Consider the following 144,179-nt stretch of genomic DNA (forward strand, 5'->3'; position numbering starts at 1 on the left):
TAATTACCGGCTGGCCAGAGCCAGAAGAGTGGTGGAGAACACATTTGGAATCATGGCCAGCCGATTCCGCCTATTTCTGACACCCATCCATATGGCGGAGTATAAACTTAATCATATAATCCTGGTGTGCTGTGTTCTACATAACCTTTTACGCCAACATTCTGCCAACTATGCTGGCTCAGTTGGGCCTGAGGCCAGAATTCTAAATGAAACAACCCTGATGGCGCTTGAAAGTGGCCATCCTGGCTTGCCCTCCCTGAGTGCCCGTGATGTCTGGTTAAGATACCTTGAGTTCTTTGCGGGTAGGGGGGCCATCAATATGCCAGACAATTTGTGAAGCCTTTATCAAATAAAAACAAAAAAAAAGCAAATCTTTGGTGACATTTACTGCTTGTGTTTGTTTTAGCTGACCCTGACAGAAATGTGGGGAGTCCTGAAAATGGCGTGATTGTGTAACCTTCTACAAAGCACTGTTGGGTGTTATTTACTAAAGGCAAAGACACTTTGCACTACAAGTGCACTTGAAACTGCACTGAAACTGCACTTGTAGTGCAAACAGGATTTGCCCTTAGGAAATAACCCCCATTTTCACAGAAAGCAGCAATCACATCACCACAAAAGTGTTGTAGCGTTGAGACAATAATTCACACATTGTTGATTAACAATCTTTTTAATACCTGCACAATCACATGTGCATTTAGAAAAGGTTTTTAAAACAAACCAACATGTTTGTTGTATAACAATTTTTGGGGTGGCATTATAAAAAATAGAAATGTCCATTTAAGATAAAACAGGCATGTGTAAAACCAACAAGAAAGACACAAATCTTGAACTTACAAAGTTCACATTTGGTAGAACTTGAAGGCAATATCAGACATGAGTATTTAGGAACTGTGTTTGATATTGCGTTCAGATGGGGTGAAGTCACCCCAGGAAAAGCCAAATTTAGAATATGCACACAAATTTGCCAATGTCAACATGTGCTAGCTGCCATCACGGGGGATCAAGGGATGTGTTTTGGGGGAGAAACCCCTTCCTCTCAGCTACTTTATTATTGAGGAAGGGGTTGCACCCCCAAAACGCGTCCATTGATCTCCCGTGATGGCAGATAGCACATGTTGACACACTGTGTGCATCCTCCAAATTTGGCTTTTCTAAAAATCGCTAAAACATTTTTAACATTGTAGCACACAAAAAAACAAAGGGATTTGGAGGGGTTTTAAACTCGCCCCAAAACATCAATGATGTTTTTATCTTTTTGAATAAAATCATTGATTTTTTTTCTTGAGGTTTTCCAATTCTAAATTACACCCCATGATTTCCCCAGTCAGGATCTGGGCACTTTCTGATGTGAAAGGATCTGGATCCACAACATCACGATCACCTAAAAAGAGAGAAACCAAACAAAAACAGGTATCAAAAATATGCCGGCATCCATCACTTACCTGAGCCTGGGGTTGCAGACACTCACCTGTTGTGGTGACTAGTTCTACCACATCTTCTTCCTCCTCCTGCACTGCTTGGGTTGGGGGTATTTCCCCTTCTTCCAGAGGTGGGGGGTCTGTGGTCTCCTTGAATGAGGGGCGTCCTCCGAGTCTTTTCTCCCCTATGTAAAACAAAAATGGTATACTTAGCACAAAGTTATTTGATGGCAGAACTATAAATAGGAAACATTGCTTGGAAGTGGGGTACAATTGTCTATTTTTGCAAAGTTCCAAAATGTAGCATTTTCAGTGTCCTTTGTCAAGCTGCAATACTTTACCTGTTTTGTACAAGCTTCACAGATGGAGACCCCCCCTATAGTATACACTGGAGCACCTGTGTGGCCCCCCTAATAAAAATGGTGTTCTTGTGTCCCACACTAGTGCTCCAGTGTCCAGATGTGAAAACAGCTGCTCAGTGTCCTCTCCTTACACAGAATCTAGTTTGCATTTCATTCTAGTAACAAAGCCATCTACACAACCAAATTATTTTCATACAAGTAGGGCATAAAAAATGTGGCCAAATGCATACGGCCAAAACAATGGTGTTTTATGGGCCGAAAGAAAAATGTTTGATACGAACGAATAATGTGCCCATGAACATGAAAGTTGCCATTTTAAACTGTACAACAGTTCCTAAAAGCACATGGAGCAGCAGAACATAATAAACAGAAAGAATAGGAACACAGCACAACTACTTACTTTTTTGCAGCACTCTCCGGATCTTTCTGTACTGCTCATGTTCTCGTAATTTCAGGTCCGACCACCGCTTCCTGAGCTAATCTTTCGATCGTTGTACCCCAAAATTCCGGTGCAGACTCCTGACCATTTTCGCCATGATCTTGGCCTTTCTGACATTGGGGTTGGGGTAAGGTCCATACTTTCCATCATAGTCGGCCTTCTTCAGGATGTCCACCATCTCCAACATCTCCCCAAAGGACATATTTGAGGCCTTAAATCTCCTTCTGGATCGGGACGTGTCCGGATCCGGGCTTTCCTCCTCCTCGTTGCTATAATTAGCACGCACCTGCTGTGTATCCGCCATGTGCTCTTCCCCCACTGCGCAGAACGAAAAGGGGCGGGAAATAGACTAGAAAGAACGTCAGGGGCGGGCGGAGTTACACGCATGCGCAGTGTGTATAAAGCGTAACACGCGTGTGTATTACGTACGATCTGTGAGCGGAGGAAGGAGCATCGGAGGCGAAGATTAGGAGAGTTTTGGCTGACATTAGGGTTTGTCTTGTGTTGTGTCTTGCAGTGAAAATGGATATCTTGAATGATACCGACTTCATGGCAATATTCATTGACATGTTCAGGGAGCTGCCTTGTCTGTGGGAGATCAACCACCCACATTATAAGAACCAAACAAAGAGGAGGCAGCGCTGGATCAATTGTTGGAAATTGTGAAGCAGGTGATCCCCACGGCAGACATCACCTATTTGAAGATCCTAATTAGTGGCCTGAGGAGCACATATGTAAGGGAGCGCCAGAAAGTCCAGGATTCGCAGAGATCCGGAGCAGCAGATGACATCTATGTCCCCAGGATGTGGTACTATGAGAGGCTGCATTTTCTGGCAGGTCAGACTGAACCCAGGTCATCACTCTCCAGTCTTCCTTTCACGCTTCCTTCCCCCCCAGCTGAGGCTTCTGACGCCCAACCTGGGCCTTCCAGGCAGCAACATGTGGAGGAGCCCAGCTTGAGCCAGGTATAGCATTCCTCTAAATATTTCTGCTTGTCCAATCAATGATGTTAACTAGATGTTAGTTTGGAGTACTAATTTATGATTGTGATTGAAGATGCAAAACATTACAACCATGTCCCTTTTTCATACACAGGGAAGTCTCAGCCAGGAGGTGGCCGGGCCGAGCAGGCTGCCTGATATGCAGGTCCCTCCCCTACACCTGCAAAGAGAAAGTGGCAGGAAGAGGAGTACCCTAGAGGAGGCTGCCATAGGCCTCTTTTGGAAGGTTACAGAGGCCCTGGGAGCCCCCCACACTGTGGAGGAGGACTTTGCTGCCATAATTGCCTGTAAAATGCAGCGGATGGAGGAGGGCCAACAACTCATGTGTGAGTCATTAATGTTGGAAGCTCTCAATAAGGGGTTGAGGGACCAAATAACATCTCATACCCACATTTGTGACCTCACACATGGCCCTCCTCCTCCTCCTCCAGGTCCTTCTACTTCTCCTCCTCCTCCAGGTCCAACTAGTCCTCCTCCTCCTCCAGGTCCTCCTCCTCCTCCTGCCACATCTCCAACAGCAGAGCCACAGCCAGGAAGGAAGCGTGGAAGGAAGACCAGAAAGTGATGACCCTGGATCCAGTCTGGTCTGGCAAAAGATGCAGCAAACATAAAATTAAAAAAAAAACTGCCTTTAAATAAAAAAAAAATATATATATTTTTGTCAGATGTGACAAATCAAAATATATTAAGGGAATCCCGATAAATAATAAAGAAATAAGTTTGTAAGAAGTCTGTGTGAATATGAGCAGCAAAACTACTTCATTCTTCTCACATTATAAAGAAGAAGAGAGTGCGCTGTATTAAACCATTTTTAACATTGCACCGTGACGAAAGTGTTGTATCCATTGCGAACGCTAAGTTTACCAGACCGAGCTGTTCCGTCTCGGAATTTCTTCTGAGCATGCGTGGCACTTTGTGCGTCGGAACAGGCCACACACATTCGGAATTGACGCGATCGGATTTTGTTGTCGGAAAATTTTATAGCCTGCTCTCAAACTTTGTGTGTCGGAAAATCCGATGGAAAATGTCCGATGGAGCCCACACACGGTCGGAATGTCCGACAACACGCTCCGATCGGACATTTTCCATCGGAAAATCCGACCGTGTGTACGGGGCATTACTGTTAATACATGGGGAAATATGTCGCCTGCCATTGCTGACCTCCTTCTTAAAATGCTAGCTGGCTAGTTACCAAGATAATCTACAGGCTATAAGGCTTGGTTCACATCTATGCAGTTTGTGATTGATGCGTTCTACAGTGTGTTTTTGATGCATTTTTCATGCATTTTGCATTTTTTTTTCTCTTTACACAAACTGTGTATAGCTGGTTGTAAAGGAGCAGGCTCAATGTAAAAATAAGAATTGCCAGCTATAAGAAAAAAAAAAATCATCAAAAAACGGTGTCGGGTGCCCTTCAGGTCTGGTATGGATTTTGAGGGGAACCCCATGTCAAAATGAAGTCCCCCCCCCAAAAAATCCATACCAGACCCTTATCCAAGCATGCAGCCCGGTTGGGCAGGAAAGGGAGTGGATGAGCGAGCCGCCTTCCCTCCTGAACCATACCAAACCATATGCCCTCAACATGGGGGGGGTGCTTTGCCCCGCCACTTAGCTATTTCAGAACTATTGGTCGGCAGAGCAGGCAGACAGCAGGAGTCTTTGGCACAAATAGAGCTTTTTTTTTTTTTTTTTTTTTGGTCCGGTGGTGCGGCCAACGCTGTAATGAATCTACACAGGGGGACATTGTTTTTTTATTCTTTAACCACTTCCGCCCCCTGCCGTCCATTTACGTCGGTCCTTTGACGTTAAATACCGTTGTTATGGCGTCTGCTGCCATAACCCCTGAATTTTTTTCAACACAGGGCAGACCGCTTTAAGATAAAAGTGGTCTCCGCAGCGGATTCACCACGAGACCACTTTTATCAGTGGCGGGAGAAGTGCCCACCCCCCTCATGCCGCATCCCTGTCGTCTCTGCCACTTACCAGAACTGCCAGTAGCGGCGGAGACGATCCAATCCTAGTGAGGGAATGATGGCTCCATACCAATGGATGACGGCAGCGACGTCAAACGTCACTTCCGCCCAATGGCCTTAAAGGGACAAATTTTTTTTTTTTAAGAAATTTTTCTTTTTTTTTATTGCTTTGAAGTGTAAATGTGAGATCTGAGGGATACTTACATAGTTAGTCAGGCTGAAAAAAGACACAAGTCCATCCAGTTCAACCATAAAAAAAAAACAAAAAAATATCGTACAATCCAATGTTTACATTCCTTGTAATAAGAATAAAAGTTATCCAAAAATTATTTATTTATTTATTTTTTACAAGGACAGTGTAAAAATAAAAAATAAGAAGTAAAATAAATAAGGAAAAAAAATGTAAAAAATTTAAAGCGCCCAGTCCCTCCGTGCTAGCGCGCAGAAGCAAACACATACGTAAGTCACGCCCACATATCAAAACAGTGTTCAAACCACACATGTGAGGCATCTCCGTGATCGTCAGAGTGAGAGCAATGATTATAGCACTAGACCTCCTCTGTAACTCAAAACTGGTAACCTGTAGGAATTTTTAAACATCGTCTATGGAGATTATTAAGTGCCAAAGTTTGTCACCATTCCATGAGCGGGTGCAATTTTGAAGCATGACATGTTGGGTATCAATCTACTCGGCGTAACATCATCTTTCACAATATAGAAAACAATTGGGCTAACTTAATTTAAAAAAGTGTATTTTATTCAAAAACATAGCGTTTGTAAGACCGCTGCGCAAATGCGGTGTAACAAAGTATTGCAACGACCGCCATTTTATTCTCTAGGGTGTCTGAAAAAAAAATTTGTACATTCACATCGGTCCCTACCCTCAAGGAGCTTACAATCTAAGGTCCTTCTCTTCTTTTTGTAATTAAATACCACTAATTACCAATTTACAATATATTATAGGTATCTCCAGTTAGCTGCTCCTGATGAGTGGACAAACTTCCACTAAACGCGTCGAGCATATATTTTAATGTCATGTCACAGCAACCATGTACCTACCTTGGGTTTTCATTAATTGAGTCATTAATTCTATTTTGTTACAATTCAGATTGTGTACATACATGTTGGGTGTAGTGTCAATGTTACTATCATTGATTATATGCTACAGTGTTTAATATGCTACTATTTTAAAATTATGTGATAAATTATCATGTTGATTTACTCTGTACTATACCTATTGTTTTAAGGTGTATACCATTGACTGTACTATGCTCTCATGGGGTATTAATAAACAATTATTTTATCTATTTTCATCTACATTTAATGACTCATTTTGCCCTAGTGTTGTGTTTCACACAAAGTCCCAATTGTCCCGGTTGTTCCCCTTTTCCCTTTCTTTGCATATTAAATAGGGATGGAGACCTGTGTACTGGATGGTCATGGTCTCATATAAAGTCCCAAAAATTATCTCCTTTTTCAAATTAACAGGGATGGAAACACACACTAATCATTATATTTACTCCATGTTTTGCTGTTGTCTCACATTAAGTGCCGTTACATGCCATTTGCTATATTGGTATACCCTTGCTTTATTATAATTTTATTAGCTAACACCTGGGGGGTGGTTATCATCCACTCCCGGGAGCTGCGACGCGCATCGGGGCTGTCCCCCCACTCCCTCAATCCTTCTGATTGCGGGCTTGGGGGGCCCGATCCCGCTGTGCGTCGATGCCATGCCCCACACGCCGGCACACTTGACGTCACGTTGACGCCGTATGCTGTCGTTGTTGTTTGTCTTCCTGGCGTGCTATCTGTTGGAGGCGGTGGTTGCCTATATATAGGCGTTAGACGCCTGTTGGTGGCTGCTTCCGGTTCCTCATTCACAGCACGATCCTGTGTGACATTGGCGGGACCTTGTCGGCTGGCGGGTTGGTTTCTAGCATCTCCAGTTTTCCACGCACTCCACACCTAAGCACTCTGGCACATCCAGCTTCCTACCTTACACGCTTCTTTCTTTACCCCAGATTATTCACTGACATCCTTTATGTTCTTGGTGAGGTGCTGCTTTCCTCTCACTCTCTTTTTCACCCTTCTTATTTCCTCTCACTGCTCCTTATTGCCCACACCTGGGGGCTTGTCTACACACCTTTTCATTCATTCCTTCACTACACTTTTGTAGTGCACTCTGTCTTTCACACTGTGGTTTTTCATGCTACCATTCACTTTGTTCACCAGTAGATATTGTTGTGTTACAGTTACCCTATGGGTTCATACTCTACACCACAGTTGTGGAAGGGGCACTTTCTTGCTATTCAACACCAGACGTGATTCCTGGTTTGCCCCGCCCTGCTGCCACTTGGTTACCTCCTCAGCTCTCGGGGGGATGCTATTCTCATCCCCTGGTGCCGCCCACCACCATGAACATTACTACTCATGCTCTACTACCATCATACTATTTACCAATAGGTAAGGGTGTTAGAACCAGAGTTTCTGTTCCCTCTCTTCTTTTTGTAATTAAATACCACTAATTACCAATTTACAATATATTATAGTTATCTCCAGTTAGCTGCTCCTGATGAGTGGACAAACTTCCACGAAACGCGTCGAGCATACATTTTAATGTCATGTCACAGCAACCATGTACCTACCTTGGGTTTTCATTAATTGAGTCATTAATTCTATTTTGTTACAATTCAGATTGTGTACATACATGTTGGGTGTAGTGTCAATGTTACTATCATTGATTATATGCTACAGTGTTTAATATGCTACTATTTTACCATTATGTGATAAATTATCATGTTGATTTACTCTGTACTATACCTATTGTTTTAAGGTGTATACCATTGACTGTACTATGCTCTCATGGGGTATTAATAAACAATTATTTTATCTATTTTCATCTACATTTAATGACTCATTTTGCCCTAGTGTTGTGTTTCACACAAAGTCCCAATTGTCCCGGTTGTTCCCCTTTCTTTGCATATTAAATAGGGATGGAGACCTCTGTACTGGATGGTCATGGTCTCATATAAAGTCCCAACAATTTTCTCCTTTTTCAAATTAACAGGGATGGAAACACACACTAATCATTATATTTACTCCATGTTTTGCTGTTGTCTCACATTAAGTGCCGTTACATGCCATTTGCTATATTGGTATACCCTTGCTTTATTATAATTTTATTAGCTAACACCTGGGGGGGTGGTTATCATCCAATCCCGGGAGCTGCGACGCGCATCGGGGCTGTCCCCCCACTCCCTCGATCCTTCTGATTACAGGCTTGGGTGGCCCGATCCCGCTGTGCGTCGACGCCACGCCCCACACGCCGGCACACTTGACGTCACGTTGACGCCGTATGCTGTCGTTGTTGTTTGTCTTCCTGGCGTGCTATCTGTTGGAGGCGGTGGTTGCCTATATATAAGTGTTAGACGCCTGTTGGTGGCTGCTTCCGATTCCTCATTCACAGCACGATCCTGCGTGACATTGGCGGGACCTTGTCGGCTGGCGGGTTGGTTTCTGGCATCTCCAGTTTTCCACGCACTCCACACCTAAGCACTTTGGCACATCCAGCTTCCTACCTTACACGCTTCTTTCTTTACCCCAGATTATTCACTGACATCCTTTATGTTCTTGGTGAGGTGCTGCTTTCCTCTCACTCTCTTTTTCACCCTTCTTATTTCCTCTCACTGCTCCTTATTGCCCACACCTGGGGGCTTGTCTACACACCCTTTCATTCATTCCTTCACTACACTTTTGTAGTGCACTCTGTCTTTCACACTGTGGTTTTTCAAGCTACCATTCACTTTGTTCACCAGTAGATATTGTTATGTGTTACAGTTACCCTATGGGTTCATACTCTACACCACAGTTGTGGAAGGGTCACTTTCTTGCTATTCAACACCAGACGTGATTCCTGGTTTGCCCTGCCCTGCTGCCACTTGGTTACCTCCTCAGCTCCCGGGGGGATGCTATTCTCATCTCCTGGTGCCGCCCACCACCATGAAGATTACTACTCATGCTCTACTACCATCATACTATTTACCAATAGGTAAAATTGTTAGGACCAGAGTTTCTGTTCCCTCTCTTCTTTTTGTAATTAAATACCACAAATTACCAAATTACAATATATTGTAGGTGTGAAAGACCTAGCCGGGAAAGAGACTTTTGGAGGGGACTGTATGCTAGTCTCTTGCCGATCGATCGGGGGCCTTTGCATTTGGGGGAACGGTGCTCTTTGTGAGCTGTATGCCTGGGGACCCTTGAGGTGGTATTACTGTGGATTTGGGTCCTGGTCCCCCAGGACACACAGACTCTGGGGACCCTGGATTTGCCATATTGGAATAGTGGCTGATTCATAATGCTGGGACAGATACTGTTAGGAGATGCTGATGTAAATTCCAACACCTGTCTGTCTATTGTCTGCTAAAATGTGTATTGTAAATAAGTCTACTATGGGATCTAAGAGTCATTAGATCCCCATTGTTATTTGTGTTAATTAACTCTGCTATTGTGTGAAGAAGAGTCTATGTTGATTGTGATAATGTTGATTGGATTTTCTGAACTACAAGACGGCCAGTCTGGCCTAACGGTCATGTCTGAGTTATCTAGGCTGTCTAAAGGGATTAGTTAATTAGCTCATGTTAATTAGGTTAATTAGGTTACAGCTGTATTGTTAGAGTAATATGAGCAGGAGGTCTGCACCTCCACTTTTAGTGTATAAAAGCCTGTATTTTGCAATAAAAGGAGAGTCCTGTTTGAACTTACATACAGCCTGCCTGGTGTTTGTTCTGAGCTATCACAACTGGACTAGAACGGCACAGAGCTGTAGTTCTAGTCCCGGAGCAATCAGATGGTGCGATCTGCAATCTGATTCTATAGCAGCAGAGGAGTGTCGGGAGAGTGGAACCCAGCGAGAAAAGGGGCTCGTTACAATAGGTATCTCCAGTTAGCTGCTCCTGATGAGTGGACAAACTTCCACGAAACACGTCAAGCATATATTTTAATGTCATGTCACAGCAACCATGTACCTACCTTGGGTTTTCATTAATTGAGTCATTCATTCTATTTTGTTACAATTCAGATTGTGTGCATACATGTTGGGTGTAGTGTCAATGTTACTATCATTGATTATATGCTACAGTGTTTAATATGCTACTATTTTACCATTATGTGATAAATTATCATGTTGATTTACTCTGTACTATACCTATTGTTTTAAGGTGTATACCATTGACTGTACTATGCTTTCATGGGGTATTAATAAACAATTATTTTATCTATTTTCATCTACATTTAATGACTCATTTTGCCCTAGTGTTGTGTTTCACACAAAGTCCCAATTGTCCCGGTTGTTCTCCTTTCTTTGCATATTAAATAGGGATGGAGACCTGTGTACTGGATGGTCATGGTCTCATATAAAGTCCCAACAATTTTCTCCTTTTTCAATCTAAGGTCCCTAACTCACATTCATATACAAGGGACAATTTAGACAGAAACCAATTAACCTACCAGCTTAATAAAGAACTTTTTTTGGTGAATGGGTGGGGGTACTAAGTACCCCATACTCATTCACATATGGGGAAGGACCAGGACCTAAGAGCCCACTGCCCTAAAGCAACCCCCATGTTGAGGGCATGTGACCCGGTGTGGTTCAGGAGGGGGCGCTCACTCGTCCCCTTCCTTTCCTGACCTGCCGGGCTGCATGCTCGGATAAGGGTCTGGTATGGATTTTGGGGGGGCCCTGCGCCATTTATTTTTTTTATTGCTGGCAATTCTTGTTTTTACATTTAGCTGTCAGCGGGGAAGCCTGCCGACAGCTGATGACTCATCGGTTGTTAAGGACGCGGTGGCCGGCTTCCCAGCCCACTCCTGAACAACCAACTATACAGTGTGTTATGGAGAAAAAAAAATGCAAAATGCATGTAAAATTGAATCAAAAACACAACACTTGCATTTTTTTTTGCAGGTCCATTGAAGTCTATTACATGCAAAACGCAATCTGCTGTGGGTAAAAAAGTCCCTGATCCTTTCCAAAAATGCACCGGCTGAAATACCATAGGAAACCATGTTGAATGGAATGTGGTGTATTTCTGCAAACAGCAAAATGCACTAAAAAAAACACATAGGTGTGAGCCAAGCCTAAAGCTTTCTGAGACACTGATCCAGGACCAGGACATAGCATGAAGTAGGATACAGGATCCTGATCTATATATTGCATCCATGGCAGGAAAAACTGAAACAACTGAATTAGAATCAAGAGAACATTTGCACTCCTAACTTATCCTACAATTATATATACAAAACCGCCATGTGTATGGAGAGCAATTTGTTGATCAGCCGTTGTTCTTTTTCTATATCTAGGATTTGTATAAACAGTGCTACTTTTGCAGAATACTAATTTACAAATATAACTATTGGTCCCTTTCACACTGGGGCAGACTCCATTAAAATCAGCAGGGGACCTGTCCGCCGATCTCCTGCTGATCAGAGCAGAGTGGGCAGATGAGCCATTCATGTACACTCAGTTTATGCAGAGTGGACACGGACAGAGCCTGCTCTGCTCTATGGGCAGTCAGGAGTGAGTGAACTCCACTGTCCGTTTACACCCGACCGCCCTCTGATCCCCCTAGACGAAGGGGGACAGATCCCCTTCTGTTTATTTTTAGTGGACCCAATCAGACCAGAGGTAGTTGGGTGTAAACGGACACAAGTCTGTTTTCACCTGCTGGTCCACAGGGGTGAATGTACCGTCAAATCACGTCTGCCTGAAAAATTGATAGGTGGACCTAATCGGACCCTTCCCATGAAAGGGACCTTCCTTGGGTACAGTAGTTAAAAGCATTTCTTAACCCATTAAAAAAAATACAAAAAAATAGATACTGTTCCCTTAAAGCATGTTATACAGCACAGTGCTTGTGCTGTGTCATTTTGCCTCCTGTATCATCTGAAATACCTGGCTGATCCTGACAGTTTCTACCCTCCCCTCTGTACGCTGACCACAATATATCATGGCTGCTGAGCTCTGACACCGTGGTCAGTGCACATGTCTGTCATCCGCTGCTATCTGTAGCTCTGTCTCTCTCTGTCTTCCTCCCTCCTCCCTGCCTGTCAGCTCTCACTAGCACTGCTCTGCTCCTCTCCCTGCTGCTTCAAAACTATCTGACCTTTATATCATCCCCTCTGTCAAATAAAAAGTTATATCCTAGTGCCTGTGCGTTATTAAAAAAAAAGCAGATTTCTACTTGTTTTAACAGTGTCTCCCAGCGATCACATGACTCCAGGCTCTCTCCTCCTCTGCTCCCCGCCTGATGTCAGCAGGGGAATCTCAGCCTTGCCCGCTGGAGCTATCAGACAAGGAGAGCAGAGAGCCTGGAGTCACATGATCGCTGGGAGATGCTGTTAAAACAGGTAAAAATTGGCTTTTTTTTTTATAAAGCATAGGCACAAGGATGCAGCTTTCTATCTGATAGAGGGGATGATATAAAGATGACATAGTGGCTTAACAGCCACTTTAATCTCAAAATGGTACAACAAGGATCAGAAAGACAATGTAGCAACAGGTTTGACCGAATGTATTTAGGGAAGTGTACTAGTGTCCAGACTACTGATATAAAATATTTACATATTCTTAACAAGCAGTAAAAGAAAAAAAAAAAAAGCAAGCTTTACAAGTACAAGGTAGAAGTTCAAATTAGTCATCTTAGACGTGCAGCCTCCCACGCTGTCTGCAGTCGGACTGGTGAAAATCTATTGCTGACTGTGCCCTGTTTACTAACATCTGCTAGACTTTAATGTGGGCATCAGCAACCAGTCGATCATAATCTACCAGTCAGTCGTAGCCAGGTGACTGGGAGATCGTGCCCTCGGTTTGCCGACCCACCTTCCACCGAACCTCAGACACAATGGAGACTCAAATAAAGAAATGGGAATATTTTGTTTACTTGCCAATACGGCCTCTTTAGTTCTGGCTGCAGGCAGTCATACCCATTCATGCCTATGGGACCTCAGAAGTAGGGATGAGCTGACACTATCCGAACCTATGTCCAAACCAATCATTCACTGTTCAGCTGAATCCCTGACTTTTGGGATGTTTGGCGGGAATTACTCTGTCATATATCCCATAATGCATTGCGAAAGCCATCTTTGGCCAAAGTCTTGTACTTGAAAAATTTTGGCTAAAGATGTTTTTTTAACAAAAGGTTAAAAACAATGTAGTGTTAATCTACACAATCACAGTAGCGCAAAGTTCCCTTGTGATCAAGTCAGAAGTGACAAAACAGGTGAGTGGCTACACGATAACTGAATTTTGACTCTGAGAGGGTTATATGAGTGCGAGCGGGGAGGGGTTGAAGGCGCAGCACGCAGGCACCTGGTATGTAACTAATATATGCCAAAGGCGATTTGTTTTTACTTGTGATGTAAGTGCATTACTTTTTTATTAAAATTGGTACCCTAGAGGTTTTTACACTATTGGAGGCTTTATGTTGATTTAATCTCCACATGTGGAGAGAGCTGTCATCTATTTGAATCTGAGGAGATCTGAGTGGAGATTGGGTTGATCATCTCCATAAAGCTTAAAGTGATTAAATCACACATGAGACTGAAATCTACAATCTGGTGAGCCTCATTCTATAAGGCCTCATGTACACTGCTGCTGGTAAACATACGTTCAGAGGCAGTTGGCTGCTTTAAGCTGCCCCTGAACTCATCCAATGTTATCTTATGTGTACATGTACACAGGTTCGTTTAATGTCGTTTTTAGGCAGTTGCGTTTAGAGGCTTTTCTTTGAAGGCAAAAAAATTAGTTCAGACGCCAAAGTTTCTGATACCAAATGTGCCACTCGCGTTTAGCCGCGTTTCGTTTACAGGCGCTTTGTTTTTGGCCATTTTGAAAAAGTGTATGAGAGCGATCCTGCATGCACAGAGCATGTGTGCATAGAGGACACACGTAGGGGACGCTACGCACACACGATCTGCGCATGCGCGATCACTCTCATACTCTGATGTGTTTTTATTTAGTTTGGAATTCCAGTTTTTTACTTGATTGATTGAGTGACTCGGCTGTGGGTCATCTCGGTACATGCAGCAGTGCATTACCCTCCAATAAAAGCTTTTTTTTTTAGCAATATTGCGCTATTGGAGTTTTTCCTTTTTCTTTTTTATATATTCACTCACTTGCACTGTTGGTCGTGGGACTGGATTGGACTACCGCCCAGCACCTGTGGAAACCATCAGGTGGTGAAAGCCTGGCTCATTGGGACATCTCTCCAGGCTTCAATTACCAGAATACTTCTCCAGCAGGATCTCGGATCCAACAAGCCTTGTATGACCCCCCTGAGTAAGGGCGGTCACTGGCTTTCTGGTAAGCCTCCTGTCTCTCTATGGTGGTGGTCTCACGTGGTCAAGTCTATCTTAGGTTATGAATGATTCACTTCACAGAGCACCAGGATTTTATCTTATGAACTCTAGTCACTTATCAACCTTAATAGAATGTGGAAATTTGTACTTTGTGCATTATTGAAGCGTTGGACACTTGCTTATTCAATTGTTATTGTGCACTGTATTGATTTTACTGATTTTCATGATTTATGGTTCAAAATCACAGATATTATTTGCACTATAATATTTAGCTGTGGTATACACATATTTATCAATTTATAGCGCTGCATTTTTTTGCTACAAATCTAAGTACCATCTTGACAAATTCTCAGGGTTCTGAAGGTTGTGTACCATATTGTCAACTTTGGGAAATAGGCTAGTAGCCAGATACTTTGCAATGCTATATGTGATAACCTTCATGATGCTGACAAAAGGCCCTAAAATGGCACTTTCCTTGTGTGTTAAGGGGAGGCCATACAGACATGGTATAGCTTCTCCGGGATAGAAACAGCAATACAAGGTCCAATCAATGGCTGTTGTAAAAAGTATATCACCTTTCTCTTGTAACAGCTAGTATTTTCCCTCTTTAGTGACTAAGGTGTCCGTTTATGAAGCAGTGAACAGAGGTGATCCAGAGGTTCGCCACTGATCACAGTCCATAAACGGTTTATGAAACAGATAATCGGGGGAAACACGTTTGAACATGTTCTCCCGCCGATGATCTCCACACACTGAGAATCCTCATTGACTGACACAGAAACGGCCAGTTTATGAAGCTGTGATCTCAGCACTTCACTGGCGATCTGTGCCAGAATTCACACTCCCCGATTCACGAGCTCAGAGGTGGAGAATCGGGGAGTGAAGAGAGAATCCTGGGGGATCTGAGGGGGAAAGAGGAAGATTATCAACTTCCTTATACCTAGTTCAGACCCCCAAGACAGTAACCATGTCCCCCTGTCATATATATGTGTGTATATATATATATATATATATATACATATACACATACACATATTATATAGATAGATAGATAGATAGATAGATAAACTTCAGGTGGGTTACCCTCTTTTCTTTAATCCGTACTTGATCACAGCACCATCAAGATGGACTCCCAACTTTCCACCATAAATAGATAAAGAAAGACGTAGATCGATGCTTGATGCAAAAGTGTCCTTTACTTGAAATTTTTCAATCATGTAGACATTTAGGGGGTCATTTACTATAGCGCTATGGCGCTAATTTGCGCAAATTGCCGCGAATTAGCGCTAATTCGCGGCAATTTCACGCGAATTAGCGCTAATAACGGTATTCACTATAGCGCTGGTGAGAAAATTCTCCCAAAATCGAATTTACTATAGCTCCCTGAATCTAAATAGTGCCCAAACCCTTACTCTGCTAAAACCTAGAGAATTGCACATGAAAATAATGTTTAGAACATGATATAATTGTCTAAATGGTACTGAAATATGCGGTATATTATTTAAAGATTATCTGCTTTTAAACTGTGTGATTTCTACACTGAAATATCTTTAAAAGTCTGAAAAGTGAAAAATTCCCCGTTTTGGACAACTAGGTGCCAACACAACTGAGCATGCTCAGACCTGAAAATAACTCTCATTTTAACTCAATTGTCTTTTTTACCTGGAGCTATAGTAAATACCAAAATGAGAGCTAATTAGAGAACATTTTTTGGAAGTTAAAATCTGCTCTAATTTAGTCCAAATGAAGTTTCAGTCATTGATTCTAATGGAACAATTCTAACTTTCACAAAAAAACCTTTTAATGTTGAGATGAAATGTATCTTTCTGTGAAATAAATATTCCTTTGCAACATTCTTGCTTCTACTTAAAATATTTTGATTTTAAGAATGCTACAATGTGGAATGTTTTGATGTTTTGATAAAATATATTTTTCTCTGTCACTTTCACTTGTTACTCTTCATCTCACAACAATCTTTAACCTAAACTCACACAGGTGTCTTTATAATCCACAAACAATACCATTGCTGATGAAAATTTAAAATGAATCACAATTTTTTGTGCTTTTTATTATTTCCAAATATTCATAATTTGAGCCCAAAAAATGTGATATGTGTACCAACATCAGAAATCAAAATGTAATTCCCAAAAATTTGAGGGTAATATTCTACTCTCACCCACAAAAAAACACCAAATATCACAGAATAAATCAAGAAGAATAACTCTTAAGTAATGTAATTTCATCACTTGTATGTCCAAAGAAATGCAGTATTTATGTGTTTTTACGTGTATTTATGTGTAGTTATGTGTAGGGTAGTCTCACATGTGGCAGCTCCGTGGCTTAGAGGTTAGAACTTCTGCTTAGTATCTCTGGGGGTCTGGGTTCAAATCACAACCATGTTACTTCATATAGAGAAGTTGTCTCATCTCCCAGGTCCTATAACTATGTCTAAATGTAGTAGTTATGTGTAGGAGGGTTCCACCACCATTGTAAGTCTTTTCCAGATACACTATTTAGCCAAAAGTATTGGGACACCTGCCTTTACACACACATGAACTTTAATGGCAGCCCAGTCTTAGTCCGTAGGGTTAAAATTTGATTTGGCCCACCCTTTGCAGCTAGAACAGCTTCTGGGAAGGCTGTCCACAAGGTTTAGTGTGCCTATGGGAATGTTTGATCATTCTTCCAGAAGTGCATTTGTGAGGCCAGGCACTGATGTTGGATGAGAAGGCCTGGCTCGCAGTCTCTACTCTAATTCAGCCAAAGGGTGTTCTATCGGGTTGAGGCCAGGACTCTGTGCAGGCCAGTCAAGTTTCCCCACCCCAAACTTGCTCATCCATGTCTTTATGGACCTTGCTTTGTGCACTGGTGTGCAAACATGTTGGAACAGGAAGGGGCTTTCCCCAAACTGTTCACACAAAGTTGGGAGCATGAAATTGTCCAAAATGTCTTGGTATGCTGATGCCTTAAGAGTTCACTTAACTGGAACTAAGAGGCCAAGCCCAACCCCTGAAAAACAACCCCACATCATAATTACCCCTCCACCAAATCATTTGGACCAGTGCACAAAGCAAGGTCCATAAAGACATGGATGAGTGATTTTGGGGTGGAGGAACTTGACTGGCCTGCACAGAGTCCTGACCTCAACACAACAGAACACCTTGGGGATGAATTAGAGAGGAGACTGTAGGTCAGGCCTTCTCGTCCAACATCAGTGCCTGACCTCACAAATGCACTTGGAAGAATGGTCAAACATTCCCATAGACACACTCCTAAACCTTGTGGACAAGAAGAGTTGAAGCTGTTATAGCTGCAAAGGGTGGGCCAAATGAGTTTTGAACCCAATACTAATACTGGGATGCCATTACAGTTCATGTGCGTTTAAAGGCAGTCATCCCAATACTTAGGCCAATATATTGTATATTGCTTGTGACACTGAGCATGGCTATGGACTTAGGGCTGGTTCACACCACAGAGATGCAGAGAACATGTGTGGGGATGCCTGGTGGGTAAGTGGGTAGCAGTTCTGTCTAGCAGCACCTGGGATGTTGGTTCAATTCCCCAACATGCTAATTCTTGTGTTGAAGTTTATATGTTCTCCCTGTGTGGGTTTCTCACCACAATCCAAAGACATGCTGGCATTTTATTTGTCTCCTGTCGAAATAGGTTCTAATGTAAGAACATTAATTTTGGACTTTATATTGGAAGCTCATTGCAGCCAGGGACTGATGTTAATGTTTATTAGCACTAATCATGCCCAGGGACTTGGACAATTCAAATTTTAGGGTTTACACTGCACGGGTACATATGCTTAGAAAACTGTTGCTTTGTTTATGTGGATGCAAATGGACTTTGATCTTTGTCCTGTAGTTGGAGATTTGATGCACATAGCCCAGGGCTAACAGAGTTGCGAATATTATTATGTGTTCCTGCTCATCAGGTGCAATCACTTTAGACATACATGAAAAGACAGATTGAAAGATACTGGTGGGCGTGTACTTCTATTGGGTGTGTCAGTGTGCTAACAATACAACCTCTCTTATATAAAGGCCTGCAGTAGGGGGTTCGTTTGAGCTGAGAAGGTCAGGTTTTTTTGCTGTGATTTGTGGGGGAGAAGGAATGCTATTGGGAGATTTGATGAAATTCTTGTGCATTTTTTCAATCAAAAGTGGGTTTATGTGGCCATGCTGTCAATGTTGTGTGTGTATTGTTCCTGTCTGATCATGCAAACATTGTTTGGAAGCATCTGCTGACCTACTCTTTTTTTTTTATCTCGTTTAATCGTGTACACCGAAATGCAGCTTCCAGCAGAACATGGTCACCAATGTATGTATGTGTGGATTGTGGGCTGGTGGTGGGTGTTTTGAATAAGTCTTTTGTAATATTATGTGGGAATGCTTTGTAAGAATGACTGTTAAGTATGTTTCTATAATCTTGCAGATAACAATGTGATGTGTTGCCCATTATACACAGAAATTAAAGCTGTGTCCACTCTAAGGTTTTGTCTAATTTTAGATTGTAAGCTCCTATGAGCAGGGCCCTTAAAATCCCATTGCTAAATGTAGCACCATATATCCTGTCCAAAATTTTTTGAAGCTGGTAAATGAATGTAATTTTTTGTTTTTCTGTTGATAAAATAAAAGTACATTATTGAGCCTTGTTGTGTGTGTTTTTTTTTTTTTTTTTTGTTTTTTTTTTTTTTTTTTTTTTCTTCTCTTCAGTTTGTGGGTGGTGGTTTTGGGAAAGTGCAACATCTCTTATTTTATTTCAATATGTATTTGTGCACCAAAAAACAAATCTCTTTGCCCTGGTTCACATTGATGCTACTTTGAAATCGCGCTACTTCACTTGAAGTAGCACGATTTCAAAGTAGCAAGGTCAGCGTGATTTTAGGTGCTACTTGATAGACATCCGTGTGGCTTCATACACAAATGTCTATTGAAGTCGCACCAGAAATTGGCAAAAGTAGTGCAGGAACTACTTTAGCAAATTGGTGCGGTGCCACAAAAAAAATGTTGCATCGATTGGAACAGTGCCATTGCTGCCAATAGTCATGCGATTTGATCTCTCAAATTGCATGACAAATTGCTCCAATGTAAACCTAGGCTTCTGCACACCTGCAAGTAAATGATAAAGGTAGAATCTTTATATATAACAGCTGTGGAGAATTGCAGGTAATGAATTCAGCTGGTGGATAGGCAGTGTTTGTGTCAGCTTTAGTTCACATTGGTGCGATTTGACATGTCAAAGCGGTGACAATTGCACTGTTTTAATTGGTGTGACTTTGGGGTGCAATTTGTATTGATATCAGTGCAGAAACCTGCACAGATGTCTCTGAAATTGCCCCTGCAGTCGGGACTGACATGCGGGAATGAAAGTGTATGATTTCAGCTGAACGATTTCCTCCTGCTGCTAACCCAGGGACACCATTTCTTATCGAACGCCTTTAAATATCATAAGTAGAAATACAAATTTGCATATCTGAAAATAAACAAAAATAATAAAATTCTAATAGTGGTTGCGATCAAATATTTGCAGCAGCGATCAAAAGAGTGTAGTTTCGCCCTCTGACCCAGAAATAAGTCATTGTAATCACCTAGAAGTCCCTGTGCTGGTCAAGATCTCCATCTAGGTGGACATGGCGAGGTCCCTCTTTAGCAAAGAGGAGGTGCGGCTCATTTTCCGGATAAGGGTATGATATGTACTTGTGCTTAATCAATGCGGGGGTGGATTTGGTGTGGGTGGGGTTCATTGATTTGTTTGGCATCCCCACACATTTGCTTCTGGCCTATGTTCACACATCACTTCCTGCATTTGTTCTGCTGATGTAAATGCAAGTATAAATGAGAGCTCCTTTCTATTAAAATATATATGACTTGTTTCACAGTTGGGCTACTTTGGACTTCCGAGTTGCTTGACAAGTTGTACCCCCATGATTCTTAATGACAACTAGGGATGGGCCGAACATCCCCCCTGTTCGGTTCACAGCAAAACATGCGAACAGACAAATAAATTTGTGCGAACACCATTAAAACCGCTTCCCGCCCGCCATACGCCAAATGATGTCCTCGGCTTTGAGCGGGGATATCTGAGTGATGCCTGTAGCTACAGACATCATCCAGATATCGTCTTTTAGAGCCTGCGAATCTGCACACCATAAGAATGATCATAGTGGCTGTTCCACTGCTTGATCATTCTAACAGGAGGCGAGAGGGGACGTCCCCCCCCCTCCCGCCACCCTCTGGTGCTTGTACCGACTTACCGCTTCGATCGGTGAGTCGGTCACAGGATCCGCCAGCCCCGGATGTTTAGCATAGAGATTTCTGGTGGACCAGATGGTCGCCGGAATCTCTATGATCGTTCGGAGGCCGGGCGTGATGTTATGACGTCACGCCCGGCCACTGTATTAAAAAAAAACGGCGCCGCTTCGGCTGGGAAGCAGAGATCGTTTTTTTTTTTTTAATTTCAGGCTTCTAAGCCTAGAGGTGAGATGTGGGGTCTTATTTACCCCACATCTCACTGTAAAAAGCACCTGTCATGCTTATTCCTATTACAAGGGATGTTTACATTCCTTGTAATAGAAACAAAAGTGATCAAAAAATTTTTTTTTGGAAAAAAAAAGTGTCAAGCTAAAATAAAAAAAGTAAAATTAACAATAAAAAAAAAAAAAAAACTTTTAAAGTGCCCCTGTCCCTGTGAGCTTGCATGCAGAAGCGAACGCATACATAAGTCCCGCCCACATATGAAAATGTTGTTCAAACCACACATGTGAGGTGTCGCCGCGAACGTTAGAGCGAGAGCAATAATTTTGGTCCTGGACCTCCTCTGTAACTCAAAAATTGTAACCAGTAAAAATTTTTAAAGTGTCGCCTAAGGGGATTTTCAAATAGCGAAGTTTGGCGCCATTCCACGAGCGTGTGCAATTTTGAAGCGTGACACGTTGGGTATCTATTTACTTGGCATAACTTCATCTTTCACATTATGCAAAAACATTGGGCTAACGTTCTTGTTTTTTTTTTTTAAAGCCCAAAACTGTTTTTTTTCCCAAAAAAACGCATTCGAAAAATTGCTGCGCAAATACCGTGCTAGATAAAAAGTTGCAATGACCGCCATTGTATTCTCTAGGGTCTCTGCTAAATTTGGGGGTTCTATGTAATTTTCTAGCCAAAAAATTATGATTTTTACATGTAAGAGAGAAATGTCAGAATTGGCCTGGTAGGCAAGTGGTTAAAGTCTATGGGACACGAACATGAATAATCAAAAGTGCTAATTTTAAAGGCTTATATGCATGGTACTGTCATAAAAAGTGTTTAGGGACCTGGGTCCTGCCCCAGAGGACATGTATCAATGCAAAAAAGTTTTAAAAATGGCTGTTTTTTCGGGAGCAGTGATTTTAATAATGCTTAAAGTGAAACAATAAAAGTGTAATATTCCTTTAAATTTCGTACCTGGGGGGTGTCTATAGTATGCCTGTAAAGGGGCGCATGTTTCCCGTGTTTAGTACAGTCTGACAGCAAAATGACATTTCAAAGGAAAAAGGTAATTTAAAACTACTCGCGGCTATACTGAATCGCCGGTGTCTTGCCGAGTTCCCTCGGCGGATAAGGTCCCCCCTGCACTGCGCAAGTGCTGCGCTTGCGCAGTACCAACGACTAGCAGCCGCCGAATATAGCCAAAGATGAAAATCTTCAATCATCTGTACATGGCGCCTGCACCCTGGGTCCAGGCTGAAGCCCCACCATCCAAGTGGACCTAGAGGGGGAATAAAAAAGTGCCGAGCAAAGCGAGGCCGTGCCCGAAGCGTGGCGAGCGAAGCGAGCTCGCGGGGGACCCTCTTACAGGCGCCGTGTACAGCTGATTTCTTCTCTATTTCGCTTCGGCTATTTCCGCCGGCTCCTACTGCGCAGGCGCTGCGCCTGCGCAGTAGAGGGGGGGTCCTTATCCGCCGAGAGGAACTTTCTCGGCAGAACACCGACAATACACATAAAAGTTCATTGATAAAAACGGCATGGGAATTCCCCACAGGGGAACCCCGAACCGAAATTTAAAAAAAAAATGACGTGGGGGTCCCCCTAAATTCCATACCAGGCCCTTCAGGTCTGGTATGGATATTAAGGGGAACCCCGGCCAAAATTAAAAAAAAAAAAATTGGCGTGGGGTCCCCCTCAAAATCGATACCAGACCCTTCAGGTCTGGTATGGATTTTAAGGGGAACCCCGCGCCAAAATTAAAAAAAAAAAATGGCGTGGGGTACCCCCAAAAATCCATACCAGACCCTTATCCGAGCACGCAACCTGGCAGGCCGCAGGAAAAGAGGGGGGGACAAGAGAACCCCCCCTCCTGAACCATACCAGGCCACATGCCCTCAACATTGGGAGGGTGCTTTGGGGGTAGCCCCCCAAAGCACCTTGTCCCCATGTTGATGAGGACAAGGGCCTCATCCCCACAACCCTGGCCCGGTGGTTGTGGGGGTCTGCGGGCAGGGGGCTTATCGGAATCTGGAAGCCCCCTTTAACAAGGGGACCCCCAGATCCCGGCCCTCCCCCCTATGTGAAATGGTAAGGGGATACAAAAGTACCCCTACCATTTCACCAAAAAAATTTCAAAAATGTTAAAAATGACAAGAGACCGTTTTTGACAATTCCTTTATTTAAATGCTTCTTCTTTCTTCTATTTTCTATCTTCTTTCTTCTATCTTCCTTCGGTTTCTTCCTCCATCTTCTTGTTCTTCTTGTTCTTCTGGTTCTTCATCCAGTCTTCTCGTCCGGCATCTTCCTCAGCGGAGCCGTCTTCACTTCATCTTCTTTCCTCGGGCCGCTCCGCATCCACGATTGGATGGGAGGCTCCCGCTGTGTGACGCTTCTCCTCTTCTGACAGTTCTTAAATAACAGAGGGCGGGTGACCCCGCCCCCCTCTGACGCAGGGTGGGTGACCCCGCCCCCTCTGGTGCACGGGGACTTCCCTGTGGCATTCCCCGTGACGTCAGAGGGGGGCGGGGTCACCCGCCCTGCGTCAGAGGGGGCGGGGTCACCCACCCTCCGTTATTTAAGAACTGTCAGAAGAGGAGAAGCGTCACACAGCGGGAGCCTCCCATCCAATCGTGGATGCGGAGCGGCCCGAGGAAAGAAGATGAAGTGAAGACGGCGACGCTGAGGAAGATGCCGGACAAGAAGACCGGATGAAGAACAAGAAGAACCAGAAGAACAAGAACCAGAAGAAGAAGAAGATGGAGGAAGAAACCGAAGGAAGATAGATGAAAGAAGATAGAAAATAGAAGAAAGAAGAAGCATTTAAATAAAGGAATTGTCAAAAACTGTCTCTTGTCATTTTTAACATTTTTTTGGTGAAATGGTAGGGGTACTTTTGTATCCCCTTACCATTTCACACAGGGGGGAGGGCCGGGATCTGGGGGTCCCCTTGTTAAAGGGGGCTTCCAGATTCCGATAAGCCCCCTGCCCGCAGACCCCCACAACCACCGAGCCAGGGTTGTGGGGATGAGGCCCTTGTCCTCATCAACATGGGGACAAGGTGCTTTGGGGGGCTACCCCCAAAGCACCCTCCCAATGTTGAGGGCATGTGGCCTGGTACAGTTCAGGAGGGGGGGCCGCTCTCTCGTCCCCCCCCTCTTTTCCTGCGGCCTGCCAGGTTGCGTGCTCATCTGGTATGGATTTTTGGGGGTACCCCACGCCATTTTTTAAAAAAATTTTGGCGCGGGGTTCCCCTTAAAATCCATACCAGACCTGTAGGGTTTTACATAACAACTATTTTCTTTTCAGGGATCAGTACTATGTACAATTGACGGGAGTTGCTATGGGCTCCAATGTTGCCCCGCCATATGCATGTTCATTCATGCATGATTTTGAACAAAAGCATATTTTTGTCAATGAAAGTTTCCGGAAGCATTGCGCCACCTGGTGGCGCTATATTGATGACATTTTTGCTATATGGCGGGGCAACATTGAATCACTTAAAGCTTTTGATGAGAGTATCAATAGCTTTTCTTCCAACATCCAATTTAAAATGCAAATTGGTGGTGATTCAGTTCCCTTTTTGGATGTGCGAGCATACACTAAACAGGGACGGATTGAAACAGATATATACACCAAGCCCACAGATAGGAACCAGTTGTTAAGGTTTGATAGTTACCATCCCCCCCATGTGTTTAGCTCTATTATTAGTAGTCAATTTCTCAGAGTAATGTGGATTGTGAGTGACACTACAATAAGGGATAAAAGATTGGATGAAATGTGTTGCAAGTTTAAAGAACGAGGTTATCTGGATGATCTGATTAGACAGGAACTAAATAAAATTTTGAAGCCAATCAATAGTTGTAATCATAAAAAATATCGATCTGATAAACCTAGGATTCCATTTGTTTTTCAGTTCAATAGTTACAGTGATAAGATTTTCAATTTAGTGAGGAAACATTGGTCAATTTTGAGACGGTCATACCCACAGATAGAGGAGTTTCAGCAAACTCCTATGAAAGCGTATCGACGCAATAAAACTTTGCGCGACTCTTTGGTGCGATCTGAATTTAAACCCGATATCCAGGAAGAGAAAAAAACAACTTTTCTCGGTAAGAAAAGAAAGGGTTGTTACCCATGTCTAAATTGTATCCAATGTAACCTAATGCTTAAGGGAAATCACTTTATCCATCCCACAACTAAGAATAGAATAACAGTGAATGGCTTCTATACATGTCAGTCGTCATATGTAATCTACATTCTTATGTGCCCGTGCAATCTCCTTTATGTAGGTGAGACTACCCAGAAAATAAAGGATCGCATTGCACAGCATCGCAGTACGATCCGACAACCTCAGCCAGGTCTCCCTGTGTCACGTTACTTCTCTGAGATGGGACATAGAGACACCGATTTACGATTTATGGTATTGGAGGAAATCCCTCGTGATAAAAGAGGGGGGGATAGGATTTTAAAATTGAGAAAACGTGAGGTTTGGTGGATTAACAGACTACAATCCCTGCATCCTGATGGAATGAATAAGGATTATGATTTGTATTTGTTTGTATAGGATTTGGATACTGGATAATATAATGATTGTGATTTGCATATATTATATTCTTTTTAGACCTTTTGGAATGAACTCCCGTTGGGAATATAAAGTAACAGGAATATCAGCTGGAACGTATTATGAGATCTGAGACACTGTCAAGAATGTCACTGAAATTATGATGATTATTAAATAGGATTTAGGTAGAAGTATGATAGCAAAGAGAGGGGTTATATACTCTGTGACACCAAATTAGTGGAAGATGATACACGATAGGATGTTAGTAGATGTAAATATTTTTTGTGCAAAGTAATATAAGGTTGTTCACCAAACATGTTTTATAAAATATGGGTTAATCATTCAAATGTGGGTAATTAGTATTTGCTAATTGTTTGATTTAACACGTGTGATGGTATACTGGGTGCGGATAAGAGAAGGTGATGATGTTAGGCTTTCCACACATAGCCAGAGAAGCCTGACGAAGAGCGACTCGCGCTCGATACTGTACAGTGGCTTGCACGTTTGCACTTTAAATGTCTACATGATTGAAAAATTTCAAGTAAAGGACACTTTTGCATCAAGCATCGATCCACGTCTCATATATATATATATATATATATATAATATGCTTGTGTGTAGATTATATATATTTATTATGTAGGGGGACTCTATTTTATTAGCATTAACCACGCCGTCTGTCAGTGTGCTAAGCAGTAATAATTTATCACTGCTTAATAAACTGACATCTCTGTGTTTCGGTGCATTTCTGGTACTGTAATGTCCTAAAGTCTCATGAGAGTCCAGTATCAGGGGCCGTTCTCCACTGTTTGAAGCATTTGTAAATCACTTCACTCCTCCGAAGGAGACGCGATCTACAAAGTTTCATAAACTGACTATCAGAGAACGATCTCCTCTGAGAATGAAGCAGTGAATATTTTTTTCACTGCTTCATAAAACGGACACCTAAGCAGAGAGAACTGGTTCGCAAAAGGCATTAAAGAGGCCATCTATGTTAAAGTGGAAAAATCATCCCAAAGCAGCAGTGGGGTCCTTTTTGTCTCAATTCAACAATACTAATTTTACATCTCTACCCCGGCAACTTCACAGTAATTCATATCTTCAGCCATATGAATCGAATAACTTACACCTATGCAGACTTCCTGACACCAAGGGATGGGATTATGCAACTAGAACTGGGTGGTTGCACTATTTTAAAACGTTCCATTCTGTTCTTGAGCAATGAACATTTGCTTTAGCACATTCCATGGTGATTGAAGGAAGGTACCTGTGCTACCGGTGTGCATATAATTACCTGTGAGGTTATGTTCCTGACCATCATTAGAATTTAAAAGCCATGAAGGGGCTTGTATAAGCTTTGAAACATCTTCAACAGGTCCAGCTGAATGTAACTAGCAGTAATGAGATCTGAATAACTGAGAACCTACAAAGATGTGGTAGAAAATTAAAACAAGGAGGGACCAACTAAAAAGGACAAAGATCTCAGACTTTTGCGTACACAGAACCTACTGCAGTAGGAGCTGGCTTATAGAAAATGTTTAAAAGCCCTGAGACCAGCAGGAAGAAGTCTCATTGATAATGGCCTTGTTTGCTTGGTGTTCTATGTGCTGTATACAATTTGACCTTTACTCATTCACACCCAGAACTGAGCCGATCGTATGGCCGCTGGTGTGCACTGGGATGAAACCATGCAAAAGCACCAATCCCAGTGCATTGCACTGTGTACTTTTATGTCAGTTCAGTTCTATTTAACAGTGGCATTGCAATATGGTGGTTTGCATCACAGTGGTGTGAAGTGAAGCCATAGGAAACAAGGCAAATTACATTGGGATTGTGCTCAGGAAGGCTGCCTGGCGCAGCCCAAAACAAAAGGTTTGAATCGGTTCCAAATGAATGGTTTCTTGATATTCACATCCTGTTAACGTTCTCCCAAGAATTAAAATCATCTCTACACATATAACAAAGATACATCAAAACACAAGTCAGCAAAAAAAAAAAAAATGAATAACAATGCAGCAAACTTTAAAACAAGCAGCAGAATTTTATTATTTGCAACCATCACATTTAGGGATTAGAAAAATGTCTAAATGAAAACATTATTATTCATAGTGATTACAATATGTTTCAGCCAATGTATCATAACAAGAAAATAATGACCTGGAACTGAAAAGCTTACAAGGGCAAATTATAACATGAATGTGCCAAACACAAAAATTACACTCATCAACTCCCATCAAATGTTTGCAAAAAAATAGAATATTAGGTTTATAAGTGTGAGCAGTGTGGCAACAATCTTTATATTTCCACAGATAAGTTGCACATTCTGAAAAGATATGTAAAAATTAGAATATTTTGGACAATGATGGCACCCAATCTAAGGTTTGGTCTGTCTCATAAATTACAAGCACTGTTTTTTCCCACATAACCTTATATATAAAAAGTAAAATAAGCACTTTAAAAAGACATATTGCAAATAGGAATAAGCCACAATCCTTTTCTTAGTTGCCATTTTTTGTTACTGCTACAATTATAATTTTTTTGTAATTTACCCATATAATGCTTATGAATATTTTTCACTGTTAATAGTTGCTTTAGGATTTACACCATCAAGGTCAAAGGAGGACGCTTGGTGCATTTTCTTAAATCATACAGAATTTTACTCCGCCCTCAGTCCCACCTTGACATTAGGTCCTAAATGTTAAAGCGGATTGTCGGGGAAAACAAAAATTCTTTTTTACAGTGCCCCAGTTGAATGCTCATTTAGGTTTAGGGTACTGGAAAAACACTTTTATTTACCCGCTTCCCTGGTAGCCAGCACTCTGCTCTTCTCCCTTGTGCTCTAGATCGTGTCCTCATGTCCAGTGCAAGGCAATAGGCCCTGCATTGTACTTAATGACATTAGAAGGCATGTAACACCAGAGCCTAGATGCAGGGAACAGTCTTACAGCCTGGACGGGGCAAGGAATTAGGTAAAAACTTAAAGGAGGAATTAAAGTAATACTAAAGTCTTTTTTTTTTTTGCAGTGGATTTGCACAGAGCAGCCCAGATTCTCCTCTTCTTGGGTTCCTCTTCAGAGCTCCTGTCCCTTCTCTCCTGTTGAGTGCCCCCAACAGCATAGCAGTTTGCTATGGGGGCACCTGAGCCGAGCCGCAGCCCCCTGTGTCCATTCAGACATGGAGCCACGGCCTGGCCCTGCCCCATCTCTCTCCTCATTGGGTCACTGACTTGGCTTGACAGCAGCGGCAGTCAATGAGGAGAGAAAGTCCGAACAGCCGAGTCTCTCCTGCAACATTGCTGGATCAAGAGGGGACTCAGGTAATTCTGGTGGGACTGAGGGGGGCTGCTGCACACAGAAGGTTTTTATCTTACTGCATTAAGATAAAAAAAAACCTTCTGCCTTTACAACAACTTTAAACAATCATTTAATCCCTTGCAGTTTGGGAAGGGAGGATTCTGGTTTTCCCTGGAGTTTAGCTTTAAGCAAAGCATTTGCTTCTCTTGGTATCTACAGGGATGCATTTCAATGCCAGGCAGAATTCAGCCTAGAGTCCCACAGAAACCAAAGGGATTTTTAGGTTCTTTAGCTGCAAAACTAACATGATACATGCATCAATTATTATGTCTATTTATTACTTATTGTACCTAAGTATCTAATGACTGCAAAGGTTTCAATACTTATTATAATATAGCAGCAAAAGGAATTTTTGAACACTTGTATGAACATACGATAATGTTAAAGAAAACTCCAGCCAAAACTTTTCATTTTGCTTGGGTTGGAGGCAGTTTCTTTTGATGGGTGCCACGTAGCAATAATTTAATTCCTACAAAACCTTGGCAATTTTCCAGTATTTTAGTCAATAGGAGATTCAGTCACCAACTTAAAAAAAAAAAAAAAAAAAGAAGAAAAAAAAAGCACAGAAACCTCAATTACTTAAAAGAAGAAAAAAAAGCACAGAAACCTCAATTACTTAAAATGAGTGTTTTGCTTTGCGAAATTAGATTTTATTCACTTACAATGTGCCTTTAAACCTGCTAGAATTTTTGCTATTCCAGGAAGAATCAATTTTATAGCTCTCCTCTTTTAGGAGTGTCAAATTTCTCCCTGTACTGGCCCAGCTCCTACGCTCTCCTTTGACCTCCCTACATAACATAATTTTACGTAGCTACTGGGGAGGAGCAAAAAGGGAATGCTATACTGTGTCACTTGATTGACCGCTCCAAGTCTGCTGACATCACATCCAAGATATAGGCATCTAACAGCAGTCTTGAGCCTTTGACTACACAAGGGAGGCTTTTACATTTTGTTAAGAGCTGCACAAACTGTTAGCGCTATATAAATCCTGTATAATATTATAGTAATAAAGAACATGTCTAAAATACATTACAGCGGAGCTCCAGGTGTTTTATCAAGCCTCCCTCCCATTTTCGTCATCACTTCCTGTATTCTCATTGCTTTGTTTTTTTTTTCTTCCCCAGCAGTGTAAATAACTTTTTTTTTCTTTTATTCCTCCGCTTCCGCAGTACATTGCAGCAGCGAGGTACGTCATGTCCGCCCACCTGCCTATTGGCTCTTGGGATATGAGTGTCATTAATCCCAGGAGTCAATGCGCCTCCGCTTGTAGCATCGCGGTATGAGTGCGCTGCACTTTGTAGTTTGTGCGCATGCGTGAGATCGGGAGGTGCATGCTGGGTAGCCAGCAGTGTCGTATCCCCGAATGAGATAGCAGTGGTCTTCAGCTGCCCACACTGAAGATGGTAGCGCACTTGGGGGTGAAGGCAAAGTAAGTTTTTTAAAATAAATTACATTTACAAAACCTACATTTTCTAATAAATGCCGATTAATGTAGGATGGGGGTGTTTGAAAAAAAAAAAATGCTGGAACTCAGATTTAAAAAAAAAACAACATTATGAAAAGATTGTTGAGACAGTCTGGTGACAAAGTCTCTTTAAATATAATCTATGTATCTTTGATCATACTCTCTCAGCTGTACCAACTCAATTAAAAAAAAACAAAAAACAAAAAACAAAAAAAACAAAAAAAAAAAAAAGCATTGCTGTATGTATTTTTGGGATGAATGGCTGCTGCACATAGGTGCTTTTTATTGGGTGCATTTTAGGCACTTTTTAAAATTGGGATTAAGAATTTGGGAGGTTTTCAGAGTATGTATATGGTTAGGTTGGTATTATAAAATGACATTTCTGCCTCCCTGTCCCCACAAAAAAAACTAAGGAAACACAAAAACAGAGAGGTGTGTCTTTTTATGCTTTAGCCATTTAGCCAAGCCGTAACAGTATAGAGCACACACATATATATACTACACACATACTTATCTAAAATTCTAAGTGGAATTCTTTAAACACTTTTATACTAGATTACATTGCATTGTTGTTGCTCGAAGTACAGTTGCTTAATAAATTCTAAAATACACTTTTCTTTTGACATTCTCATACAAAACCTACAATTGGTGCCAAAAAACAGTACACGGCTCTTTGGACAACAGCCAGACCTGCAGGAGTTTCTTTTTCTTTTAAAACAATAAGGGTCAATAGAGGTTAGTGCAAAACCATTTCAGAACTCAGAATAATATATTGTAGCAGGTAAATAACAAAAATCTCTAAAGCAGGAAGGTAATGTTCAGCTACCTAGTGATGTTTGAACTAGAAATTCCAGAGTTTCTCCTTACCCAGGACAAGTACCTTTCCCACATACTGTATGTATTGCAAAATCATAGTGGTTCTTGTTTGACAGCTTAGCATTAACACTGTATTTATACTAGTGATACTATAGTAAAAATTAGAGATGACATTTCACTATTACAGGTGTGGGATTCTGTTATCTATGCCATACCACCATAACATGTCAACCACATTTCTGTCTGACATCTAACATTTAAAATTTTTCCCCGGAGTTCAGTATTCCTGTAATCTTGTCAAAGATATTCAATGTTTAAAAGAGGTAATTTAAGAAAATGTACTATAACCCAAGTTCTGTTTAATTCTTTGCAGAATAATGCCCCATACACATGGTCGGATTTTCCGACGGAAAATGTTCGATGGGAGCTTGTTGTCGGAAATTCCGACCGTGTGTAGGCTCCATCGGACATTTTCCATCGGGATTTCCATCACACAAAATTTGTGATCTGGATCTCAAATTTTCCGACAACAAAATCCGTTGTCGTAAATTCCGATCGTGTGTACATAATTCCGACGCACAAAGTTCCATGCATGCTCGGAATCAAGCAGAAGAGCCGCACTGGCTATTGAACTTAATTTTTCTCGGCTCGTCGTACGTGTTGCATGTCACCGTGTTCCTGACGTTCGGAATTTCCGACATTTGTGTGTCCGTGTGTATACAAGACAAGTTTGAGCCAACATCCGTCGGAAAAAATCCATGGATTTTGTTGTCGGAATGTTCCTGAGCGTGTGTACAGGGCATAAGGAAACAGAGCTCTAGACGGGCAGTAGTATTAAACTTCCTGTGCGGAAAAACTCTATTTTCTGCATTACCAATCACAATCAAAACCCCATAGTATGTTTTTCTTTGATTGGTGGTTGTAAAAACCATTAGCATTTCCTTTACATCAAATTTTCTGTGTTTGATAAAAGAAATGGTTGAAAAACTGAATCGCTCAGCAGGTAGGCTTCCCTGTAGCTTAGCGTATTTCCCTGTATATATCTCAAGGTTTGAATATTATTTTTCTCCAGCGTGTACCCTCAAAGCATGTATCAGGATATGCATGCCATTATCAGCCAGAAAAAGCCCCTCTAATTTAGTTTCACTTTATGAGAGATGCGACATCCTTATATCCCGCACACACGATCGGATTTTCCGACAACAAATGTTGGATGTGAGCCTGTTGGCAGAAAGTCCGACCGTGTGTAAACAAGTTCGTCGGACAAAAGTCCATGCATGCTCAGAATCAAGTACGAGCCGGAGATATAACTAGCGTTCGTAATAGAGATATTACGTACATCTTGTACGTCACTACATTCGTAATTGTTGGCCAACATTTGTGTGACCGTGTGTATGCAAGACAAGTTGAAGCCAACATCCTTTGAACAAAAATCCACGGTTTTGTTGTCGGAAAGTTCAATCGTGTGTACGGGGCATTAGAGTTCGGCTGGCCATAGACAGCTTTGAACCGGACGAGATTTGAACTGCGTGTGGGCAGGCTGAATGTACCAATTTGATCGATCAGCTTGGGTAAAACCAGCATGCCGGATTCACTTGCGATTATCGCTAGCGGCTTCTAGAACCGCTAGCGATAATCACCGTCTACTCCCAGTGGGGGAAGCCAGTGATTATTCCAGAAGACAATGGTCCATATCAACACTGTCTGCGGTTGCCGGAAAGAAATTCGCTTTATGTATGGCCCGCATAAGCCACCTCAAACTGCTATTTCCTTTTGCAATGAGAGTGTGTAAAAGGCCAATAAGGGCACTCTGAAGTTAGGCCTCTAGTTACAAAATGAAACAAATTTTACAGAAAAACACAGTAGAATGGAATTCTGGCTAAAAAAGGTTAGCGCTTCCCTCCTCTCCCCTACCCTCCTCTTTAGGTGGGTTCATCTTCTGATTATACCGCAAGTGTCTTGTGAGTTATCTGTTCCTCATGATGTATGTTCTGACACTGCTTAGCTTTTACTTGGGTCTATTGACCTACTGTTCTGGTGTATCTCTGCCATTTATTGTATCTTTGTTTGTTGTTCCTGTATTACGTCTAATTTTCAATAAAAGAAGCATGGACATTAAAGGTTAGAGGAGGCAACATGTTGTCCGCTTTTAGGCAGGACCTTACGTTTAGGGGGCCATTCATACAGGTCTGCTTGGGTATGTTGTCTTAAAACACAGCATTAAAGTGGATGTAAACTCTCCACTATACCCAGTGAAGTGAACAGCCTCAGATGATACAGAGATGGAACAAATCTTCCTACATACGTTTTACATGTATATCTGCTGTCTTCAGCTTGCTATATTCTTTAGAATTCTTACATTGTGTTTGAATTTTTACTTCCTCATTCAGCAGTAGGAGTGGATTATTGGCATACACTGTGTGACAGCTGATCGGAGGAAAGGCACACCCCCTCCACTCCACATAGGCAAAGGAAGGAAGGAAGGAATGTGCAGAGCTGTGCTGTGACAAGACAAGCTCTCTGCTAATCTATTTATAGTACCCTCCCCAACACACATTTCAGGCTGGTTTTATCTTCCATCTCTGGGAACTTGTCAGAAGTTATCATGCTGATAACAGAGGAACGAAACAGCAGAGAGACACGGGACTTAGTGCTTTGGAAAGAGATAAGAAAACACTACAGATATATGTGCCTACGTCAAATTTCATGAATCGGGTTTACGTCCACTTTAAATTTTATATGGTCTTCCAATGCACCACACAGGACAGGAAAAGGCACCTGCAGTATTTTTTTTTCCAGCAAGGCACAAAAATGCATGATAGTGTGTTACCAAATGTTGCGGCCTGCTGCAATACAGGTTTACTAAGGAGGTACATTAGGGTGCTATTTAAAACCAATGCACAAATGTGTGTTACTGCAGCCCACTGATGTGAATTGTCCCCTAAACATAAAATGGATACCAGGTTTGCTTTACATTTACTTTTTTTTTTTTTTATAAGGCATGTATGATTACCATATCCTATACATGTTTGTTATGTGCAATACCCTTAAAAGCTGTCTTTTGTAAACAAGTAACACTGGCTGATTTACACAGTAACCATCCCTTGACAGGTAGAGGTTACTCAAAGTCTTTTGTATGATCAATATTGTGTTCTACTGTAAGTATACAGACTTGTTAATGACAGAAAAGGTTATTTTCTAAAGTAGCATTTCACAGCTGACATTACAATATTTGTAATTTCCTTGTAGAACATTGGATACCCACAATCCTGTGTAGCTTGCTATGCCAGCTAAACTACTCTGGATTTTTTTCACAAGGGTATCTACTTCCAGTTAAGTAAATCTGGCCACCCTCTGTTGAATTAAAGTTTCATTACTGAGAAGTCTATGACCAGCTACATACAATGTGCATATGCCAAGTGACAACGTTTTTTTGGGGATTACATTTTCCAGTTTAGCTTTTGTGCGTTTGAGTGCATGTATACTATATTGCACGTTAGAAAACATGCAGTGGTAGTTTACCATTCTAATACTAAAAGGTAACAACTATTTAGCATTAAAGTGGACACACCATTTAACATGTTTTAACCTGAATTGGAAGATAACCAAATGATTCCACTACTGTACATTATAGATTCTCTCTGAGCCATTTAATATAACCATCTCTTGCTCTAGCACCGGCTGAGAAATATGTGGGCCAAGCAGCAAACAGTATACAGCCATGGAAGCCATCTTCATAATGGTCATGAGTAACATCAATTCCTGCTTCCTCCAGCCTTTTTGCATACATGGTCCCGTCATCCCTGAGGACATCATGTTCACAGGTCAGGACATAGGTCTTTGGAAGCCGCTGGAGTGTTTCCTTATGTGCAATCAGTGGAGAGGCTCTGATGTCAAGTAAAGCAGGTACATTATGTACAACACTTGGACTACCCACTGTCTGAAATATAGGTTTGTAGTCCTTTTTGAATGATGTCGGTAGTAATGAATCCCAATTCAATCGGTTTCGTAGTGCAACAGTTTCACTTATGTCCAAAGATGTATGATTATTAACTAGCATTGCGTGGGCAAAGACATGACTTCCATTCAGGTAGTCCAGCCAAAACTTAATCATCACAAATCGAGAAAGTATTGGCATGTCTGTGTTTTGCTGATAAGAAGGAGTGTTGAAATCCAGTATCTGAAGTACAGGATAGATTAAAGCTTGCAGTTTCACTTGGGTGGTTACACTTCGATCTCCAGTAAGCTGTAGGGAATATAAATTACAAATATACTTACAAAATCTTTACAAACAGGCCACAAAAATCATCTTTGGTCCAAACCAAATATTACCATTTGTTGTGCAGCTTTTGGCCCCAATTATATGGTTTATTTCATATTTTTACCCTAAAACTGGAGATAAAAAATAAGCTCACATGACCATCCTTTGTCTTTTCCATCCTGCTCTGCACTTACTGGTAAGAAGAGTCAATTGGAGCCAGCACTTCACTGCAATAGCATCCATAGAAATGGTTGACATTCTGCAGATATTAAGCCAATCTAAGAAAATATACACAGCTTAGCCTAACTGTCAACAGCAGAAGACAGTAAACCAGATGCTGTGTGTTATATGTGTCTGCAGTTCAGATCTCACTGCATAGCATATGACACTAGTCTGATCTCCCATTACCACAGTCCTTAAACTGGCCATAGATGGTTCGAATCCCACCCGGTTCAGAAGGAACTGGCCAAGATTCGAACCATGTATGGGCAGGCTGAATGTACCTAAGTTGATTGATTGCAGCCTGTCGGATTTTACATGCAATTATTGCTAGCAGCTACTATAGCTGCTAGCAATAATCACGGAGTTCTCCAGGTTGGGGGGGGGGGGGCCACACACGCACACACACAATGGCTCCACGGGAGGGATTTCCCCATCAACACTGACTGTGTTGGTGGTGAAATCAAGTGATTTTCAGCACAGTTGCAGGAAAGAAAATCACCCCATCTATAAGTGGTTTTCCTGCTCCTGTATAAGTGGATAATACTCACGCATTATATTTTAAAATAAGGTACACAGCAAGTCAGTCATACTCACAGAAAAACACTGAATTTACACACAAAGTAATAAAACTCATGCTGCCAGCTACAGAGGGGTTTCTGAGTCCCAATATTGGCTGTGCACAGGGATTAGGAAGGGCTCTCTGCAGATAAACCCTTCTCATCTAGATGAAACAAAATGCCCCAACATGTGCCTGCAGTCCAAATCACGTTGTACACACTACTCTGGGGAACATCCCAACTGTCACAGATAAGTTTCTGTGTGAACACTGAGAGGGTTGGCTCTAAAGCCAACTCTTTTGTTTTTAATGTTGTTATTGAAATTTTTTACAAAGGAAAAAGAAATTCCAAGGAATATTACAAACATTGTGAATTTTTCACTATATAGTTTGAATCTGAATAACATTGTAATTACCAAGCAGAGAATAAAAGGTGAGTAGCAATGAACTCTACAGTTATAAAAAGAGTGAGACGACCCTTATTGCACATTCAAAACGCATTTCTGTACACATTTAGTATATTTTCGACATCCTGCAGTCTAGGGACTATAGCCCATCACAAGGCTCTATTAACAATATAATTACAGTCGGGGGAGATTTACTAAAACTAGAGCACTCAGAATCTGGTGCATCTGTGCATAGTAGCCAATCAGTTTCTAACTTCAGCTTGTTCAATTACGCTTTGACAATAAAACCTGGAAGTTGATTGGTTTCTATTCAGAGCTGCACTAGTTTTAGTAAATCTCCCCCATTGTGTCCCTCTATCTCAAGGATAACCAATTGACTCTGTTGATTTCAGGGTGTGCCTTTCATATTCAAAAGTGCAAACCTCCTCTCCCGGGGGAGAAGGAAGCACTATCTTCCGTAGCTATGAAGGCATTTACCCTGAGTTTGTAAAAACACAAAAAAAAAAAAAAAAGGGGGAAAGAGACAAGAATAAGTAGAAAAGATGTAAGAAAGAGAGAAAGGAAGGAAGGGGGAAGAGAAGGGGAAAGGACTAAATGCTCCCGCCTATGGAAGTTAGGAGCACCACAGGGAACACAGCAGCGGTTCTTGACACCCCTGTAGGCAGGGAGTTGTCTGACAACCAGTTGGTCTTGCGGGAGTCAGGACAGGCAGCAAATTGCAGCTGCAATTTCCTTTAATGAAAATTTGGAAGCACTCAGTAGGGAAGGATGGGGGGGTGGGAAGAGATTAAAGCTTTTCTCAATAGCAACAAAGCATAAAAATCCATTTTGTGCTCCCAATGCCTTTGCAAACTCAGTTAACATAAAAGTATTGGTGATATCATTACTGTTCTGCACATAACTTGTGCAGACAACAGCGCTGTTAGAGGGAGACACCAGGCCCACCCTTATTACTGGCTGCCTGCACAAAGCTAAAGGAATGGTGGAGAATACAAGACCAGTCACCCTGGCACATGTAACGAGAGCAGTGCAGCGCAATAGTAACTGGTTTTTATTATGGGAAGCTCCTGCACAGAGGCAAAGTTTCACACAATGTTACTGCATTACTGCATCTGGAAGAAATACACACGTAGCAGACCAAATTTCAAGTAAGAACGCACAAGTCTCTTGTATATAGACAATATTTTGTTATCTTGAGTTCAGCTTTGAAGTTTTCTACCAAGCACCTAAGACATGAGCAGACACAAACACGTAAGGCTGAAGTTCCATGTTAAATATTTAGAAAAAAAAAAATGTAGTCCCCTAAATTAAATCAAAAAGGTAAAGAAAAAAGTTTCTTTTGGCAGTGTCATCTTTTGAACAGAATGAAGATTGGTGGCATGGACAGTGGTAAATATTGAAAGCCTTCTTTCTATGCAGCATTCATTGTATTTCTGTTGAGTTGTGACAGTCGTTTTTGGAGGTTCTTGATCATATTTAAAAAGGGTTTTGGTTGTTCAAGGGTAAAGCCACACTTACCCTTGTGGTGTCAACTCTGGGATAACGTTTAGGTACCGATAACAGTTTTGATATTTGGTCTGCAACAGTGCAGTTACCTTGAAAATCTAGAAGGTTGTACACACCCAATTCATTAAAGCTGAATGCCAGGTACATATAAAAGGCCCATATTAGTGCCACTATGTAATCATTGATACACTGTGATAAACTCTAGCACATGGCTCCTTGGGGCTACCTCCCCTTTTTCCAGCCTGTACTCTGCTGTACAGCTGATTGGAAGAATCAGATATCAAATCAAATCCAAGTACTTACACTGTGTTAAAAAAAATGCATTTAAAGCATCACCAATCAGATATACAAATAAATGCAATGTTTTTTAATAAATGCAAGCAGTGCAAGTACCCGAATTTGACTTAATGTCAGTCTCTCTATAGTCTACTGTATAGTGTGTACATCAGAGCTCAAAGAGGAGAAAGGAGAAGTAGTACAAAGATTTATTAACCGGTTCTGGACCAGCCGCCACAGTTATACTGCGGCAGGTTGGCCCGGATGCGCGACAATTGGATTCACTTCAGAACCGATCAATCCCCAGGCCCAGGCCAATGGTATCTGGCCTGGACCTGGTGATTGGTCCTGGCGAATGAAATCCTTCCCCTGCATGTGTAAGTGTAAACACAGCAGGGGAAGTGATGTCATCTCCCCTCGTGGAACTCTTTTCCGTTCCAGAGAGAGGAGAGGAGACATTTCACAGTAAGTGCACCAACACTACACTGACACCAGTTCACGTAGGTACACTCGTCACCCCCCCAGTTAACCCCCAGTGTCATTAGTGACAAAAATCAGTGTTAGGGTACTTAGTGTAGGCCCAGATAGGTCTAGGGACCCCCCCAACCCCCCAATAAAGGTCTAACCCCTTGATCACCCCGTCACCAGTGATCACTGCATTAGTGTCACAGGTGACGCTGGTTAGCTATTTTTTTTTTTTATAGCGTCAGGGCACTAGCCGTATATTACCTAAATAAAGGTTTAACCCACTGATCACCCTGCGGTTTTAGTGTCAGATAGGGTCTGCGTCGCCCCAGGCAGTGTCAGATTAGAGCCAGTAGCGCTAACACACACGCACACACCATACACCTCCCTTAGTAGTACAGTGTCTGAATGGATCAATATCTGATCAGATCTATACTGGCGTCCCCGGCAGTTTAGGGTTCCTAAAAACGCAGTGTTAGCGGGATCAGCCCTGATACCTGCTAGCACCTGCGTTTAGCCCCTCCGCCCAGCCCAGCCCACCCAAGTGCAGTATCAATCGATCACGGTCACTTACAAAAACACTAAACACATAACTGCAGCGTTCGCAGAGTCAGGCCTGATCCCTGCAAACGCTAACAGTTTTTTGTAGCATCTGAAGCAGTCGCTGACAATCAGGATCTCTTTTTCCAGTGAGTCTCACTAGTGTACCTGTAAATTTAGAGACCAAAATGTCAAATCAAAGGTACAGTATTGAAGAGGCCTACATGTTTCTGAGCATGACAGATAGTGAAGAGGGAGTCACCCATCTGTCAGACTCAGGCTCAGAATATGAAACGGTAGACAGCAGCATGACAGATAGCTCTGACGACGGTGTAGTGGTCCCTGCCAAGGTGAGGCGTACCCGACCCCGTTCTTCTGTTGTCATTGAGGTGCAAGAACCGCAGGTCTCTCGTATGGAGCAGAGAGTCGGTACTAGTGTCGCTCATCCTTCCGGTGAACTGGCAAGCACCAGCGGCCTAGTACATCCTGGTCGTACATCCAGCACTGCAGTAACACTTGGTGATGTGGCGAGTCCCATAAGTGCAGTTCAAGCTGGTGAGGTGGCTAGCACAAGTAGTGTCCCACAGCCACCAAGAAGACAAACACAGACCCGTCGAGCCCATAGTGCCCTTCCTGCTGCATTTGCCAATCCTAATTGGGAGTCCACCACTTCTGTAGCACCCGTACTTCCCCCATTCACTGGCCAACCTGGAATTCAGGTGGAAACAGTTGACTTTACATCACTTGATTTTTTTTCCCTGTTTTTCACGGAAGATCTCTATAGATCTATTGTGGACCAAAGCAATTTTTATGCTGGTCAATTCATTGCTGCTTATCCCCAGTTGACCCTTGCCAGAGATTGGAGACCTATTACGGTCTTCGAATTTAAGACCTTCCTGGGCCTATCCCTCCTCATGGGCATAACTAAAAACAGTGAGTTGTGGCCATATTGGTCAACTGACCCAATTCACCATATGCCCGTGTCCTCTGCTTCCATAACCAGGACACGATACAAGCAGATTTTGCGGTTCATGCACTTTAATGACAATGAACTCTGTTGTCCTCGGGGTGACCCTGGATTTGATCGGCTCTACAAAATTTGGCCCCTCGTAAACCACTTCAACTAACAGTTTACAGCCTTGTTTACTCCCGATCAAGTTGTCTGCGTTGATGAGTCCCCGATTACGTTTTCTGGCCGCTTGTCTATCAAACAGTATCTTCCCAGCAAGCGTGCCAGATATGGGGTCAAGATGTATAAGCTCTGTGACAGGGCAACAGGCTATACATATAGTTTATTGTTTACGAGGGAAAAAATTGTCACGTAGAGCCAGGAAAACTTCCCAGACTACATAGGCAGCGCTGGTAAGATTGTGTGGGACTTGATGTCACCCTCATTCGGAAAGGGGTACCACTTGTATGTGGACAATTATTACATGAGCGTACCACTTTTTAGTCACCTTTTGATTATGGAATTGGCACATTCTAATCGCCGGGGCTTCCCCCCAACGGCTTGTAGAATCGCGACTTAGACGGGGGGGAGAGAGCCTGCTTGAAGTGTAATAATTTGTTAGCAGTGAAGTGGAGGGATTCATGGAATGTTTTGGTTCTGTCCTCCCTTCAAGCAGATACGACAGTCCAAATTCCTACGGCGACTGGTGTTGTGGAGAAACCCCTCTGTGTCCACGAATACAACCTTAATATGGGAGGGGTGGACCTCAATGACCAGTTGTTGGTGCCGTAAGGCCAGACACTGGTACAAAAAAAGTGTCTGTATACTTTTTTCAATTGGCTCTGCTGAACGTTTTGTGAAGCTTCAGGACGAACTGGATCCTTCCTCAAATTCCAGGAAGAGATCATCACAGCCCAACTGTTTCAAGAAGATGCTATGGCCCACCTTCCCAACGCAATAGCAGTGAGCCGGCTGCATGAAAGGCATTTTCCGTATGTCCTCCCTGGTACCCCTACCCAAAGAACACCCCAAAGAAGATGTTGTGTCTGCAGAAAACGTGGATTTAGGCATGACACCCACTTTTATTGTCCCTCCTGTCCTGACCAACCTGGTCTCTGCATCGGTGACTGTTCCAAAAGCTACCACACACTAGTGGAGTATTAGCGTAGGGTACAGCACTACACAGTCCTAAGGCACACTAACACAGGGTCTCTCGAAAGATGAGATAGCCATTAACTTTTGAGAGTCCCTAATCTGCAACGTTCAAAAACAAAAAAAAAAACAAAATAAAAAAAGCCAAAAATAGTTGTAGTTTTATTTATCTTCTCTCTCTCTATTGTTCTCTCTCTTATGTTCGCTCTCTACTGTCCGCTTTATTGTTCACTCACTATTGTTCTATATCTATTGTTCTCTCTCTGTTTTATTTTATTGTTTTATTGTATTTGCTTTGCAGGTATGGTATGTCTTACTGTTATACTGTAATGTAACTTTGTTTTATTGTTAACCATCATTTGCTTTGCAGGTACGCCATTCAACTGCAGCACAAGTTTATTTATTCTGACAACAACAGCGTTTGCTCCCACAATAGGTAAAGCCGTGACTCCAGTGCTGTCGGAGGTGATTTCACCACCACAGTTAAAAAAAAGAGCATATATGCTGAAGCATGGGGGCAGGGGTGGAGGAGCGATTTGCTCTTAACATTAGGGGCAGAGTGCCCCCATGCTTCCGCATATATTTTTTAGGCACAGATTGCATTAAAAAATGCTTTATTTTTACTATGTTTTATTGTATTTGCTTTGCAGGTATGGTATGTCTGTTATACTGTAATGTTACTTTGTTTTATTGTTAACCATCATCTGCTTAGCAGATACGCCATTCAGCTGCATCGCTTATTTATTTATCTTGACAGCAACAGCGTTTGCTCCCACGATACGTAAATCAGCGACTCCAGCGCTGTAGGAGGTGATTTCACCACCACAGTTAAAAAAAAAAAAAAAAATGGCGCATGTATGCCCATCATTAAAAGTGGGTGGATGAAGGGCGGTATTCTAATGGTGGGCATACCCATCGATCAATCTCTTTTTTTTGTTCAGCCCACAGGCTGCATGAAAAAAAGAACATTACAATATATGCCCAACAAGGACCAGCAAGGTACTGGTATGTTGCTGGACTTTGAGTGGTTATACCAGAATGATGCCTGCAGGTTTTAGTATCATCTTGGTATCATTCTTTTCAGCCAGCAGTCGGCTTTCATGTAAAAGCAATCCTAGCGGCTAATTAGCCTCTAGACTGCTTTTACAAGCAGTGGGCAGGAACACATCCCCCCCCCCACCGTCTTCCATGGTTTTCTCAGGCTCTCCTGTCCCAACAGGGAACCCGAGAATGCAGCCGGTGGTTCCGGCAGCTGACCATAGAGCTGATCAGAGACCAGAACGAGAATGGCTGCAATCATCTCTATGGCCTAAGAAACCAGAAGCTATGAGCATTTCATGACTTAGGTTTCGCCGGATATAAGCAGCGCCATTGGCAAATTGGGAAGGCATTTTATCACACCGATCTTAGAGTGCAGAGGAGAGATCTAGGGTCTAAAAGACCCCGATTTAACAAAAAAAAAAAAGTACCTGTCACTAACTATTGCCATCATAGGGGATATTTACATTCCCTGAGATAACAATAAAAATGATTGAAAAAAAAAATGAAATGAACAGTTTAAAAATAAAATAAAAAAGCAAAATACATAAAAAAAGCAAAGGTGAACGCAAGCGTCGGTCTGGTGTCATATGTAACAGCAATTGCACCATGCATGTGAGGTATCACAGCGAAGGTCAGATCGAAGGCAGTAATTTTAGCAATTTCCTCTGTAAATCTAAAGTGGCGACCTGTAAAGGCTTTTAAAAATGTATGTAGTTTGTCACATCTGCACGTTTGTGTGCAATTTTAAAGTGTGTCGTGTTTCATATTCATGTACTCGGCATAAGATTATCTTTTTTATTTCATCAAACATTTGGGCAAAATAGTGTGTTTTAGTGCATTAAAATTAAAGAAAGTGTGTTTTCTCCAAAAAAATTGCGTTTGAAAAATCGCTGCGCAAATTCTGTGTGAAAAAAAAAAAGCAACACCCACCATTTTAATCTGTAGGGCCTTTGCTTTAAAAAATATATAATGTTTGGGGGTTCAAAGTAATTTTCTTGCAAAAAAAAAAAAAAATTTCATGTAAACAAAAAGTGTCAGAAAGGGCTTTGTCTTCAAGTGGTTAGAAGAGTGAGTGATGTGTGACATAAGCTTCTAAATGTTGTGCATAAAATGCCAGGACAGTTCAAAACCCCCCAAATGACCCCTTTTTGGAAAGTAGACACCCCAAGCTATTTGCTGATAGGCATGTTGAGTCCATGGAATTTTTCCTACAACCTTTGCTAAAAGGATCCACAATCTAGTTTTGTACTTTAGAATTGAAGTCTAATACAACAGTGCCACACAGTGGCAAAAAAGTAGAATGCTTGTATGATTTAAAAAATCAACTTGTTCTTGTGTTTGTTTTGAAATCAAGGTGCCTAGTATGCTGTGGACACATGATTAAAAATCAGACACACTAGAGAGAACAAAATGTCAGGAATAAAAGGTAGCAAAGAAAGGTCAATGGGCCTTGATGGACCAGCTGCAAACATCTGCTACAGAAAATAAAGAAGGAATGGATTTTCATTGGTGAATAAAGGCCCTACATGTGCACTTACATCTTACATCTTACTAAGAACAAAAACTTGAAGAACGGTATAAAATCTACCTATGCTGCCAATAACTAGATTACCACACACGCTATAAGCTGAATAGCAAGTACATACAATAATGCATTTGTATTAAAAAAAATACAAAAAAACAATGGATAATCTTCAGTGTAAATATAGCAATGTAAATGGTGACTTTTCTTCAGTGTAATAACACCTCAATAAAAGATGGCCCCTTACCTTACCGCTGTAAGGTTTTAACAGCGTGTATATAAAGCAAATGCAGATCCCTGATCTTGCAGTGGAACCCAAATGCATTATGTACTTTCTTTTGGTTTTGCACTATATGAATTGCATTTCACTGCAGCTGATTAGCATGGTTTTTAGGCGTGTTTAGTTCTGTGTTTATATTTGCTTCAAATTTTTATGTTTTTTTTTTTTAGCACAGCAGCTGATCATTGTTCAGGTATAGAAGATTAGCACTACACATTGTATAGATCCTAGACTGTCTCCAAACATCACATGTGAATTCACTATTCCATGCACAAGACACATAAGTGTTTGAGAAGAGTCTGATCTCTATATCATTCTTTTCTTCGTGCCCAATCACACCACACAAACATCCTCCGGATCTGTTCCGGATGCGTTTCTGCATGCGTGTTTAACGCTTCTTGATGCATTTTAACTCATTGCAGTACAGTTCTGTGCAGAAAAATAGCAGCATGTTGTACTTTTTTTTCTGGAACTGAAATGCACTGGTGTGAACTATGCCATTATGAACCCATTTAACCTACGTTCTAAGTGTTTTTGATGCAGAAAAAAAGCACTGCATTGCATGTGGTGTTACCGGGCCCTTAAACCCAGTACACACGGGCCGACTGTTGGGCAGCTTTGACCGACTCAATAGAAACAGGCTGACATGCAGCCCTTGTGTACTGCACTTGGTCCTACAGAAGCTGGCCGTTAGGCTGGCTTCTCTCAAATAGTCATGACTGAAAAAGGTCTGCTGACCGGCTCCCGACCAGCGCTCTTAGCCAATGGCTGATGGCGCTGACTGGAGTGTTCTGGTGGTGGTGGTGGTGGTGGGGGGGCCCTGTCAGAACACAATATATGGTGCCACCATTGATTTTCCAAATTTGACCAACTAAGCGTTCAATTGCACCTCATGTGACTACAGAAAAGAATTTTTGTGGCCAGGAATCTTTTTTTCTTTCCGGGAATTTTCTTTTGTTGCACTCATGTTCATTCCTTTTCCTATTACATTTCTTGCACGATTCTCCCATCATTAATTAGAAAATCGTTCATTTTTCCAAAAATTTCCAACATGCCTGATTACTCAAATTTGATGGCTGCACGAAAATCAGCTGTTGCTGCAGCTTACTAATGGTGCGAAATTCGAATGAAAATTCTTAGATAAGATTTTCGAAAGAAAATTATTTCGAAATTCAACCCATGTATGGCTATGGCCTGCCTTACGCTATATCCACAGTTGTACAACTCCAAAGTTGCTCTGACTTTGGAGTGCAACTTTGATGCAACTTTGGATGGGTGCAACTTGGATACGACTTTGGCCAGTGATAATGGACAAGTGTTGCATTGTATAACATTCAGGTACGACTTTCATGCAACTTTTGAGGGTTAACATTGTTGCATGAACTCAAGTTGCATGAAAGTCCCACCAAAGTAGTACATGAACTACTTTAAAACTGCTGAAACTTTAAGGCTCCATTCACACTTGTGCGACTTGTTATGCTACTTTGGACATCAAAGTTACATGACAAGTCGTTCCCCACGTTTTCCAATAATAACCATTCATATATGCACGACTTAAAGTTGCAGCGACTTTAAAGTAGTTCATGCACTACTTTGGTCCAACTCTTATGCAACTTGAGGACCATAGACTTCAATGTTAACCCTGAGAAGCCGCATGAAAGTCATCGCACCTGAATATTATAAAATAAAACAGTTGTGCTACAGTTGTCCATTATCACTGGTCAAAGCCAAAGTCATCCAAAATTGCGTCAAAGTTGCACTGCAAAGTCGGTGCAACTTTGGAATCATACAAGTGTGAATGGAGCCAAAGTCAAACATATATGAATGGTTATCATTGGAAAACATGGGGAAATACTTGTCATGCGACACAAGTCACACAAGTGTGAATGGAGCCTACGTTTTTTTCCTTTATCTCACAGTATTTTCTATAGCAATCATTCAGTATTTTTCTTTCTCTAATCCCCTGTACACACTGTCGGATTTTCCGACGGAAAATGTGTGATAGGACCTTGTTGTGGGAAATTCCGACCGCTCCATCACACATTTTGCATTGGAATTTCCGACACACAAAGTTTGAGAGCAGGCTATAAAATTTTCCGACAACAAAATCCGTTGTCGGAAATTCCGATCGTGTGTACACAAATCCGACGCACAAAGTGCCACGCATGCTCAGAATAAATAAAGAGATGAAAGCTATTGGCCACTGCCCCGTTTATAGTCCCGACGTACGTGTTTTAAGTCACCGCGTTCAGAATGATCGGATTTTCCGACAACTTTGTGTGACCGTGTGTATGCAAGACAAGTTTGAGCCAACATCCATCGGAAAAAATCCATGGATTTTGTTGTCGGAATGTCCGATCAATGTCCAACCGTGTGTACAGGGCATTACAGTGTTGCCAAAGAAACCAAATTTTTCTTTTTAAAGTTGCAATTAATTTTTTTATATTTGGCATTATATGCATCGTTATTCACTGCACAATGATGATTATTATGTATAAGTATCCTTAGCACGGTTTACTTTGTTTCAAATTAAAAATGAATAGAGGTAATGAAAGTTTACATGCATTAAAACACATGCGAAAGTGTGAATGTTGTTTTATGCGGCTGTCTGTTTAAACAATGAACCTTATACAAAAAAAAACTCAGCTCTTCAAATACTACATGTTTGTGTAGCCAAAATTGCTAAAGACACCAGATACTATTAAGGAAAATTCACAAAATATTTTATTTAGCTTTGGCTGCTGGCATTACAGAGAGCTGTTGCAAGGGAGTTGGCAGATTTACATTTTGTTCACTATCACAGTGACTTAACGGGTGGAGCAAAATCAGTAATCATGTACACATCACATGGCCCAATGTATCTCAGAAGGCAACTGTGAAGATTGAACCTGGGGACCTGTTAATTCTGCTAATCTTTGTTATTAGTTGTGATGAAGAACCGATATATGTATTTATTTTTTAGGCGACATACATTACTTGCTTTTAGTGAAATTGCCTAAAGCAAAAAAAAAAAAAAAAAGTTTTCTGAAAATGGAGCAGCTAGAGAATAGAGAATTTTCTAAAACTAGAGCAGAAATAATCTGGAACAGCTGTGCATAGTAACCAGCTTCTATCTTCAGCTTGTTCAAGTTAAGCTTTTAGGCTCCATTCACACTTGAGCGACTTGTTATTGATTTTGGACACAAAGTTGCAAGACAAGCTGCAGCCCATGTATTTCAATGGAAACCGTTCAAATCTGCGACTTAACGAGGAATTGCAGTCTGCTCACATAATTTCTAATAAAAACATATGCATATTATTTTATATAAACTGTGATTCTGTACTTGCCAAATATGCTGCAGAAATCTCCCTCCACTGTTCAACCATTTTAACTGTGGGCAGCTAAAGCTGCTGCCTGTTCACTTCCTGGATTTACACAGACAAACCTCCAGCTCTGCAGCTCTCATTGGCCCACTACCTTCCTGACCACTGACTCACCCCCCCTACCTTCCTGGCAAACTCTCGCTTTTTACCAGACAAGAAACAGGAAGTGGGCTGTATAAGGTATTTACTGGCGGAGTTAGACTTACTTGTAACTCTGTTTCCAGGACAGCCCTTGAGAGATGGAGCGCCTCCCTCGCATAGGAAACACATTGCTTCCAGCTCTTTAAAAGGCGGTCCCTCAGGCATCTGATCAGTTTATCCAAGAACTTAAGGATGGAGCTGAAATATAGTTAAACCGTACATACAAATCATCTTATACATACAAAGGGTGGGAACGTGCTGTCCTGGAAGATTCCTGGAAACAGAGCTACTGGCAAGTCCAACTCCAGTTTTCCCCCAGTCATCTTCCAGGACAGCCCTTGAGAGGATAAACAAGTACTCACCCAATTTTTAGGGGGGGGACACTGCTTGGAGGATTTTCCTCCCAAATGCTTGATCTTGACTACCAAAAATGTCCAATCGATAGTGTTGAATGAACATAGACATGCTTGACCGCGTGGCGGCCTTACAAATTTGCTCTGGGGTAGCACCGGCTCTTTCCGCCCAGGACGTGGCTAACACCCTTGTGGAGTGTGCATTCAAGCCTTGTGGAGAGTCCAAGTGTAAAATTTTGTACCCTTCTGAGGTGGCCATCTTTATCCACCTAGCTATTGTGCCTTAAGAAGCTAGTTTACCTTTCTGATTCCCTGAGAAGAGGATAAACAGGGTCTCTGATGTTCTAAAGCTTTTGGTAGCTTCCAAATAGCCTATGAGACATTTTCTAACATCTAGCCGATGTAGTTGCTCCTCCTCGCTATTCGATGGTTTACTACAGAAGGAGGGTAACACTATATCCTGACTTCTATGAAAGCTAGAAGCGACCTTGGGGATAAATACTTGGTCAGTCCTGAGAATGACCTATCCTCCAATATCTGCATAAAAGGCTCTTTAACTGACAGAGCCTGTAGTTCGCTGACCCTGCTAGCAGACATCATTGCGATGAGGGTAATCAGTCTTAGGCTCGATTCACACCTATGCATGTTGCTTTTGGGCGTTTTTGGAGGGTTTTTTTTCATGCTTGCCATGTTTTTGAGCAGCGTTTTTGCTGCGTTTTTGCAGCGATTTTGCCGCGATTTGCGGTTTTTTTTTTTTACAGTTTTTTTTTACAGTCTAAAAAAAAATTTAAAAAAAAATTTAAAAAAACGGCAAAAACGCATCAAAAACGCATCAAAAACGCTGCAAAAACGGTGCACTTGCGTTTTTGATGCTTGTCCATTGAAATCCATTACATGCAAAACGCTGCTTTTTGCATGAAAAAAAGTCCCCGACCCTTTCCAAAAATGCAGAGAAACAAAAAGGCATTGATGTGAACATGTTCCATAGGAACCCATGTTAAAAAATTCCCGTGCATTTCTGCAAAATGCAAAATGCATCAAAAAACGCGCTAGTGTGAATGGAGCCTTAGGGAGGCCTTTGATAACGGCTCAAAGGGCTCTCTAATAACTGCTTTTAACACGATAGACATGGGAACGGTCATAGTCTAGAAACTGCATTACAGAATCTATTTATGGAGCAGAACCTGTTGTAGGGAACACTGCAAGTAGAATGATAGGGTTGCAATCTGTACCTTAATTGTGCTTAAGGATAGGACTTTATCAATGCCTTCCTGCAGGAAATCTAGAATCATTGGAGAATCATATTCCCTTTTTTCCTTCTCTGTTAGCCAGAGATTAAACTTCCTCCAGACTATCAGGTATATGGCTTTTGTAACTGGTTTGCGACTTTGTAGCAGAGTTGTTATCACTGATAGACCCTTAGACTTCAGAATCTCTGTTTCAGATACCATGCCGCTAAGTTTAGCATGGTTGGACTGGGATGCAGGACTGGGCCCTGGGATAGTAGGTTCCGACTGGAAGGTAACATCCAGGGTGGTCGATCCGCTAAAGATAGCAGAAGTGAAAACCATGCCCTCTTTGGCCTTACCTATTTGTTCTGGGGTAGCACCAGCTCTTTTGTTTTTAAAATAAAAAGAATTCCCAACTAGTCCTTGCCTCCCAGTCCCCTTAAGGTGCCTACAGAGCTAATAAGATAGTTCCCCCAGGGTCTTCTAGCACAGGAAGAGGTTCTGGACTGGCCAGGCCAGCCTACCTGTGATGAGACGGCATTTGACTCCCCCGAAGCGTGGGATGTCTCCATGCTGCTTCCTGCTTGGATGCTGGCATCTAAAACTCATGCTGTCACGCCATTTGTAACCCTGGCTCAGCCTTCCCCATCTCTCTCTCTCTTTCTGGAGACCGGAACCACAACCACCAGCGCGCAGTGATGATGTCCCATCCGCCAGAAGTGACGCCTGGCATTTTCCAGGTCGTGGCATCCTACAGCGCAGAGAATGAGCCCCCCCCTGCTGACATTGCCGCTGCTTAGCCATTACTGCCCTCTTCCTCGCCGGGCACCAGAGAGAGAGGGGACGGGGAACTCCAGAACCGGTGGCCTGTGGAGAGAAAAAGGTTAGGGGAACTTCTGGCTGGTATTGGACAGCCCTTGGTTGATGGATGCTCTCCAACCCCATCACCCCTTAAAAGACAGTTCCAGGCAACATGTCTCCTCCGACTGAGAAAACACAAAAAACTGACCAGATGCCTGAGGGACCGCCTTTTAAAGAGCTGGAGGCAATGTGTTTCCTATCCAGGGAGGAGCTCCATCTCTCAAGGGCTGTCCTGGAAGACAACTGGGGGGAAAAAATGTTTTACTATCCAAAGTTAAAACAACAAGGGCAGAAGATTGAATAGATGAAAAGATGAAAAAAATGACTGAAGTTCCGTTACACTACACTACTTTGATGTGACTTTCATGCGACTTGGGAGCCATGGACTGCAATGTAAACTCTCAAAACTTGCACAAAACTCTTAAAGTTACCAATGTGACAGTTATGAAACAGTTAAAGTCACATTCAAGTCACACCCATCACAAATTGCATCAAAGTTGCAATGGAAATCGCACTAATTTGGAGATGCACAAGTGTGAAGCCTAAAAAGGATAAAAGTTCACCTTTTGGGTGAAAAAAAAAAAAAAAATGAAATGCACATATTTTTGCAGAAAAAAAAGTACATTTTTTTTTCTAGGAGCCTGGGAAGCATTGCATCCGTGATCAGTGGATCAGGGGTGCAATGTCAGGATCCTGCAGACAATTCCTCCAGCTTTCAGCCCGTACCTCTGATACAAGCTGACTGTTTACAAGCTGCAAAGCTTGTGAATGAACTACAAACGTGCTCATCAGCTCCCTCATAGTCCATTGAGAACTACAAGCCATTGGCCACAATGGCTGACGGTACTTGTACTTCTTTTATTCTCAGAACTCTGTGAATGGACAATGCAGCAGTGTGAGCGGAGCCCCGCATTGCCACGCATCTTTTCAAAATGTGACAGCGGGTGTGGGGAGAAGATCCCCCACCAGATTGGGGGGATAGGTCTGGAGCATGTTACACCCGAATTATGGGTGTAACGCGTAACATGCTCTGAAAAGTGAACCTATCCTATAAAAATACAAGCTATAATCTGATTGGGCACTATGCACAACTGCTCCAGTCTTATGTTGGTCATACACTAGTAAATTTTGTATGTACAGTATTCTTGTACAAACACCCATTCAGGAAAATTCTCATTACATGTAATGACTTTGCAAATGTTGCTTGAAAAGTAAAAATATTGCAAAAATATTGTTTGCCAGACAAATTCTACTCATCACAGCCCTTATTATGTCAAAGAGGGTGCGGTTTTCCAGAAATGTTGATACATACAGTATCTTACAAAAGTGAGTATACCCCTTACCTTTTTGTAAATATTTTATTATATCTTTTCAGCTTGTATAACAGTGTAAATTTGCTGTCCCCTCAAAATAACTCAACACACAGCCATTAAAGTCCAAACCAATGGCAACAAGTGTTTACACCCCTAAGTGAAAATGTCAACAATGGGCCCAAAGTGTCAATATTTTGTGTGGCCACCATTATTTTCCAGTACTGCCTTAACCCTCATGGGCATGGAGTTCACCAGAGCTTCACAGGTTGCCACTGGAGTCCTCTTCCACTCCTCCATGATGACATCACGGAGCTGGTGGATGTTAGAGACTTTGCGCTCCTCCACCTTCCATTTGAGGTTGTCTCACAGATGCTCAATAGGGTTTAGGTCTGGAGACATGCTTGACCAGTCTATCGCCTTTACCCTAAGCTTCTTTAGCAAGGCAGTGGTCGTCTTGGAGGTGTGTTTGGGGTCGTTATCATGTTGGAATACTGCCTAGTCTCCGAAGGGAGGGGATCATGCTCTGCTTCAGTATGTCACAGTACATGTTGGCATTCATGGTTTCCTAAATGAACTGTAGCTCCCCAGTGCCGGCAGCACTCATTCAGCCCCAGACGATGACACTCCCACCACCATGCTTGACTGTAGGCAAGACACACTTGTATTCATACTCCTCACCTGGTTGCCACCACACATGCTTGACACCATCTGAACCAAATAAGTTTATCTTGGTCTCGTCAAACCACAGGACATGGTTCCAGTAATCAATGTCCTTAGTCTGCTTTTCTTCAGCAAACTGTTTGTGGGCTTTCTTGCGCATCATCTTTAGAAGAGGATTCCTTCTGGGACGACAGCCATGCAGACCAATTTGATGCAGTGTGCGGCGTATAGTCTGAGCACTGACAGGCTGACCCCCCAGTCCTTCAACCTCTGCAGCAATGATGGCAGCACTCCTACGTCTATTTCCCAAAGACAACTTCTGGATATGACGCTGAGCATGTGCACTCAACTTCTTTGGTCGACCATGGCGAGAACTGTTCTGGAACCTGTCCTGTTAAACCACTGTATGGTCTTGGCCACTGTGCTACAAGCTCAGTTTCAGGGTCTTGGCAAACTTCTTATAGCCTAGTCCATCTTTATGTAGAGCAACAATTCTTTTTTTCAGATCCTCAGAGAGTTCTTTGCCATGAGGTGCCATGTTGAACTTCCAGTGACGAGTATGAGAGAGTCAGAGCGATAACACCAAATTTAACACACCCGCTCCCCATTCACACCTGAGACCTTGTAACACTAACGTATCACATGACACCGGGGAGGGAAGATGGCTAATTGGGCCCAATTTGGACATTGTCACTTAGGGGTGTACTCACTTTTGTTGCCAGCGGTTTAGACATTATTGGCTGTGTGTTGAGTTATTTTGAGGGGACAGCAAATTTATACTGTTATACAAGCTGTACACTCACTACTTTACATTGTAGAAAAGTGTCATTTCTTCAGTGTTGTCACACGAAAAGATATAATAAAATATTTACAAAAATGTGAGTTTGTGACTCACTTTTGTGAGATACTATATTTTCTGGCGCTGTAAAAACACATACGTAGCTCATGGAGGAAAATATTACAATTGTTGACCAATATTAATGGTATACTAACTGATCCATCTCCAGCCCTTGCAATTTTACATTTAGAAATATATAATGGCCCTTCACACTTTCACAATATCATCACACACATTTTACTGTCCGCTAGAATAATGATCACTAGATACTGGAAGCAACAGCTGGCACCTAATCCTTCCGAAGCCATTGAATTCGTTAAAACCCATTTTGTCTTTATAAAATTGCTGGCCATCAAATGTGATAGGTAGTCAAGGCAACCCTGGATTACCCGGATAAATCAGTCTTGATCCCTAATATAATGTTATTTATGTAATGCTGTATATCAACGTTAGATACTGCAACACTTTATCAATTATAGCAATTTTATTTAACAAATAGAAAGCACTAGGGGGAGGAGAGGGAGAAGAAATTAGGGGTGGTGAGCTGCTATTTGAGCGTTTTACAAGCGTTTTTCTGCTCAAGTCAGGCATTTCTATTGAAGTCTATGGGGCCGAAAATGCCTGTAATCTTCCAAAAAGAAGCTCATGTACTTCTTTAAGCTTCAGGCATTTTGCTTCAGGCAACAGAACACTCAGATGTGAACAGGGGCCATTGAAATGAATGGAATTTTGCTTGTTGGGTGTTTTGGAGCTTCAGAGTGTTCTCCAGGTGTACAGAAGAGTAAAAGCGGCTTCAGCCTGACTCCTCCCAGGTCACACACCTCCAACACGTTTCACCCCACCCACAGGGCTAAGTCATATGGGTGCCATCGTTGTTTGCTAGAGACCATTCATCCAAATGAATACATTCAAAAAGAACTTCTGACTGACCCTGGACCCAAACAGTGGCCATACATAAACTAGCTGTAGCTAATTGGCTGGTTAGTATGTGGCCAGAGGCAACTTCATTCACATGAGCACCGAGGCCCACACACTGCCTGCATTTGGGGCAGAGCAGCCCTCCCTACACACCAGTCAAATTAAGAAACATAGCTGTGTCTGTACAGCCACTGCGTCCCAATTCAGTAGCATAGGCTGCCTGCATGCAGCTCCAGCTGCACAAACTGAACAAACGGTACATTCACACAGTACAGACATCATGCCTGAGTGAACAAACTGTTTTTCATCAAGAAATGCAGTCTACAGTGTCCCCATCTGATTCAGTTCAAGCTCGTTTGGCTGTTCTTCTCTTCTGGATCACAGGAGTGCAGTCCGTTCTGCATTCCTGTGACCAATTTTCGGCTGACAGCGAACTGAAGCCCGCTGTCAGCTGACATCACAGAACCAGTCCAGGCTTGGGCAAGATTGCGACCCTATGGTCGGAATCAGCCCACATGCCTGTACCGGCACCTGGCTCAGCCTCTCAGCGAGTCGCCGAGAGCCTGAGCCGGACGCTCCAACCCCCTCCATAGCCCAGCGCTCCAGTGAGAGTGTGGGCGGGAGCAGTCACCAGCTCTCTGCTCACAGAGCTCCGAGAACTGCTCGTTTGATTGCTCAGTTCTCAGTGTTAGAGCCGGCGGGGGACGGATGCTGCATCCACCTAGGCAAATATTCTACAAAAAACCCCGATTTCCATACTTCTCTTTTAAATTTGTTAAGTACACTGACTTTATGGGTCAGATCCATCAACTCCCAACCCCATAATAAGAATTAGGCTGGCCATGAGTTAGCCGGTTGAATGAAAAAACCTGACCCGATTCCTCCATCTACACATTCAAGGTGAATAGGAGACTCCTCCCTGCTGTGTCTTTGTATTCTGACAGCAGGGAGACTTCCCCGCCATCAGAATACACTAATCAGTTCTGCAATCTACTGCGCTGATCAAGCGAGAAAATACCAACGATGCAGTTGAACAGAAGTCAATTGGTAGATTCTGTTCAACCACAGTGGCCACATATGGATCAAAATGCAGGTGGTCTCTGCTGAATGATTATTTTGGTTAGTCAGGCCCCAGTAACAAAGCCAAGCTAGTACAGAGATACCTGCAGCAGGTACTGTACATTTCACTGATACTGTACATACATTTCAAAAGGTTTGAAAAAAGGTTTGTTTCATGATCCACCCCAGCTTTGCAGTACTCTATATAATACCAGCTGAAAAGAAGTGCGCAACATAACAAAATGGAGATATGCTGATCTAAACGCAGCCTGGGCTGTAGGGACAACCTAGAAACATCACCATGCTTATGAGCAAGTCCAGTGACAGAAATGAGGAAATTCAGTGCTTAAATTGTGGTGAACAAAATGAAACTAACAGTACTCCATTCACATAAGCAATGTGGATGGAGGAATACCCCCCTTCCCAACACACACACCAGGGCAATGTATTCTGACAGCGGCCCCTGCATTTCTGTTCACTTCCTGTCCATTTGTATTCACTTCCTGTTCTTAAAACACAACAGGAAGTGGTAGGTAATCTATCCATCCATCCTATTAGACAGTTGCCACTGGACAGATGTCCCGGCTGAAAGACTTCTCATCTCCTCTTCTGGTGACAACCAAAAAATGTATTTCTTGTCACTTTCTGCCCATGTGACAATACTCACCTGGACAAATAGAGGCATGCATATCCCCAGCAGAAACACAAACAGCACTAAAAACCTGACAGGGGTTCTAACCCTCCACCTTCTATCCAAAACTACAAAGAAAGCTCCATTTGTTCAAACTAACTTTCACTTATCCATTTATTTTTATAATATGCTCAGTTTGTGTTGCTCAGGTTTATGTTAGGGTTATTAAAGTGAACTTGTGCCTATGCATATCTAAAATTATTTACATAAGCACTTCGAAACAAACCCTCTTTCATCTCTGTATCTAAAAGGCATTGTGGAGAAAAGTTCATAACAGTGGCACAAAATATTAGCTCTTTTTTATAGAGAGCAGATCATGGCCGTCTTCTACCCCTTTAATGTAAACACACAGCAGGTGTGTTAAGCTGGCCATAGATAGATGGTTCGAATCTTGGCTGGTTCAGCAGGGAGCAACCAAGATTCAAACCATCTATGGGCAGGCTATCTGTACCCAAGTCGATCCATTAATCAACTTAGATACAGCCGACATGTTGGATTTTTACATGTGAATATTGCGAGTGGCTATAGTCACAGTGTTCTCCCGGCAGGGACAGCACCCTACAACCCACGGTTGCAGGAAAGAAAATTGACTCATCTATGGGTTGCCTAAGGGCTCATTTACACTTGCTTCGGCTTCAACACACATTAACGGCTAGTTTACACTTGCTTCAAAACAAGGCTTTGGACAGGCTTTGTTAAAGCTCTCTGAATGTTAGTCAAAGCCCCTGTCACTAAGACCCCTTTCACACTGAGCCGTGGGCCGCGTTAGCGGTAAAGATTTACTGTCATTTTAGCTTTTCAGCCGCTAGCATAGAAGTCTATGGTAAAGCTCACTTGAAGCCCCACCAAAGCCTCATCAAATCCCCACGAAGCCTCACCTCACCAAGCACCAAGCAAAAGCAAGGTGTAAACAGGATTGTAAGCGAACCATTTATTTAGTGACAGGAGCTTTGACTGGCGTTCAGAGAGCTTTAACAAAACATGTCCGAAGCCATGTTTTAAAGCAAGTGTAAACTAGCCCCAAGGGTCCTTTCACACTATATTGCACTTAAAATGCATGTGCGGTAATGTGCATTTGCATGCACATGCATTTTTATGCGAGTTGCCCTGTATTTAAATGCCTTAATTGTGTGCTGCAGTGCGAACAATGAATTAAAAAAAGCATCCAAGAAACAATGGGACTTAGAAAGTAGCGAGACTGCAAACATGTTCAGAGAGCTCATGCACTCAGTTTAGTCTTTGTGCTGCCAAGGCACATTAAAGAGGTTCTAAAGACATGAAGGTTTTTTTCACCTTAATATATTTTCTGCATCAAGGTAAAAAAACCTTGAAATACTTATCTGAGCTCAATCTTGGTTCAGCGCTGTGCCCAAGAGCAGCAATGCTGCTCTCTCTCCATCCCTCTCTCTCACAGGCTCAGAGACATCAGCGGTATCCGCCAGATTAAAGTGGAGTTCCACCCAAAAGTGGAACTTCCACTCATTAGATTCCTCCCCCCCTCCGGTGACACAGTTGGCACCTTTCAGGGGGGAGGGGGGTACAGATACCTGTATATTACAGGTATCTGTACCCACTTCCGGCGTAGATAGCCGCAGAATCTGCGGGTATTCACGCCACATCCTGTTCCTCCCCCCCGCTGCCTGCTGGGAAACACACGGGTCCCAGAGGCAGCAGGGACCATTCGTATTGCGCTGCGCGACTCGCGCATGCGCAGTAGGGAACCGGGAAGTGAAGCCGCACGGCTTCACTTCCTGATTCCCTTACCGAAGATGGAGGCGGCAGCACCCGAGGACGGAGAGACGCTTCGGCCTCGGGTGCCGACATCGCGGGCGCCCTGGACAGTTAAGTGTCCATGTTTTAAAAGTCAGCAGCTGCAGTATTTGTAGCTGCTGACTTTTAAAAAAATTTTTTTCGGTGCCGCTCCGCTTTAACATAGGGGCTATTGGAGCTGCAGCTCCAGGACCCTTACCTTAAGATAGGCCCATATGCCAAAGAGCTACCCCACCACTGGTCAAAATGTGGGGCTCTTAGGGCCTATGGTTCCGGAGATATGGGGCTCCTTGCGCAGCCTGTCAGAGGCTACATACAGCGAGGCCAGTTTAACCACTTCTGCCCCAGAAAAATTTACCCCCTTCCTGACCAGGCCATTTTTTGTGACACGGCACTGCGTCGCTTTAACTGACAATTTCACAGTTGTGCGACATTGTACCCAACAAAATTGATGTCCTTTTTTCCCCACAAACAGAGCTTTCTTTTGGTGTTAATTGATCACCTCTGTGGTTTTTATTTTTTGCGCTATAAATAAAAAAAGAGCGACAATTAAAAAAAAAAAATATATATATTATATATATATATATATATATATATATATATATATATATATATATATATATATATATATTTGTACTTTTTGCTATAATAAATATCCCACATTTTTATTAAAAAAAAAAAAAAAAAAAAAAATTTCCTCAGTTTAGGCCGATATGTATCCTTCTACATATTTTTGGTATAAAAAAAAAAAAAAAAAATCACAAAAAGCGTATATTGATTGGTTTGCGCAAAAGTTATAGCGTCTATAAAATAGGGGATAGATTTATGGCATCTTTATAATTTTTTTTACCAGTAATGGCGGTGATCAGCGATTTTTATCGTGACTGTGACATTGCGGCAGACAGATCGGACACCTTTGACCCTTTTTTGGACCAGTAACATTTATACAGCGATCAGAGCTAAAAATAGCCATTGATTTCTGTATAAATGTCATTGGCCAAGAAGGGGGTTAACACTAGGGGGCGATAAAGGGGTTAACTTTGTTCCCTAGGTGTGTTCTAACTGTGGGGGGGATGGGACTGACTAGGGAGGGGAGACTGATCAGTGTTCCTAGTTAGTAGGAGCACACGATCTGTCTCTACTCCCCTGAGAGAACCGGGATCTATGTGTTTACACACACAACCTGGTTCTCGCTCTGTCACGAGCAATCACGGGTGCCCGGCATGCTCGGGCATCAGCTTCAGGGACACGCTGCTGGTGCCTGCTAAAGCGTCTTAAGGAGCCGACGTACAGCTACAACGGCTCGTGCAGGGGAGCCAACCTGCCGCAGTATAACTGCAGTGGCTGGTCCAGAAGTGGTTAAATACAGGCTGGCACACTGTTTGCAGCAGACTGAGAAGTTGAGCTCACAGTGCCTCTTGCTTCTTGTCAGAGGCACTAAGCTCAATGGACAGCTTGGAGCCTTGGACCAATGGTAAAGTACCATTGGCCTCAGCTGTCCAATAAAAAGGTGTCAGAGAAGGGAGCATGTGTCTAAAAGAAACATGCTCCCTTCCAGCCCAGCCCTCTTAATTAGAAGGAAAAAAACATGGGTTTATGGGTATAAGGTTTACCCATAATCCCATGATCTTCTCACAGTTAAGAGGGAGAATGAGAATCTTCTGCTGTTGAAAAGGTACTGTTTTAATCAAGCTAAATCATATATAATTATGCTATATGTTATAAGATAATAATTTATTATTTATCTATTTACTGTGAAATTACTGGTTGGAAGTTATAACTTCAAACTTCAGTAATTTGTCCGTTAAGCCACCTGCTTGAGTACAGTTTTTGAAAATATAGTAAATTACCTTAAAAACAATATATAATCAATTGTTGATTACGCCACTAGATGGCTACCAACTGCAATGCCTCAATACATGGGAGAAGGATTTAAAGAGGAGTTCCACCCAGGGGCTCCATAAAAAAAAAAAAAATGAAAAGTCAGCAGCTACAAATACTGCAGCTGCTGACTTTTAATTGGACACTTACCTGTCCCCATTTCAACTGTGGGCGCCGGGCTGTGGCTTCACAGCCTGGCACCCACTGCGCATGCGCGAGCGGCGCCACGCGCCGTGATTGGCTGCTCAATCACCTGGGACCTGTAATGGGTCCCAGATGATTGACAGGAGGGAGGGAGCAGAGCCGAGCCCTTCCTGTGCCGAGGGGGAAGTGATGTCACCAGCCCAGGCAAAGGAAGAGGCAGACTACGAGGGACCACCTAGCAACAGGCATTTAGAGGTAAGTAAAAAAAAATTCAAATTTTTTTTGTTTTTTTTTGTTTTTTTTTACAATTTTTCAGGTATTTTTGTTTTTTTGGGTGGAACCCCACTTTAAAGAGTACCCTTACCTCACATCAAAGACAAAATATTCTCCACTTCACCTATAAATCCTCCATATGTACGAAGATACAGGAGACCAATTTTAAAATTGTCACTAGATGGTACAATACTCCCGCAAAACTACAAAGGTTCTTCACCTCGTCCTCGGCCTGTTGCTGGAGATGCCACGAGGACCAGGGAATTATTAGACGATCCAGCCTTCTTCCTACTCCACGCTTCCAACATTCCAAGCAAAACGTATACAAAATCAATAATTTGACATCTCCTCGACGCGGCCAAGGCGTGCATTCCTTTATGCTGGAAATCCACACAACCTCCATCCATAGGCCTGTGACTCAAAAAAGGGGAAGAAATCTTATCCTCATGGCCCGCCATCAATGCGAACGCTACACTAAGACATGGACACTCTGGAACATGTGTGCCTTCTCTGATGAGGGACAAGCCCTCTCTGAAAGTGACACTGTAGACTAGAGCAACCCTAGTATAGCCATGGTGGACGTCAATGGCCTGCAGACATTTTCCACCGACCATTCCTGCTTCTACTGCAACCCCAGAGAGGCGCATTAATTGCCGCACAACCCCCCAACCCCTGAAATTCTTTTTATGACATGATATGTTGTTTAACCTCATCTGCTACCTCATCTGTGTTTCATGCTTCTTTGCCTCAAAGATTTGAAAAAAAACAGTATATAATTATTATTTATATATTACTTATGGTAATTACCCCCCTTGTCACCCAGGCCAATTCTGACGCTTCTCTCCTACATGTAAAAATCATCATTTTTTTGCTAGAAAATTACTCAGAACCCTCAAACATTATATATATAGTTTTAGCAGTCACCCTAGAGCAGTGGTTTTCAACCTGGGGGTCGGGACCCCCTCGGGGGTCAAATGATGATTTGCCAGGGGTCACCAAATCCCAAGGTGTCCCTGGAGCCTGTGGCCGCCCAGCTGGGCTGTCTCTGGAGCCTGTGGCCGCCCAGCTGGGCTGTCTCTGGAGCCTGTGGCCGCCCAGCTGGGCTGTCTCTGGAGCCTGTGGCCGCCCAGCTGGGCTGTCTCTGGAGCCTGTGGCCGCCCAGCTGGGCTGTCCCTGGAGGCCGCGGCCGCCCACTCAGCTTCTTCGCAGCTGCCCATTCAGTTCAAGGCATGGCTGGGGGGCAGAGACTAGAGGTCAGCTGACTGGTGAGGAATGTGAAGTGGGAGGGGCTGGAGGAGACCCTATCTCCTGATTTCGGCATAGGTGTCACTGCTACAAGACACCACAAAGTCAGAGACACAGTGAAGCTGGAGACGCAGTGAGTAACACTACCTGTGATTGTAGTTGCCAAAAGTCCCCACTACAGTTCTTAGATCAGCAGATGACCTTGATCAAGAGCACCCAAGTTGGCTGATCAGAACTCCCCCCAGCATTGCCGCTCATCCCAACTGCCACTCATCCCATTCTCCCCCCACCCCCCACCAAGGAGTAAGAGAAGGAATGAAAATAGAGAATACATGGAAGGGGGAGGAAAAGAGGGAGAGGAACAAAGAAAAAGGGAGAGAAAGAATAAGAGAAAGAACAAGAAAGACAGATGGAGAGAGGGATGGGGGAAAAAACCCCAAGAAATTAGGATAGAGAGAGATAAAAGGGAAAGAAAGGAGAACAAAGAGAAAGAGTGGTACATCCTAAAATGTACCATAAGGGGTTTTAATACTGTAAGAGTGGAAGGGACTCAGGCAGTGCTTAATGTCCGTGGGTTAGGGGCGCAAATTACTTGTCTTGCCTTGGGTGCTAACAAAACACACTACGAAAATAATTTCCTGTTAGGGGTCCTCACAACTTGTGTAATTTTATCAAGGGGTCACGACACTAGAAAGGTTGAGAACCACTGCCCTAGAGAATAATGGCGGTCTTTGCAGCTATTTATGTTACACAGTATTTGCGCAGAAATTTTTCAAACGTGTTTTTTTTAAAGAAACTGTTTCATGAATAAAAATAAAAAAATAAAAAATAAAAAAACACTAAAGTTAGCCAATTTTTGGTATACTATGAAAGAAGATGTTACGCTGAGTAAATAGATACCCAACATGTCACGCTTTACAATTGCACACACTTGTGGAATGGCACAAACTTCAGTAGTTAAAAATCTCCATAGGCGACGCTTTTAACATTTTTGTAGGTTACATGTTTAGCGTTACAGAGGAGGTCTAGTGCTAGAATTATTGCTCTCACTCCAACGTTCGCAGCGTATGCAACCCGTATGCACCTGGCTCTGATACTAGCCAGTGCCCCACCAGCCACTGACCTCACCGCACGTCCCTGACCCAAATTGTAAAAATACATTTGGACAGAGCTGTACAAATGCAGTAGCTGGGATGCTTTACTTCACAGCTGCAACTTTTTTCTTTGTAATTTCTTTAGCTGCAGCATCTTTGACTCAGCCTGCAGAGTTTGACAGGACGCACTGCCTGTCAAACTCGCCTACTGATTTCAATGGGGCCACTCTGCAACTGCAAGACAAACTCGCTTGCAGTAGCAGCATAGTCCAACAATGTAAAAATACCATTCAGCAATGTAACAAAAAAAAAAAAAAAAAAAAGGAGGCGGCAGTAGCACCTCATGAATGCCTGTCAGACGCTGCTATACCAATCACTGAAAAGCAATCCACCACAGATCACTTTTCAGAGGGCGGTAAGCATTACCGCAAATGTAAAAGAAACTTGAAACACATTATCCATTTCACCGCCAACCAGGTCACTCCCCAGCCACTTCCCATATTAGCCACCTCCCTTCAACTTATATCACAGGTGACCATTTCCCAACCTGCAGATAAGAGACCCTACCCCAAAAGATATGACCACCTCACACCCCTCTTCTGACCGACCTCTCTCCCCATCCTGTCCCCACACACCTTCTCACCTGCTGACCTGTGGATAAGGGAATCACTCCCACGGTGTTATTGTGCCCTGCCAGTGGGGAGCCTTCCCTACCCACAGAATACAATGATTAGTGTTGCCAACTATAGCTGGCAGCACTGATTGTTTTGAGAAAAACCTGACAGGTTGGTTGTACTCAAGTCGATTAATAGATTGACTTGTGTACAACCAGCTAGTCCATACACAGATAGACTATGGCTGGTCTCTGCTTAATTGTCATAATTTCAATCCATGTATATATGGCCCGCTTAACCACTACGCAGTCCCTAAAACATCCTTCCACAAACCTTTACATTTTTCCTTCCCAGATTCCTTCATCCTCCTCACTTTTACATAGTGCCCGATGTCATACCCTCCACACTCCTCTCCTGTACATATTGCTCAATGTCATACCCTCCACACTCCTCTCCTATACATAGTGCCCGCTGTCATACCCTCCACACTCCTCTCCTATACATAGTGCCCGCTGTCATACCCTCCACACTCCTCTCCTATACATACCGCCCTCTGTCATACCCTGCACACTTCTCTCATACACTGTCATACATTTCTCTCCTGTACGTACTGCCCACTGTCATACCCTCTACACTCCTCACAGTCATACACTTCTCTCCTGTACATACTGCCCACTGTCATACCCTCCACATTCCTCTCCTGTACATACTGCCCACTGTCATACCCTCCAGATTCCTGTCCTGTGCATACTGCTCTCTGTCATACCCTCCACATTCCTCTCCTGTGCATACTGCTCACTGTCATACCCTCCACATACTGCTCACTGTCATACCCTCCACATACTGCTCACTGTCATACCCTCCACATACTGCTCACTGTCATACCCTCCACATACTGCTCACTGTCATACCCTCCACATACTGCTCACTGTCATACCCTCCACATACTGCTCACTGTCATACCCTCCACATACTGCTCACTGTCATACCCTCCACATACTGCTCACTGTCATACCCTCCACATACTGCTCACTGTCATACCCTCCACATACTGCTCACTGTCATACCCTCCACATACTGCTCACTGTCATACCATCCACATACTGCTCACTGTCATACCATCCACATACTGCTCACTGTCATACCATCCACATACTGCTCACTGTCATACCATCCACACTCCTCTCCTGTACATACTGCTCACTGTCATACCATCCACACTCCTCTCCTGTACATACTGCTCACTGTCATACCATCCACACTCCTCTCCTGTACATACTGCTCACTGTCATACCATCCACACTCCTCTCCTGTACATACTGCCCACTGTCTTAACTTCCACACTTGTCTCCTGTACATACTGCTCAGTATCATACCCTCCACACTGCTCTGCTATACATACTACCACGTGTCTTTCTCCTATACTGTACATACTGCCCACTTTCATAAAAATGTTTCTGCACACCCATGGGTTATCTCCTCACTAATTATTATAAAAAAAATTGCATCAAAATACAGCTTACCAAACAACAGTCCCTCCTCCCTCATAAAATACTGTTCCTATATATATATATATATCATTCACCTATGCATAATTTATGCGGCATTTCTAATGTCATGACCAGCGAATTTACCATCTAACCAGCATCCATGAACTGATCTCTTGTTATATATTTCCACTAATAGAATTATCAGAACGGTTGTTTATCATCCAGGTGGGAGTAATATATATCGGTTCATTTAGGAACCATCTATTCAGAGATCATAACACAGCAAGATTGATCCATCTGAGGATCTTCTGACCTGGTATAGAGCTACTGCATTCGCCCAACACGGCTTTAGGGGGCTGAGCCCTATATACAGGTAATTGGTTACCATTACTATATTGGTTGTCATTTGATTATTTGGTGCAGTTATCAGGGGTACCATCTTTTAGGGGGTCACAGTTGTTTGATTCCAGCTCCGTTTTTAGGGGAGGTCTATAGCAGTCTTTTATATGATTTGAGGGGAGATAGGGGATGAGAACGGGTTAATACATCTCATAGTGCTGTGGGGATGGGGGGGGGGTAGTGAGTGGGTTGGGTGTGATAACTTATTTGTGGGGGGTGTGGTAATTATGTGAGAGAGGAGGGACTGTTTGGCAAGCTGTATTTTGATGCAATTCTTTTCATAGTAAATAAATAGTGAGGAGATAACCCATGGGTGTGTTTTTTTTTTTTGCGCTAAGTTTTGTTCTCTGTATACACACCCTACCATTATTGATGGAGGTACCCTCACATATATAATCCATCAGGCTCCTAGTTTTATTTCTTTTTCTGCTTTTCCTTTTTTTTTTTTTTTTTTTTTATACCAGTTTCATAAACCCCTCTACTGTACACTGTATAGTGCCGGCTGTCATACCCTCCACACTCCTCTCCTGTGCACACTGCCCACTCTCATACCATACCCTCCACACTGCTCTGCTGTACATACTGCCCACTGCCATATCCACCACACTCCTCTCCTGTACATACTGCCCACTGTCATACCCTCCACACTGCTCTCCTGTACATACTGCCCCCATCATACCCTCCACACTACTCTCCTGTACATTCTGCAGACTGTCATCCCCTCCACACTCCTCCCCTGTACATACTGCCCACTGTCATACCCTCCACACTCCTCTCTTGTACATACTGCCCACTGTCAACCCTCCACACTTCTCTGCTGTGCATACTGCCCACTGTCATACCCTCCACACTCCTCTCCTGTACATAGTGCCCACTGTCACACTCTCCACATACTTCTCACTTTTATACCATCCATACTCCTCCCCTTTGTCTCTTACCCACAAAATCAGTTCTTTAAAATTATATTTAATATCCTCAATGTTACCAGCTCTAGAAAGGGCACACTTTTGTTAGTTCAACTAAAGGAAATGTTCTTATTCAAATCTTTTCATGTTCTGCCCATTATTAGTACTCATTTAATTTTGTGATGTATAGAGGAACATAGGGGATGTCAGCGACTCTAAGTATACCACTGGTTAAAAAAAAAAAAAAGTGTCCCTGATAATATTTTTGAAATGTTGCCAACTATGTACTAGGGCACTGCCCAAGGGCCACCGGGTCAGTAGGGGGCCCCATGAGAGGCTCCTGGGATCCTGTGATATTAAAGCAGTAATAAACTTCTCTAACATTACTAGTTTTTATTGGCCCTGAGGTAGGTTATGCCATAATGTACAAGTATGCACAGCATATTAGCCCATTAGGGTACACTTACCTGTCAGAATGAGCCCTCCAGCGCTGCGCTGTGATCAATCTGGCGGGTCCCGGCTCTTCCATTGTCACCCAGTTCTGTGCCTTCGTTCACTTGCCTTGGCCGGGCTGCATTGATGTCACTCCCACGCATGCTCATGCGCATCCTCTCTCTCTCATCCTCCCTCCCTTACCCCCACCCCTTTCTCATCCCCTCCCTATTTAATTGAATTTGGTATAATAAAAAATGTTTGCATTTTTTATTTTATTTTTTTTATAAAAAGCCCCACCGATATCCTCAGCACCAGGCCCATGATGTTCTTAATCCAGCCCTGACACACATACATACATACATACATACATACACACACACACATACACACACACACACACACACACACTGGGGAAAATAATTATTTGATCCCCTGCAGATTTTGTAAGTTTGCCCACTTACAAAGAAATGAAGGGTCTATAATTCTATAATTGTTATCATAGGCGTATTTTAAATGCTAGAGACAGAATATCAACCAAAAATCCAGAAAAACGCATGATACAAATGTTATAAATTGAGTTGCAGTTCAGTGAGTAAAATAAGTATTTGAACCCCTACCAACCAACAATAATTCTGGCTCCCACACACTGGCTACAGTATGTGCTCATGTGGTACACAGATTAGTCCTGCCAATTTAAGAAGGTGCTCCTAACGACAACTCGTTATGTGTATGTGTATAAAAGATACCTGTCCACAGAATCTCTTTCTTCCATTCAAACCTCAACTTCATGGGCAAGACCAAAGAGCTGTCAAAGGATGTCAGGGACAAGATTGTAGACCTGCACAAGGCTGGAATGGGCTACAAGACCATCAGCAAGAAGCTTGGTGAGAAGAAGACAACTGTTGGAGCGATTATTTGCAAATGGAAGAAATACAAAATAACCATCAATCGCCCTTGGTCTGGAGCTCCATGCAAGATTTTGCCTCGTGGGGTAAGGATGATCATGAGAAAAGCGAGGGATCAGCCCAGAACAACACGGGAGGAACTTGTGAATGATCTCAAGGCAGTTGGGACCACAAACCATTGGTAACACAATACGCCGCCGTGGATTGAAATCCTGTAGTCCCCGCAAGGTCCCTCTCCTCAAGAAGGCACATGTACAGGCTTGTCTGAAGTTTACCAATGAACATTTAAATGATTCAGAGAAGGAATGGGAGAAAGTGCTGTGGTCAGATGAGACCAAAATGCTCTTTGACATTAACTCGACTCACCGTGTTTGGAGGTATAAAAATGTTGACAATGACTCTAAGAACACCATCCCTACAGTCAAGCACGGTGGTGGAAACATTATGCTTTGGGGCTGTTTCTCTGCTAAAAGGTACAGGCCGACTGGTGCATTAAGGGGCCAATGGATGGGGCCATGTATTGTAAAACCTTGGATGAGAACCTTCGTCCCTCAGCCAGAACACTGAAGATGGGTCTTGGATGGGTCTTCCAGCATGACAATGACCCAAAACATACCCCCAAGGCAACAAAGGAGTGACTCAGGAAGAAGCACATTAAAGGTCATGGAGTGGCCTAGCCAGTCTACAGATCTTAATCCTATAGAAAATTTATGGAGGGAGCTGAATTTTCAAGTTACCAAGCGACAGCCAAGAAACCTTAATGTGGTTGTTAAGCCACTCTAACCTGTATACACCATCAGCACTGCTTTCTATTGCAGTGTCCCCCTCTGTGTATGATTTATAAAAATAAATGCTGCAAATACCTCATTTCACAGCCGAGGTAAGGAAAGCCAGCTTTCTCCTTTCCTCCTCTGAGAGATGCAGTGGGCAGGGGTGAGATTCCCCTGCTGATGTCAGTCTGGAGAGGAGAGAGCTGGCTGGTCATGTGATCGCAATCTTGGCTCTTAAATTAGGTATTTACAGGATTTATATTTTTAAATCATACACAGAGGGGGGCACTGCAATGGGAGGCAGTGCTGATGGTGTATACAGGTTAATGTTATGAGAGCAGGAGAGGGGAGGGGCTGCACTGTCACGAGCAGACAGAGAGGGGAGGAGGACACAGAAGCAGAGAGGAGAGCAGATAGCAGGCTGCGGAAGGGGGAGGCACGTAAACTGACCACTGTGTCAGGGCTCAGCAGCCATGATACACTGTGGTCAGTTTACAGAGGGGATAGTAAAAACTGACAGGATCAGCCAGGTATTTTAGGTGTTAATGGGCAGCCATTTGACACAGGACAAGCACTGTGTCATATAACATGCTTTAAAGGAGCAGGATCCATTTTTTTTTTTTTTTTCGGGTTAACAAACGCTTAAAGAATAGTAATAGTATAGAATAGTGGACCTAAATCCCCTCTGAGATGTGTGCAAACCTGGTAACCAACTATAAGAAACGTCTTATCTCTGTGCTTGCCAACAAGGGTTTCTCCACCAAGTACTGAAGTTTTGCTTGGGGATCAAATATATAGCTTTACAGCCTCTTTAATAGTTCACATCTGTGAAATGCGGTGTGCTAAAATGCAAACGTGTTCTACTGAGATGCCTGAGAACACACTAGTGCGCACGGGCACTAAACTAAAGGTAAGATTGTCCATTCATTTCCATTTCTAAGTTCATACATTACCTATTGGCACAGGTACAGAGTAAATGATAAAAACATTAGAAATACATCTAGAGGAGTACTTTTCATTTTAAGTACACAATTCAATGGTTTGTACGGTCTTATTATTTGTTTGCATACATGTAAATCAATTTATATTATCGCAGTGAAAAAAAACAAGCACATCAAAGTTACCTGCTGGCACAGAGCAGCAGCCAGGTTTCCTCCAGCGCTATCTCCCGATATGGCAATCCTTTCTGGATCAATAGAGTACCTGCCAAGCACCTCTGGCAGCAGTAAATATTTTGTGGCAGCATAGACATCATTCAGTTGCTCAGGAAAATGAACATTTGGTACCAGCCTGTATCTAAGAGCAAAAATGCAATTAAAACATATACAAATATACATACACCTATACACACTCTATATACCCAAGCAATGAGAAGCGCTATTAGGTCCAGTTCACACCAGAACGCAGTGCGCATTACCTGCACCACATTCAAAAGGCACTGCACTTACGATCTGCAGCAGGTATTCATAACACCCGAAACACAGGTGGCAAGTGACGCGTGTTTGCCTGCACAGGATCACATGGTACAGAAGTAAACATTCACACTGAATCGCTACACAGTGTTCTTTTATGAGGTTTTTGCTGTATAAAAAAAAACATGTATTTAATTTTTACATATAGCCCCATAACATATAAAGTGAGAGCAAGTCTACTGGTGGTTATTTGCCTCAACATAAATTGTATACTTCTTCTCTTTCTTAATAAAACTAATTAAACAAAAAATAAAAGTGAGAGCAAGTCATGACACATTAACATATTTTTTACTAGATTTTCAAAATAAAATATTTGGGGACATTCTACTGACAACATCCACACAAAGTCTGCCCCATTTGTAGCCACACCCACAAAATCAAGCTCTCATTTTTAACATACCAGCAAACAGTTAGTTATAGATTTTTGTAACAAGTGGCACACATTCATGGTACATGACAAAATAGAGTTTGAAAAAGAGGCACCGAGATATGTAGGCATAAGAGGAATGCCTCGAAAGTATCAAAAAGAAAAATTCAGTGCACACAGAGCGCCACCTACCAACCACCAGGTGCGTTGGCCAATAAAGTGGGTGATGCTTCATTGTATATGGCTTGTAGTGTGGGAGTAAAAGAAGTATAAGCATTGGTGTCATTGGCAGTAACCTCCAGCAATGATGTAAGTGGCTGCAATGGCTGAACCCCTCATCAGTGGCCATGCATGCAACTATTTAGAGTTCTAAAGAGTGCCCTCAAGATTGTTACTGGGCATTGTGGTGTTATTTAGCAGTAAGAGGGTGTCCTCAGGGTTATTACTGGGTGTCAGGATGTTATTAGGCTGTTGCAGGGCAATAAAGCTGGGCTTATAGGAGTTGATTATCGGTGCCAGTGGTAGTTATATGAATTATTTTGGAGTGATGTGGGCCATTTAGGTATGAGTATGAAATATTATGGGGTTACAAGGGTGGTAATGGGGAGGCTATGAAAATTAAAGGGCAACAGAAGTGATTATGGAGAATCTAAGAATTATTATATTACCAGGGGGTGATTATGGAATTTCAGAGAATTATGTCAGGGGATTGTTATGGGGAGTGAGTAGGTATCCATACGGGAGTTAGTGGGTGTCACGGAACGTCCCACACTCCGCTTGAGTGCTTCCGTCATATACCGCTTCCTAAGTTCTGGAACACGAGTCCAATGGATCTGGCTATAGGAACCCCAAGAACTAGACAACACCAGTCTTGGAGTACATCAGAACTACTCTTTATTTGAGATCTCCCACACATTTATACACCAGGATGACTCAAAGCTAACCTAATTAACATGAGCTCCAATAGGAGTCGTCCCGTCTCCTACATTGTATAGAGGACAATGTGATCAGCTCATTCAATTTACACACATTACCATAAACATCAACACAGGGTTAATTAGAACAAACAACAATGAGTTGAATACCCTTAGAACCTAGACTAAACTTATTTACATTAAACACATTATAGCTGACATCAGACAGGTGAGTGGAGTTGATGACATTAGCATCTCCTCACAGTATGTGTCCCAACAGTATAACTCAGTCTTATCATTCTAATATGGCATATAACGGGTTCCAGAGTCTGTGTGTTTTGGGGGGACATGGAGCTGAATCCAAAGTAACACCAACCCCAGGGTCCCCAGGCATACAGCTCACAGAGAGCACCATTCCCCCAAATGCTAGGGCCCATAATCGGTGGGCAAGAGGCTTGCGTTCAGTCCCCTCCAATAGCCTCTGTCCTGGGTGAGTTTGTCACAGTGGGTAACTGGCCTGCCAGGCAGAGGATGAGGAATGTAAATGCAGCCACATTTGCTCGGCGACTCATGTCCCCAGATTTCCTGGTGTCTCCATCTTTTGGGCTCCAATACAATGCCTTTAAAAAAGGAATTCATACTCCTTGACATTTTCCACATTTTGTCATGTTACAACCAAATACATAAATGTATTTTTTGTGGATTCTATGTGATAGACCAACACAAAGTGGCACATAATTGTGAAGTGGAAAGAAAATGATGAACGTTTTTCAAAATTGTTTCCAAATAAATATCTGAAAAGTGTGGTGTGCATTTGAATTAAGCCCACTTTACTCGGATACCCCTAACTAAAATATACTGGAACCAATTGCCTTCAGAAGTCACCTAATTAGTAAACAGAGTCCACCTGTGTGTAATTTAATCTCAGAATAAATACAGCTGTTCTGTGAAGCCCTCAGAGGTTTTTTAGAGAACCTTAGTGAACAAACAGCATCATGAAGGCCAAGGAACACACCATACAGCTCAAGGATAAAGTTGTGGAGAAGTTTAAAGCAGGGTTAGGTTATAAAAAGATATCCCAAGCTTTGAACATCTCACGGAGCAATGTTCAATCCATCTCCTGAAAATGGAAAGAGTATGGCATAACTGTAAACCTACCAAGACATGGCCGTCCACCTAAACTGACAAGCCTGGCAAGGAGAGCATTCATCAGAGAAGCAGCAAAGAGGCCCATGGTAACTCTAGAGGACCTGCAGATACACAGCTCAGATGGAAGAATCTGTCCACAGGACAACTATTAGTCGTGTACTCCACAAATCTGACCTTTATGGAAGAGTGGCAAGAAGAAAGTCTTTGTTGAAAGAAAGCCATAAGAAGTCCTATTTGCAGTTTGTGAGAAGCCATGTGGGGGACACAGCAAACATGTGGAAGAAGATGCTCTGGTCAGATGAGACCAAAATTGAACTTTCTGGCCTAAAAGCAAAATACTGTGTGGCGGAAAACTAACACTGCACATAACCCTGAACACACCATCCCCACCACCCTGAAACATGGTGGTGGCAGCATCATGTTGTGGGGATGCTTTAGCTGGTCAGAGTTGATGGAAATACAGGGCAATCTTAAAAGAAAACCTGTTAGAGTGTGCAAAAGACTTGAGGCTGGGGTGGAGGTTCACCTTCCAGCAGGACAACGACCATAAAAACATACAGCCAGAGGTACAATGGAATGGTTTAAATCAAAGCATATTCATGTGTTAAAATGGCCCTATCAAAGTCCAGACCTAAATCCAATTGAGAATCTGTGGCAAGACTTGAAAATTGCTGTTCACAAACGCTCTCCATCCAATCTGACAGAGCTTGAGCTATTTTGCAAAGAAGAATGGGCAAACATTTCACTCTCTAGGATGTGCCAAGCTAGTATACCCAAAAAGACTTGCAGCTGTAAATACAGCGAAAGGTGGTTCTACAAAGGATTGACTCAGGGTGGCTGAATACAAATGCATGTCACACTTTTCAGATATTTATTTGTAAAAAAATTTTGAAAATCATTTATCAGTTTCATTCCACTTCACAATTATTTGTCATTTGTGTTGGTCTATCACATGAAATCCCAATAAAATACATTTACGTTTTTGGTTGTTATATGACAAAATGTAGAACATTTCAAGGGGTATGAATACTTTTTCGAAGCACTGTAGGTGCAGCTAATCATAGCGGTGCATCTTGGTCACTAAGATTTACTAGAACTGCTCTCCAATTTGCTGTCTGGATGGCCTGTTTGAGGGGCTTGCCTTACTTTCAAGTTCCATCAAACAGATTTGCTGTGCTGAAGAACACTGCTCCTTGACTAGAAGCAATGAACAAAGAAAAACAAACATTCAGATGAAGAGAAGCAGGGGACATTGCCAGGGATGTTTTTGTGCTGAAGACATACACCCCCTCCCAAATACAGGGATGAAGAAAAACCATACATCAACATGCTGCAACATTGCCCATACCTCCAAACATGTGCTCATTTACATAAGTAATGCAAGAGTTTTAGACTATGGTATAGAACAGAGCCACAACTAAAGAGCATAGTGATCACACAAGATCTGAAAAGGGCCTAATGTTGTAACCTATATGTAACCTTAAACTGTAGAAAAAAATACATATATACTAGAACATATGATGGTGAAAACTTGTAAGCTATTTCATGTGTTAAATAGTGGCGGCCGCTCCATTAGGGCGCAGGGGCGCCGCCCCCCTAATCTCCATGCAGGGCGCCGGACGTGTGGATTTCAATGTTAGTTTGTTTTTTGTTTTTTTTTAAGCACATTATTAGAGCCTGAGGCACCAATTGGCTTCAAAAAATTAGAGCACTGCGCCCCGAGCCCACCCAGTTGTGTCACATTAGTGAATTAATATTTGCTAAAGTCTTTCTGCTTCTCCTCCCGGCCAATCAGAAAGCTTAGGACTTCTGACCAATCGGGTCTCAGGAACCACTTCCTCCTCGGCTGGGAGGAGAAGCAATGGCCCAGGCTCTTCTCTCGGCAAGCTGGAGTGAGGAGCAGGGGGCAGAGGGGCAGAAAAAGCCGCTTCAAGGAGCCCTACCCCGGATCCAGCACCACCTCATCAATCGGAAGTTAAGGCCACGGATCGACGCCTTCCCATCCCAGCCACTCATGTTAAATGCTTTACTAAGAGGATTTCTAAAAATTTCTCACATGATAGATGACTGGAACCGTGTCCTATAACCCTAGCAGTTTCAAGCATAGGGAGCTATTTGATTCTCTTCTGCATGAAGCCTAAGCTGCCAGAACCTCTGAGGCATCTAATCTATCTAAATTTAAGGACTAATACAACCTGATTATAATCAAAATGATACAGGACTCTAATGTTGCATATGTAAATGAATACATAAAGCTAAAGCCCACCGTAGAAAACAAAGCAAGCGTTGATGTGTGTTCATAAAAAAAACCCACAACATCATTATAAAATATTGTATATGCAAACTAAAAGGTTGTAAATTTTATATATGAAGTATGAGCCGTAGCATAAAAGATAAGCTAGTCAAAGCTCAGCAGTTAGGGGTAGTGATCTAATTCCAAGTGCATGATTAAACAATACAATTAAACAAACAAAAAATAATGATACACACATAAGTGAACCAATCCCAACGATGCAGATTAAATACAAACATAGAGAGAGAGAGCATACTACAGAAAGCATGAAGTCATTGTGGTGTATTCATGAAGAAAGACCCAACAAGAAGCAATGAGTATGCCCCTCAGGCCTTTAACACAAAGCAGACAGTTAGAATGATAACGTATCATAGGTATAACCAAGTCACTGGCTACCAATCTGTTATGCCGCGTACACACGGTCGGACTTTTCGGCTACAAAAGTCCGACGGACGCCGACGGACCAAGTCCGGCGGACAATCCGATCGTGTGTGGGCTTCCCCGGACTTTCAGTGGACTTTTCCAGCCACAAATCTGACGGACTTGAGATTTTGAACATGCTTCAAATCTCTACGTCGTAACTCCGCCGGACCCAGAAATCCGCTCGTCTGTATGCTAGTCCCACGGACAAAAACCGACGCTAGGGCAGCTATTGGCTACTGGCTATCAACTTCCTTATTTTAGTCCGATGTGCGTCATCACGTACGAATCCGTCGGACTTTTGTGTGATCGTGTGTAGGCAAGTCCGGTCATTAGAAAGTCTGTTGAAAGTCCGGACGGGCTGTCGGACTTTTGCAGCTGAAAAGTCCGACCGTGTGTACGCGGCATTATTCATCTATCCAGTAGAGCCAATACACCACAGTACACATGAGTAGATTTACTTAGCCTATGCTAAGGTGGGAGATGGTCATAGTTTTCCACTTCATAAGGACCTAATGACAAAAACAGCTGACACTGAAAGAGGAAATGGCAGAACTTTTGGCCTGGAGGCTGTAAGCAGTGCAATTAGTGTGCAATCCATAACAAGAGACATCCAAATGTGTCCAAATCTGCCAAATTTGTAGCAGCTGGTGTGGCGGAATCAGACTGCATGGTGTAGCACTGCTGACCACAGCATGTCTGCTGCAATACTCCTGGGATTTATGGAAAGGTTCAGGCCTGCTTTTGACACTATCCCCCACTCTTGTGCTTTTACCATGGCATCTATGAATGCTGGGGCCAAAGTGGATACACATCCAAGCAAACTGCTGTCCATTTGGGGAAGCCCACGCTGTACTAGGCTGACCTCTGTCCCAGCCTGCACACTAACATGTATGTCAACTGAGCCAGAAAGTCTGGACTCCTCCGCTCAATGCTTGACCTCTCCCACCCCCCAGGAAGGACCCAAGGATGCTGAAATCCACGATCCATTCACAACACAGCCGTATACAGAGGGGGGTTAGCTAGTCACCTAGGGTTCCTCCACTACACCCAGAGGCAACACAGGGGAGGACCCTGACCAAATTTGAGAAAGGGGCTTAACTAGAGCCTCTGTGCTCACAGAAATAACTGCTCTTCCTTGTCAGGGAACAGAACTTGGGGAAAAATGGAAAAGGTGATGGTCATACTAGCAAAAGCTAATCCTTGCCAGGAAAAGCCCAGATACACACACTACTTCAGGTCCGCTGTCCCTGAAATCATGGGGGAGCATATACTGGAAGGCCTCTGCAACTAGTACAAAGGAAAAAAAAATAGCGAACAGTTTTGATGTTCCAGTTAGCACAGAGAAAACACAAATACAGTTGTGTGAAAAAGTTTTTACCCCCTTTCTGACTTATTTGTTTGCATATTTGTCACACTTAAATTACTCAGATCATCAAACAAATTTTTTTATTACACAAAGATATGTAGAGTAAATACAAAATGCAGTTTTTAAATGATGGTTTTATTTATTAAGGCAAAAAAGCTGCCCAAACCTGCCTGGCTTTATGTCAGAAAGTAATTGCCACCTAAACCTAATACCTGGTTTGGCCACCCTTGGCAGCAACTGCAATCAAGCGTTTGCGATAACTGGCAATGAGTCTTTCACATTACTGTGGAGCAATTTTGGCCCACTCTTCTTTGCAGAATTGTTTTAATGCAGCTACATTGGAGGGTTTTCCAGCATGAACGGCCTGTGTAAAGTCACGATACAGCATCCCAATTGGCTTTGACTAGGCCACCAAAACCTAAATTCTGCTTTGTTTGAACCATTTGGAGGTAGACTTGCTACTGTGTTTCGGATCATTGTCCTGCTGCATAACTTGAGCTTGAGGTCACAAACTGATGACCGGACATTCTCCTTTAGGATTTTCTGGTAGAGCTCAGAATTCATGGTTCCATCAATTATGGTAAGTCGTCTAGGTCCTGAAGCTGCAAAGCAGCCCCAGACCATCACGCTACCACCACTATGTCTGACTGTTGGTATGATGTTCTTGTTATGAAATGCTGTATTTAAGCCAGATGTAACGGAACGCACACCTTCTAAAAAGTTGAATTTTTGTCTCATCAGTCCACAGAATATTTGCCTAAAAGTCTTGGGGATAATCAAAATGTTTTTTGGTAAATGTGAGATGATCCTTTGTGTTCTTTTTGGTCAGCAGTGGCTTTGGCCTTGGAACTCTCCGATGGATGTCATTTTTTGCCCAGTCTTTCTTATTGTTGAATCATGAACACTGATCTTACCTGAGGCAAGTGAGGCCTGCAGTTCTTTAGATGTTGTTCTGGGTTCTTTTACGACCTCCTGGATGAGTCTTCGTCATGCTCTTGGAGTAATTTTTGTAGGCCGGCCACTCCTGGGAAGGTTCACCACTGTTCAATGTTATATCCATTTGTAGATAAAATAGCTCTTCCCGTGGTTCACTGAAGTTTCAAAGCCTTAGAAATGTACATTACTTTGTTTCTAATCTGTTCTTGAATTTTTTTAGATTGTGGCATGATGTGTGGCTTTTTGTGATCTGTTAGCGTGCTTCACTTTGTCAGACAGCTTCTATTTATGTGATTTCTTGATTCAACAGGTCTGGCAGTAATCAGGCCTGGGTGTGGCAAGTGAAATTTAACTCATCTTTCCAAAAAATTGTAGTTAATCACAGTTCATTCATGATTCAGCATGGGAGGGGGTAATTACTTTTTCACATAGGGCCAGGCAGGTTTGAACAGCTTTTTTTCCCCTTAATAAATGAAATAATAGTTTAAAAACTGCATCTTGGATTTACTCGGGTTATCTTTGTGTAATATTAAAATTTGTTTGATGATCTGAATCATTTAAGTGTAAGTGTTAAGAGAAATATGCAAAAAATTAAAAATTAGGAAGGGACAAATACTTTTGCACACAACTGTACCTACAAAGTGGATATGCTCTTTTAAACGATTCTGGATGATGTGTTTCCAGTTTTAGGTGGGTGGAGCCTCTCTCTCATGTGCTGTCCTGGAAGGTTATTGCAGAAAAAAAGACAGGAAGCCTTTGTAGTGATGTCACGTCTAGTTAAGTTATCTTCAACCCAAAACACGCCTAGGGAGGTGAAATTTATCTAAACTTTTCATGCTTTACTAAGAGGATTAACAGAACAATTTGTTTTGTCAGCTGCAAACACATTCAATTAGGCAAGAATTTCTTAACCTTCAGCTGTTCTGTATGAAATAAGTCAACATACTATGCAAGGAAAAAACCAAAATTTTATTTTTTGGAAATAAACTAAAAGGCTAAACTCCATAAGGACTATGGTTAAAATTGTAAGTCAATTTTAGAGACTATACAAATTAAATTTCAGAGAGTATCCAAATCTGTGTGAAACAAGGACACCATTATACAGTGGCTTTCATTTCAAATGTTTCCAGTTTTCCCTTACAGGGAATATACAGGCAAACCATGGAAAATGATCTCCATGGGTTCATAGAATGTCTCTAAAGATCTCGGGCATAGATCTGGTAGCTGACACATATACACACACACATTTATATTATATAAATATATATATGTATATATACATACACACACACACAAACACACACACACACACACACTGTATATAAATATTATTTAAAGAAAGACCTTATTTGTATTGTGTGATGTGGGGCCATGCACAACATTACAGCAGTTCACAAAAACAATTACTCTTGTTGGTACATTGTGATGCCATTCATTGTTAAAGGCACCCTCATGGGCCTTGCTAATATGTGTGCATTGCAGCATACCACAACACATGCCAACTTACCACAATCCTCAATTTTATTTCTTTTACAACTTTTATTTATTACATTCAACGCTATGTGCAACAGTACATTATGACGCAATACCATGCAGCGTTGTGATAAAATAATTTTAGTGCAATGCACACCAATGCAGTGCACACACAGTAATGCAGACTGGCATTACACAAGCCATAGGTGTGAAGCCAACCTTCAGATCTATAACGTTAGTTTGCTATTTATAGTTTTGTTTATGTTCAATTTCCACTGTTCCGTAAAAAAAAAAGAAAAAAAACACGATTTACAAATAATTGTTATTTAAATAACCAATAATTATTTTTATAGTTTTAGTGGGAATTTTGTAATTTATGTTGAAAATGATTTTACACTAAAAATGTTTACTGAAAATATAAGCTTGATAAACATTTGTGCAGTCACCACTAGCAGTAGCAGCATCTGCCTATTCTACCAGTCCTGTGTTTTCTTCTACAAACAAAAAGCTAATTGAAAAATAAAAAAAGTGAAAATATTGCAAAAAAATGGTCTGGCCACCTGAGGTTAAAAGTAGAGCACATGGCCTGGCAGCCAAAGACTTAAAGGTCTGAAATGAATGCTTTTACTTTGCATTATTGCAGGCAGCATGTTGTTGGAGGCGAAGGCCAACTTTTGGTAAGTCATATTAGTGACCATCTCAACCAACATACACCACAAAAATGATGCACGTGAAAAAGGTGAATTATTGCAGTCACCAAATAATTGTGTTCTGATCTGGCAAACCAGCATGCAAAATGGATTGGCTTTCCATTGCTCAGACTTACTCGATAGAAACTACGACAGCATTCACATCTTCAGAAAACCTCCGGCACAGAGTGTCATAGGACCTTGCTCCTAAAACAAGCAGAAGCAATGTAATTCGTCATACACATACAGTACTGTAATATTAACCCATAAGGAGTCAGCCATACTGCAAGTCCCACTTCAAGACATTTTATTAGCAGGATATTGGTTTTAACAGATAAAATAAATGTCAAGCATGGAGATAAAAATGATCACAATTTGCAATTATATTCCCGGATGACTAGTCCTTCACACAACCCATACCAACACTCTTCTTAGTATGTGAGACAATCCCCATTGCTATCAGCAATAAGCCTCTGCATCTTGCCTGTCCCTGTATTCACAGCAACTATGGGAATTCACTTCTGTCTTTTACCACTAGAGTCCCAGATTTGGATCCCACTCAGGATACCGTCTGCATGCGAGTTTGCATGTGCTTGTGTAGGTTTGTTCCACACTTTAAAATACATGTTAGTAGGTTAATTGACTCCTGTCTAAACTAGCCTTTGTCTGTGTATGTAGGCATGTGAGATAAGGACCTTAGATTGTAAGCTTCTTGGGGGCAGGGACTGTTCACTGGACAGGAGGTGATAATGTGCATCCATTGCGCACCAAGCAAGTTGGATAGCTTTGACAATCCCATTAATAGCTGCACAATAAGCTCACTGTATTAACTTCAGTGATTTTAATTACAGGAAATGTTTAAATCTCATGTGATAAACTAGAATTTTAAAAAATTCTGATTTTTATTTTCTGCATGATTTGATAGCAAAGTCAACATCAGTTGTCAGTGTGTTTCTGAGAGTAATTAAATAATATGGAATATCAAAACCAGTGTCTTCATTTTATATGTATTCAAAGATTAAAAAAAAATATATATCTCTACAGCTTTAGGTACACATCACCTACCTGTAATGAAGTATGCCTCATGATGTGTAGGCAGCTAGCTGGATCCTGCGCTTCAGAAATGTCTGTCCTCTTCCTGGCTCTGAATTTCCGACACTGAAATGAAAGAACTGTTCTCAATGGAGGGGGGAAGGAGGGGCAGTTTCCCTGTTGGACCATCAGTTCTGCCTGAAGAGGAAGACTTGAAGCTGTTAACCACTGCAGCGCCAAAGTTCAGAGACAAGAAGAGGATAGGCATCCCTGCAAAGAAATTTCTCCAGGAACCAGCTGCCTACACAATGAGCCATACGTGATAAGAGGTAGTCGTTTTCTGACTCTGGAACTGTTGCAAATTTTTTTTCTATATTTTTTTTATATTATGGGTCAATCATAAAAATCAGTGCCATCCAATCCTGCTTTCTAATCCTAAAATATTGCTTCCTACAAATTGTATAGATGGCTTTGGTTCATATTCTAAATCTTTTTTACTATGCTATTTACATTCCATGCATTACCCAGTTATCTAGTTAAATATATAGTGCATCCAGAAAGTATTCACCGCGTTTCACTTTTTCCACATTTTGTTATGTTACAACCTTATCCTTTAAATGGATTAAATTCATTACTTTCCTCAAAATTCTACAAACAATACCCCATAATGACAACATGAAAGAAGTTTGTTTGAAATTTTAGTCTATAATTTTTATCATAAGTGTATTTGAAATGATAAAGAAAGAATATCAACCAAAAATCCAGGAAAAAATACGATACAAATGTTAGAAATTGAGTTGCAGTTCAGTGAGTAAAATAAGTATTTGATCCCCAAACAAAACATGACTTAGTACTTGGTGGAGAAACACTTGTTGGCAAGCACAGAGATAAGACATTTCTTGTAGTTGGTGACCAGGTTTGCACATATCTCAGGAGAGATTTTGATCCACTCTTCTTTACAGATATTCTTTAAATCCTTTCGATTCCTTGGCAACTCAGAGTTTCAGCTCCCTCCATACATTTTCTATAGGATTAAGGTCTGGAGACTGGTTAGACTACTCCATGACCTTAATGTGCTTCTTCTTCAGCCACTCCCTTGTTGCCTTGGCAGTAGGTTTTGGGTCATTGTCAAATGAAAGACCGATCCATGACCCATCTTCAGTGTTCTGGCTGAGGGAAGAAGGTTCTAATTCAAGATTTTACAATACATGGCCCTGTCCATTGGCCCCTCAATGTGGCAAAGTCAGTCTGTACCTTTAGCAGAGAAACAGCCCCAAAGCATAATGTTTCCACCTCCGTGCTTGACTGTAGGGATGGTGTTCTTAGGGTCATAGTCAACATTTTTCTTCCTCCAAATACAGTGTGTCCCCCTCCTTAGGAAGGCACATGTACAGTCATGCCAATGAACATCTAAATGATTCAGAGAAAGATTGGGAGAAAGTGCTGTGGTCAGATGAGACCAAAATTAAGCTCTTTGGCATTAAAGAGAGAGTCCCGCAAAATTTTTTTTTTTTTTTTTAAAAGTCAGCAGCTACAAATACTGCAGCTGCTGACTTTTAAAATAAGGACACTTACCTGTCACAGGGTCCAGCGATGTCGGCACCCGAGGCCGAACCGTCCCTCGGTCCTCGGATGCTGCCGCCACCATCTTTGGTATGGGAATCAGGAAATGAAGCCTTGTGGCCTCACTTACCGGTTCCCTACTGCGCATGCGCGAGTCTCGCAGCGCAATCTGAATGGTCCGTGCTGTCTCTGGGACCTGTATGTGTCTCAGCAGACAGCGCGGCGGGACGGGAAGAGGCATAGACTCCCGTGGGAGTCTATGCCCGGAAGGGGTACAAATACCTGTCTTAGACAGGTATCTGCACCCCCCTCCCCCCTGAAAGGTGCCAAATGTGACACTGGAGGGGGGAGGGTTCCGAAAAGCGGAGGTTCAATTTTTGTGTGAACCTCCGCTTTAACTCGACTCGCCGTGTTTGGAGGAAGAAAAATGCTAACTATGACCCTAAGAACACCGTCCCTACAGTCAAGCACGGAGGTGGAAACATGATGCTGTTCCTCTGCTAAAGGTACAGGCTGACTTTGCTGCATTAAGGGGCCAATGGATGGGGCCATCTATTGTAAAATCTTGGATGAGAACCTTCTTCCCTCAGCCGAAACACTGAAAATGGGTAATGGATTGGTTTTTCAGCATGACAATGACCCAAAACATACCGCCAAGGCAACAAAGGAGTTGCCCAAGAAGAAACACATTAGGGTCATGGAGTGGCCTAGCCAGTCTCCAGACCTTAATCCTATAGAAAATTTATGGAGGGAGCTGAATTCTCGAGTTGCCAAGCAACAGCCAAGAAACCTTAAGGATTTAGAGAAGATCTGTACAAAACAGTGGACCAAAATCCCTCCTGAGATGTATGCAAACCTGGTCACTACCTACAACAAATGTCTTACCCCTGTGCTTGCCAAGAAGGGTTTCTCTACCAAGTACTTAGTCATGTTTTGCTTGGTGATCAAATACTACTTTTACTCACTGAAATTAATTTATAGCATTTGTTTTAGGTGTTTTTTTCTGGATTCTTGATTGATAGTCTGTTTCTATCATTTAAAATACACCTATGATTAAAATTATAGACCCTTCATTTCTTTGTAAGTGGGCAAAATTACAAAATCTGCAGGGGATCAATTATTTTCCCCACTGTAAGTATTCATAGCCTTTGCTAAATACTTTGTTGAAGCACCTTTGGCTCCAATTACAGCCTTAAGTGTTTTTGCATATGATGCCTCAAGCTTGGCACACCTATTTTTGGGCAGTTTCCCCCATTTTTCATTGCAGGACCTCTCAAGCTCCATCAGGTTGGATGGGGAGCTTCGGCACACAGCCATTTTCAGATCTCTCCAGAAACGTTCAATCAGGTTCAAATCACTCAAGGTCATTCACAGAGTTGTCCTGTAGCCACCCCTTTGTTATCTTGGCTGTGTGCTTAGGAGCTGTTGTCCTGTTGGAAGATGAACCTTCGCCCCAGTTGGAGGTCCAGATCGCTCTGAAGCAGGTTTTCCTCAAAGGATGTCTCTGTACATTGCTGCATTCATCTTTACCTCGATCCTGAATAGTCTTCCCAGTTCCTGCCACTGAAAAACATCGCCACAGCATGATGCTGCCACCACCATGCTTCACTATAGGGATGGTATTGGCCAGGACACTTGCCATTCAGGCCAAAGAGTTCAATCTTTGCTTCATCAGAACAGAGAATTTTGTTTCCCATTATCTGAGAGTCCTTCAGGTGCCTTTTGGCAAACTCCATGTGCGCTGTTACGTGCCTTTTACTGAGGAGTGGCTTCCGTCTGGCCACTCTACTATACAGGCCTGATTGGTGGAGTGCTGCAGAGATGGTTGTTCTTCTGGAAGGTTTTCCTCTCTTCACAGAGAAACGCTGGAGCTCCGTCAGAGTGACCATCGGGTTCTTGGTCATCTCCCAGGCTAAGGCCCTTCTCCCCCTGTCGCTCAGTTTGGCTGGGCAGCCCGCTCTAGGAGGAGTCCTTGTGGTCCTAAACTTCTTCCATTTATGGATGATGGAGGCCACTGTGCTCATTGGGACCTTCAAAGCTGCAGACATTTTTCTGTACTCTTCCCCAGATCTGTGCCTTGATACAATCCTGTCTCGGAGGTCTACAGACAATTCCATGGATTTCACGCCTTGGTTTGTGCTCTGATATGCACTGTTAACTGTGGGACCTTCATATAGACAGGTGTGTGCCTTTCCAAATCATGTCCAATCAACTGAATTTACCATAGGTGGACTCCAATCAAGTTGTAGAAACATCTCAAGGATGATCATTGGAAACAGGATGCACCTGAGCTCAAATTTGAGTGTCATGGCAAAGGCTGTGAATACTTGTGTAACATGTGAATTTATTTATTTTTTTTATTTTTAATAAATTTGCAAAGATTTCAAACAAACGTCTTTGTCATTATGGGGCATTGTTTGTAGAATTCTGAGGAAAATGATGAATGTAATCCATTTTGGAATAAGGCTGTAACATAACAAAATGTGGAAAAAGTCAAGCACTGTAAATACTTTCATGATGTACTGTATACTGCACTTCCTAGGTCCCATCATGCACCAAGGAGATAAATTATGTCATTCCCTTGACCTATAAAAGCTCCCCAATGGTAACATACTTGCACTTCCAAGGGCCCATCCTCCGCCATGGATGTAAATAATGAGGCGTCTTAATGCCCCACCAGGTTCTGGATTTGGCTCAAAGATTCTGACCTCCACACCATCAAACACGGTATCTGTGACTTTTATATTTGTAGATGATACAGGATCCACTTGATCAAAGTAATTTGAAATGAAGTTCAAGACCCGCAAATGGTGACTGAAACCAAAATAATGTGCCAAGTTGCTCTACAAAAAGGAAAAAAAAACACAATATAATCACGCAATATATTTAAAACTTTGCATAATGGACAGGTTTGCTCACATAACTATTTTTGTGTTTTTAATGAGGGTCATAGCTTTATTTAAAGTATAACTAAAGGCAAAACTTTTTTTTTTTAGTTTTGGATAGAGTGGAGAGGGATTAGAAAACTTGTCAGTTTTTATTGCTGTCTGTGCCGCCGTTATGGAAATTCATACTCTCTATTTGTCCTGCTTACCATTATCATTGAAAGTGAAAGGAAAATAAAATCCCCAGAAAAGTAATAGAGGGAAAATTTTCCAATTGGGACACTATTTCCCAATTCTCTTTAATTAGCAGGGATTTTCTCTCACTTCCTGCTTGGCTATGGGACAGGAAGTGAAGGGAAATCTCTGCAATGGGACACAGATGGCAAAAAATAAACTAACCGAGCTTATAACCCTCCCTTACTCTATCCAAAATTAGTTTTGAAAAGTTTTGCCTATAGTTCTACTTTCATAATGTAAGGTGCAACAATCAGTCAGATACTGACAGTCATGCCAATGGAATTCTTTTACTGGTTTTCGTGAGTCAGAATAAGGGTACAAAGGACCTTGTCCAAATAATTTACAGCAACATTCTGCTATAATGGATAGGCCCAGGACACCTTTTTGGAGTTGTACATTTGCCTCTTCATTTCTAAAAAACAGCACAATATGTTTTGCAGATGTACATCTCTGTACATACACACATAAACAAGAACCAATAATAGCTGAAGTTTAGCCAAACAAAAATTTTCTCTTTAGTTTTATTGACCTAACTTACGTGTAATTAACCACTTGCTACCCAGGCCAATTCTGAAATTTCTCTCCTATATGTAAAAATCATCTTTTTTTGCTAGAAAATTACACAGAACCCCCAAACATTATATTTTTTTTTTAGCAGAGACACTAGAGAATAAAATGGCAGTTGTTGCAACCTTTTTTTATCTCGCACGATAATTGCGCAGCAATTTTTTTAAATGCGTTTTTTTTTTCTGGAAAAAAAAAAAAGTTTCGTACATTAAAAAACACCACAGTAAAAGGTGTGTAATTTTTTTTGTATAATGTGAAAGATGATGTTACGCTGAGTAATTTGATACCCAACATGTCACACTTCAAAATTGCACAAGCTCATGGAATGGCGCCAAACTTTGGTACTTGAAAATCCCCATGGGTGACGCTTTAAACATTTTTACAGGTTACATGTTTTGAGTTACAGAGGAGGTCTAATGCTAGAATTATTGCTCTTACTCGAACGTTCGCGGTGATACCTCACATGTGTGGTTTGAACACCGTTTTCATATGCGGGCGTGACTTACGCATGCGTTCACTTCTGCGAGTGAGTATGTGGGGACAGGGGCACTCTAAAAAAAATGTATTTTTTATTTTTATTGTTAACTTTACTTTTATTTTTCTAGTTTGATGCTTTCTTTTTACATTTTTATTTATTTTTTTGATCACTTTTATTCCTATTGCAAGGAATGTAAACATCCCTTGTAATAGGAATATGGCATGACAGGCCCTTCTTACAGTGAGATCTGGGGTCAGGAAGCCTTTCAAATGCAGAGACCAGGTGTAATGTCATAACATCACGCCCGGCCTCTGAATGAACGTAGACTCCGGGGACCATCTGGCCCACTGGAAATCTCTTCTCCAGCTCATCGATTACACGGGTGAGTGAGCAGAAGCACGGTAGGGCGGCGGGAGGGGGGGGGGGGTTGGTGGGGGCTGCGTCCCCTCTCGCCACCTGTAAGAACGATCAAGCGGCTGAACAGCCACTATGGCTTCTTCTCATGGTGCAGGGAATTTTCGGCTCAGATATCACCGCTCAAAGTCCGCAACGTCATATAACGTTGGGTGTGGGCGGCAATCGGTTAGGAACATCATGCAGGCAGCTGGATCCTGTGGAAATCTTCTGTGCAGGGATGGCGGTCCTATTCCTGCTGCTGACTTTCCCATGCTGCAGGGGTTAATAGCTCAAAGTCTTCCATGAAGGTGCAGTGAACAAGCTCCCAACAGTGACCCACCCCCTACTTCTCCAATGAGAAAAGTTCTTTCATTGCTGTTACATGATCTGTGAATGGGAGCAAAAATTCTGTGGCTCATCTGACTCTTCCGCCATTCACTGATCATGTCACATAGAATGTACACTATGAAACAACTTTTTCCAATGAAGGAGGAGGGAGGAGGGAGCAGGTTCCTATTAGGAGTTTGTTCATTGCAGCTTTATAGAAGCTGAGAGCTATTAACCCCGGCAGCGCTGGAAGTTCAGCAGCAGGTAGAGGACGGGGCATCCCTTTAGTAAAGATCTCTACAGGATTACAGGATCCAGCTCTTTGGACGACGTGGGACAAACCTCATTACAGGAAAGTTGGCTCACTAAAGCTATAGAGATTTTTTCTTCTTTTAACTAAAACTTTAGCTTTAAAAGCGGTATTAACCCTAAAATCTAAAATATAATATATTGTGGCTTACCAATTCTTAGATGTAGTGGCTGCATTAGTTTCCTTTATTTTTTTTCACCTGGTGATCCTCACTTTAACAGATGAGAACGTCCAGTAAAAGTAGCAGAGTATTGAGAGAAAGCATTTACAGTAGTTGTAAAGCCTTAAATTTTTTTATCTTAAAAGTGGTTGTAAGGCCCATATGTGACGTTAATACAATCCCCTCGGTTAGATAACAGTGTCTCTGCTTTATAAAAAAAAATCCCAATATCTACCTTATTTCAGAGTGCCTCTCAGTGCTCAAGTGACTCCTCGGCTCTCTCCTCTCCCAGTCTGACAATTACAGCGGGAGGGGCCAAAAACATCAGCCGGGAGGAGAGAGGCGAGCAGTCACATGAGCGCTGTGAAATAAGGTAGAAATTGTCATATTTTTTATAAAACACAGACACTGGGGCACATGTTGTTATCTAACAAAGGCTATTGTATTAACATTGCATTGTTTTGTAGCAGCGGGGAGGGAGCAGAGCAGCACTGGTAAGAGCTGACAGGCAGGGAGGGGAGGGGGAGAGAGGACAGAGCAGAGCTGTAGATGACGGAGGCAGGTAAACTGACCAGGGCTCAGCAGCCATGATAAACCATGGTTAGTTTAGTTTAAAGTGGGGGAGGGCAGAACCAAGCAGGATCAGCCAGGTATTACAGGTGACACAGGGGGCCAAATTACACAACACAAGCAATGTGATGCTTTACAGGGAACAGGATCCATTTTTTTTTTTAGGTTTACAAACACTTTAATGCACTCTGTGCATTAAAGTGATCGTAGAGTGTTTTTTTTTCTATTAAAAAAAAAAAAATTATTCTTACCTGCTCTGTGTAATGGTTTTACAGCCCGGATCTTCCTCTTCTCGGGTACTGGCTGGAGCTCCTGGCACCCCCAAGCAGCTTGCTATGGGGGCACCCAAGCCAATCTGCAGCTCAGTGTATCCATTCAGACACGGAGCCACGGTTTGGCCCCACCCCTCTCTCTCCTGATTGGCTAACTCAGTTTCATTAAAAGCAGTGGGAGCCAATGGCGCCACTGCTGTGTCTCAGCCAATTAGGAGGGAGAGTCCCAGATGGCCAAGGCACTCGGGGACATCGCTGGCTAGAGAGGGGGCTCAGGTAAGTAGTAGGGGGGCTAGGCTGCTGCACGCAGAAGGCATAGAACGCATTAAACGTAAAAAACCCTTCTGCCTGTACAACTACTTTAAAAAGGTAAAAAAAAAAAAAAGGAAGAACAACCTTCTGCATGCAGCTTCCCCCAGCCCTCCTTATACTTACCTGAGCCGGATCTCTAACCAGTGCTGTGCACAAGAGCAGAGACTCTTTCAGATCTTTCCCTTCTCATTGGCTCATAGACAGCAGTGGGAGCCATTGGCTCCAGCTGCTGTCAATCATAGCCAGTGAGAAGGGAGTGGGGCCGGGATCTAGCTCTAGGCCTACAATTCACACTACTGGATATACTGGGTGCTGGCTGTATTTAGCACTGGAACACTGGAGTTTACCTTTTGTTCGGAACACAGCACTGTGTGGATTTGAAGCACTGTAAATGATTCATGGACACGACTATTTGATCACAGTGATAGGTTGAGATGATTACAAAAAAATTTTATTATTTAACTTAGTGTAATGTTGGCATGAACATAATGTAATGTTTGAGCATTTGTCATATGTGGAATATTTATGAATAGGTTTATTGATTTTTTAAGCTCACAGTGCTACTAATCACATTTGTAACACAATCACTTTAACATGACAGAGCGATTACAATGGTCAGCTTTTATTCGTTTATATAATAACTTTATCCTAAAAAGGAAAAAAAAACTGCTTAAAAAGTGTTAGCTGGAGTTTGGCTTTAACCACTTCAGCCCCGGAAGATTTTCCCCTTTAATGACCAGGCCATTTTTTGCGATACAGCACTACGTCGCTTTAACTGATAATTGCGCGGTCGTGCGACGTTGTACCCAAACAAAATGTATGTCCTTTTTTCCCCACAAATAGAGATTTCTTTTGGTGGTATTTGATCACTCCTGCGTTTTTTTTTTTTTTTGCGCTATAAACAAAAAAAGAGCAACAATTTTGAAAAAAAACAAAAAAAAAAAACAATATTTTGTACTTTTTGCTTTAAAAAATATCCCCACCAAAAAAGTTTAAAAAAACAAATTTCTTCATCAGTTTAGGCCAATATATATTCTTCTACATATTTTTGGTAAAAAATAAATCGCAATAAGTGTATATTGGTTTGCGCAAAAGTTATATTGTCTACAAAATAGGGGATAGATTTATGGCATTGTTACATAGTTACATAGTTACATAGTAGGTGAGGTTGAAAAAAGACACATGTCCATCAAGTCCAACCTATGTGTGTGATTATGTGTCAGTATTACCTTACATATCCCTGTATGTTGCGGTCATTCAGGTGATTATCTAATAGTTTCTTGAAGCTATCATTGCTCCCCGCTGAGACCACCGCCTGTGGAAGGGAATTCCACATCCTTACCGCTCTTACAGTAAAGAACCCTCTACGTAGTTTAAGGTTAAACCTCTTCTCTTCTAATTGTAATGAGTGGCCCCGAGTCTTATTAAACTCTCTCTTGTTATTATTATTATTATTATTATTTTTTTTTTACTAGTAATGGCGGCGATCTGCGATTTTTAGCGGGACTGAGACATTGCGGGGGACAAATCAGACACTTTTGACACTTTTTTGGGACCATTGACATTTATACAGCGATCAGTGTTATAAATAGCCACTGATTACTGTATAAATGTCACTGGCAGGGAAGGGGTTAACACTAGGGGGCGATCAAAGGGTTAAATGTGTTCTTTATGTGTCTTCTAACTGTGAGGGGGAATGTGGCTGATTAGAGGAGGAGAGAGATCATTGTTCCTACTTAGTAGAAACACACTATCTGTCTCCTCTCCCCTGATAGTACCGGGATTTGTGTGTTTACACATACAGATCCCGGTTCTCGCTCTGTCACAAGCGATTGCGGGTGCCCGGGGGCACGAGCATCGGCTCCGGGGGGATATGCTGCGGATGCGTGTTGCCGGAGGCACCTTAAAGAGCCGACGTACAGCTACGACGGGTCGCGCAGGGGAGCCAATCTGACGCAGTATAACTTTAAAAAAAGTTCTAAATTGATTTGCATTTTAATGAGTGAAATAAGTATTTGATCCCCTATCAGCAAGGTTTCTGAGTCCCATGTGTCTTCTATACAGGTCTATACAGTGTCTTCTATACAGGTAGCGAGCTGAGATTAGGAGCACTCTCTTAAAGGAAGCGCTCCCAATTGCAGCTTGTTACCTGTATAAAAGACACCTGTCCACAGAAGCAATCAGATTCCAATCTCTCCACCATGGCCAAGACCAAAGAGCTGTCCAAGGATGTCAGGGACAAGATTGTAGACCTACACAAGGCTGGAATGGGCTACAAGACCATCGCCAAGCAGCTTGGTGAGAGGGTGACAACAGTTGATGTGATTATTCGCAAATGGAAGAAACACAAAATAACTGTCAATCTCCCTCGGTCTTCCATGCAAGATCTCACCTTGTGGAGTTTCAATGATCATGAGAACAATGAGGAATCAGCCTAGAACTACATGGGAGAATCTTGTCAATGATCTCAAGGCAGCTGGGACCATAGTCACCAAGAAAACAATTGGTAACACACTACGATGCGAAAGACTGAAATCCTGTAGCGCCCGCAAGGTCCCCCTGCTCAAGAAAGCACATGTACAGGCCAGTCTGAAGTTTGCTAATGAACACCTGAATGATTTAGAGAACTGGGTGAAAGTGTTGTGGTCAGATGCGACCAAAATCAAGCTCTTTGCCATTAATACAACTTACTGTGTTTGGAGGAGGAGGAGGAATGCTGCCTATGACACCAAGCACACCCTCCTCACGTTAAACATGGAGGTGGAAACTTTATGCTTTGGGGGTGTTTTTCTTCTAAGGGGACAGGACAACTTCACCAAATCAAAAGGGACGATGGAGGGGGCCATGTACCGTCAAATCTTGGGTGAGAACCTCCTTCCCACAGCCAGAGCATTGAAAATAGGTCGTGGATGGGTATTCCAGCATGACAATGACCCAAAACACACAGCCAAGGCAACAAAGGAGTGGTTTAGGGAGAAGCGCATAAATGTCCCGGAGTGGCCCAGCCAGTCTCCAGGCATTAATCCCATAGAAAATATGTGGAGGGAGATGAAGGTTCGAGTTACCAAATGTAAGCCTCGAAACCTTAATGACTTGGAGAGGATGTGCAATGAGAAGTGGGACAAAATCCCTCCTGAGATGTATGCCTGGTGGCCAACTACAAGAAATGTCTGACCTCTAATTGCCAACAAGGGTTTTGTCACCAAGTACTAAGTCGTGTTTTGCGAAGGGGTCAAATACTTATTTCACTCATTAAAATGCAAATAAATTTGTAACTTTTTTGAAATGCGTTTTTCTGGATATTTTCTTGTTATTCTGTCTCTCAGTGTTAAAATAAACCTACCATTAAAATTATAGACTGATTATTTTTTTGTCAGTGGGCAAATGTACAAAATCAGTAGGGGATCAAATACTTTTACCCTTATGCCGCGTACACACGATCGTAATTTCGGCCAAAAGACCGATGAGAGTTTTTTGTCGGAGAATGCGACCGTGTGTATGCTCCATCTGACTTTTGCTGGCCAAATTCCAGCCAGTAAAAGATTTTGAGAACATGTTCTCAATTTTTCGGTCGGGAAAAGTTCCTATCCGAAAATGCGATCGTCTGTGGCAATTCCAACGCGCAAAAAACGGAAGCATTGAACTTCATTTTCTCGGCTCGTCGTAGTGTTGTACGTCACCGCGTGCTTGACGGTCTCAAGTTCAGCGAACGTTTGCGTGACCCTGTGTATGCAAGGCAAACTTGAGCGGAATCCCGTCGGAAAAGCCGTCATATCTTTTTCCGACGAGAAGTCCGATCGCGTGTATGCGGCATTACTGTATTTTTAATCTTTATGCTTCTAGTACTATTAAAAATAGATAAGTGATATTAGACTTACTAATTTTAACTTTTTCTTCATGCCTTGAGTTGCTTGCTGGTTTCTGGCCTAGGCCAAAATTATGTCATATATCCCAGGAGTCTTCATCTGCATTTTTTTTTTCATCTGGAGGAGGGGCCTTCTCAGCTAAGCATGCCCTCCTGTCTGCATGCCTGAGCTAAGAGTAAATAGATTCTTGGAAGTAAATGCTACATGAATCATCTGCCCTTACTCAAGATGGCTGCAGATTGAAATGCTAAGGGGTGTTTTTCAAAATGATTTCTCAACAAAATAATGCATGGAGACATGGGTTGATGGGTGAGTTTGCATCCCCCCCCCCCCCCTCGACTGCCAAATTTGGCACTTTTTGGGGGGTGAGGGGAGAGCGGGTACCTGGTTTTGACCCCTTCCTTCCCCCACAGTCTTCTGGGACACATCACAGGTCCCAGAAGATTACAGGAGCATTCACGAGGCATAGTGCGACCCAGGCATGCACGGTAGGATACAAGTTGTGAAGCCACAAGGCTTTGCTTCCCTTGCTAGAGATGCCGGTACCCGCACCTGAAAGCGACTGAAGAATCAGTTTGGGTGAGGACATCGCTGGATCCCTGGACAGGTAAGTGTCCTTATATTAAAAATCAGCAGCTACAATATATGGGGGAGGCTTGGAGCTCCTCTTTAAAATGTTTTTACCTTAACGCATTTCTTACATTAAGGTAAAAGACATTTAGCATTTGCTGTGCACCTTCTTCTTCAGTCCCCCCATTTTTTGTGTTGGTTGAACTAGATAGACTTGTCTTTTTTCAACCTATGTAACTTGTTAACCTTCAGACAACCGTTCTTCATAAGGTTGAGAATCACAGATACCAAACAGATACCAGACAAAGTGTTTGGATGAGGTGGAGATTGTAATGCCACTGTTCCACCTCTGAATGCCACCTGTGCTAAGGGATCAACCTCCTGTGTTCACAATATGCAAGACAGCCGCTCGGCACGGGACACGGAAGCTACTGTTGATCATTGGAGTAGTGGTGCTTTCTACAGGGATTTCCAGCTTCTACAGGAATCCCCCATGTATAATACACACATATATATATATATATATATATATATATATATATATATATATATATATATATATATATATATATAATGTGTAGCAGGGTGCTCTGCTGGCTGGAGGAGCGGGCTGTGTGCTCCTGTGCCCGCTCACCTTCTCCTCTTCTCCCTGTGCTGCTGGAGCGATGGTGTGTGTTGGTCTCCCTGCTTTTCCTTTCTGGAGGTGCTCTGCAGCGATGGGGATACAACCCTCCTGGATAATGCAGTTGGTGCCTGGGATCATGGGATCATGGATCATGTAGTTTGTGGAGGAGAGCTGCATGGTCAAGGGGATGGGGATGTGGATTTCGCTACCTAGGTTACTCTGCAGCAAGGAGGAGGAGGAGAGAGCAATGTTTTGCCAGGCTTGGAGCCAGAGGTCTTCCAAAGCAGGAAACCAAAGAGTACAGATCTGTGTGCGATATGTTCAGAGACTGAGGACTGAGCCACTGAGAGTCTCTTGCTGCTGGGGACTGGCGTGATACAGACTTGATACAGGCTGCCTGTGTGTGTGTGCCTACACCAGACAGAGCCACGGAGGACCAGTGAATTGGGGCCGAGTCTGGAGGTCCTGATCATGAGGACAACAAACCACCAAGCATCCAGGACAAGGTTACCAGGACTGGGGAGTGGATTCAGCTAGGCTTGCTTCCCCACTGTTAGTGAATGAGTACAACACGAGACTGCCCTTTTTGCCTATCAGCCTAAAAGCTAAATTTACTGCATGCAGTATTAAAGAGATGGTAATAAGTGCACCGCCATACAGATTGGGCCCCACCATTAACCAGCTGAAAATGTCAAGTCAGGCATCAGTCATACACAGCCACATCACAGGGGTACCCCTTTCAGGAGAATATACATATACCCACACTATACACAGAGCGCACGCTGGGACACTTTGATCATTTGTACAGAGAGTCAGCGTGGGACTTTCCATTACCATTTATATTTTTTACTGTTTATGCTGTTCATTATTAATGCTGAGTGTACTACTAGGTTAATTTAGTTTAGTATTACTGTGATCTAGGTTAACTACCATAATATAGCTTAGTATTCACGCCAATTTTACTACATTGTAAAGAATTTTTTACCTGTTCAATAATGATGTCACATTGCCATTTACTTTGCCTTTTTGACAGCATACTTTATTTGCTATCTATAGCCTGGCGTTTGTTTCCTATATGCCAATATAGTTGTGGGTAATATTCTAAAATCTGAGCTAACATAGGTAATAGGATGCTGCAAAAGGAGCAGTTTGCAGAGTTAAGGCAGTGCAGAGAATCTGTCACACCAAGTGTGTTTTTGGTGGGGGGGGGAGAATTTTGGGATAAGTGCTATATACAGTATATTTACATTGGTCCAAGCTGCATGTAAGTTAACAAAAACAACCACATCTAAACTTCAGTTTTAAAGTATATTTAAAGCCAAAATGCTTTTTCAAATTTTGTTAACTTTAAATTGCAATCAGATAAGTGTATGGCAGCATTACTTCTATGGATATATTTGATATCAATCTTAATTTTGCATCTAGCATTTAAAAAACAAATAGGTGTGCCCTACCATGCTCTGCTTATTATTTGGTACATGATTTACATTAACAGGTTTTGTAGCCAATGACTCAAAGCAATAGTATTTGGGCAATAATAATAGCAATCACATCCTTTTTATATTTGCTTCTGTTCCATAATGGTTGATCATCACAATCATTTCTCATAAATAATAACACACATTCTTTGGGGATAAGGAATTACCTACAGTATGTGGCATTTAGAAAGCCTCAATTCTATTACCGTGTGACACCATTCATACCTTAGGCAATCTGAAGCAGTTTGATACTCAACATTAAAGCGGAACTTCATTCAAAAACTGAAATCCCGTCTAAATGTTTTAAGTTCAAGTATATGGTGCCTTACTATTACCAGGTGTGAGAGGCATACCGGGAGATTTTCTATATTGGAGATAACCTACTCCCCATCAGCCATTTGTCAGGGGGCCCCATTCAGGAGTGGCCTTATACTTCTAATAACTTTTATCTCTCCACCACTGAATGCAATCCTCCTGACACAACCATATTAAGATCTCTATTTTAAGGCTTGACATGAGGGACCTCAGGCCTCTACGGTATTTATATCAAGAAATAGGATCTAGGGGACCCTCAAATCATAGTAGGAGTATCTCTGAGGGCACGCGATAAGCTCCTCACTATAGAAGCAAAGTTAAGCCTGATGTACCCCGATCTCCAAGCAATACTGGTTCGAGATCCCATGACCCCATTATAAAACCTAGGATTTCTCCACCTGACAAAGATTGCTTCCTAGCATGATATCTAAAATACCGATTGCCTATCTTTCTGACCTGATGCTGTTTTTTGTAGTGTTTATCTCCATTTGCTTCTAGTTGTTTCTTCTCCAAGGATGTGCACATCCTACCAAACAGCATATATGTCACTGTATCAAGGCCATGTACTGTAATGCTGCGTACACAGGATCGCACATTCCAACAACAAAATCCATGTTTTTTTTTTTCGACGGATGTTGGCTCAAACTTGTCTTGCATACACACGGTCACACAAATATTGTCGGAAACTGCGAACGTCAAGAATGCAGTGACGTACAACACTTACGATGAGCCGAGAAAAATGAAGTTCAATAGCCAGTGCGGCTCTTCTGCTTGATTCCGAGCATGCGTGGAATTTTGTGTATTGGAATTGTGTACACACGATCGGAATTTACAAGAACGGATTTTGTTGTTGGAAAATTTGAGATCCAGATCTCAAAATTTTGTGTGCCGGAAATTCCAATAGAAAATGTCCGATGGAGCCTACACATGGTCGGAATTTCCGACAAGCCCCCATCAAATATTTTTCGTTGGAAAATCCGACCGTTTGTACGGGGCATAAGTCATTACTCTTCAATGTTGTAAAAATGCTTACTATCATTATGTTCTGTACTTATCTTAATAAAAACCGATTGAAAGAAAAAAAGTGAAATCCCACTGGTTTGCTCCCTCCCTCCCAGCTTACAACTGAGTTACAAGTTTTTTTGGGGGCTAGAGAGTACTGATATTTATTGGCATCAGCTTCCACTTCTGCAATCCCCGGAGAGGATTACCTCCCTTGCCCCTCCTCCTGCAGCCCCTCGGGTCACAGCACATGTCCCAGGAGACTGCAGGACCATTCACAGAGCACCGTGCAAGCTCCCTCATGTGCAATGGGCAGTGGTTTCTCAGGAAGACACATCCGATTCCTACATCCAAGATGGGGGAGCGGGGGACCCACAGTGGTAAGAAGAACTGGCTGTGGGAAGACAGCTCTGGACCCCAGGCACTGGTAAGTAGCTGATTTTTTTAAGGTCAGCAGAAAAAAAAAAAAAAAACACAAAAGAAAAAAACTGAAGTTTCTGCTTCTTTGGGGCAAAGCCCTTATAGACAGGAGCGCATGAAAAATACCTGCAAATGCACGTTTTTTCTCAATTTCTAGCCTACAACTATAGCAAGGGAATTATCCAACTTTGGTCAAAGCTGCTCAGTTTATCTACAAGCACCCCTTACCTGTACAGGTAGTTTTTAGTAAAGGTGAATTAACCCTGTAAAAAAAGGGTCAGGTTTGATTTTATGTTGGTTTGGGTACACTACAAGAACATTCAAAATTAATGGACTGTCATAACACAGTGCATTTTAACTCCTGGTAATGCATTGTGTTTGTGGATTGCTTCGGGTGAAAGGGCCTCAACACCAGGGTGTCCATATATCATCTTGAGCATTCATTACATACTTTGTGTCATGTTCTACAGCTCTTGTATAATCCAGCAAGTCCTCACAATCCTCCTATATATTTTTACATCAGCTTTTTTTTTTTTTTTAAATAGAAAACTACTTAGAACCCCCAAACATTAGCACAGGACTTGGAGAATAAAACGGTAGCTGTTGCAAGTTTTTTTACGTTACACGATATTTGTGCAATTGTTATATCAAATGCAAATTTTAAGGGGAAAAAAAAAAAACACTAAAATGAATTTTAGCGCACAAACACAAATTGAATACCCAAATTGTTGGTAAAATATAAAAGATGAGGTGGCGTCAAGTAAATAGATACCAAGCATGTCAAGACTCAAAATTTTGTGCACCTGAAAAATGGCCACAAACTACAGTGCCTAAAATTTTTCATAGGCGACGCTTTAAAAGCCTTTATAGGTTATCAGTGAAGATTTAATTGCAAATGATAGGATTACTATTGTTCTCACTCTGAAATTCGTGGGGATGCCTCATATGTGTGGTGCACTCGATATTTACATACGCGCTCATTTGCGTGTATGTTTACATTTTTTTTTTTTTTTTACACTTCTTACATTTTTTTGTCCATTTTACTTTATTGATATCGCAGAAACCCTGCCAGAGGAGAGGATGATATGGACTTACTGCAATACCAACACATGTTACTTCCATAGAGATGCCGGGGTCACTCAGTACATTGGATATACAGTGGAACCTCGGATTACGAGCATAATCCATTCCAGGACTATGCTCGTAATCCAATGTACTCGCATATCAAAGCGAGTTTTCCCATTGAAGTCAATGGAAAGGAAAATAATTTGTTCCGCATTGACTTCAGTGGGATGCAATGCCGCATGCGGCCAGAGGCGGGGGGCGCCGGAGAGCCTCGCAAAACGTCCGAAAAGGCCCGAGGGACACTTAGGCGGACCTCGGCAAACCTCGGAAAGACTCCGTTCACGAGCCTTTCCGAGGTCTGCCGAGGTGTCCTCGGGCCTTTCCGTGCATTTCCGAACTGCGGCGAACGGCGACTTTCGGCTCTGGCGCCCCCCACCTCAGGCCAAACGCAGTACTGCACACCGCTTTTGGCCTGAATGCTGCTCGTTTTGCGAGACAACACTCGCAAACCGAGTTAGGAATTTTAGAAATACAGTGCTCGGTTAACCGCGTTACTCGCAAACCGAGGTTCCACTGTACCCCCTTGTTTTAAATAGAAAAGGGATGTTTATCCTTTGGAGTATATTCATATACACCCGATATATCTCCTTCCTTTGAACATTTACTCCTATTAGTTGTAGGTCTGGATCTCATCCCATGGGCTGGTAGGCAAAAACAGCCTGAGACAGATTCTGTATTCTTCTCCTCTGTTGTAATGATGAATTATCTTGAAACTAAGAACTTCATAAAATGATACATCTACAATACATGTATGGTCCTGAAGAAGCAGGGGATCCCACATAACGCGTAGACCAGTTACAGGTACATGTATTTACTGTTTTATGTAATTCTGAATTTACCACAAGGTTCTTCTATGCACAAAAGTGGGGGTTTTTTTATACTTTCTTTTATCTTTATGTAAACAACTATAAAATTCATATGTATTTTTACTCTATTTTTGTTCTCATCTAGCATATTTAAAGTCCCATTACTCTTTACCTTACTATTACCTTTGTTTATTCGCGGGATGATGCCAATGTGAACTTTTGTTTGGTTTTAATGACATGTCACCTGCCTTACAATTACCAAGGTGCATTACTGACCAGATCACCAGGTGAAAACAGAGAGAGAAAAAAAAAGGCTAAAAAAAAAAAAGTAAACTAATGCAGCCACCACATCTAATAATTTGTAAGCTGCATCTAAAGCACACACGTGAGGCTCTGTTCACATGTGGCAATTTGGGATCTTGGGCAGAATTGCTGCAATTCGGTCCGCGGTCTCAAATCGCACTGCAATCGCAAAACACATGTTCAGGTGCCATTTATTTTCAATAGTAGCTAAAACATGTTGTGGTTTTCGTGCTTCTATCATGCCATTAATCATGGCAAAACTGCAAGGCACAAAGCGTTGCCGCCCAAGAAGGAGCAGGGCGACAAGCTTTGTGCACTGCAGTTTGACGCAACTGCCAAGTGATAACTGCGCCAAAACCGCACCACATTTTTGGTACCATTGAAAATGAATGGCACCTGAACATGTGATTTTCGATTGCAGTGCGATTTGAGATCATGAGCAGAATGTGAGAGATTCTGCCTGAGATCCCAAAACGTCAAATGTGAACAAAGCCTGATGCCGCGTACACACGAGCGGACTTTACGGCAGGCTTTGCTCGGCGGACTTTACGCCGGACTTTATGACGGACTTTCCGAATGAACGAACTTGCCTACACACAATCCACCAAAGTCCGTCGAATTCGTAACGTGATGACGTACGACCGGACTAAAACAAGGAAGTTCATAGCCAGTAGCCAATAGCTGCCCTAGCATGGCTTTTTGTCCATCGAACTAGCATACAGACGAGCGGACTTTTCGATCGGACTCGAGTTCGACGGATAGATTTAAAACATGTTTCAAATCTAAGTCCGTCCAACTTTTGAGCAAACAAAGTCCGCTGGAGCCCACAACACGATCGAATTGTCCGACGAAATCCCGTCCGCCGGGCAAAGGCTGCCTTAAAGTCCGCTTGGGTGTACGCGCCATTACAGTCTAATTGTTCAAGCTCCTTTAAATTTATCAACATCTATGTAGTGCAAGGATCTGTCTGATTGGATACAAACTGACTAAATATATTAGCTAGGTTCCCGTATTACATCCAGCAAATCCAAAGTTGATGGTACAAAGATTGTAATATTTATGGTGACTAACACTACCCTCTGTTGAGACTGACAATGCTGCTGTCCAAGGGTGTCCAAGGGAGTCACAGTTGCTCCTCCATCCACAGTAGAGACCAGAAATGTGTTACAGACCAGATCACAAGGTGAAAATAAAGTTAAAAAAAGCCCAAAAAAAGAAAAAAACTAATGCAACCACTATATTTAGTGATTGTTAAGCTGCAATATCTTTGTGTTCAGGTTTAAATATTGGTTTAAAGCTGAACTCCAAGTATGATATATATTGCATAGTTACATTGGTTCAGCTTGGCACAATGCAAGCATGCACATAGCTCATACAAGAGGGACGGCATGGGGCACAGCAGGAGACATACAGTTTATTTAGCCAGGTTTATACTGCTAATGTAAATATACAATTTGATCAATTGTACCAGGAAATGACTTCTTGGTACAGGACCCAATATCTCATGACAGCAGCTCTTAGCAGTTGAAGGATCTCTGGTGTAAGGTTGTAGTGAGTGTGAAAGAATTAGGGGAAAGGTCATTTGCACATAGGCATAAGAATTCCAACTTAGTGAAAGGCTTTAAGACTGCAACTCCTTACTGAGAAAACATTACCCCTTTCACTGCAAGTCTACAAGAGACAAGGGAATCAGAAACAGGTGAATGATTACTCTGCAATACAATACAATTAAAAAAGAAATATCTTTTACAGTATACAGTGGATATAACAAGTCTACAAACACTTGTTAAATGTCTGGTTTCCGTGATGCAAAAAAAATGAGACAAAGATAAATCTTTTCAGAACTTTTTCCACCTTTAATGTGACCTATAAACTGTACAACTCAGTTGAACAACAAACTGAAATCTTTTAGGTGGAGGGAAGTAAAAATAAAAAACTAAAATAATATGGTTGCATAAGTGTGAATACCCTTATGCCGCGTACACACGACCGGTTTAGCCGTCGGAATTAACTCTGATGGTTTCTCTGACGGAATTCTATTCAACAGGTCTTGCCTACACACGGTCAACCCAAAGTCCCACCGTCCGGGACTAGAAAAAGGAAGTTCAATAGCCAGTAGCCAATAGCTTCCGTCTCGTACTTGCTTCACAGCATGCGTCGTTTTTGGTCAGTCGAAACAGCATACAGACGATCTGTTTTGCCGATAGGAATTGGTTCTGTCGGAAAAATTTAGAACATGATGAGGCCTACACACGATCGGAATAGACAATGAAAAGCTTCCGTTGGACTTTTTCTGTCGGACATTCCGCTCGTGTGTACAGAGCATTAGACTAATACTTTGCTGAAGCACCTTTTGATTTTTATTACAGCTATCAGCATGGTACATCTTGACTTGGCAATATTTGCCCACTCTTTGCAAAAACTCTCCAAATCTGTCAGATTGTGAGGGCATCTCCTGTGTACAGCCCTCTTCAGATCACCCCACAGATTTTCAGTCAGATTCAGGTCTGGGCTCTGGCTGGGCCATTCCAAAACTTTTATCTTCTTCTGGTGATGCCTTTCCTTTGTTGATTTGGATGTATGCTTTGGGTCATTCTCATGCTGAAAGATGAAGTTCCTATTCATGTTCAGCTTTCTAGCAGAAGCCTGAAGGTTTTGTGCCAATATTGACTGGTATTTGGAACTGTTCATAATTCCCTCTACCTTGACTAAGGCCCCTGTTCCAGCTGAAGAAAAAACAGCCCCAAAGCATGATGCTGCCACCAATGTGCTTCACTGTGGGTATGGTGTTCTTTTGGTGATGTGCAGTGTTGTTTTTGCACCAAACATATCTTTTGCAATTATGGCCAAAAAATTTAACTTTGGTTTCATCAGACCATAACACATTTTCCCACATGCTTTTGGGAGACTTCAAATGTGTTTTTGCAAAAAATGTAGCCAGGCTTGGATTTTTTTTCTTTGTAAGAAAAGGCTTCCATCTTGCCACTTTACCCCATAGCCCAGACATATGAAGAATACGGGAGATTGTTGTCACATGTACCACACAGCCAGTACTTGCCAGATATTCCTGCAGCTCCTTTAATGTTGCTGTAGGCCTCTTGGAAGCCTCCCTGACCAGTTTTCTTCTTGTCTTTTCATCAATTTTGGAGGGACGTCCAGTTCTTGGTAATGTCACTGTTGTGCCATATATTCTCCACTTGATGATGACTGTCTTCACTGTGTTCCATGGTATATCGAATGCCTTGGACATTCTTTTATACCCTACTCCTGACTGATACCAATGAGATTCTGTGGACCATGGCTTTTACTGTAAGATGTGACTAAGAAAATGTCAGGAAAGACCTACTAGAACAGCTGAACTTTATTTGGGGTTAATCAGAGGCACTTTAAAATGATGGCAGGTGTGTACTGACTCCTATTTAACATGAGTTTGAATGTGATTGCTTAATTCTGAACACAGCTACAGCCCCAGTTATAAGAGGGTGTGCACACATATGCAACAACAATATTTTAGTTTTTAATCCCCCCCCCCAAAAGATTTCAGTTTGTTTTTCAATTGAGTTGTACAGTTTATAGGTCACATTAAAGGTGGAATTATTTATGAAATTGATGAAATTATTTATCTGTCTCATTTCTTTACATCACAGAAACCTGACATTTTAACAGAGGTGTGTAGACTTTTTATATCTATTGTATCTCCTCTCAGCTTCCTGTTAACTGACCTCCTAAAAGAGAAGTATGGCTTTTAAAGAAAAAAAAAACATTTATACACACCTAGGTGGATGCAGCATCGATCCGATGCAGCATCTGTCCCACACCGGCTCTGCAGTGAGAACTGTGCAATCTAACACTGCTGACTGCTCAGTTCTCTCCCCCCACTCTAAGCAGAGAGCTGGGACTGTCAGTCTTTGGCTTTGTGTTCTGCCCCTCCACTGGACTGCTCAGCTGTGGAGGGGATGAGAGGGGCAGATCACTGGAGAGGCCGAGCCAGGTGCCGGTCCAGACTTCTGGGTGGATCCTGACCATATGTTCAGGATCTTTTTAGAGCCTGGTGACTTTAGTCCGCTGTTAGCTGAAAATAGGTCATAGGAGTGCAGAACAAATGGCACTCCTGTAATCCATAGGAGAAGTCTAGCCAAAAAAGCTTTGGCTAGACTTCTCCTTTAAAAAGAGATGCACTGTGAATTGCTTTTCAGAGGGGTGGCAAAGGGCAAGGTAAGAAAGTCCGAAGTGAAAGGAAATCTCTGCAGTATTTATCTGAAGAACTCCCTGAGTTCCCAGGACTTTGCACCTGTAGCAGACATATAGGTTTGGCGCTTCTCTCCCGTTTGGTTCTCTATTTATTGTATACAAAGGAGAATGTAAAAGGAGGAGTCAGAACAGCCAAAATTCCAAGGTGAGTGGGATCAGGAGAAGAGCTATGGTGGAAAACTCACGGCTAGAATCTACAAAACATATAAGAAGTCAACAGGTGACTCAGATCACCAGGCACTACCGATACCTAGAATTACAGGGTTGTGTAAGAATACATTTGGGTGCCATCGTTTTTTTTGCAAACGTTATTGCAAAATGTATGAGGTTTTAAAAACCACAGCATGCAAAATATTGAAGGCTGAGCAGAGTGTACAGACGTTAGCCTGATCAGGGTTTACTAGATGTCAGCCTAGTGGGTGATCAGTCAGCAACCCTGTGACAGCTTTCAGGTCAATGACCTTCCTACATGCCTCACTCTGGGTATTCCTTATGGAGTCTTAAAGGTTTTTGAGCAATTATAAAAAAAAGCAATAAGCACTTGGTAAAAAGAAGATTATTTATCCCATTACTTGCAGCTCTAGTTAATCTTTCTGCATCTCTTCAAATAACAAACATCACAAGCAGAGGAATAGGTCCAGTGGTGTGTCAAAAAAGCCCAAATCTAGTCACAACCAGCCATGACTTTAGGAGAGCTCTGGTGCCCTGCAGAAAAGTGCATTGTAGTGTGAACAGGGCACATAGAGAACTGTTTTCTATGTGCCATTGTGGTGACTGGCATTGATCAAATGCAGAAAAAAATGGCAGCTGCTACATATAGTGTGAACGAGCTCCAGAGATCTCTACCTACTTCCATAGGGAATCTGTAGAGAAATCTACCTATGGGGATACAGATAGAAAACTTTGTTTTTTTATTGCTGCTTGTGCCCCCGTTGGGAGGGATTTCTGTATGTCCTGTTCCAACGGGCCCCTATCAGATAAGAAGAATATGGAGAGATGGCCCCTCATTTCCTGCTCTGTCCAATATTCATCAAATAGACAGAAAGCAAGGAGAAATCTCTTTAAAAAGACACAAAGGTTCTAACCCTTCTGAACTCTAAAATGTTTGGCCTGGAGCTGCACTTTAATGAAACCCACACATATGTTTTTGGGAAACTTAGACTAGCTACAATATGCATCTAACCTTTGTTTTTCCTGTTGATGAGCCATTGCAGGCTTTGCTATTTCAGAAATGCCCATTACTGTAAGTATATATATTCACACAGCAGTGGCCAGAGGCGGCTGATTCTTGCCAGCGATTCTAAACACTGCGTGCACGCACTGTGTGCAATTAGCGACAGCTGTTAGATTGGCACTCTGTGCAAATCAATGGCCGGCACTGCCATGGTTTGCATGTAGTCACTCATCTGAGCAGTTGCATGCGAATAGAGCCTTAGATGAACCCTCCTTAAGCCCAAAGCAGCCACCTCATCGAAAAAAAAGTTGTAAACTGCTGTATATAAATGATGTGTCCTTGGCTTTATATATGCTTTGGGACCCATTCACACCAGTAGGTGTGCTTTATGCTCTGTATAATGCACACCTGCTGGTATGCGTGCACTGTGTAGGGGTAGTACAATGCGTTGGTACAACATATTGCATAGTTTACCTTTTTTTTCCCCCTAAAACTTTATTAAATCTGTCACAAAGAGTTATTTTCTTTGAACTCTGTGATTCGGTATAGTGGATTGCAATGTGCCTTGCTGCAAAAAATGTATCCTGTCCTGCTTTTTTCAGTGTACGCTAATGCAGCACGTTGGTGGGAATGGAAACAATAGGACGGGGGTCTCCAAACTTTTCAGTGAGAGGGTACATCACATTTTAAAAGGATTTGTGGGCAGGAAAAAAAAACCTCTTACACCAGGGTCTCCATTGAAAGGAAATTTTAGTTATTCTGGACGAACCGTCCTTTTAGGTCTCCCAACTGCGCTCTTACAGATGATCGGGAGACATCATATTAATGAGACACGAGAGGCAGGTTATGCATTCGTATGATGTCTGATTTTACTGAGAAGGCATACAGTATATATGGACTACAGGACAAAAGATAAGGGAGGGGATGTTTTAAATTTAGATCCATGAGCTAGGGACAAAACAAGTTTGTTATCCACAATCAATTGAGCACCTGCTCATTAAGTCATAAAACAGGACAGCATGACCATAAACAAACACAATAGGGGGGTGTGTTATTATACAAACATTCCTACACAGATATACAAGATTATCAGCAAGAGAAAATATACCAGTTTATACCAGGCAGACAATTTTTTAAGAATCATGCTGCTATGAACAAAATGGAGTCCTGATAATTCATTTATATTACAATCATTTCATCCATCAGAGCGCCCTTTCACATAAGGGTCCCCGTCGGAGCGCCCTTTCACATAAGGGTCCCCGTCCGAGCGCCCTTTCACATAAGGGTCCACTTCAGAGCGCCCTTTCACATAAGGGTCCACTTCAGAGCGCCCTTTCACATAAGGGTCCACTTCAGAGCGCCCTTTCACATAAGGGTCCACTTCAGAGCGCCCTTTCACATAAGGGTCCACTTCAGAGCGCCCTTTCACATAAGGGTCCACTTCAGAGCGCCCTTTCACATAAGGGTCCACTTCAGAGCGCCCTTTCACATAAGGGTCCACTTCAGAGCGCCCTTTCACATAAGGGTCCACTTCAGAGCGCCCTTTCACATAAGGGTCCACTTCAGAGCGCCCTTTCACATAAGGGTCCACTTCAGAGCGCCCTTTCACATAAGGGTCCACTTCAGAGCGCCCTTTCACATAAGGGTCCACGTCAGAGCGCCCTTTCACATAAGGGTCCACGTCAGAGCGCACTTTACATAAGGGTCCATGTCAGAGCGCCCTTTCACATAAGAGTCCCCGTCAGAGTCGCCTTAACATCAAGGTCCCCATCAGAATCCCTATCACACCAGGGTCCCATTAGAGTAAGTCCCCTTTATATGAAGGTCCCCATCAAAGTCCCCATCACATCAGGGTCCCATTAGAGTAAGTCCCCTTTACATGAAAGTCCCCATCATAGTGCCCTTTAAATCAGGCCCCCATAAGAGTCCCCATCACATTAAGGCCCCCCTGCAACAGTCCCTTTTACATCAGGGTCCCCGTCAGAGCGCCCTTTTACATCAGGGTACCCATCAGAGTCACCTTAACATCAAGGTCCCCATCACATCAGGGCCCCATCAAAGTCCCCATCACACCAGAGCCCCCATCAAATTCCCCATCATATCAGGGTTCCTTTAGAGTAAGTCTCCTTTACATGAAGGTCCCCATCACAGTGCCCTTTAAATAAGGCCCCCATAAGAGTCCCCATCACATTAAGGCCCCCCGCAACAGTCCCTTTTACATCAGGGTAACATTAGAGGCCCCCACTTTAAGTTATGGTCCCTATCAGAGTTCCCCTTATATCATGGTCCCCATCAGAGCCCCCATATATCAGAGTCCCCTGTTAAATGGGGGTAGATTGAAATGTAGACAGTATGCAGCTTCTGCCCATTGCACATACGCTACTAACCATGGCTATGGGCCAGATACAATCTCATAGAGCCAGAGGTGGCCCCACAAGCCATAGTATGGAGACCTCTGCCATAGGATATAAGACAATCAGCCTTGTCTATGCATTTGGACTGCGTTGGCCAACTCTTCCTAACCCATATATTGTGAATGGGCCCCTAAAGATCACTTAGTCTATGTATATTCCTACAATGCTCCTGTAAAGTCCAGTTCATGTCACCCTAGTGGATGATATCTCCAGTGTCAAACACACACTCCCTGTGTCTATTGTTAGACTGCACAATGTAAACATATACACGTATGATGACAAATCCATTGTAGAGCCTGATTTCACTGATCTCTCAGTCTATACAAAGCCAGGATTACACAGGCAGTGCTACTTCTCTGCAGGATGGACCCCCCATACCCCACTACTCACCAGATCCTGGGCACATCTAAAGGTGGCATCCAGCAGCATGAGTTTCCATGGCTCTGATAAGGTGCTGGGGAGTGGGCTGTACACATAGTAGGCAGTCATGGCTGTCAGTGCAGTGATCAGGGTAGGTAATGCTCTCATGTTCATGGCTGACTCTTCACAGCTCTACATAAGCAACACTCTACACAGCCCAAATTTTTGTCAGCTTGATGATTTCATTGTTCGATTGGCGTCATCCAATCCGGCACATCCACAAATAGGAAGTCAAACAGGCCAGTGTCATGTCCTTGCAGAGCACAGCATGTATTGTATGTCTATAGTAATCCACGGACATGTGGAACAGCGACACCTGCTGTCTGAGTGTAAGCATTACTCACTTGTCAGGCACACTCTATAAACACATCCTGGCTGCAGGGACTGGCACAGCATTTCAATGCCTTGGGGAAAGTATAGCTCCCAACTGTCCCTGATTTGGAGCAATGTCCTTCTGTCCCTCTGTCCCCCTCATTTGTCCCTCATTCTGGTGTGATTGATATAGTTGTATAAAAAACGCACTATTTATCGTTCAAAAAGTGTTTCCCAGTGCTAAACCTTTCATCCAATTTCTAAATTGCTACATTTGTAACTTTTAGCAGCCAATATAAAGGAATAGTAGTGGTAAAAAAATTACACTTGTGGATTTAATTAACCTTTTTTTTTTTTGGTGAATTCTCCTTTAAGGGGGTGTGGCGGGGGGTCCTATGCCTACATACTTTGCTAGTACATAACTCCCAACTGTCCCTGATTTCGAGGGACTGTCCCTGATTTGGAGCAATGTCCCTCTTTCCTCCTAATTTGCCCCTCATTTTGGTCTGATCATCATAGTTGTATATAAAATGTACTTTTTATCTTTCAAAAAGTGTTTCCCAGTACTAAACCTTTCATCCAATTTCTAAACTGCTGCATTTGTACATTTTAAAAGCCAATATAAAGGAATAGCAGTGGTAAAATAAAGTCCTTGTGGATTTAATTAACCTTTTTTGGTTAATTTTCATTTGAGAGGGTGTGGCAGGGGGCGTGTCTTATGCCTACATACATTTGTTAGTAGGTGTCCCTCATTCTTATCTCAAAATGTTGGGAGGTATGGGAAAGTGATTTGGTGAACCAAACAATAGTCAGAAAAATCAGATTATTGCCTGTCAAACTCTGCAGCCTGAGTTAAAAAAAAAAAAGGCTACTGCTACAAAACATCACAGCTGATGCATGTGTACATCCCTGTCCAGGTGTATTGTTGTAGTTCAGAACAGCGGCTGGGAGATAGTAAAAGCCGCTTTATAACCACCCACCCAAATGCTAATGTTACAGCCTGACTGGTGCTGTATACAGTAAATGCTGTGACCACAATTCTTTGCAGTGGCAGTATTTTTACCTTGGGTCTCATACATCACCACCTGTCAGACTCGACCTTTAGAGCTCAATGGGGCCGCACCACAACCAAATGCTTCGCTCATAGTCGCAGAGCGGTCCCACAATGTAAAGTAGCCAATGAAAAGTGCAAAATAAAAAAAACAGGCAGTACTCCTAAATGCCTGTCAGCCGCTGCTATAATGCCCTCAGAGAGCAGTGAGCACCGCTACCTGTCTTAAAGAGAAAACTCTGGGGTTGTTATTAAGGACAAGTACAAAAGTTCATGACACAAAAAAGATCAAATCAAAGTATTTATTGAACAAAGGTATCAAATGAAGCCAACGCTTTTCAGCGGAAAGCTTCCCCCTCCCTCGAGGCTAGAGTACAGGAAAGTGGAATGTGACATAAATAAATCATAATATACAGCCAGGTCCATAAATATTGGGACATCGACACAATTCTAATCTTTTTGGCTCTATACACCACCACAATGGATTTGAAATTAAACGAACAAGATGTGCTTTAACTGCAGACTTTCAGCTTTAATTTGAGGGTACTTACATCCAAATCAGGTGAACGGTGTAGGAATTACAACAGTTTGTATATGTGCCTCCCACTTTTTAAGGAACCAAACGTAATGGGACAATTGGCTGCTCAGCTGCTCCATGGCCAGGTGTGTGTTATTCCCTCATTATCCCAATTACAAGAAGCAGATAAAAGGTCCAGAGTTCATTTCAAGTGTGCTATTTGCAGTTGGAATCTGTTGCTGTCAACTCTCAATATGAGATCCAAAGAGCTGTCACTATCAGTGAAGCAAGCCATCATTAGGCTGAAAAAACAAAACAAACCCATCAGAGAGATAGCAAAAACATTAGGCGTGGCCAAATCAACTGTTTGGAATATCCTTAAAAAGAAAGCTCAGCAACACCGGTGAGCTCAGCAACACCAAAAGACCCGGAAGACCACGGAAAACAACTGTGGTGGATGACCGAAGAATTCTTTCCCTGGTGAAGAAAACCTTTCACAACAGTTGGCCAGATCAAGAACACTCTCCAGGAGGTAGGTATATGTGTGTCAAAGTCAACAATCAAGAGAAGACTTCACCAGAGTGAATACAGAGGGTTCACCACAAGATGTAAACCATTGGTGAGCCTCAAAAACAGGAAGGCCAGATTAGAGTTTGCCAAACAACATCTGAAAAAGCCTTCACAGTTCTGGAACAACATCCTATGGACAGATGAGACCAAGATCAACTTGTACCAGAGTGATGGGAAGAGAACAGTATGGAGAAGGAAAGAAACTGCTCATGATCCAAAGCATACCACCTCATCAGTGAAGCATGGTGATGGTAGTGTCATGGCGTGGGCATGTATGGCTGCCAATGGAACTGGTTCTCTTGTATTTATTGATGATGTGACTGCTGACAAAAGCAGCAGGATGAATTCTGAAGTGTTTCGGGCAATATTACCTGCTCATATTCAGCAAAATGCTTCGGAACGCATTGGACAGCTCTTCACAGTGCAGATGGACAATGACCCGAAGCATACTGCGAAAGCAACCAAAGAGTTTTTTTAAGGGAAAGAAGTGGAATGTTATGCAATGGCCAAGTCAATCACCTGACCTGAATCCGATTGAGCTTGCATTTTACTTGCTGAGGACAAAACTGAAGGGAAAATGCCCCAAGAACAAGCAGGAACTGAAGACAGTTGCAGTAGAGGCCTGGCAGAGCATCACCAGGGATGAAACCCAGCGTCTGCTGATGTCTATGCGTTCCAGACTTCAGGCTGTTATTAACTGCAAAGGATTTGCAACCAAGTATTAAAAAGTGAAAGTTTGATGCATGATTGTTAATCTGTCCCATTACTTTTGGTCCCTTAAAAAGTGGGAGGCACATATACAAACTGTTGTAATTCCTACACCGTTCACCTGATTTGGATGTAAATACCCTCAAATTAAAGCTGAAAGCCTGCAGTTAAAGCACATCTTGTTCATTTCATTTCAAATCCATTGTGGTGGTGTATAGAGCCAAAAAGATTAGAATTGTGTCCATCTCCCAAAATTTATGGACCTGACTTTGTGTGTGTGTGTGTATGTATGTATATATATGTGTGTGTGTGTGTGTGTGTGTGTGTGTGTATATATATATATATATATATATATATATATATATATATATATATATATATATATATATATATATACACAGTGTGTGTGTATATACAACTCATAAGGAATGTACATCAATACAGAAAAGCGGACTATGATATAAAAACTCATCAAAATATAAACTATAAATCCCATAAGATATCTACATCAATAAACATACCTAGATGTAGTCTGTTGGGATGCTGCTGTAAAATATAATTCCAGCCTTATCTCACTCTCTGCCCAATCCTGCGATGTTTCCCCTTCTGCATTCAGGTTGATCTGTGGTCCAATACAACCTTATAAAATGATTCATTTCTCCACTCATTCTGTTACAATCCTCTGTCTAACATAGTTTGCTACTTTGTAGGCTCCTTCTCCCCCCTCTGCTGTCACCTCTCCAGATGTTCATTTAATAGAGCACAGCCTTGTACTTGCTGCTGAGCTCTCAGGTCTCACCAATAATTCTTCCTCCAACCCATGCATATCCCTTCTTTTTTTACCCACAGTTATGGAACAAATCCTTACATAAGTTTTCTCATTGTGAGTCCATCTGTCCATGGCAGATGATTTTATTTTCCTGTTCTTTTAGCCTGTTCACACCAGTGCAATTTGACAGTTCCAAATCGCATGACAAGTCGCACCCCATTGTCAGCAATGGAACCATTGAAATTGTCACGACTCATGTCGCAGTGACTTTGTAAAAGGTTCCTGCACTACTTTTTGTCTATTTCCTTGTCAAAAGAAGTTTATTGAGTGTATAATGTAATAAAGATACATAAAGTAAGTTTACAAGGATCTATAAAGTAAGCTCATTGTTTTACAGTAGGGTTTATATAGGTAAATATCATGAAATTTCAAATATTAAACATTGGGTTCACGTAAACCTAAATTAAAGATATATATCATTTTCTTAGTTACTTTTGTAGGTATTTAAATGATTTATACCTACTATACATATTGTTTACAAGTAGAGTGTATATAGGTCAAATAAATTCTGATAATGAGCTTTAATCGTAAGGTGGAGAAAAGGTAAGAGAAAGAAGAAAAAGGGTTGAAAGGTAGAGGTATGGTCCACAAGGTTGTCCCGCTCGTCAGTTTATTATTCTTTTTAGTTCTCTTTGAAGCCTTAGAATGGGTGTCTCTGTAAGTCATTTAATCTGTTACCATGGCAACAAGACAGAGTCATTGAAGTTTGACAGGAACTGTTGTTTTATCCAAGGATGCCAAAGTTTTTCAAATTTTGGAATTTGATTTTGATCGATGGCTACCATCTTAGCAGGGACATTGTATTATTCATTCTGTGAATTGTTTCTGCTAGTACCAATGTAGGAGATTTCCATGCCTTGGCCACTGTTTGTTTTGCAGCCGTTATTAGTTGGATCATAAGTTTGAATTGAGAGAGTGTTAACCATTCCGGTTTTAGATTAAGTAAAGTTAAATATGGATCTGGTTGTATTATTTTTTTAAATACTTTAGATGCAATCACGAAGACTTCCTTCCAGAAGGTTTGGATTACTGGGCACGTCCACCATATGTGTAAATATGTGCCTATTTCTGGGCATCCTCGAAAACAAAGAGCTGAGGTGTTAGGTGAATATTTTGCCACTCTAGCGGGTACAAGGTACCAGCGAGTTAGGACTTTATAATTTGTCTCCAGTGCTAAGATGTTGGGTGAAGATGACTTAGATGTGAGCCATATGTTAGACCAGTCCGTGTCTTCTAAAGTTCGTCCCAGGTCCTCCTCCCACCTCTGAACGTAAGAGGGTCTATTAAGATTTGCTACTCCATACAATTGATTATAAAGTGATGAAATTGTACCTTTAGCAAATGGATATTTTGTACAGATTGATTCAAAAATGGACAATTGGGATAATGGTGTATCCCCCTTTAGGAATGGTGTATAGAAATTTTTGATTTGGAGATATCTAAATACCTCAGAGTTTGGTAGATCATATTTTTCTCTAAGCGATGGGAATGAAAGGAATGATTTAGATGCTATGAAGTCATTTAGTGTCTGAATGCCTGATGTTGTCCAAGCTTTAAAAGAATTTGGGTAGATCCATGCCGGATAAAAGGCCGGATTTCTGATAAAAGAAAGGAGAGGATTGTGTGGAGATTGTAACTGATATTTGGTTTTTAGTTTATCCCAGAGAGATAAGAAGTGTTTAGTTATGGGATTATGAATTTTAAAGCGGTCTTTAGGATCAAGCCATAATAAATTTGATATTAATAGAGGGTCATTTTCTGAAGCCTCTATAAATACCCATAATGGGATTTCCTGTTTTGCATGGTATTTGGACAGACTGGCCAAATGTGCTGCTCTGTAGTAGTTAGTAAAATTAGGGTATCCCAGGCCTCCTTTATTTTTGGGAAGATGTAGTGTGTGTATAGGTATACGTGGTTTAGAAGAGCCCCATATAAACGAAGTTGCTCTTTTTTGTACTATTCTCAAAAAATAGGAAGGAATTGGAATAGGGAGGACTCTGAATAGATAAAGCAATTTGGGTAGAATAGTCATTTTGATTGCATTAATCTTCCCTATCCAGGATAAAGGAAGTTGCGACCATTGTTTTATTAGATTTGTGATCTGTCTTAATACAGGAGGATAATTGGTTGAGAATAAGTCAGAATGAGATGCTGTTAAATGAATTCCAAGATATGGGATTGATTTTTCTGCCCATGTGAATGGGAGTGCAGCCCTAGCCGGGATCAATTCCATGTTTGTGAGTGAAATATTAAGCACTAGGCATTTCTTAGGATTAATCATAAGGCCGGATAGGGCTGCAAATCCATCAAGAGCTGGTATTAAGTTAGGACCAGAGACCTGTGGTGATGATAGAAAAAGTAATATATCGTCTGCAAATATACATAATTTGTGTGTAATACCTCCTACTTCAATGCCAGTTATAGTTTGGTTTGTTCTGATGTATTGGGCCATGGGTTCGAGTATAAGGGCAAATAATAAGGGAGATAATGGGCAACATTGTCGGGTACCTCTTTCGATATTAAAGGCTTCAGATTTGTATCCAGCATATTTTATATAGGCTTTGGGTTTATTATATAATGCTTTGATCCATGTTAAAAAGTGGGGTCCAAAACCCCATTTTTGTAATGAATATTGCATATATTGCCAGGATACTGTGTCAAATGCCCTCTTAATATCGAGAGATAGAAAACATAAAGGGATTTTCCGTTTTTTAGCAATATGTGCCAATAACACTGCCCTGCGTATATTATCGCCCGCCTGTCTATTTGGCATGAAGCCTACTTGATCTCTATGTATTAATTTTCCTATAATGCTATTGAGGCGTTTTGCTATTATTTTTGCTAATAATTTAATATCGAGGTTTAACAGAGAGATAGGCCGATAATTCACACAGGAAGTATCATCAGAAAGGGGTTTTGGGATCATACAAACAATTGCCATTAATGTTTCTTGCCGAAAAGAATGTCCTTCTAGAAGTTTGTTAAAAGTTTCAGTGAGAATGGGAGAGAGTATTTCTGAGAATGTTTTATAGTATAAAGCCGAGTAGCCGTCTGGGCCTGGTCTTTTGTTAAGTTTTAGGTCTTTTATGGCGTTAGCAACTTCATCTATAGTTATAGGCTCATCCAAACTGCTTTTTTGATTCTGAGATAACTCAGGTAAGGTTATTTTTGAGAAGAAGGATTCAGCCTCTGTAGGATTAAATTCATTGTTTGTCTTGTATAAAGTTGCGAGATGTGAGTGAAATTTATGGACTATTTTAACTGGATTACAAGTGTAAACATTTTTTGATAATTTCAAACGTATTGGTTTGAAAGATTTGTTAGTTGAATTTAATGCCCGAGCCAAATATGTAGAAAATAGTAAAAACCTTCGCGCCAATGGTGTCGATAGCAGATAATATATATGAATTACATATACTGGTGATACATCTAGTAAAAAAACATTCCCAACAATAAAGAAAATTTGTGGAAATATATAAACAATCAGTGTAACCTGCTCCCCAATTTTTGAATAATCAAAAAAATAGATAATCAAAAAAAAGGAATGTAAGGAAGATAGGGGGCGCTAGATACCATATTATTCAAGTGCTCTAAATAAATAAATAAATCTCCTGCATTACCAAAAAAATGGAAATGTAAGAAAGCTAGGGGGCGCTAGATACCATACTATTCAAGTGCTTTAAATAAATAAATATCCTGCATTACCAAAAAAATGAAAAACATAATAATGACAAATCATAATTAGATTACACATTGGAGTGCCCACAATAGTGAAACAAATATATAGTGATTGATTGTCCACATAAAAAAGTGTTTTGAAGTGGTTGAAATGATATCTTTCAATAATATCCCAATCTTGTTGCTGTAAACGAAAGGTTTTCCATCACCAAAGGAAAATAAGAAAAAGGAAAACACCTCGAAGTAGTAGATATCTGCTTACCAGATACCAATGACTCCTTTAGTTAAAAAGAGAGTCACTAGCGCTTGTGCAGGGTTGTGCCTGCTCACATGGATGGCCGGACTGTGGTTGGTATTATAGGCATGGATCGTTCCCGTCAAGCTCATTCAAGATAGGATAAGGATACATAGGAAACAAAAACAGTCTCCATAGCGTAAAACCATTTATTAAAAAAGTAAACAAATTAAAAAGCCAAATGGCCGCTTACATTGGTGGGTGCCTACCCGGCACTGGGGCTGCTTGCATGTCAGGGTGACTTCACAGTCAGAAAAAGCCTTTCATGTCTCCTCCACGCTGGCGTGCGTTCCAGCTTACACAGGGGGGCAGCCAAAGGATCCGGATGTTGTTGGGTGATAGGACATGTGACCACGTACCGCTCCGACGTACGTTTCGTAGTGAACGTCTTCAGGGAAGCTTCCCTGAAGACGTTCACTACGAAACGTACGTCGGAGCGGTACGTGGTCACATGTCCTATCACCCAACAACATCCGGATCCTTTGGCTGCCCCCCTGTGTAAGCTGGAACGCACGCCAGCGTGGAGGAGACATGAAAGGCTTTTTCTGACTGTGAAGTCACCCTGACATGCAAGCAGCCCCAGTGCCGGGTAGGCACCCACCAATGTAAGCGGCCATTTGGCTTTTTAATTTGTTTACTTTTTTAATAAATGGTTTTACGCTATGGAGACTGTTTTTGTTTCCTATGTATCCTTATCCTATCTTGAATGAGCTTGACGGGAACGATCCATGCCTATAATACCAACCACAGTCCGGCCATCCATGTGAGCAGGCACAACCCTGCACAAGCGCTAGTGACTCTCTTTTTAACTAAAGGAGTCATTGGTATCTGGTAAACAGATATCTACTACTTCGAGATGTTTTCCTTTTTCTTATTTTCCTTTGGTGATGGAAAACCTTTCGTTTACAGCAACAAGATTGGGATATTATTGAAAGATATCATTTCAACCACTTCAAAACACTTTTTTATGTGGACAATCAATCACTATATATTTGTTTCACTATTGTGGGCACTCCAATGTGTAATCTAATTATGATTTGTCATTATTATGTTTTTCATTTTTTTGGTAATGCAGGATATTTATTTATTTAAAGCACTTGAATAGTATGGTATCTAGCGCCCCCTAGCTTTCTTACATTTCCATTTTTTTGGTAATGCAGGAGATTTATTTATTTATTTAGAGCACTTGAATAATATGGTATCTAGCGCCCCCTATCTTCCTTACGAGCCAAATATGTACCTGGTTTGTTTGTATTCATGTAGAAATTGTGTTTGGAGCGTTTGAGGGATTTATCAACTGACTCAGTGAGAAATAGATCGTATTCCAATCTAGATTTTTCCAGATGAGATTTTGTACTCTGAGATGGATTATCTTGAAATGATATGTAGGCTGCATTAAAATTGAGTTCTAGTTTTTTTGCTAGATTTTTGCGTTCCCGTTTAAATAGTGCCATTTGTCTTTGTATTGTACCACGCAAGACAGGCTTATGAGCTTCCCACAGTGTTATTGGGGAGATGTCTGTTGTATTATTAATTGATATGTATTCCTTTAAAGCTTGTTCAATGGCCATCTGATGTAGTGGGTGTTTGAGCATTATGTCCGATAAGTACCACGTTGGGTCATGCGCTTTTGGTATGGCTGAGGCTATAGTAGTGTATACTGCATTATGGTCAGACCACGGAATCGGAATTATATCTGATGCAATAATTTCTGGTATCATTCCTATTGTTAGAAAAATATGATCTATTCTGGTGAAGGTTTGATGAGGGTGCGAGAAATAAGTGAATTTCTTTTTCATTGGGTTACTTTCTCTCCACGAATCTACCAGATTGTATTTGGAAAGAAGTTGAGAAAAAGGTAATCTAGAGGTTATTTTGGATGGTGTAAAAGGTGATTTATCTAGAAATGGGAGGAGGACCTGGTTCGAATCCCCACACATTATCGCTGTTTCTATTTTGTGTGTATTAATCACTTGTAATATATGTGAGAGGAATGGTGTAGGTTGTTTGTTAGGAGCGTAGTAGGAAATCACCGTGATTGCTGTATCCATTATATAACCCATGAGTATCAGGTATCTACCTTCTGGGTCTTTAATTTCTGATGATAAGGTAAATGGTGTGGATCGGTGAAATGCAGAGTTCCCCTTTGCTTGGTACAGGCAGAAGCCGTGTAAATTTGTTGATAAAAAGGAGAAATATATTTTGGAGTAGAATCTTTGGTGAAGTGTGTTTCTTGGAGGCATACTATGTGAGCCTTCTTGTTATGGAAAGTACGGAAGGCTTTGGTCCTTTTTTGAGGGACATTTATTCCCTGAACATTCAGGGAAAGTATATTCAGTGGTGCCATGGCAATAGATCAAATAGTTTTGACTTACTTTTTGTTATGCAGAGCTGACTGCGCAGATCAACCTGTGTGGACTGAAGAGATGAATAGATAGAAAAGAAACCAGTGAATTCTGGAGTAAAGAGTAAACAAAAAACATATGAGATTAGATGATACATTGTATAAATTATTTTTTGCAAGTAATCACAATTTACCCGTGAAAGAGAATAAATCTCTCTCTCAGGGGAATAAGTGCCTTCGTCACACTCCCACATAATATGGTTGGGAGAATGAGGAGGGCTAATGGGGGTACACGGATCTTCCGCTTACAGGAGAGAAGTGCTATGTCAAAAGACATCAAAATGATGTTTCATTAATTGGAGTGCAGAATATAGTTTTTGTTGAAATTATTTCTTCCAGGGTGGTTGTATATGTTTAGTCTTGCCCTAGGCTAAATAATTCAGTTAGAAAGGTACTGTTAATAACTTTGGTATTGATGAAGATAGTTTGAATTATTTTGGGATTTTAACCCTTTTATTCATATGTAACTGTTTAGATATGTTAACTCATAAAATTGAGGTTGTATTGCTTCAGATTAGAATAAACAAAAACATAATTCTAGGAACTAGTTAGGTAATAATATATTTGTTTTAAGAAAAGAAAGAAAAAGCTTCCATTACTTCTGGATTATTGAACATATTTGTCCTAAAAAGTAATAAATCTATTGTTATTACCTGATAATATATAACTGAACAAGAATTTCCTTATTTCACTTATATATTCTAAGGCTATATGAATCAGAAGTAATAAGAAATATAACTGGAATGTAACATGATCCCACACAGTGTGTGACTATCAGAATGCAGTTACATTCAGTTATAAATACAGGTTTTTTATAGAGAACCATCTCTTAGTATAATAAATGAAGAGATATCAGGAATTAGGATGTCAGTCCATTGAATCTTCTTGGTCCATGGATGATGTGGCATAACGGCCTCTTTTGTGAGAATGATGATTCCCATTTTGTTCTGAAATTTTCTGAGTGCTGCCTGAAGGTGAAGATGATGCCATTCTTCTGCGTGTGGGAGAGTTGCTGCTTGTGGGTTCTGTCAGATTTAATTTTAAAAGGGTTTGTTGTAGTTCATCTGCTGATCTGCTTCTGTAAATTGTACCTTGGTAGTTAAATCTGACTGAAAAGGGGAAGCCCCATTGATACATAATGTTGTGGCGTTGCAGTTCCATTAGTTGGGGTTTCATGGATCGTCTTTTAGTAATAGTAAGTTGGGATAGGTCAGCAAAAATTTGATAATTGTGTCCTTGAAAATTAAGTTCCTTTTTTTCTCTTGCAGCAATTAGTATTTGTTCTTTCGTTCTGTAATAATGAAATGTTGTGATTATATCACGTGGGGGTCCATCTTTTTTTTTGGCTGTGAGGGCTCTGTGTACTCTGTCCAGTTCTAAACGTTCAATAGGGATATCTGGCTTTAGTTCTTGTAATAGAGCAGTAATAGTAGATTGCAGGTCTGTTACAGTTTCAGGTATTCCCCTTATGCGCAAGTTTGAACGTCTGGCTCTATTTTCGTAATCTTCAAGCTTAGTTTGAAGTATTAAATTCTCTTCTTTTAATTGTTCCAATTCTGTTATATTTTCTTGGGTTGTAATTTCAATTTCATCCATTTTTATTTCTAAGGCTGCGGTGCGGTTTCCCAGCTCTCTTATTTCTTTGGTTAGGCTTTTTGTTATTTGGTCTGAGGTTTGTTTTAAAGCCTTATGAAGCATCTTTTCAAATTGTAATAATATTACTGGGGATACTGAGGAGGCTTGTGGAGAAGTTTGTGAGAGGATTTGTTCTGTATCTGACTCAAATGGAGAGTCTTGCTGTGACATTTTCTGTCTGTGAGAGCGCCCTGATGCTGTATCTTGTGAGGTGACTGGAGCTGCTTCAGCTGCAGTGAGTGCCTGTGAGCTCTTTGTGAGGTGATTTTTATTTCTGCCACGGTTTCCTCCCAGTACCATATTTCCTGCCCAAACTTTCACAGTTTGTTCCCTGGGGCAAAAAGGTTCAAATGGATACCTTTTGAGCCTGCAGGCTCCGCTTTGTCCTTCTCTTCTCTCCTGAGCGGTGTGGAGCTCTAACAATGCATGTCTGCTCCGCTAGGCTCCGCCCATCTTCCTCCTTTTTGTCTATTTCATTGCAACTTGCATAGACCTCTGTTAAACGAAGTTGCAAGCCGCAATAAAATCGGAGGTACATAAGCACTGATCTGCGGCTTTTAAATCTTGCTGAAGTAGCGCGACTTCAAAGCCACACCAGTGTGAACCTGGGCTTAGCATTTTCAGTTTTTTATAAGGATCACATTTTTTTGAGGTTGTATCAAACCTTCCCAACCATATGATGTCTCTTTTACAGGTACTGTATGTATTTATTATGACTTTTTGATTACTCACTACAATTTATGGCTATGCTGTTTATTTACTAAAGCTGGAGAGTGTAAAATCAGGCTCACTTCTGCATAGAAACCAATCAGCTTCTAACCTCAGCTTGTTCAATTAATCTTTGGCAATACAACCTGGAAGCAGATTGGTTCCTATGCAGAAGTGAGCCTGATTTTGCACTCTCCAGCTTTAGTAAATAGACCTCTATGACTCTATGTCGGATTCGCCCTACTACTATTATCATCAATATTATTATTATATTTCACAGCAGCAACTCGGCCAGATAGCTACATCTAGGTATATCTAGTGATGTATATTGAGGGATATATACAATATATATATATATATATATATATATATATATATATATATATATATATATATAGTCCCAGCACTATTTTCCTGCGAATCTGATCTGAGTTCAGCCATACAACTGTATGGTTGAACTTGCATTGCACAGACATCGCAGTGCGGGTGCGAATCACATTCGATGTCTGTGTTCGCAGGCTAAAAATTGTGAACCCAGGCTAAAGTAGGAGGAGGCATTTCCTCAAAACACATTGGTTTCTTTTGATACCCTTGTTCAATAAATACTTTGATGTGACCTTTTTGTGTCGTGAACATTTGCACTGGGTGTGGTGGGCCCCAGAGTTTTGCCATCCACTGAGTGTTCTCTGAGAGACCATCAGATCAGAGAGGCAGCAGCCTGAGACCAGAACATGATCCATCTAAGCCTGGGTTCACACTAGTGCGAATTGGATGCGGCCTTTCCCTCATCCAATTCGAATGACGGGAGATTGTGTTCACACATGTCCGGGGAGGCTGGGGAGCTGCTTGCACAGGAGTCCAGTGGGTCTTTGGTTCTGTTTCAGGGCAGAATTCAGCCCAAAATTCAGCCCTGATTCATCCCTGATATGGAGAACAGGGACGCACCGGGCCCCTGCTGCGAGCCACATGCGGCTTAGATGTGAACCCAGCCTTAATGGAACCTTGACTGCACATCAGCCCCCGTGAAGGAGAATTGAATTCTATTATACAGTATATATTAAATAATATCAATACTTCACCCCTCCAGTGCTATCACACCTACCCATTAGCCTGTCTGAAAGAGATCCATGATAATACCTGGTGATCCTGCCATCAGAATCATTTTTCAGGCATTTCCTGTAGGATGAGAATGCCTTGTCCCTATATGCCATATATTGTCACCTTGTCACATGGGCTTCCGATGAAGACTACAATTGGCCAAATCATGCAGGAATAGTCAACTGTTGTCACCACCTATATCTCTGGAGTGCAAACATGCACCTTCTCTGATTGTCTCGGTGATCACTGTCACACACAAAAAAATGCTGGTAATTCCGACTTTTACATTTTCCACCAGAAAAGGATACACCTGTTCAGTGGAGGTCACACAGGCAATCAAAGAGTAGATCTGCTTTGATCGCCTCCATGGCCTTGGAGGACCAGAGCGCTGTCATGACGTCACTTCCAGTCCGGGCTGGAAGTAAACAATTTTTTTTTTGATCTTTTGCCTTTAAAGGTAAAAGGAGAGATTTGGGGTCATCCTTATTTCTATTACAAGGGATGTTTACATTCCTGGTAATAGGAATAAAAGTGATAAAAAATTAAAGGGGCAGTGTAAAAATAAAAAGTAAAATAAATAAGAATTTTTTTTAACCACTTAAATACTGGGCACTTTCGCCCCTTCTTGCCCAGGACAATTTTCAGCTTTCAGCCCTGTCGCACTTTGAATGACAATTGTGCAGTCATGCAACACTGTACTCAAACTAAATTTTTTATCATTTTCCTCCCACAAATAGAGCTTTCTTTTGGTGGTATTTGATCACCTCTGGGGTTTTATTTTTGCTAAACAAACCAAAAAAACCCCAAATTTTTGAAAAAAAAAAAGTTTTTCTTTGTTTCTGTCATACAATTTTGTTTTCCCCTTCACTGACGGGCACTTTTGAGTTGGCACTGATAAGGTGGCACTGATATGTAGAATTGATGGACACTGATAGGCAGCACTGATATGCAGCACTGATGGGCACTGATAGGTGGCACTGATGGGCACTGACAGGTAGCTGTGATGGTCACTGACAGGCGGCACTGATAGGCAGTACTGATTGGCACTGACAGGTGGCACCTTGGGGGCAGCACTGATGATGAGGTACTGACAGGTGTTACTGCTGGGAACTGATTGGCACTGTGGTGGGCACTGATTGGCACTGTGGTCGGCACTGATTGGCACTGTGGTGGGCACTGGCAGACTTTATTATTGAGGCACTGAAGTGGCTGTGCTGAAAATCAATGTGCTGATTATCAGCACAGACCCCTCCCCCTCTGACAGGGAGAGCCCCGACCGGCTCTCCCTGTCAGCGCGAACCGAGGAATGCCGTTTACCGGCACTTCCTGTTTCACGCGATGATCAGCTGTGATTGGTCACAGCTTATCACGTGGTAAGAAGCCTCTGACAGAGGCTCCTTATCACGATCGGACTGACACGTCTCGCTCGCGATCGCTGTGCTGCGTGCCCCTGTGGGCGTGCGCCGGCATGTTTTCGTGCTGGATGTCATATGACACCCAGTTAGGATAACAGAACCACTTCCCGGCCGTCAAGTGCTATAGGCGGGGCGGGAAGTGGTTAAAGTGCCCCATCCCTCCGTGCTTGTGCGCAGAAATGGACGCATATGTAAGTCATGCACGCATATGTAAATGGTATTTGCACCAAACATGTGAGGTATCGCCGTTGATAGGGTAAATGGAATAACTATTTATTTATCAAACATTTAGTTATGATTATCAAAACATGTATTCTGATTAAGCAGAGGTACTTTTTACAAATGCGAACATTAGAGTGAGAGCAATAATTCTAGTGCTAGACCTCCTCTGTAACTCTAAACTGGTAACCTGTAAAGGCGTTTAAAGCGTTGCCTATGGAGATTTTTAGGTACCGTAGTTTGTTGCCATTCCACCAGCGTGCGCAATTTTAAAGTGTGACGCGTTAGGCATCTATTTGCTCGGCGTAACATCATTTTTCACATTTTACAAAAAATTGGGGTAAATGTGTTTTGTTTTTTTAATTCAATAACTACTTCTGGACTGCCCACCGTACGTATCGTATACTGTGGCAGGGTGGCCCGACTGCACGAAACAACGTACCTGTACGTTGTTTGCACTCCCTAGTCTGGGGTGCACGCTACTGCCAACCCGCTGTGATTGGACACAGTGGAAGCCAATTGGTGGGGAACGGCGGCCGCTGGCCACTCGCGATCATTCTCAGGGATGACAGAACAGCAGTTTGCCTATGTAAACAAGGCAGACCGTCGTTCTGTCAGACAGGGAGAAAGAGATCTGTGATTCCTACTAATTGGGAACACCGATCTCTCTCTTCGTCTAGCGTCAGCATCCCCCCACACAGTAAGAAAACGCTCCCAGGGAACACATTTTTCCCTGCCCGTGTCATTTATATTATGACAGTTCATTTTTTTAGCACTGATCACTGTATTGACGTCACTCAGTGTTCAATTTATCCACCGCAATGTGGTAGTCCCGCTAAAAATTGCTGATTGTCGCCATTGCTAGTAAAAAAAAAGTCCCTAAATCTATCCCATAGTTTTGTAAACACCAATTGGGATTTTTTTTACCAAAAAAAAAAAAAAATGTAGCAGAATACATACTGACCTAAATTTATGAAGAAATTAGATTTTTACATATTTGGATATTGGATGTTTTATAGCAGAAAGTAAAAAAAAAATTTTTTTTCAAAATTGGTGCTTTTTGTTTATTGCGCAAAAAATAAAAACCGCAGAGGTGATCAAATACCACCAAAAGAAAGCTCTATTTGTGGGAAAAAAAGGACACCAATTTTGTTTGGGTACAACGTCGCATGACCGCACAATTGTCAGTTAAAGTGACACAGTGCGGAATCACAAAAAAAAAATGGCCTGGTCATTAAGGAGGCAAATCTTTCCAGAGCTGAAGTGGTTAAAGTGTTTTTTTTTTTCAAATAAATTATGTTTGCAAAACCGTTGTGCAAATACCGTGTGACATAAAAAAGTGCAATGATCACCATTTTATTCCTTAGGGTGTCTGCTAATATATATATATATATATATATATATATATAAAGTTTGGGGGTTATAAGTCTTTTTCTAGCAAATAATACTAAGTTAAACTTTGCATTTGCTATACAATTATATAAATCAGACCAAAATGAGGAGTAAGAGGGCCTTTGTTCCGAATGAAGGACAGTTGGGAGCTCAGTTGTACTATCCCTGGCACTGACTAGACGGTGAGCACGGTGCACACTAGCTGCACCCCACCTGCTAGACACACAGCAGACAGCAGGCCATAACACCGCTGGCCAATCACTAGCTTCTTTCTTCTCTACGTCAATCCATGTCTGAAGCCTGCTCTGTAGTTCGTATTATTTCATATCATCCAATCGTTTAAAAGTAAGTCCACCAATCAGCATCCGAATGACGTTACCTCGACACAGCATTTTTAACCAATCCTCGGACAGATAACATTTATCAAGAAGCGATTCGGCCAATGACAGAGGCTCTGACATGTGCCCTGGTTTTGTCCAATCACAGCCGCTCTTAAGGTTTGGCTGGAGATTTCGAATATGGTTGATGGCCGCTGTGTGCGGAAAGTGCAGTGTATAGACTTGTATTGTCTGGCCGCCCTGTAGCCTGGGGGAGTGCAGTCCTGGAAGAGCCGCCCGTCCTACTGCTGCCGCTGCGGACCGTCCACACGGTAATTGTGTTTTGTGCTCTGAGGTCTCATCGAGGTGTCACTGCGGACACAGACATGGGGGAGGCGCACCCGGCGCCCGCGGCCATTGTATTATTAGCAATCCCAGAAGACAGAGACCTGCCGTATGTGAGGGCACACCTGTCTGTGGGGGGAGGGGATGGCAGATGGCTGGTTTACATTTAACCTGGCCATAGGAACACTTAGTACTCCCATCTCATCATCTGCTTGCTGTGGTGTTAGGGACAGAACCCAGGTGATCGCCAGTTTGTATCCGTGCGCGGGTCGCCAGTTTGTATCCGTGCGCGGGTCGCCAGTTTGTATCCGTGCGCGGGTCGCCAGTTTGTATCCGTGCGCGGGTCGCCAGTTTGTATCCGTGCGCGGGTCGCCAGTTTGTATCCGTGCGCGGGTCGCCAGTTTGTATCCGTGCGCGGGTCGCCAGTTTGTATCCGTGCGCGGGTCGCCAGTTTGTATCCGTGCGCGGGTCGCCAGTTTGTATCCGTGCGCGGGCCGCCAGTTTGTATCCGTGCGCGGGCCGCCAGTTTGTATCCGTGCGCGGTTCAGAGCTTCCTTTCCTATCAGCAGCTACAAATACCACAGCTGCTAACTTTTAATATTAGGACACTTACCTGTCCTGGAATCCAGCATTGTCGCCACCCCAGTATATTTTTCAATCAGCCCTTGGGTGCTGCCACCGCCATTCCTTATAAGGGAAACCAGCAGTGAAGCCTTGCAGCATCACAGCTGGTTCCCTACTGCACATGTGCGAAGCACGCTGCACTTTGTGACTGGCTTGGTGGCGGATGAAGGAGGGGGGGTCGAACTTCTGGGAGAACTCGCCATGGTGGGGATGGGTACCTGTCAAAAACAGGTACTCTCTCCCCCCGAAAGGTGCCAAATGCGGCAGCGGGGGGGGGGAAGCAAACAAGCGGCACTTCCCCTTTTAGGTGGAGCTCCACTTTAAAGCTGAACTTTAGCCACAACAACTTTATAAAAATAGTGTTCTTTAGCAAGGAACATACATTCCACATTAATAATTATACTATTATTATACAGGATTTATATAGTGCCAACAGTTTACGTAGCGCTTTACAACTTGAGGGTAGACAGTACAAATACACTTTAATACAGTAGGAATCAGAGGGCCCTGCTCCTTAGCGCTTACAATCTGAGACCAAAATAGTGTGTGTGCAGTAAATTGCCTCCAGTTTTGCTCCTGTTTCTTCTTGCTGGGAGCTGCCATTTTGCTGAAGCCCAGAGCCCCTGAACAGCAATAATTCATAGAGGAATTAAACCCATTGAACTAACGGTTTCAAAAAAGTTACGTTCCTGGAGTGAAATGTCACATTTGCTTGTGTTCTGAGCCAAACTGTCAAACTAACAAATGGCTGGTGTCATACCTGAGCACATGTGCAGCACCATGGCAGAAGAAACAGAAGCAGTTTCCTTAGCTGTAAAGGATGGGAGGGTTTAATTCCACTTTAAGGCTGTCAGTAGATCGGCCTTTAACCACTTCAGCCCCGGAAGAACTTGCCACCTTCCTGACCAGGCCCTTTTTTGCGATACGGCACTGTTGCTTTACCTGACAATTGCACAGTCGTGTGATCATGTACTCAAAATTGACTTAAGTATAAACATTGTAACAATTTGTCAATGGAATAGACTTTGTGTGTAAGTGAAAAAAGTTTAACCACTTAAACACTAAACCTTTTTCTGACATTTGGTTTCAAGTTAAAATCATTTTTTTTATTTTTGGCTAGAAAATTACTTAGAACCCCCAAATGTTATATATATAATTTTTTTTTTTTAGTAGACACCCTAGAGCAGTGATGGCGAACCTTGGCACTCCAGATGTTTTGGAACTACATTTCCCATGATGCTCAACTACACTGCAGAGTGAATAAGCATCATGGGAATTGTAGTTCCAAAACATCTGGGGTGCCAAGGTTCGCCATCACTGCCCTAGAGAATAAAATGGTGGTTGTTGTAATATTTTGTCACACTGTGTTTGTGCAGCGGTCTTTCAAATGCATTTAAAAAAAAAAAAATTACTTTACTGTTTTTTTTTTTTTTTTTTTTTTTTATTAAAGTTAGCCCATTTTTTTTTTTTTTTTTTTTTTTTTTTTTTTTTTTTGTATGATGTGAAAGATTTTATGTCACTAGAATCGTGATCTTTTTATGCTAAGCAAAAAAATTGTCATTCTCATTTTGGCCAGAATCGTGCAGCTCTAGACAACAGTATCATTAGCAGTAATCAGCATGGATTCATGAAGAATCGTTCTTGTCAAACCATACTACTAACTATCTATTAACCTTCTATGAGGAGGTGAGTTGCCATCTAGATAAAGGAAGGCCCATAGACGTGGTGTATCTGGATTTTGCAAAGGCATTTGATACAGTTCCCCATAAACGTTTACTGTACAAAGTAAGGTCTGTCGGCATGAACCAAAGGGTGAGTACATGGATTGAAAACTGGCTACAGGGGCGAGTTCAGAGGGTAGTGATAAATGGGGAGTACTCGGATTGGGACAGTGTGTAAGTGGAGTCCCCCAGGGTTCTGTCCTGGGACCAATCCTATTTAATACATAAACGACCTGGAGGATGGAATAAACAGCTCAATCTCTGTCTTTGCAGATGATACTAAGCTAAACAGGGCAATCATTTCTCTGCAGGATGTGGAAACCTTGCAAGATTTGAACAAATTAATGGGGTGGGCAACTACATGGCAAATGAGGTTTAATGTAGAAAAATGTGAAATAATGCATTTGGGTGGCAAAAATATGAATGGAATCTACTCAGTGGGGGGGGGGAGAACCTCTGGGGGAATCTAGGATGGAAAAGGACCTGGGGGTCCTAGTAGATGATAGGCTCGGCAGTGGCATGCAATACCAAGCTGCTGCAAGCAAAGCAAACAAAGGGAATTAACTCCAGAGATAAAACGCTAATTCTCCCACTCTACAAGACTCTGGTCCAGCTGCACCTGGACTATGCCGTCCAGTTCTGGTCACCAGTCCTCAGGAAGGATGTGCTGGAACTGGAGAGAGTCCAGAGAAGGGCAACAAAGCTAATAAAGGGTCTGGAGGATTTTAGTTTGAGGAAAGGTTGCAAGCATTAAACTTATTCTTTCTGGAGAAGAGATGCTTGAGGGGTGATGTGATTTCAATGTACAAATACCGTACTGGTGACCCAACAATAGGGTTAAACTTTTCCTCGAAGGGGAATTTAAAGACACGCGACCATTCACTAAAATTAGAAGGGAAGAGGTTTAACCTTAAACGACGTAGATGGTTCTTTACTGTAAGAGCGGTAAGGATGTGGAATTCCCTTCCACAGGCTGTGGTTTCAGCGGGGAGCATCGATAGTTTTTTAAATTATTAGATAAGCACCTGAACAACCACAACATACAAGGATATACAATGTAATACTGACATAAAAGCACACACACAGGTTGGACTTATATATTTTTTTTTTTTTTCAACCTCACCTGCTATGTAACTATCAGTCCAGGCACTTGGCAAATCCAGACTTCCAGAGTCGGGATGACGCGGTGCTTTCACTGGTCTTGGTGATGTCAGCAGAGAGCAGACTTCCAACTGCTCTGTGACCCATAGGAGAAGCCCAGCCGAATCCGCTCAGGCTGGACTTCTTTTTAACCACTTGAGCCCCGGACCATTATGCTGCCTAAGGACCAGAGGTCTTTTTCCAATTTGGCACTGCGTCGCTTTAACTGCTAATTGCGCGGTCATGCAATGCTGTACCCAAACGAAATTTGCGTCCTTTTCTTCCCACAAATAGAGCTTTCTTTTGATGGTATTTGATCACCTCTGCGGTTTTTATTTTTTGCGCTATAAACGGAAAAAGACCGAAAATTTTGAAAAAAATGATATTTTCTACTTTTTGTTATAAAAAAAATCCAATAAACTAAATTTTAGTCATACATTTAGGCCAAAATGTATTCGGCCACATGTCTTTGGTAAAAAAAATGTCAATAAGCGTATATTTATTGGTTTGCGCAAAAGTTATAGCGTCTACAAACTAGGGTACATTTTCTGTAATATACACAGCTTTTAGTTTATGACTGCCTATGTCATTTCTTGAGGTGCTAAAATGGCAGGGCAGTACAAAACCCCCCAAATGATCCCATTTTGGAAAGTAGACACCCCAAGGAAATTGCTGAGAGGCATGTTGAACCCATTGAATACCGTATTTATCGGCCTATAACACGCACTTTTTTCCCCTGAAAATCAGGGGAAAATCGTGGGTGCGTGTTATAGGCTGATCCCCGCCGATTTCTGTGTCATCGGAGCGATCGCGGCAATTGCCGCGGTCGCCGCCGACATACACAGCCGTGGGTAGATTCAAAAATGGCGCCGAGACTGCAGGGAGCCGAGATACACATACTCGAGTGTTCTCGGCTTTTTCCGGCGCCGCCGTCACGCCCAGTCCCGCCCCTGGACCTGTGTTATGTCCATCATAGGGCGGGACTGGGCGTGACTGTGAGCGGCGCCGAAAAAAGCCGAGAACACTCGGGTATGTGTATCTCGGCTCTTGTCGGATCCGAGATACACATACCCGAGTGTTCTCGGCTTTTTTCGGCGCCGCTCACAGTCACGCCCAGTCCCGCCCTATGATGGACATAACACAGGTCCAGGGGCGGGACTGGGCGTGACGGCGGCGCCGGAAAAAGCCGAGAACACTCGAGTATGTGTATCTCGGCTCCCTGCAGTCTCGGCGCCATTTTTTGAATCTACACCGAGTGCACAAAGCTGCACTGACATGGCTGGACTGGGGCAGACCTGCACTAACGAGGCTGCACTGGGGCAAGGCTGCACTGGGGCAAGGCTGCACTGACAAAGCTGCACTGACACTGAAAAGGCTGCAGATGGACAGATAAGGCTGCATTGATGGGCATTTTAATGTAATTTTTTTTTCCTTAAACTTCCCTCCTAAAAATTTTTTTTCCTTAAAATTCTCTCCTAAACTTGGGGTGCGTGTTATACGCCGGCCCGTGTTAGACGCCGATAAATACGGTATTTATTTTTTTTGTCCCAAGTGATTGAATAATGACAAAAAAAAAAAAAAATATTTACAAAAAGTTGTCACTAAATGATATATTGCTCACACAGGCCATGGGCCTATGTGGAATTGCACCCCAAAATACATTCAGCTGCTTCTCCTGAGTACGGGGATACCACATGTGTGGGACTTTTTGGGAGCCTAGCCGCGTACGGGCCCAGGTGGCACAAAACCCCCCAAAATGACCCCATTTTGGAAAGCAGACACCCCAAGCTATTTGCTGAGAGGCATGGTGAGTATTTTGCAGCTCTCGTTTGTTTTTGAAAATGAAGAAAGACAAGAAAAAACATTTTTTTTTTTTTTTTCTTTTTTTCAATTTTCAAAAGTTTGTGACAAAAAGTGAGGTCTGCAAAATACTCACTATACCACTCAGCAAATAGCTTGGGGTGTCTACTTTCCAAAATGGGTTCATTTGGGGGGGGGGGGTTTTGTGCCACCTGGGCATTCCATGGCCTCCGAAACTGTGATAGGCAGTGAAGAGTGAAATCAAAAATTCACGCCCTTAGAAAGCCTGAAGGCGGTGCTTGGTTTTCGGGGTCCCGTACGCGGCTAGGCTCCCAAAAAGTCTCACACATGTGGTATCCCCGTACTCAGGAGAAGCAGCAGAATGTATTTTGGGGTGTAATTTCACATATTTCCATGGCATGTTTGAGCAATATATCATTTAGTGACAACTTTGTGCAAAAAAAAAAAAAAATTTGTCTCTTTCCCGCAACGTGTCGCAATATAAAATATTCCATGGACTCGACATGCCTCTCAGCAAATAGCTTGGGGTGTCTACTTTCCAAAATTGGGTCATTTGGGCGGTTTTGAACTGTCCTGGCATTTTATGCACAACATTTAGAAGCTTATGTCACACATCACCCACTCTTCTAACCACTTGAAGACAAAGCCCTTTCTGACACTTATTGTTTACATGAAAAAGTTTTTTTTTTTTTTGCAAAAAAATTACTTTGAACCCCCAAACATTATATATTTTTTTAAAGCAAATGCCCTACAGATTAAAATGGTGGGTGTTTAATTTTTTTTTTTCACACAGTATTTGCGCAGCGATTTTTCAAACGCATTTTTTGGGGAAAAAACACACTTTTTTAAATTTTAATGCACTAAAACACACTATATTGCCCAAATGTTTGATGAAATAAAAAAGATGATCTTAGGCCGAGTACATGGATACCAAACATGACATGCTTTAAAATTGCACACAAACGTGCAGTGGCAACAAAATTAATACATTTTTAAAAGCCTTTAAAAGCCTTTACAGGTTACCACTTTAGATTTACAGAGGAGGTCTACTGCAAAAATTACTGCCCTCGATCTGACCTTCGCGGTGATACCTCACATGCATGGTGCAATTGCTGTTTACGTTTGACGACAGACCGCCGCTTGCGTTCGCCTTAGCGCGAGAGCAGGGGGCGACAGGGGTGCTTTTTTTTTTTTTTTTTTTTTTTTTTTTTTTTTTCTTTATTATTTTTTTGCTTTTTTATCTTATTTTTAAACTGTTCCTTTCATATTTTTTTTTTTTTAAATCATTTTTATTGTTATCTCGGGGAATGTAAATATCCCCTATGATAGCAATAGGTAGTGACAGGTACTCTTTTTTGAAAAAATTGGGGTCTATTAGACCCTAGATCTCTCCTCTGCCCTCAAAGCATCTGACCACACCAAGATCGGTGTGATAAAATGCTTCCCCAATTTCCCAATGGCGCTATTTACATCCGGCGAAATCTAAGTCAAGAAATGCTCGTAGCTTCCGGTTTCTTAGGCCATAGAGATGTTTGGAGCCACTCTGGTCTCTGATCAGCTCTATGGTCAGCTGGCTGAATCACCGGCTGCATTCTCAGGTTCCCTGTTGAGACAGGAGAGCCAGAGAAAAACACGGAAGACGGTGGGGGGGGGGGCATTCCCTCCCACGGCTTGTAAAAGCAGTCTAGAGGCTAATTAGCCGCTAGGATTGCTTTTACATGAAAGCTGACCGCTGGCTGAAAAGAATGATACCAAGATGATACCTAAACCTGCAGGCATCATTCTGGTATAACCACTCAAAGTCGTGAATGGCGTACCTGAAGACAAAAAAATGGTTAACAATAAAGCACAGTAAACGGTAAAGTATAAAAAATTGCATACCTGAAAAGCAAACATGATAAAACATAATAACAAACATTGCAGAATAGAATACAGTAAAAAAGAGCAGAACAATAGAGAGAGAGAATAGAGAGAGAGAACAATAAAACGACAACTATTTTTTTTTATTTTATATATATATATTTTTTTGACACTTTTTTTGTAACTAACTTTTGTAACTGTAACCGGTTCCAGGTTCGGGTCTCTCAAAATGCGATGGCATCTTGGGAGACCCTGTGAAAGTGTGCCTAGTCTGTGCAATGCTGTACCCTACGCTAATACTCAACTAGTGAATGGTAGCGTTCAAAACATTCACCAATGCAAAGACCAGGATTGTCAGGACAGGAGGGACAATAATAGCGGGTGTCACGCCTATATACGTGATTGCTGCAGACACAACATCTTTTTTGGGGGGGTTCGTTGGGTAGGGGTACTCGGGAGGACATAAAAATGCCTCTCATGCAGCCGACTGCATTTGGTTGGGGATGTGAATGGGGGAAGTACGGGCGCTGCAGAAGTAGTGAGTTCCCAATTAGAATTGGCGAATGCAGCAGGAAGGGCATTATGGGCACGACGGGCCTGTGTTTGTCTTTTTGCTGGCAGCGGGACACTACTTGTGCTTGCCACCTCACCAGCTTGAACTGCACTTATGGGACTCGCCACGTCACCAAGTGTTACTGCAGTGCTGGTTTGACTACGACCGGGGTGTACTACGCCGCTGGTGCTTGCCAGTTCAATAAAAAGCTGCCAAAAAAACTGTTAGTGATCGCAGGGATCAGGCCTGACTCTGCGAACGCTGCAGTTATGCGTTTAGAGTTTTGTAAGGGACAGTGATCGATCGATACTGCACTTGGGTGGGCTGGGCTGGGCCAGGCGGAGGGGCAAAATGCAGGTGCTAGCAGGTATCTGGGCTGATCCCGCTAACACTGCGTTTTTGGGAACCCTAAACTGCTGGGGACGCTAGTATAGATCTGATCGGATCAGATATTGATCCGTTCAGATACTGTACCACTAAGGGAGGTGTATGGTGCGTGCGTGGGTGTTAGCGCTACTGGCGCTAACCTGACGCTGCCTGGGGCTGGTGCTTGCCAGTTCACCAAAATGCTACCAAAAAAACTGTTAGCGATCGCAGGGATCAGGCCTGACTCTGCGAACGCTGCAGTTATGCGTTTAGAGTTTTGTAAGGGACAGTGATCGATCGATACTGCACTTGGGTGGGCTGGGCGGAGGGGCAAAACACAGGTGCTAGCGGGTATCTGGGCTGATCCCGCTAACACTGCGTTTTTGGGAACCCTAAACTGCTGGGGACGCTAGTATAGATCTGATCAGATATTGATCCGTACAGATACTATACCACTAAGGGAGGCGCATGCTGCGTGCGTGGGTGTTAGCGGTACTGGCGCTAATCTGACGCTGCCTGGGGCGACGCATATCACCGCCGGGCGATTAGGGGGCTAAACCTTTATTCAGTAATAAACGGCGGGTGCCCTGACACTATAAAAAATAAACGAACTAACCAGCGTCAACCGTAACGGTGATCAGTGGTGAAAGGGTTAACTAGGGGGCAATCAAGGGGTTAAAACATTTATTAGATAGTATATGGGGGTCCCTGTCGCTATAAAAGGCTGACGGCGAACCTAAATATTTACCTCACTAACTAGCGTCACCAGCGACACTAATACAGCGATCAGAAAAATGATCGCTTAGCGACACTGGTGACAAGGGGTGATCAAGGGGTTAAAACTTTATTATGGGGGGGCTAGGGGGGTACCCTAGACCTACAGGGGGGTAACAGTAACTGTGCTAACACTGTAACTGTCACAAACTGACACCATGCAGTAATCAGGAAAAAAAAAAAAAAAAAAAAACCTGCTTGGTGTCAGTTTGTGACAGGGGGGGGATCGGGGGGGGGATCAGGGTGTTTTGTATGCCTGGCATGTTCTACTGTGTGTTTTGTGCACTCACATTGATGTCTTCTCCCCTCGGCGCTGGAACGGAAACTACCGAGCCGAGGGGAGATGACATCATTTCCTTTGCTGCTGTTTAGCATACAGCAGCAAAGGAATGTTCCCATTGGCCGGCGGCGATCGCGAGGGGGGGGCCACGAACGTATGGCCTCCCCCTCCACTCCGATCGCCGGGGAACAAAACGGGACCACCTCGGGCACCGGGGGGGGGGGTCCGATCGGACCCCCCACCCGCGGGAGGCAAATCACGTACATGTACGTGATTTTGCCTGGCCGTGCCGCCTTGCCGACGTACATCGGCGTGAGGCGGTCCTTAAGTGGTTAAGGAAAGGTTAGATTCTGAATCGTCCTGTTAGGTTTTCTTTTGTCATCGTTGTCCCATTGGAGAGTTTCCTCTTCACTTCCTGCCCCATAGCCTAAACAGGAAATGAGAGGAAATCCCTGCAAAGTGAGGAAATCTCTAGCTGTCACCAGAACTAGTGCACCCCATTGGAAGATTTCACCTCTATTCCTGATCTGGGGCACCCCAAAATTTGGGATTTTTTTTTCATTGTCGGTGATAGTAGTCCAGATTTGCGCTTTCCAGCCAATTGGCCAAGCTGCGATGACATCACTCAGTGTGCTGTCAGTTTAGAGCGCAGTGCGCATGCGTCAGTGACGTCACTGCCTTCAAGTGTAAGTGTAAATATCCTAAACGCCACAAGTGTAGGAAATATTCTTTGTACCTACAGTTAAGACTTGTTAAAGTCTTACCTGTAGATACAAGTTTAAAAAAGCAGAGTTTACTAACAATTTAAAGCAGTCGTAAACACCACTTGGACATTTTTACCTACAGGTAAGCTTATAATGGGGCTTACCTATAGGTACAAGGAATATCTCCAAAACTTGCACCAGCTTGGAAATATGCACAATTTCCTCAGCCGGTGATGTCACCGTTGTGTGCGCACTGTGCTCTGAATTGAGAGTACACTAAATGTGCCATTAATCCAGAGCGCTGTGCTGTGATCATGACTCCTGGGTGTATGTGTGGGCATGAGGTCATCGCGGCTCGGCCATTCAAACAACCGGAACCCACAAACTCGGAAGGAAGACCAGGTGAAGATGGAAGCCCTGTCAGGAGGGATACCTTGTATGGGTATCTGTCATAATGTGCTAGTGTTTGGTGCATATTAGCACCTTGAGCCATTTACTTGTAGGAGGGCCTTTTTTTTTTTAAGACTTCACTACTGCACTTAAAGTGGAGTCCCCCCCTCCCCGCCTCCTCCAAAAAATAAGTCAGCAGCTACAAATACTGTAGCTGCTGACTTTTACTATTGGGTTTCATGTACTCTGCTGCTGGTAAACGGATGTTTAGGCCTAATGCACATGACACTTTTTTCAACTGCCCCTGAACCCATTCAATGTTATCCTATGTGTCCATGTACACAGTCTCGTTTTTAGGCAGTTGCGTTTTAACCTTGTTTTTCCAGAAACAAAAAATGGGTTCAGACGCAAAAGTTTTCCACATTTCAGATGCTAAACGCCGGTACTGCGTTTTAGCCGCGTTTGCTTTAAGTGTTTTTAAAGGAACATTTTACGACCCGAATTTGGGGCCCTATATCTCAAGGCCACTTGGTGCTAGGAACCCCAAATTTGGTGTGCAAACACAGTGGAACTAGCACTACAACATATCCAAATTTAGGGTTTCATTCTCTGCTGCAGAAAAGTGCTTGACATTTTGTGACCCGAATTTTGAGCCCCATATCTCTGGGCCACTTGGTGCTAGGAACCCCAAAGTTGGTGTGCTAACACAGTTCAACTAAAACTATAACCTATCTAGATTTGGGGTTCCTAGCACCAAGTGGCCTTGAGATATGGGTCCCCAAATTTGGGTCACAAAAAGTCATTCTCTGCTGCAAAAGTGCTTGACATTTTGCAACCCGACTTTGGGGCCCCGTATCTCGGGGCCACTTGGTACTAGGAACTCGAGATACCCTTCTCATTCTTTGTCATTCTTTGCTCTGCAGACTCTTCTAGACGCAAACGCGGCTAAACGTTTTTAAACGCTGGTTTCAGCTTTTGAAAACATGTGTTCAGCAGAGTTTTCACCAGCGTCTCGTGTGCATGAGGCCTTAGGAGCAGTTGGGTGTGTGTGTTTTTTTTTTTTTTTTTTTTTTTTAGCTGCCCCTGAACTCTCCTCTGTTATCTTATCTGTACATGTACACAGGGTCATTTATAGTCCTTTCTAGGCAGTTGAGTTTAGAAGAATTTTTTGGAAAGCAAAGAAATGCATTCAGGACGGATGTTCATAGGCATTTAAAATGCCAAATGCTAAAGCTGCATGATTCTGGCAAAAATGAGAATCACAATTTTTTTTTGCTTACAGTAAAAAGATCACGATTCTCTTTCATATTATACCAAAAAATGGGCTAACTTTACCGGTTAGATTTTTTTTTTTTTTTTAATTCATTAAAGTAATTTTTTCCAAAAAAATTACATTTGAAAGACCGCTGCGCAAATACAGTGTGACATAAAATATTGCAACAACCACCATTTTATTCTCTAGGGTGTCTTCTAAAAAAATATAGATGTTTGGGGGTTCTAAGTTAATTTTCTAGCAAAAAAAAAAAAAAAAAAGATTTTAACTTGAAACCAACAAATGTCAGAAAAAGGTTTAGAACTTTTTTCACTTGCACACAGTCTATTCCATTGACAAATTGATACAATGTTTATACTTAGTTCAACTGATAAAGAATGTTTTGTTTCTTGGCAAACTGCCTGTTTTTTTTCTCCTCCTTTCTTTTGATGGCTGTGGATTCGGAAGAGCAGAGAGAATTCTTTGCATAGAAAGAATTGTGAAACACTTTAGTCAAGATCGCGATAACGATTCTTGACGATTAATCACGATAACGATTCTTGACGATTAATTGTGCAGCTCTACCAAATGCCTATAACAGCTTGTAAACACGTTTAGCCGCGTTTCATTTACAGACGTTTTTAATTTTTGACTATTTGGAAAAAAAAAGCTTCTAAACCTAAATGTGGCAAAACAGGCGTTTTTAATTGTTGTGTACTATCTGTCAAGTTACATTGTTCAGGGGAGGTTGTAAAACGCCCTGTGTACATTGAGCCTTAGGGCACTTGCCTGTCTTGGCATCCAGCAGATTCTTGAATCGGCTCTGGGGTGCTGGCACTGTCATCTCGCCCCTCCAGTCTGAGTTCTGGAATAAAAGGGAGATGAAGCCTCCATCACTCAAGATGTAATATCCCACCCCCATTGTGTTTAGCTGGTTAGTGGGCATGGAGGAGGGAGATTTAATTTACCACTGTGTATACACCCACATGTGTGACTCTATAGTAACATGGGCTGCTCGGATGTGATGGCGAGGAAATGCTCAGCATAGAAAAACACTGAAATCTGAGCATGTGCGCTAGCTGCCAACACTGCTCTGCAAAATCCCTAACTGCAGTGGGGACATGGACAAGAGGGGGACACGGAACAGCAGGCTCAACCAGGTGGTTTGCAAAATAAAGAAAACTAATCACTTAAGCACTGAGTATAAACAACATGTAATACATTGACCGTTTTTAATTATGTAGTTTTACTGACCCTTTAATGCAAGGAATGCAATAAGATAAAATGTTTAGGCTTTAAAACCATTTTCTAATGATGGCCATAGTCTTCAACATGAGAACTTTAGGATTAAAAACAGAGTTCAACCACATCTCCAGACCTACTCCAATATTTTATCATCATGCAGAATGTCTGCTATCAGTGTTATACTGGGAGTCTTATGCCCTGTACACACAATAGGATTTTCTGATGGAAAATGTGTGATAGGACCTTGTTGTCGGGAATTCCGACCTTGTGTAGGCTCCATCACACATTTTCCATAGGAATTTCCGACACACAAAGTTTGAGAGCTTGCTATAAAATTTTCCGACAACAAAATCCGTTTGTGTGTACACAAATCCGATGCACAAAGTGCCACGCATGCTCAGAATAAATTAACGAAAGCTATTGGCTACTGCCCCTTTTATAGTCCCGACGTACGTGTTTTACATTACCGTGTTCAGAACGATCGGATTTTCCGACAACTTTGTGTGACCGTGTGTATGCAAGACAAGTTTGAGCCAACATCTGTCGGAAAAAATTCGTGAATTTTGTTGTCGGAATGTCCGATCAATGACTGACCGTGTGTACGGGGCATTAGGGTTAGGCTGGCCATAGATGGGCAGAAAAAGTGTCTGTCTTAGGCCTGGTTCACACCTCTGCAGGTTGCAGTTTGCATAATCCAGGTGCAAACTTTCGTTTTTCAATACACGTTTTTGATCCATTGAAGTCTGTGGAGCCAAAAACCAGAAAAAAGTCCCTGGCCTCTTCCATAAAGTGCATAGATGTGAATCACATCCATAGGAAGCCATGTTAAATGGACTAGTGTGTTTCTGCAAATCTGAAAACACTAAAAAATGCATAGGAGTGAACCAGGCCTTAGTACAAGGACCTATTTCTGTCTGTTGTGGCATGGACAACATTGAGTTGGATTTGCTTTTCTATTGATTTGTATAGAACAGTGGTCTCCAAACTGCTGCCCTTTGCTTGCCTTTATCTGGCCCTTGGGGCACTATCCCTCCCACTGATATAAGACACTATTCTGCTATCTGACACCAACAGTGGAGCACCAATTCTCCCACTGACACCACTAATGGGGCACTATTCCTCCTAATACCAGATGTTTACTCCCACTGATGCCAGGAATATTTTCACCGAGCTGGCCAAAGTCAGGCCCTCCAAAATTCTGAAGGACAATAAACTGGCCCTTTGTTTAGAAAGTTTGGAGACCCCTGGTATAGAGGAAAGCAGTTCTGATGCAAATGTCCATGTACCCAAACCCTACCTCCTTGACACTTCTCAGAAAAGGGAAGGATGGCTCCATTTATAAAATCTGACATAACAAGCACCTTTTCTCAAGTCGTCTTCCAGGACGGCACCCTGAGAGATGACTGGTCCACCTGACAGGAAACACAATCAATCAAGAGGTTAAAGGCCCCCCGCCCCTCCCGATGCTCCTCAGTTTTTGATTGTGTTTCCCCACAGCGAAACCGTTTGTTATTTTTCTGTTGACCTAAAAGCCTGGGGCTGGTGGTCTCCCCCTGGGAGCCGGACCAAATGCCTGGGAAGCCTCTGGGTCCGGCCGGATGGTTCTCATCCTTCCTGGGGGGTTTCCCAATCCATGTCTCGGGGGAGGGCAGCAGAACCGTGCTAATGGAAGAGCCCCCCCGAGTGCTGAAGAACCCTGGGTGCGGTGGTGTACCCAGAACTTCAGGGGCCAAATTTCCTGTTGCCCTTCCTTACCTGTGCGGTGGCCGCGCAGTTGCAGGAGTTGGTGGTTTTCCTTCTACTGGCTACAAGACCACAGGAGGTGAGTCTGGGACCCGTTCTGGGGTCTGGCCAGGGCTGCCGTTCATCCGCCTGTCCGCCAACCGTTCACGGGAGGTCGCGCGGCAAGAAGCTCCACATGGAGAGCTTTTCTTCCAGGGACCTTTCTGAGTGTAGCTCAGCACCATTTTCCTGAAGATCAGGAAATGACATCACTTCCTCCTCTAAGAGGAGGGAGTGGGAAGGGCTGCAGCAGGAAGTGACCTCAGGTCCAGTATCACTTCCTGTCTTCGGCAAGATGGCGGTGGCAAGTTGCAGCCAGCATATAGAGGATATAAAAAGCCACAGGGAACAGGCGCCCATGTCTCCTCTGCGTTCCTGTATGCAGCACCTCCAGGGAGAGATTGGAAGTAGCATGGAACATGAGAAGGAGAGACCGGCAGGGTCTGCGGCCATGGAAGAGACCACAGGGGGTGAGTCTGACCGGCCTTCGGAGGTTTAGAGGGGGAGGGTACCCCAACTCTTCTCCTCTGACTCTCACAGTGTATGCCTGTGTGTTTTTTTCAGGGGATGACGCTATTGCCCGTGAGGTTGCCAGTCGTCCTGTGAAATCCTCCACCCGCTCCAAACGATGTGGGAACTGTAATGACAGGCTACCCCCAGAACATCCAAAGCCCTTCTGTTTTAAATGCATACAGAAGTTGACAGGGAAGGAGACATCTCAGATAATGAAGGAATTTCTTACTGTGCAAACTGAGATGCTGTCCACCTTAAAGTCTTTTCAGGCCACCCTTAAGCCTAGGGATTCAGAGGCTCACTCTAGTAAGGATGCCTCTTCCCAGGAGAGCTCCACCTCCTCTAGAAGGTATCGTGCAGAGGTACTGAAGTATCCACTCCCCCACGATTCAGAGGAAGAGTGTGATTTAGAAGTTCCTAATCAGGAGTTTTCTGATGAAGGGGTGGTGGACAGCCAAGAGGAGGATGGGAGGGAGGAATCCAGGTCTAGCAGACATATATTTTCTGCCGACGACATTAGAGATCTTCTGAAAGCTATTTATGCCTCAGAAGGGATTCAGGAGCCTGCTGCACAGGTGTCCGCTCAGGATAGGATGTATAGAGGCTTGATTAAACCTCAGGCCAGGGTCCTTCCGGTACATTCCGCCCTTAAAGAAGTCATCTTAGGGGAATGGAGAGAACCAGAAAGAAGGCTTCTGAAATATAAAACCTGGAAGCACAGATGCCCCTTCTCTGAGGAGAATGAGGAAAAGTTTTTCAAAACTCCTAGACTAGACGCCTCCTTAGCACAGGTCTCTAAGCAGTCGGATCTTTCCTTTGAAGATACCGGTAACTTAAAGGATCAAATGGATCGCAGGGCTGAAACCATTTTACGCAGAGCCTGGGAAGCTAACGCTGCGGCTATGAGCCCCGCATTGGCCTCAGCTTGCATTGCAAGGAATGCCGACACGTGGGTCTGTAAATTAATGGACCACGTATCCCGAACCTCAAAATCTAAGGAGGTCCTGGATTCTCTGGAGGTCATAGGGAATGCTGTCGCATATTTAGCAGATGCTGCGGTTGAAACAGTGCGTACAACCGCTAAGACAGGTGCCTTACTAAACTCAGCCAGGCGAGCCCTCTGGGTTAAAACCTGGGATGGGGATAGCTCATCCAAGACCCATCTATGTGGTCTCCCTTTTGAAGGGACGCTCCTTTTTGGTGCTGGCCTAGATCAGGCTCTAGCTAGATCTACCGAGAGGGGGAAAAAATTTCCTACCAAACCTAGGAGAGAGAGGAAGCGTTTTTTTCGTGGCCCCCAGGCAAGGAATCGCTTCTCAGAGAAAAAGGTCTCCCCTAATAGACGTTGGGGCGCAGGAAAAGACAATCAAAAAACTGGCGTTCTCTTTTCCAGCCAGAAGTCAGTTGACAAGACCCCCAAATGACTTTCCGGTAGGGGGCAGACTTTCCCACTTTGCCTCTCAGTGGGAAAGGATCACCCAAAGCCCCTATGTACTTCGGATCATAAGAGAGGGTTACAGATTGGAGTTTCTCTCGCCTCCACCCCCCAAGTTTCTCTTGACCTACCTTCCCAGGGATCCCTGCAAGGTGGTAGGAATCCTTCAGAATATAAGAGAGCTGGCCAGTCAGGAGGTTATAATACCTGTTCCATTGGACCAGCAGGGTCAGGGGTTTTATTCCCACATTTTCGTGATACCAAAACCCTCAGGAAGGTATCGTCTTATTATAAATCTAAGGAACCTCAATGTTTTTCTTCGTTACAAGAAGTTCCGCATGGAGAGTGTCTATTCCCTCAGGAGACATCTCCTCAAGGAAGTGTTTATGGTAACCTTGGATTTAAAAGACGCCTACCTTCATGTCCCCATTTTTCAGGGCCATCAAAGCTTCCTGAGATTTGCGATTGCCTCTCCAGAGGGAGTGCAACACTGGCAGTTCACAGCCCTCCCCTTTGGACTGGCATCCAGTCCGAGAGTCTTCACAAAGGTCATGGCCGAGGTGGTGGCTTTTTTGCACCTCCAGGGAGTGGCATTGATTCCCTACCTGGACGACATTTTGATTTACAGTCTAAGTCGGGATCAACTACTTCTGGATCTATCCAGAGTAATGCAGACCTTAGAAGACCTGGGATGGATTGTCAGCAGGGAAAAGTCCTCACTGACTCCTGCTCAGACAAAGTTGTATCTAGGGTTCCTGGTGGACTCCTCAGAACAAAAGTTAATTCTACCTCAGGGCAAGGTAGAGGGCCTCATATCAGCGGTCAGGTCGCTGTTACAGGCAAGCACCATCTCCTACAGAGGTATCATGAGAGTTCTGGGTCTAATGACGTCAGCTATCCCAGCAGTTCCTTGGGCACAGCTACACTCCAGGCCCCTCCAGCACTTCCTTCTATCCTCTTGGGACAGAAGAAGAGACTCTCTGGACATAGAGATAGCCATTCCGGTAGAAGTAAAGAACTCCCTTCACTGGTGGCTCCTTCCTCAGAGGCTTCAAGAGGGCCTCCTTTGGAGCCAACTTCGGCCTCTCAGGTTAACTACAGACGCAAGTTCCTGGGGGTGGGGAGCCCACCTAGAGGAACTAATAGCTCAGGGGTCCTGGAAGTCAGAACAGAGAAGGGCCTCCTCCAACTTTCGAGAGCTGTTGGCCATAGGAGAAGCACTAAAGGCTTTCGAGGGAAGGATCAGGGGCCAGGAGCTGCAGGTCTTGTCAGACAATGCCACGGCAGTGGCGTTCCTGAATCATCAGGGGGGTACCAGATCTACAGCACTCCTATCCCTATCTGCAGAGATCCTGTCCTGGGCGGAAAGTCGGGTTCCTTCCATCTCCGCAGTCCACATAAAGGGGACATTAAATGTAGAGGCAGACTACCTCAGTCGGCAGCCGATTCTGCAGGGGGAATGGGAGCTGAATCCAGAGGTCTTTTCCCTGGTAAGTCGGCAATTCGGCGTTCCAGAGATAGATCTCTTTGCCCGCAGGAAGAGCAGAAGGGTAAAGAGATTCTTTTCCCTTGCTCGAGAGAGAGGCTCAGAGGGGATAGACGCGTTGGCACGGGTCTGGGACTTCCGACTGGCCTATGCCTTTCCCCCTCTGGGACTAATTCCGAGGGTCCTTCAAAAACTGTTCCTCTCGGAAAGCAAATTGATTCTAATAGCCCCTTGGTGGCCCAAGAGAGTCTGGTTTCCAACCCTGCAGAGTTGGTCCATAGCCCCACCGCTTCACCTCCCGGTCCGGGGCGATCTTCTCCTTCAGGGTCCTGTCCGCCACCCAGACCCCAGCTTCTTCAAGCTGACGGCCTGGCTCTTGAAAGGCAGAATCTGCGGGAGAAGGGGCTGTCGGACAGAGTAGTGGATACACTGCTCCTTAGTAGGAAGCCAGTCACGAGGCGTATTTACGCCAAGACCTGGGCGATTTTCTCTCGCTGGTGCCAGGAGAGAGGGACTTCTCAAAGAGAGATCCCTGCTATCTTAGAATTTCTCCAGGATGGAGCAGATCTAGGTTTGGCAACCAAGACCCTTAAGGCGCAGGTTTCAGCCCTGTCCTGTTTCCTTGAGAAACGTTTGGCATTACACCCCCTGATCAAGAGATTTCTCTTGGTCAGGGAGAGGTTGTCCCCTGTTCAAATGTCCAGGTGTCCTCCTTGGGACCTTACACTAGTACTGGAGGGGTTAACAAAGGCCCCATTTGAACCGATAGATCAGATCCCCCTTAGGATCCTGACCTTTAAATTAGCCTTTTTACTAGCAATCACCTCAGCTAGGAGCTAACATTCAGGCTTTTTCTATTAAAGAGCCATTTTTTTCTTTATTCAAGGACAGGGTTATACTTAGGCAGGACCCCCTGTACCTCCCTAAGGTAGCATCAAAGTTCCATAGGACTCAAGAAGTGGTGCTGCCTTCCTTTTGTAGTAACCCCAAAAGTGAAGGGGAAGTTTCTTTTCATTGTCTGGACGTCAGACGCTGTCTATTATCCTACCTGGAAAGGGTTAAGGAATTCAGAAGGTCCAGCCATCTTTTAGTTAATTTTTCTGGCCAAAAGAAGGGCCAACAGGCATCCAAGGCTTCTATAGCTAGATGGATTAAACATACTATTTCGTTAGCCTATGAGCAGTCAGGTAAAGCAGCTCCTAGAAATCTTAGAGCGCATTCCACGCGATCTCTGGCAACCTCCTGGGCGGAAAGGGCCGGAGCTTCGGTGGAGCAGATATGTAGAGCCGCTACATGGTCAAGCCAGAACACGTTCCTGAGGCATTATAGAGTGGAATTACTATCTCCTCAGGACCTGGCATTTGGCAGGAAAGTCCTGCAAGCGGTGGTCCCGCCCTAAAGGTAGGCCTGAGCTACTTGCTCTTCTCTCAGGGTGCCGTCCTGGAAGACGACTTGAGAAAAGAACCAGTTACACTTACCGGTAACGGTGTTTCTGGGAAGTCTTCCAGGACGGCAGGCCTACTTCCCACCCGTTCTATTTAGGAAACATGTAATGTTTAGAGTGTGGTGGTGGTTATGTTTTTCACTCTCGTGCACTGGTGTGGGTCAATACTTTGTCACAACTGAGGAGCATCGGGAGGGGCGGGGGCCTTTAACCTCTTGATTGATTGTGTTTCCTGTCAGGTGGACCAGTCATCTCTCAGGGTGCCGTCCTGGAAGACTTCCCAGAAACACCGTTACCGGTAAGTGTAACTGGTTCTTTTCGCTCCAAGGTCTGCTCCTTAACAGGTCCCTCATAGATTGCTAACCTTGAATTAGCTGTTGCCAGGTGCTGAGAAGTATGACCACCCCTGGGTTTGGGTCGGGGATAGGGGGTTCTATTGGCTGACACCTGATAATCCTTAAGTGATTGCTTGCCATACAGATATTGGACTGTGTTTTACCATTTTGCAAAGCCGATATTTCAATGTTTCTGCCATTTCTTTTCTTAATTTCTTAGCCATATGGAGTGAGGATGTTTGTACAGACGTT

The 144,179-nt window shown here is 42.6% G+C and overlaps 2 protein-coding genes across 2 annotated transcripts in view; one reads left to right on the forward strand and one right to left on the reverse strand.

The window, feature by feature from the left end:
- Window positions 1–27,608: 27,608 nt before the first annotated feature.
- NCEH1 (neutral cholesterol ester hydrolase 1) lies at window positions 27,609–107,039 on the reverse strand. The gene is made up of 5 exons (XM_073626233.1): window positions 106,680–107,039; window positions 84,041–84,269; window positions 78,969–79,038; window positions 68,874–69,045; window positions 27,609–35,467 (listed from the first exon to the last, which is right to left on the reverse strand). Exons 1-5 carry the CDS (start codon window positions 106,821–106,823, stop codon window positions 34,850–34,852), a joined length of 1,233 nt encoding a protein of 410 aa, XP_073482334.1. The 5' UTR covers window positions 106,824–107,039; the 3' UTR covers window positions 27,609–34,849.
- Window positions 107,040–123,984: 16,945 nt separating this feature from the next.
- Window positions 123,985–144,179, forward strand: part of ECT2 (epithelial cell transforming 2) — a gene marked incomplete in the record, with an annotated part of 142,069 nt that continues 121,874 nt past the window's right edge. Inside the window, 2 exon segments of the mRNA XM_073626234.1 lie at window positions 123,985–124,189; window positions 144,148–144,179. The exon segment at window positions 144,148–144,179 is cut by the window's right edge and continues 48 nt beyond it.

The sequence above is a fragment of the Aquarana catesbeiana genome, linkage group LG04 (assembly GCF_042186555.1).
Source record: "Aquarana catesbeiana isolate 2022-GZ linkage group LG04, ASM4218655v1, whole genome shotgun sequence".
In the NCBI taxonomy this organism is placed as follows: domain Eukaryota; kingdom Metazoa; phylum Chordata; class Amphibia; order Anura; family Ranidae; genus Aquarana; species Aquarana catesbeiana.

Coding starts and splice junctions, on each gene's coding strand:
- NCEH1 (XM_073626233.1), bottom strand. CDS start 106,823: ATGAACATGAGAGCATTACCTACCCTGATCACTGCACTGACAGCCATG. Junction 79,039..84,040: donor ATGGGCCCTTGGAAGTGCAA/GTATGTTACCAT, acceptor TGCTTGTTTTAG/GAGCAAGGTCCTATGACACT. Junction 69,046..78,968: donor GCTGTCGTAGTTTCTATCGA/GTAAGTCTGAGC, acceptor TTTTGCTCTTAG/ATACAGGCTGGTACCAAATG.